This window comes from Pseudopodoces humilis, chromosome 8 (assembly GCF_049639895.1).
Source record: "Pseudopodoces humilis isolate 2021_Gansu_Grassland_sample_001 chromosome 8, ASM4963989v1, whole genome shotgun sequence".
Lineage (NCBI taxonomy): Eukaryota > Metazoa > Chordata > Aves > Passeriformes > Paridae > Pseudopodoces > Pseudopodoces humilis.
Window position 1 is genome coordinate 21,863,129 of NC_142207.1, and position 144,179 is coordinate 22,007,307.

General features: G+C 40.0%; 1 long non-coding RNA gene across 1 annotated transcript; it reads right to left on the bottom strand.

The window, feature by feature from the left end:
* Positions 1-38,177: 38,177 nt before the first annotated feature.
* LOC148183854 (uncharacterized) lies at positions 38,178-87,157 on the bottom strand. The gene is made up of 3 exons (XR_015773170.1): positions 87,085-87,157; positions 40,973-45,955; positions 38,178-38,906 (listed from the first exon to the last, which is right to left on the bottom strand). It is a non-coding gene; the product is annotated as an uncharacterized LOC148183854 (long non-coding RNA).
* Positions 87,158-144,179: the final 57,022 nt, after the last annotated feature.

Here is a 144,179-nt window from a genome sequence, read left to right on the forward strand (position 1 = left end):
AAATTGCAACGGGAATGAATTGCAACAAGAATGAATTGCAAATCATCAGGTCTTCCCCACAAAAGGGAGACTGCAGAGGTAACATTAGTTGAATGACAGCCACAGTACACTACATCCAAATGCAGTTGGAATCTGCAATTTTTTCTTTTTAATCACTCATATCTCAGGTCTGGCTTTTCACTTGTGTTGTGACTTCATAATTACAAAGCAGATATTGGCCTGAATGTAAGATTTTAGGGAATAATTTTTACAGAAAATTGATTATATGGCACTACAAAGAGACTCCCATGATACAAAGATGTGTTTAGGAAGTGATTCATGATCAGTGTGAAAATGCAGTTAATGCATTTGGGCTACTCTGTGCCACCCAGGGAGCACCTGCTGCTTTATTAGAATTGAGTACACTTAAAAGAAGTTGTTATTTCTGCTATGAACTACATTATTTTTGATGGTGATAAAAATCATAGACGGCTTCAAAAACGTCTGTGTGAATTTTGCCACTTTCTACACTCTGAACAAGTTGCCTTTTTGGCAGAAGCATGACTTTGACAAGCTCCTGGCCACCTGGGCAGAGCTACTCCTGCTGCACATGCCCCTGACCCATGTGTGAGAATGGGAGAGCCAACTCCGTCTGAAAGCCAGACTTGCAGATCCTAACAGAGTACAGATCCCTTGGAGCACTTCACATCTGCACTGTGAGAATAAATAAAACATGAAGCACACTACAGTAGCTCCAATTAGAAGCAGCAGCACACATTGTGAGATGGAACTACACTGCCATATAAACCATGCAAATTTTCAGGAGTATCCAAGACACGTTTTTGCAAATATTTGCTGATATACCAAAGGGGAGATTAAACACCATAGGGTGAAAGTAGTAAAATGATTTTCCTCCTTTTTTGCTAAAGAAAGGTTTAGAAGGAGCTGCAGCTGTGATTATGTGTAGAGGAAAATTCCACCAGTGTGGTAAATTATTAATTAATATTGATGCACTATCAATCAGCATAGTGCATTTATAGAATATTCAAATTTACAGAGAGGCTAATTAGCAGTCTAGAGTGAAAGCCATTTGAGAAAGCATGGCAGAGACTTTGGCTTAGATGCACAGTGGTGTTTATTTAGAGATCTAATGGGTGGACTGAATCTCTAAGTTCAGAGGTTTCATAAGTTAGTTATTTGCTACTTCATAGAGAAAAAGTAAACCTGACTAGACTGAAGTTTTTCCAGGTCAGCTGTAATGGAAATGCCTACAGTGGACAGGAAGAGGAGTTCCTTCAGACCAATCTGTCACACCACTTCCAGAACTGCTCATTTGAGGTAAGAAAAAGTATAGTAAGGTTATTTAACCAAGTAAATACTGGATTTCCATCCAACCCTCTAAAGCATGTTTCTGTGTCTGGACAATATAAAAATACACCTACTACAACAGTTAAAGACTGTTAAAGATTTTGGATATTGTGTAAAACAGACCCACATGTATACTTGTTTTCTCCTGACATAACATCTATTGTACAGCAACACAGACTAATTGCAATGGTTTCAGGAGTTTTTCTACAGCTTTTACAGCATTAAGTTTCACTTGTGTTCTTATAACTTTCAAGAATATTAGAATGGCAATGCCTGAGTTTCAAAATTACATTTTTGAAGTAAGAAGATTTGTCCACATATGAAATTTTACTTATGATGACATAATTTCAAGCGATAAATCCACCATTTGTTTTTCTTGCTAAAACGATGCCTGATGACAGCCGCTTTACCGGAGTGATTTGATTCATATTGTTTTAAAGCCAGTTGTCAAAATCAACTCTCTTTTTCTTTAACATTCCTGTAAGGGTTAATGCTTGCTTTGTGCCTGTTCATTCACATTTCCTATTCAATTTCATTGAGAAGTGAAAAAAAAAGTAGATTTGAAACTGTAATTCAGATTTCATTTTAAACTGCTTATCTCTGTTCGTCTTCTGATTAAACATAATTTTTTGGGAACCAAAATGTCACGTTATCTTTATGACCACATGCTCCATCAAAGCAGTAAAAGCTTGAAGGTTTACTGCAAAAAGGGTTCCCCTTACTGGTGTCTCAGTGTACTACAGCACTCAGTTCTCTATGGTTTTAAACTGCTAAAATCATTTAACCAGAAGCAGCTGCTGGTTGTGTCTTGATCTGGGGACCCCTCAGGCAGTCTTTGTTCAACGCTTATGCGTATGTTTAACAAACATATGCCAAATCATCAATAAATACTGGCTACTGGTTGCTGGATTTGCAAGTGTCTTTATGATATTTGATACTTTTCCATAGGAGGGACATATTTGTGTTATGTGTGTCAGCAAGCATTCTATGCTAAGATCCCAATCAGTATTTACAGCTACAATACAGACACATTATAGTTATATAGGACGGCTGAAAGATTTTATTGGCGTTTACATAGAGTGGCTACAAAAATGACTGAGTGACAATTATTTAAGTCATCCCATAAGTGCTGCTGAAGCCATTATCCCCTGACAGTCTGCACAGAGGATTCCAAAACCTCATGGCTGCAGAGAGAGGGTGCTTGCCAGAGCAGAGAAGGTCAACTTCAGCAATGCATTTTCACACTGTCTCACCAAGAACCCCACAGGGCAGAACTGAGCAAATGAAGCTGTACAGCTAATCCTTGAAGAGAGGGTCCATTGCTTAAAACAGCCCTACCAAAAATGAGCAGAATAAGTTTTTAAGTCCTGAAAGCTCAGTATTTCCCATGGCTAGTCCCAGTCTACCTTGGCAGAAAAAGGAATATCCTATTTCTGTTTTTATTTTAAAAAGGCCAGAAGAAACACACTTTTGCTTTCCATTTGAAACATTGGAAGAAATCTTCCTCCATTTCCCATGGCACGCAACTAGGCACTTTACACTGAAGTTTTTTTCTGCTGGTATGGGTACATCTATAATACACAGAGAGCACAAGGTGGGAATGTCTGCAGATGCTGCCCTTCACACTGAAGGCAAATTACTAACCTTGATCTGCAAGGCTGAATAAATGTGGCTGCTGCAGTCATGTCAGGGACTTCGGAAAATCTGAGGTGCCCAGGCTAAGCAAGCTCCTCAGCTGGGCTGCTCTACCATCACAAGGTTAGTCTCACCTCTGATAGTGACAGGGACTGTGCTGGAGTGCGAGATGAAGGATGGCCCCAGCACTGGGGGCAGAGCTACGGCCTCTCCACACACTTCTTCTCACATGCTCCCACACTTATTGCCAGCCACATAGGCACAGGAACTGTCACTGGCTGTCAGAAAGCTGGCTTGGCAGAGGAGGCTCCCTCCCTGACAAGTGCTCCCCTGTGGTTGGGGTACAAACAGCTTGACTTGTGGTCACCTAAATGATTGCTAGATTGAAAAAAAAAAATAAATGAAAATAAATTCCAGAACATAGCCCTTTACTATCTCCTCCACACAGTCCATATACATCTATGTGCCCCAATGCAGGCACAGGTCAACCACCAAATGTTTTCCCAAAACAACCAGCCCCCAGTATGTGAAGAAAAGAGTTCAGCAGAGCTGAACATGCTACAGCCCAAATCACCAGCATTACAGCTAAGCCTGGCTCTTGCTAAGCAGCGAGTGGTTCTTTCTATCCTGATCACAGCCCAAGCCAGAGCCCCAATGAGGCCACAAGGCTTCCTGGGACTCGACTGTCACATCAGGCAAAGGTAGATCCAGGAAACCTGTCCAGGCTGCCCAGACACCCCTTGATCAATAATCACAGGACTCATTTTTTAACACCCCTTGCTGTGGTGGGATTCTCCTTTTTAAGTCCCACCTGCAGGTTTTTAAGACCCTCAGCTGTGAAGTTTGGCTTTGGAGGCTGTATTTGTTAACCATTTCCAGTTTGAATGGAGAAAAGACATTCCACAATGCCCGTATTTGAAATATTTTATATTGTCAGGTACCAGAGGAAGTTTCAGTGAACACAGTAAATATATCATTAACTACCAGGTTGGGATTCAGAAAATATATGTAACTTCTCAGTTACACAACATCCCAAAAATCACATTCTTATGTGAAGTTATTAAACTCTAAACTCCTGACCATTTTTGAGGATTTCCTCTTCATTGTATGAGGTCATAATGGCCCTGCAAATCCATACTGAGCTTCTAACTAATTCTCACGCTAAATTCAGATGAAGCAAGTCATAATACTAGAATGCTGCTATGAAATACACCAAAGCACAACAGCCTGATGCTTCCTTTTCAGTAGTTACTCCTGTCATCACTTTTTAAACCTGTATTTTAGGGCAAAAAGGTGAAACTTCTAACACTTCTTTAGAATCTCATATCCTCTACTCCAAACACTAATTTAAATGAGAGTATTGTCAGGAGATTCCCATGTCAGCTCTCAAGAGGATCAAGCTTCACTGAAGTAATTAAAGGTTGAAAAGTCTTAAATTATGGTTGATAGAAAAACTTAAACTGTGTCCTGGCTTGCTTTCAAAGGAAGGAGAATCTGCCCTACAGAATGGCCAAGAGTCTGAAGCATCTGTCTGGCCAGGATGTACATCGTAACTAATTTAGGCATCTGCTTTTGATGATGCCTTTTTGGGCTGTTGTGGGAAGCATCCTGCACTAATAATCATGCATGCCATTTTTGGCAGTAGGCCTGTTTCCTTAATTAAAGTAATGTCATTCATACAATCAATAAACACACATTTCCTTCCTAAATATATCTTGAAAAAATGTTAATTTAGATAGAGTAATAGAGTATTTGGCTACGCTATAATAATATTAAATCAATATTTGAAGGAGATTAGGGAGCTTCATTGAGAATATCAATATCTTCACAAATGGATTAATAGTTTGTCACATACTTAACAATAATTTAAAAAAAACCCACCATATTTAAGCCACATAGGCCAGCTAAGAAGAAAAGTCTGGATTAAGGCTGCTTTTTGGTCCCAGAACTGAAACACTCCCAAATATATAAAAGCAGAATGACAAATCAAGTTTACTTTGGTATTTAGGATTTTCTAAGTCAGCTTAACACTGTTTGAAGTATATTTTATGCTCTGGAGCACTTTAAAAATTGGCGTGCTTTATTTCTGACTTTCGCACTTAACTAAGAAGTTTAACTACAGGCTTGAACACCAGCAGAGAATTCCTTTTCAGAACTGCAGAATTTCAGGTTAGACCCCCACCAATCTACTCCAAAAAAGCACCCTTCTCTAAGCAGGAGTATCATTATCTAGGTCCTATTTACCTTCTCCTGGCACATGTCCTCTCCACCCTGTGAGGAAGCAACAAAGGTCTGAGTGTTTGGGGCAGTGGCAGCACGAGATCATGATGGGCAGGTGCAAAGAGCTGCTCTTCAAACGACCCCACTTCCATTCTACCAGCATCTCTATCAGAGCTGATTCCCTGCCTCCCCATCCAGGAAAATCCTCTCTCAACCTCAGATTTGACGCCACAAAAACCTGACTACTGATGCTATGCTTTGCCTGTGGCTTTGCCTTTCATTCCTCCATGGCAGAGGAGCTCAGGGAAATCTTTCACCATAGCAGCCATGGTTGGTGGAGTCAGGCTTTCCAGGACTGGGAGGAAAGGGTCTCTGAATGGAAGAAGAAACCCCTGTAGTCCCCCAGCTGGCAAGAGGTGATGAGAGGTACCCGTGCAGAGGCACATTTTGCATAATCAAATCTCTTCTCTCCTCCTCTGCTTTCACTGAGTGCACACAGCAAGGCCTGATGTAAAGTGGGCATCACACTGCATCCTTGCCTGGTCCTTGCTCTCTCCTTCACTTCTCTCTGCACACTCACCCTATGAGCTCCTTGCACCTCTAGCTATGTGTTTGCAGAGCTTCAAACCCCGTGGGGGAAGCAGCCCTAAGACTGGATCAGGAGGAACTTCTCACAGTAAACTGAAACAATTACAAAATATCCAGCCATGCTGGTCTCCTTTTCAGGTTCACTCAGCAGGAGCTCCAGAAACAGAAAATTAGTGAAAGGCCTGGGATAAGCAGCAGCTCTGGTCCTATGCTGAAGATTCACTGCATTTTCAGCTGACTGCAGAAAATATTCTACTTTTAAGTATTTATAGGAAGTTACCAGCTTCCTTGGTATTCCAGGAATACCAAGCTATTTCTTGTTGTATATAATTTTCATTTATTTGTAAATTCATAGAGCCTGCACTGTATATAAATTTCACAAACTTAAAGCTGGCAAATACATTGCACACACTCTTAATATGTACTGTAAAAGTCTCTCAAAGCTTGCTTTTTCCCCCATCTAAAAACTGCATTGAGGAAGCATCTGGTTGCCACTCTTAAATCTCTGCAAAATGGTTCAGAAATGACCCATTTCTCATTTCCAAAAAGATGACTTAATTCTATCAGTGTGTTACTGCAAAGTGAGCATAAATTCCCCAATCTCTTCCTACTTATATTATTGTAAGTCAAGTGACTTCAGTGCAACTAATCCTGATTTACATCAGTGTAAGCCAAGAGAGACATAAGGGCTCTAAATTTCCTTCTGATAGTTATCCATTAGCCTATAAATCTCAGTAGTCCTAAACTCATACAGCTCATTAATTTTTGAAGCGCTTTGGCCTATTTTTAGCAATGTACTTGAGCCAGCCCTGGCAGTCGTTTCTCCTGATCCCATGAGAAGATGCCAGTCTGAGGAATTCATTCTCAGCTTTGTGGCCATGCAGGACCACCCCTGTAAACAGCTCTGATGCCTTACTGCACGTGTCTTAGCTCAGCAGTGTAACATTTGAACATTTACATTCACACTTCCTTCATTAGTAAAAGTTACCAACCCAACCCCCCAGTCTTCTGTGTAGTACCTCTAAATATTCCCAAGGGAAAGGAGGACACTCACCCCCCCTCCCCCCCTCCCAGGTTTCCATGAGCTTTCCCCCTTCCTAACTGCTCTCCAGGTAACATTTTGACACCTGCTAAGTGGAGTGGGTATCAGATTGAAGCTGGAGCAACAATGTTAATCAAGAGATTGTTCAATACACTACAGGGAGAAAAGGGAGTTTTAGGAATTTTCATCCACACTGTACCTTAGGAATCAAATGACATACTCAGGAAACAAAACATTAGAAGCACACTATCACCAGAATGGTTTGCCCTACCTCATCAGGCCTTTAAGTTATGACTTTAAATCAGGTTCAAGGGTTTTAGAAAGTTGATAACCCTCTCTTCAATTGTTACAAGGCTCTGTATTTGCATCTAATAGTTGTTCATTAATGAGTGATATCACTAGAGAGTTAATGGCTTAAAAATCCCCTGCTGAGCCTCCCCATCCAAACAAACCTTGCTAAAGTGTCAGTTACTGGAAATGATGTCATTTTTTGTACAGGAAGCTGAAATTATTGCATAGCAAAACATCAGCCTAACATCCCTCTGCTTATAAATTTCTAAATTATGTAGTAATTTGTATTTACACCAGTTTACATGCTTTCTACCACTTGAATTATTTAAAATAATATTTCGGAGCATTCTTAGAGCTGCAATACTTCAACCTTCCCAAATGCTGAGATACAAATCCTTTAAGAAGGAATATTCTTTATCATTCTTTTGCCATCTGCACGCCACCACTGAATTTAGACAGCATTATTCCCTTTCTGTAGTGAAGCACAAGAAATTAAGTGATTTGTCTTAAGTCATGCACTGAGTAGTGTATGTACACCCAGGAACTGAGTCTGGAATTCTTCATTCCCCATTCTTCTAACACAAGTGGCACAGTATGATAAGGACGCATGTTTTAGCAATGTAACCTTTCCATGCCATTTCACTTAAAAATAATTGTTCATTTTGTCTTTGCATAGGTTTGCTATTGAATGATGCCTGCTATGTTTCTACTCCTGAGACATTTGCCTATCACCCGCCATGATAGGAAATTAAAACTGTATTTATAATTTGCAATATGCTTCGGGGCATCTGTGGATCAAAGGTACATTGGAAATGGAAAGTATTTAATAATTTTAACTGAACAGCTTAGCTTCAGAGTTGTTTCTCTGCAAGTAATAAATTAGCATTTCCTCTTCTAGTTGCTGTCTTTTGGTCTCTGCTATCTTTAATGTGAATTTGCAACTGTCAAAATGAATAATATGCAGCATCAATTTAAACCCTGCTTTTCGATAAGTTCAGCATAATAGTTTCACTTTGTCTCGATTCTGTTGATTGCTATTAAATTCTGGATTGTTTTAAATTCCTTGAGAACATCTTGGAAGTATCAATTATAAATTGTAGGCATTTATTAGAATTCAGCTTGAGGTAGAACACTCATTTGGCTGGAAAACTTTACTTTCTGTCCTTTGCACTTCATACAGAAGTCAAGAAAATATAATTTGCTATCTAAGAAAGTAGAATGCTTAAAGAAGAAAAGTTAAAAATTATTGTAGAGATTAGAAAGGTGAAAAAGTAACCTTAAAAAGAGCATACATGGAGATGAAGAACCACACTGAACTTGCTTTATGGTCATCTACACAGTTCATGACGGGTCAAAGACATTGGGAGAAAAGTGATGTGAAAACATGAAGCCCAGAAGTAACAACAGCTCTCCCCATTCACAAAACAAACTTCCATCTGAGATGGAAATGGAAAATGAAGTCATTAATTCTTGCAGGTCAAAAGATTTCTATAACGATATGGCTTACAACACACTCACTAAGAAATCTGTTGTTTCTGCATGACTGGATGTTCTAGTGGCTCAGAGCTGGGAATGTTGTTTGACACTAAAACCCTGCATAAGTCATCCCCTCTTTTTAAGTTTTTGTTATTCCAAATGTTTAAAATTATACTCAGAATAAACAGCAGCATCCATAGCTTTTCTCCACTGACACAGACACTTTTCACAGCCTCAGCTATTACACAATATAAAAAATATCCTTATCTCTCTTTGCAAAAAATAAAATGCATGTTAGCACTGAGATCAGTATCAGGACTGAGAAAATAGTGCCTAAAAGGAGATTAGTTGGTCTATAACTAAAGAACTGGAGTTACAATTCAGACTGGATGATACTGAAATCTTGTTGGCTGTTCATTCAAGAGTAGGGATGATCCCGTAAGATCATCTGGAGAGTGTTTATAGCGTGCTTGATATATATTCACATTTTTTACATCTTAATTGTTACTTTATATATTCTGTCTCTACAAGCCATGCAATATATGAATTTCTATCTGAGTTATATGCAAATATTAAGCAAACATTATTTAGGCCAGATGAACATATAAATTCTTTTTAATCTACAGACTACTTTTAAATCCTTTTTCTTACACTTCAATCTAAACACCACATTTTCTATTAATTATTCCAACTGAAGTCATCAGTAATGTTCATAAACTGATTACTAGGTCTTCTTGATTAAAGCTCAAATGGGAACCAAATTGCTACCAAATGTGTGCTGGTTTCCATTCTTAATTTTTGTTTCAAGGACACTTATACTTTCAATGAGAAAGGTTCTGTAGTGCTAATAGGAACCTTGAGTTTCTTACTGCCCTGATCTGGAGCAATACAGTATTATTCCTCCAGACCTATAAAAAGGAAGGGTACAGCCTTGGCTTCTGGCCAGCTTCATCTTGGCCTTGATTCTAGTGTTGCAGGTGAAACTTCATTATGTACCTGGACAGTTATTTGTGCTTGAAATTACATGTCTAAATTATCTGGTAGAAACACTGATGCAACCTTTGGCACACGTGAAACCCCAGCATGAATCAGTCATCTTCAATATGATTAAAGTGCATGTACCTGAACATCAATTCTGAATTCATGGTAATATTTCCAAATAAACAATGCACTCAGTAGGGAAAAGAGAAATTTTCTGTAGGGAAAGTAGGAAATTTTCATGCCAATGATGTTTGTCAACTTCAGGAAATGCATAGACATGATATTTAATCAAACTGGGAAAAAAGTGGCAAAATATGATTACACTTTCAGAGTCTCAAAACCCGTAAGATCAAAAGGATAATATATTGATAATATATAAGCTTTAAATGAAGAAAGAGGGAGAGCAGAATGATAAAGAAACTAAAGGTACATGGTAGAATATAATCTTTTGCTCAAAGTATTAAACATCTTAGTTCCAGTTTTAATCTCTTCCTGTTATCCAGTCTTAGTTGCTTTTCCTATCATTTATTTATTCCATCTAATTTTGCCATTTTTCCCCCTTCTTTCCATTCATATGTTTTAACCTTTAGTCCTTGACTGCAGCACAGTAAGTCTAGTGTAGCATCTACCTTATCTTTTCTATTAAAAAAGTCCTTCTGAAAACTAGCATGGAGATTCTCTCTCTTTTTTTCAGAACAATAAGTTGATCTGGCAGAGGACTTCTGGAGAGGCCATTTCATTACTAAACCGAGCCAACTACCTTAGACGGAAGTGGCTAAGTAAAAATGGATGATTTGTAAACAGCTGTGCATGCACACAATTCAAATCTGGGGCTTCCTGCAGTGATGGTATTTATTGTTTTCAAATCTAAGCATTCCTGCATTGAACAGTGAAGCCAGGAAACTGAGCTTAAAATGTCATTTCAGTTTTGTCCACTTTTTTGCCAGACAAGTTTGAATTCTGTTTGGAGGCTTTGAGCATGGTGATAAGTTGCAACTGCCTTCCCTTTTGCTTTTCATCTCTCTCCTGTCACGCCATCACAGGAAGCAATCAAGTGACTGGGGAGACATGAACTAGAGCGGACAGAGTCAGAGAGTTTCCTGGAGAGACAGGGAAGGCAGAGGTTGCAGTTCTACTTCCCTTCCTGGGAAATTACATTCCAAACCTACTGTGGAATCTCACCTATTTGCCAAGTAGAAACTTACTGGTGCTCAGCCTCAGCCCAAACTCAGTACCTTTAAGGTGGAGCCTACTCTTGTTCTTGAGCTTTTCCAGGGCTGCTGGCTTCCTCTCACCACGAACTGAACTGAGCCCATGCCTGGTTACAATAATTATCAGAACGTTCATGCTGCTTATGTTCCCCACAACGCTGCTGGGGAAAGAGGGAAAATGCCATGTCATCAGCACCATTCAGCCACAGAATAAGTCTGCCGCTTCATTCAGTGCCCAGAAATCCAGATTTACACTGACGTCAGAGCTGCAGCGAGTCCCAGCATGTACTGGAAGGGCTTGTAAAAGGGCTGTGAGGGCTTGTAAAGCCTCCTGACTCACGAGAGCCAGGCTGCGGGGCCCAGGCACAACCAGGGAAGCAGAACAGAAGTCTCCTTGCAGGCTCCCTGACATCTGCAACCCACTGCCAGGTCAGATAAAGCTTTATGCCACTGAGAACACTTTGTGGGTAGAAGTTGGGTTTATTGGGTTGACATGACACAGGCCACTCTGTTTTCCATAGAAAAGAGAGCAACTGGAAACTGAGCAGAGAATTACACAGAGCCGTAATGACCGTGTACACTACACAACATTCATCATCGCTATTGAAGACTGACTGGGACCATAATAAATACATGACTATTTGATATATGTCCTCAAAAAGGTCATCCAGAAGCATATCCTGGGAAGCCCCTCCTGGCATGCTGTGTAAGACCAGGCAAATTGTTTTAAGTCACCAGTATATTTTTGGAGTTCATTTAAAGCATTTTGTTATGTATGTTCTCTTTTGCAGAATGATACATCACCACGGACACTCAGTGCACACTGTTTTCATAGCCTAACTTTCATAAATATTATGAACAAATATCACAATGGTATTATTATAATGAATTACAGTGATGTGTTTCTTGAGAGAGTGCAAATGACTGGTTTATATCCTCTGTGATGTTACTGTCACAAGAAACGCTGCACAAATCTTTTCCCAAGGTTCAGCAGTATGTTTAGGGCAATAATACTACACATTTTTTCTTCTTTAAACAGCTCTCCGAGCCTTGATGTACAGCCTTTTAAAATTTTATTTTAATACGGTCAATGATCTAACAACACTTATTATGTTTGAAGTTGCTTTATTGTAATCTGGAAATAATTTTCATCTGACACACCAACAGCCAAACATAATAAAAGATGTATAAGCCAAGTAATGTTACACAGAGGCTCTCAGGACTACATGAGGTTCTCATACAGCTGTACAGTCCTGCAGTACCACAGTGCAGCAGCACAAGCAGAAAAGGAAGCACTGAGCTTTTCCCACGTGCTGGTAGCTTATCTGAGAGGGAAAGAACATTTACAAGTGCTGCAGAGAACCCTCGCCAGGCTTCTGTCCTCACACCTAGAGGTGTGAGGTACAAGCATTAGAGGCTGGGTACAAGCTGAGCATTCCCTGGGACTGTTTTGCTCGTAGTCCCTGGGCACTGCCTATGCACTAGGCCTGGCATCTTCCCAGTCCCCAACAACCTTCCCAGATGAGCCACTTCCTTCAGGAATGACATGCCAGCAGGCACCCTTAGAAAGACAAGACTGGGTGAACACAAAATTCATTTTTAGAAGATCTGTAGCGGGGAAAAAATGTCATATGTTTGCCAGCTGCTTGTCTCGATACAGGCTTGTAGCTGGAGCTATTAAAAACACAGGATTTTTAACTTTTTCTTTTTGGTGGTTTTTAATCCAGCCTACCCTGTGAGAACAATAGTTCATTTAACTCCAGCTGTGTTCACCACATTCATTTCAATAATGTTTGCTCTACTGAACATAGAGAATTAAGCACCTGTGTGTTCTGAAGTGGCATAGATACTTTGTCATAGGCCCTCGAAAGTAGTTCTGCACAAAAATATACTAAAGGAGAATTACACGCAAATATATACTTGGCCATGGCTGAAATGGCATTATTTGCTAACAGAAGCACTGCACAGTATGGTACACATTTTTAAACATACAGAATAAGATATAAAAGCAATTACCACTGTAACTTTGCGACTCTACCTAACACATTAAATGCTGCCTTCACAATAGTAACCCATCCATAAGTAATTCTAAATGCCTTCTTCAAGCATCCTCAGGAGTTTTGGATCTCACAATGCTTCCCACAAAAAATACTCCTCTCATTAAAAAAATCAAAAACCCAACCCCCTCCAAAAAATGAAATAAAAGCAAAAATATTTCCAGAAAAAGGAGATCAAAAGTAGTGAGTGAAACCAAAAAACTCTTTGCCTCAAAGAACAAAATACCCTAAGGGGCCCAGAGCCACATTTTTAAACGTGACAGGTACTTAGAAGTGTAATTGATGGGGCAGTTAACATGGCTCTTGACCAAAACAGTTCATATGCAATATCAATGTCACATTTATAACATACCAAAAATCACATTAATATGTATTCCATGAAAACACAGCTAATTCATAAAATAGGAGAAAAAAGATCCCTGATGTTAGCAAATATATTCAACGTTTAAGTTTGAAGCGGTATAGTGTTATTTCAGATTCTTTCTACTAATAGACAAGGAATTAACTTTCAAGACCTCCCTCTTTTCTCTTGCATTAGTCTGTGCTACCTTTGCTACAAATATGTTGAAGGAAATTGTCTGTGGTCCAGGTTTACAGTGGAAACCAATTGCCTCCCACACTGGGGGAGAGGGACGACCAGGCCATTTATCAAAAATCACTCATGCCTAAAGCCATGGGTCACTTTTCAAGCCAAAGGATAATAGTTTTTCCTTTCAATTGCAAATTCCAGTCTAGACATGCTTTAGGATGCCTTTTGAAATGTCTTTTTGGTTAAAGTGTGCTCCAGTGTCAGTTACTCTTGTCTGAGGTTTCTTTACATGAGCCCAGAGCCACCTGCCTTCCACAGGCAGGAGGAAAGCCTGAAGCAGACAGGCACAGGAGCTCCTCAACGTGCCTTTTTTTTTTTTTGCAGGCTGGTGTTCACTGACTTGCTGACACCTAGAGCACTTATAATTAATATATATCTATATATGTTATATAGATACCCATAAATACATAAATTGGTATTATTTTACCCCGTAAGTATTGTTTACTACACAGGTTTGATGCACAATGAGGCAGAGGAACAAAGGGACACATACTCACAATGAAGGTGTGACTCTACAGGTACTCTGTTTGCTCTCCTAGGGTGTGGTAAGCTCCAGAAAAACATATGGGAAGACAGTTGGTGCCACAAGATATTTGGAGCCTGGCTCTGTCATCAAACTACACGTGCTGCAACTTGATAGTCTCTCCTGACAATGTTAACTGGTTGCCTTATATCATAGAAGAACTTTGGGCACACCATGGTGAAAATTAATCTTGGTAACTATCTGCAGCCCTCTGAGACATCTTGCTACTAATTACAAAGCTTACATTTATTACAGGTACATGGGGTCACTGTTGACATTTCAGCTCTTAATGGCCTTTCTTCAAGTACACACCAGAGCACAGCATGTCTCTGTTGTTTAGTGCCATGCAGACCTCACACCACCAGTGGAGCCAGCAGCAGCTTGCAGTGACAAATTCACTAGTTGTGATCAAAGCTCCTACTGTATCTTAACAGCTGCTACAGAGAAAAGCATCAGGAGTGAGGACTCAGTTGTTCTTTAGCAAATAACTTCAAAGAGTTCCAAACTGCAGCACACTACCGGCTGCCTGAGGCAGACTGAGGTGGCTAAGTGTGAGACACCTGAAGAAAACACATCTCCCTCAAAAGCAGAGCCAAGGTACACTAACACACTGCAAGCTCCCTCTGCCACTCTCTTCTTCCCTCTCCTACAGATTATAATCTCCAGAAGCTGTCAGTCCTGCTACTTGTGTGAATATTAATTTCATGGAAAGACAGCAATTCTACATTAGAGTAGCTCCAGGCTACATACCAGCAAAACTAAATGGCTATTAAAAAAACCCAAACCAAAACAAAACCCCCCAAGCTCTCAGATAACAGCACATGGTAGTCGTAAATATCAATTTCTGAATCATGACTAGCCTGGAAAATATGAATAAAGATGAAAGTAGTGAAAACAGTGACTGAAATCTTTATGACTGAACATGCTGAATTTGATTGGTTATGATTAATAGGGTTCACATTTTGTCCCTTGTAAATAGTTGAGTAATTGCTGTAAATCCATGAAAATATTCTCAAAAAGTGAAAGGTTTTAGCACAAACATCAACCCACACAGGACATGTGCAATGCGTTACTACAGAGCTGTTCAAAACGCAAATTCTTTACAGCCCGTGGTATCTCAACAACACTTTCCTTTCAGTTTCTGCCATCATCTTTCACTTCTTCACCCAAACATGATCACAAAACATGGCAAATGCAACTCCAGTTTTGTAAAAAATATAATGCAACTCCAGTTTTGTAAAAAATATTTTTTTTAAAAAAAGCACACATTGGCTACTCTTACTTTCCACTTAAAAAAAATGAAATCACTATGTTTAAAGATCTAATAACATCACTAATGTATCAGCTAGTAACTGCTGGGGCCAAAATAAGGATGTGAAAATGACTTTAAGTGTTTGAACAGCAATACAAATGTCTGCACTGAGCTTCACTTGGTTAGAGAAAGCATGAGACAACTTAGATTCTCTGTCACAAATGGGAGTCTCTGTGATGTCACACTCAAAAGAATCAAACAGTCCATAATGGGGAGAAATGGAAATTTCTGTTTGACGTGTCCTTAGAATTCGGAGATCATTTCTGTGCCCTGCCACCCACCAAGCTGTCCCCGAGTCTGCTGGCCCTTAATTGGTAAACCTTGCAACTTGTCATAGACCTACTACCCATGGAAACTATCTGCTTAAGCTGAAAAAGCTTCTCCCTTCTTAAATGGGAAAAGCTTCTGAATTTGAATCTCCTGCCACCTTATCTAAAGGGTCTTCATGAACTTCTCAGGTAGACTTCATGGTTTAAGTATTTTAGCCCCACCTCAGGAACTGACTGCTTATCCAGAGCCTCAGCGGTGATTTAACATTCTCCCAGAAGTCTACACACAAGTTCTTCCAACTTAAAATCTTGCTGCTAAAAACTGAAGATGCAGCTAGGTGTATTTATCAAAGTCATTTCCGTATTTGATGAATTCCACCAAGCTGTGCAAGCTACATTATCAAACTGTATCTACCTTAAGTTAAAAATATCAACCAGAAAATGCCAGACAAGGTGTAAGATTGTTCCTTGTTGCTGCATATTTACTCAATCAACTCTGCAGACAGGAGCAAAAATGACGCACAGGGAATATCTTTCAGCTGTCAAGCAAAATTCAATTTGGTTTACTGAAGCACCAAAAGTTTTTATGTTCTGAAAGCCCTTTTGTCTGCAGAGACTCTCCTCTAATGAAAATCTGAAAACATTTGCATTGCCTTTAAATCTCTTCAGAGATTTTGTGTTCTATACTTCCAGTATGGATAAAGAACATAAGCTTTCAAAGTAAATTAAACAAAAAAATCCAATGTTAGCAATGAAAATACATTTTCATTCTAAGTGATGTATTTTTTTTCCTCAAAGAAGAATGTCCAATTTTACCCCTTGATTGTTTTCTTTATCTGCCTTGAAGAGACTTGCCAAAATGTTACGAGGATAGCACCTTTTCCTACTGAAAACAAAGACAATTCCCCCTTTTCTTTTTCCTTTGAAAATAGTTTTTTTAAAAAAGGACACTTCAGTCCTCAGTATTCTCTGACAGTGGTAAATCTGACTTTCTGCAGAGATCCCTTTAAAGTGTCTTTCCCTCAAGCCTGCTACTCACACCAGATAAGATATGCTGGGCAGCAACTAACTAAACATCCCTGAGTCAGTGACTCCTGTGCAACACTGCACACACTCTACAGCTTAAATGTAGAAAAAGAGAGAAGGCTAAATATATCTAGTTTGTGACTATTCAATTTCAAGAAAAAAAAAAGCTTTCTAAAAATTAGCAATTATAAAAAAAGAAAAACCCAATATCCCATTTCCCTTCCAAAAAAATAAAGAGGAAGAAATGCTTTAAAAGCTAAGAGGTCTACATAAAGCCTACAGAATGAAATACACTATACTAGAAGTTTAGGTAATGTGTGTGACACAGAAGAAGAAAACAAAGCAGTCTAAACCCCCTCGGCACAGATGGCTCAATTGGAAAGCAAAGGAATCTTTCAAAGGTAGAAGATCAGCATTAAAAAAAACCCAACAAACCCAGAACAACAAAACCACCAGAAAGCTTTCTGAAGTGAGCACAGAAAAATCCCATAAAATAAAGTAGCTCAAACGTAAACAGGAAATACAGAGGGCTAAATAAGAACTTGAAGAGCAACTTGCAAATGATGCTCAGACTGATAGTAAAACATTCTTTGAACACATCAAACGCAGGAAGCTATCTTGTGATTAGTGGGACAAGTTGATGACAAAGACATAAAAAGGATGATAATACCACTGCAGACACTCAGGGAACTATTTGTTTCCACCTTTACTGCTGAGGTGGTTCAGGAGATTCTTATGCTTGACATACTAATTGTAGCACAAAGCTAAGAATTTTCTTTTAAATTTGTAATGAAGTTCAAGACTACTTAGAGAAGACCAATTAAAATCATCAGGGGGATAGAGCAGCTGTCTCCTACACTGCATAGTCTAGGACCTCTCTCGAAAATGGAGAGCTAAAAAGGAGGTATCATCATTTTACCATACTAAGAAAAAGTGAAAAGCTGAATTGCAAGCAGGATCAAACTGAGTAAAAATCCTGCAATACTTGAAAAAGTAGTAGAGGACACTCTTATGAAACTAATAATAGTAGACTGATTTTATCAGTGTGGAAGCACTTTCCACAGCACTTTTGCAGCACTTTTCACAGTACTTTCACAGAGTAGTGAACCTCTGAAACTTGCTGCCACAGGAAGCTGTTAGCACCAACAGACACTATCAGCAATTTCACGTGAGAATGAGGTAAGTTAATGGGAAATGTGTCCATGAACACTAGTAAGACCATGCAGGCGTATGGCCCCCAAATATCTGTAATACACCAACTGTGATGCTGACAGAGTATGAGAAGAGACCACAGAAGTGGCCAAGTTAGCATGTTATCCCTAAAAGCCTCTCCTACTGCCTCTGCTGGACTCATCACTGTTTCCTGCAGTCAGGCTTTTCATTTCTGCCCATCTTCTTCCTCTCAGCTGGTGTTATTTTTAATTTATCAGTGAAACAGTCCATCCTATAACAGACTGGTCATTTCCATCCTTTCCAATATGCTGCTGTTACTCCAACCACTTGGGTACAGGCGTTCTTCTGTGGCTGATGGACTGGAAAAGTATGAAGGATTCATGAAGGAATGAAGTATGAAGGAATATTCCAAACCAAAATGGTATATACCATTCCACAGCAGCAGTTATAGAGAAAAAAAACACTTGGTGTGCTGTAGATTTAATTCTCAGCATCAAATACTTCTGTTTTAAATAAAAGTGCAGAAACATAGGAAATACGTCCAGAAAATTGTATGAGCATTGATTAACCAGGGCATTGTAGAAGTTAGTAACCTAGTGAGACTGATTCTAAGAGTAACAAGTAAAAATGTAAAGGAAAAGCTGGGGAACACTGGATCATGGTTAAAAAGGAACTGTAGTCTTCTGAAGAGTAATTTCAGCAGCTTCTGATCTGCAGTGTTGCAAAGTGTTCACCAGCAGCCAAAATTACCAAAAAGATGAATAACTACATCCTAAAGTGATTGCAAATTACAGCACATTAACAGAAGTCACCTGGATATGGTCATTAATTCAAAAAGTAATGCAACAAGCAGCAGCACCCCCACTGTCCTTCACTAACAATCAGAGGAAACAAACAGATTCCTCAGTGCACATGCACCAGACTCCCATCTGGAATATCCTGTATTTCCTTTCTCCTCAGAGTCTGATGAAAGGTGATAACAGATACTACAAATCATCAGCAGGAGCTCACTTATTGGCTCGATGGAAATTCTGTGCAAAAAGGTGTTGACAACAGTATTCCAACCATCTTTTTTTCCCATTTGTTGCTGCACTACAACAAAAAAATCATCAGAGAGTTTCACAACCATTGCAATTGTGTTTTCTATTTATAACAACTAGAATGTGAATTTATGGTCTGCAAAAAGGCTTTAGAGCTCTGACTGACAGACAGAGTCTTCTTATTTAATAAACACGGCATGATTTAATAAACAAGAAATCAGGAAGCTGATTCTAAGAAATGAACCTCCAGAAAGTATTTTTCAACCAAAGACAACCATGCTAAAAAGTATGAGGTGATCCTCTTTGTGTTGTTACGCACAGATGCACATATGCTGCTGCACAGAAACACAGCAAGTTGCAGGGTTTGTACAAACTCCTGGAAGGGACAAAGTGTTGGAACAGCATGCTGGAAGACAGCTGAATCAGAAACCCATCGTAAGAAAGAAATGACTTTTCAAAGGAAGCATAATACATGCTTTTACTAAGGACCATTTATTAGGGACTAACGCATCATTTATTTTGAGTGCAGCTTTGGAAAAAAAAATTGCAAAGGCCACTATGGTTAAATCTGAAGATTAAATTACTAGTTTGGAATTTTCAAAACATACTGTGCTAGTTTAACTTTGTAACTCTTAAAGTCAAGAACAGATTTTTCCAATGTTTTTAATAGGAAAGGAACAGAAGCAAGCAGAGATATTCCAAAAGTTCTGCCATGGAGGTACTCCAGCTTTCCTCTTTACAGGAGTATTAGTCACATTTTTATGTAGATATCTAGACAATCTGGGATATAAAAGCAGGCTGAAGAGAAAATTCTTATTAGCCCAAGGGGTCTGGGAGTTCAATCAGACTTCTAAATACTTTCCTGAATAAAGTTCATGAGAATTTATTGATGGGTCAAACTTTCTAAATGCAAAGGCTGTTGACAGAATTACACTGTTCAACTTCAGAAGCTCTCAATAAATGCTGCAACAGTGTCAAGGTTTATACCTGGCTAGGCTTTCCAAGAGCTTAAAAAATATTAGTACTTTTAGTCTAAAACACCTCTAAACGGGGCTATATCCATGATCACTCCCCACTATTTTAATACAGATGAGGGGGACAAAATTACAGAGGCTCTAGCAAAGAACCTACACAGCCAATACAGTCACACCACATGGAAATCTGGGGCCATTCAAGCCATTTTCCTGCAGAGAAAGCAGCCCCTAAGCAATGCCCCAGTCTCATTTGGGCTCACATGCACCACATAAGTCAATAAAATAATGCTGTGTTTTATAAAGTGCATACAGAATCAGGGTGTGAAATGACTACAGGAATTTTAAAGGCTGCATTTTACAGTCAGATTTAGCTGCTTAAGTGAATGGCTGAAAAAGTTCAGCACTTAGTGTCACCAGATGCAACCTGTCCTTGAATTTATACAGACAAACTCTGCTTCATATCTTCAAATTTCTTCTTGTATATGCCCTTAGCACAGGAATGTCCACCACTATTCATATTCAATTTGCCACAGTGCAGCTTCTTCACCTTTAGCTTGAGCTGCAGAACTTGGTTAACTGTAACAACAACTAAGTGTTCTTTTCCCAGAGGAAAACATTGCTATGATTTGCAATGAAAAACAACCTGGGACATTTTCCAAAATAGCAGACAAAAATTACATCTTTCAGCAGTGGGACTAGATCTTACATTTACTTCTTAGGCACAGCTTCCTTTTGATATTATGGAGATGGAAGGGCTTTTTTTTTTTTCTCAGAAGCATCTCAGAAATGCCATCTAGAAGTTTCAGAAAGGTAATGATTAAAGGCACTGTTATATCCCACACCTTAGAAAGAAATTAGTTTTAAAATTCATCCCTGACCTACACTGCTCCCTCTGGGCACACTACACACCAGGCTAACATCTGCACATCTGTTGTTCAAACCTGTGGCTGTCAAATGGAGAAATACAGAAAATAAGCTACTGTCTAGATCAACAAAATATTGTATTACATTTTGTGGTTCCCATTAACTCAAAGCAATCAAACTCTTGAAAATGAAACCCTTGAAAATCAAAGATAATTGCAATTAAGATCTACTTAAATACAAAAACCTGAACATTTATTTTAGACTGATTTGTGCAAGTCTTGGCTGAAAAATGTTCAAGAAAGTGATATTCAAAATGTCACAGTCTTGTCTCTGAACTTCCTTGTCCTACAAAGTTCCCTTATCTTCTGCAATTCTGGATGACCCTTCTAACTCACAACACATCTGCTCTTTAGCCATGCCTGGCTAGATGCACACTTCACTGTTAACACGAGGTTGTGGGGTTTGTTTCCCCCAAAATGCTATCTGTAACAAGGTCCCAAAAGCCTCTGCAAAAACAACCCCATGATATTTATAGATGAGATCTGACACAAGCATAACTGACAGGGTCAATAAGCAATACTTGCGCTCTTTCAGCTGTTTCTAGATGTGATCTCCACTAAGATAGGAAAAAAAGAAGTAGATGTAGAAGAATTCTAGTAAACAATCCAGAATAAATAACACTTCATAAAGGAACTAGCAAGCACTGGAGGCTTTTGAGCTGAACCTACTCACATTTAGTGGTGGGTCATTGTTCCTATCTCTTAGCGAGGTCCATACATTCTTCTCTGGCCACACGAGCATCACTTTAAATTGGGAGAGGCAATGGACTTGCATGGCCTTTCAAAACTGTCTGGAAGCAGTGGTTTGATGAAATTCTGTGTTCTGGTGCCAGCTCTCTTGTTGAAGAGAGAGAAAATAAGTACTTTGTCTAAGACAATACCATGAAACACTATATAAATCCAAAATATTTTACACTAAAATCAAGCATCTCCTTCAGACTCTTTAAACATCCTAGGCATCCAAGTGCTGTTCACATATCCCGACACAGGTCTGCTTGCAAAGCAAATGTTTTGTACCTACTGATACTAGCACATGGATGGCATAAATAGTGTGAGATACTCAGGTCTGCCCTAAAATTAACAAGTACCAGTAAGAAATGGAATGATTTGGACATACTGTGGGAATTTGTCAAGAGTCAAAGGACAGAAAAATCAGCCATCACAACCCATATGTGGATTATTCACACAGCACCTGTTAAAAACTGGTATTGAAATGTTTTAGTTTGGAGACCTGATTGCAAAGCACACACTTCAGTATTTTGCTGAATTGAATCCTGTTACAACAAGTGATGTTTACTTCTCATCACCAATGAAAGGTCTTTTGGAATCTCCCACATTCCAGTTCCCAAAACTTTGCAGTTACAACATATAACCATGTCAAATCTGTTGCAAAAGAATTTGCATTAGAGAGTAATGGAACAGATGTGTCTTAATTCAAATTAGTACAACTGTTCCTGAGAAACACAAGACACACCCACAGCTAATACTGCCTCTCACTCATGCTAACTACCATCTTCTTCAGTATCTACAAATGCACAGGAATCCAAGCTCAACCAATTCCTACGATTTCCTGGGACTGTCCACCATCAGATCATTACATGAAGTATTTCTGTTTGATGTTGTCTAGTTCTAGAAGTGGCTTGTATAAAATGAAACATTTCAGATGAATTTTTCAGAATTTGTAACAATGCCCTTTCTATCAATCACTTGCACAGATTGAAGTACAGTGGGTGCTTTTCAACATGACACTCCTCCCACAGACAGATTAAATAAGATTGCTTTACTGCTCTACAGTATTATACATATAATACAAAGTATTGCTTTACATGTTCCCAAGCAGCCAGAGGCACAGGCGGACAAGTCCTCCAGGCACCATTACGCACATCCTAGAACAGCATGAATATTCCTACACTTCCTTTCAGTTTCAATGTTGGTCCAAACCACCTATGGCCCACACACAGAAGAACAGTGGAACAAAACAAAATGACAGCAAACAAGAGGGAGAGGAAGTGTTCTCTCCAGTCAAGCCAAACACATAAATTCACCGGTCAACACTATATTAAATACCTTAAAAAAAAAGAAAAAAGATTCACTTGAACTTTGACTTCCTTTCATCGTGTTTAATGATGCTATTTACAGTATTTTAGCATCTTACCAGGTTTCAGTACAATAAGTGTGTTCAGCTACTGTCAGAGTGCTCAGTGTTTAACCCTACATCACCCCTGGCCCAGCACGTGTGACTGCTGCCAACAGAAAACACACTCAGGGCATTTAAATCTCAGCACTGAACAATGTCTGAACATTTCCTCTCTCAGTACTACAAATGCTTGCAATAAATTACTTACAAAATATAGGCCTGATTCACCACTGCATTACACCATTTGTACACAGCTGACTTCAACAGAATTACACGAGTGTAAAAGAAGTAGGGGAGGGGGTGAAACAAGCTCTGTGTGCAGATAATTAACCATCTTTTTCATTGAACCATAATATACTTTCTCCATAAACTGGCAACAGAACCAATCAGTGTACACATCTTATTTCAAATACAAAGTAATTTTAGGAGCCAGCATTATTGTACCGTTTGAAATATTCTCTGTTCTCATCAAATGATTCCCCCTGTAATTGATGTCATAAAGAATATCTGTGTTAAGCTGTCTTCATTTCCACAGTTTTCAATCCTTATGATGATCAATTATTTATATACAGACTAGATGAAAGGAAAGATTGTAATGACTCCAAGAGATTTAAGAGTGATATAATAAATCTTGAAAGCAGAACTCAAGTGGGTGATGGTAACAAAAGCCAGTCCTGGATGATCATATTTTACTATTTTAAGAAGTTTCCCTTCATCCCCTCCCATAAAGAGATTGCCAAAGCAACATCTCCTCCTGAAGCCCTTCTCTTTCTGTGCTAGCATGAATCTTTTTGCCCATGAGATCCCTGCCACCCTCATCCCTTTCAGCTTATTCTTCCTTAAGGACAGCAACAAATAGGTGCTTTTTCCTTTTCATCAGCCCAATCATTTTGGTTGCCAGGAGGATGTCACTAAGGTCCAGGGGAAATTCCTTGATCTAATAAATAAAGTCCTACTTGTACAAAGTATATTAACACACCTTTAGCCCACCTACTAATGACTCAGGCCTTCAAGGTTTACATTTGTATCCAGACTTTCCAAACCATCTTTGGGCTTTGGTTCACAACCACAATAAGTAACCCTTATCACCAGTCAGTATCCATGTCATATGTAAATTAAAAAGGACAAACTTCATAAGATTCTCAGCAGATATGAAAAAGAAAGCAGAAAAAATTACTAATCAATTAAATAATAGAACTGAATCATACTTCCCTCTGCCTCCTTTTTCCTCACAATTCTTTAAAAAGATTCAGCTTCAACAGTGTGTATTCTATGATCCAGTTTCTATCACCAGAGAGGAAGAAATTAACTCTACCCCAGATGAAACCAGGACACGTCTAAGCATGTGGGTTTGGGCCTGCTTCCAAGTTTAGCTTCCAGCCATGTTTTGGGACATACATTCCTCTTAATTGTTCAAGCAAACCAACCCACACCAAAGGATATCTTTTGGATTTCATATTGTCCCAGTCTTATGAGTCTTCTTCATGCTTGCAGTAATTCTTTGTTGTATCTTGGACACATGCATCATGTTTGGAAATAGATTTACAAACATACATTGCAACTCTAACCAATGATTTGGGTAACCAGTTTTTGAGAACTGTAAATAACCTAATTTCCAAATTTGCTCTTCATTGCATGAACCCACCCCAAGGGGTCATGTTGAATGCTCAAGCTGGACAACAAAAAGGATCAGTAATTCTGCAGAGTTAAGGTCTTAATCTATGGGTTAACATAGGGCAAATTCCAAAGCCTTCAAATAATACAGAACTCACTAGCATTTTGTTTCAGCAAGCACTTCAGAATTTTATTACTTATATTAAAAAGATGTACAGTAGGTACCCATTGCAACATGATCTTACATTTTCAGAGTGTACTAAAAAAAGTTTCCCCTTGCAGACAAATGACGTGTTTAAAAAATTACACATTCAAGGGTCAAGTTTTGCAGGCCAATAAAATGGCAGTTTTCCTCAATTAGATTCACAAAATATGGCCCTAAGTGATTTGTATAACAATAAACATAGCTAGGGCTACAATTAGTTCCAAAGTCTTTTGTCAATTTGTTTCTTCTCTCCTTTGGGATTTCTCCTTTTCATAATACACTTGTAAGAAACAGTAACTCTTCAAAACGTCTGCATGGAGTTAATTCTAAACAATAAAGCAATCCAGTCCAGAAAGCAGCTAAGATTGAGCTCATGTCAACAGGTAGAATTTACAGTCCCACAAAAAAACAAAGTTTAATAGTCAACTATTTAGCTGCAATAAATTAGACTTTCACTGTGTTCTTCTTATCACCACAATCTATAGATGAAAAGCACTATATAGTAGTTAATTTTTAATTTTATTTATTACCACAGGCAAGATTTTCTAGTAGTATTCTGTTCCTTAATGTGAAACTAGGGATCAAAACTTTATGATGACCTGAAGCAGATTTCTTAACAGTTTTGATTTCCTGCTCTTCATAGTCACCATAAATCTTGTTTTCCTCCTCAAAACTTCAGATGTTTCTAACTTCTTATCTATCAGCCTCTAAAGTGCTTCCAGACTCCCACAAACGTTTTAGCAGACTCCACAGGTTTGCTTGCCACCCTGCTAAATGTCAGGCCATACATCTCCTTGTGGGGGAGTTCCCAGTGAAAAAGCCTACCCTGGGAAAATCACGTACGTAGGGAGAATTTGGAGGTACCGCAGTCGCGGCTGTTTGGAGTCTGAACCCATGCTGTCATCCTTCCCTGGCATACAAACTGACTGGAGAAGACAGCTTAGATTCCCCAGGCTAAAGCAGGACACAGGCTTTGGCAATTTCCCGTGCCTGCCAGTGTCAGGAAAGGCTGTGGCTCGCACCCTGCGGCAATTGCTCCCTAAATCCTCTGCAATGGCACTGAGCGGCTGATCTCTGCAGGAACACGCCAACCACGGCTCGTGGACCACGCGGGGCTCTATCCAACTGATCGGTAGCCACGTAAGTTTCCAGCCTTCAAACTGATTGTCTTAAAATAGGAGGGATGGAGACTGAGTAAGGACAGCACAGACACTGGAGAGCAGGGTGGTGAGGAAGGAAAAGGAGTTTGCAAAAACATACTTCATAACGGCTTAAGCGTTTGAGAACTAGTATAACAAAATATTTTGTATCTGCCATATCTTTGCTTTTTACAGATCACAGCCACCAGAATAGGCCAATAGAACTGACACTGTTCTATCTGACCTTGATACTTGGTTGAATGCCTTTCAAGGGTTCTCAAACCAGGGAAACCAGGATTTTTTTTCCCAGCTTCACTATGACTTGTCAGGAATTGTCATATTTCTAGGAAAACCACAGGGCAAAGTGAAAAGGAGAGGAAAGAGAATTTAAAATATGTACATAGCTGTAAGAGCTGCTTCCGTAATACAAAATTCTAACAGCAGTGGAGCTCAGCAAAGACATTCTTTTACCCACAAGTAATCTTAAAAAAAAAACAAACCAAAAGCCATGTAATAAAGGATATCCTGATACTGAAAAACAAGCAGGGTAACATGGCAGGACAGTATGGTATGGAATAAGAAATCTTGTGTGACACATCGGCGCCCCATGTGAAAAATGGTCTAAGATGCCATTCGTTACTTTGGGCTGCAGTTCTTAAAGAATACTAAGTGAATATACAAAAGGTTTCTCTCCCTTCGATGGCAGTATCCTTTCAAGGGTGGCTCAATGTTTGATTAATATCCAGCAACCTAAGGAATAAGGTGCCACTTCTGTGTTGCATGAAATGACAGTGGACTAGTTGTCATGCTTCCTGATGGTGTTTTCATGTTCAATTATGTTGGTTTTTAAGCCATTTTCCTTCTGCTGCTTGCATGGGCTTACGTGAATAGTTTTTGGGTCATGTGGCTTTTGTCACATGTGGCAGAGCTTATCATATTTTATACCTGAGAATATCCTGCCTTACAACTGCACTTGACTCTGAGATGCAGCACTCACAGAAGAAATTCTCTTGGCGAAGAAGAGCTGACTGTCTACAGATGTGTTCGACAGAATTAGCTTTCCTCCTTAAAACTCTTTCCAAATCATGTTTCTCTTACAAAAATGAGGGAGAGGTTATAACATGGGAATCCATGTTTGATGGGAAACACAATGCTAAGAAATACCATCATGTTGTGAAACAGAAAAAAAATGCAAAGTAAAGTTACGTGATGTCATTGGACCTCATTGGAGGGGAAAAAGGAAAATCAACTGCAACCCTGTTAATTTAGCTTTTCTTATATCTAGGATACTCTGTCTCTGTTGGATGTTCTACTAGACGCAATAAAAACAGACTACTTTTACCTAGGAAAACCAGATGCTTTTTTAAAAAAACCCACAATTTTAAGAGACCATTCTGTTCCACCTTCTGCCTTATCTGCAGTTACCACAGCTTCCTACTCCTGTCTCTGCCCCCTTTTCAACCTCAAGCAATGGGAGTCTGTTGGGAAGCATAGGAATGAATGTTCTCAAGATTTCATCTCTCCCCACGCACCCTAATGTGGCTCCTCCTGCTGATGTGAAGAGTTACACTGACAGTTATAAAATTACCCTTCTGATTCCAATTATTTTTCCAGGCAGATGCTGCTAGGTTACATTCTATTTGGATGCATTCTCACTATTTACTCATTCACATTTCTCAAGGGCAGGACCTGCCTAGTATTAGTAAAGGGCAGAAACTTTACATCTGCTCTCAAGCACCTCCCTCCATTGCTGCATGCTCCTTCCCCCTCCCCTAGATCTTCTGTGCCTCAACATTTTTGTCCACTTTGCCAAGTCCCTCAAACATCTGCTTCCTCCACCCCTGCTTTTGGGCTCAAGAATGTATCTGGCAAAAATCTGGAATGACTTTCCCCATCAGAAACCAATCAGAAACCAATTCTTCCCTTTTTTGGTGTCACCCCAGCAGAACACCTCTCCCAGCTCAGAGAAGCCTCTGGACTGCAGTTTTTAGTGATACCAGTCTTCTTTGCCTTCCTCTGCTTTCCTTTTCACTGCACAGGGCTGCAGCAATCTCTCAAAAGCAGCTTAACAGAGCATGGCTTGATCTCTCATCAGTTTACCTTTGCCATCAGTGATTTACCCACAAGTCTCTTCCATATGATCTCTACTGCAGGTGTGCAAATTTCTCATCTTTTTTCCTCCAGTCAGTCCCTGACCACCTCCTGAACCTCCCCCTCAGGCTGTGCTGCATTCTTATTTACTATTTTCTTTTAAAATGGAAATATAGAACAAATTCTTCCTCCTGACACACATACACAAAATCCAACTGCACAAAAACACAGCAACAATTAACTTCCTTAATCTCTTGGCTCATTCTGTGATGCCAATACCATTACATAGCTGTTTTCTTTATTTTTCACACCACTTCCAGCCAAGATCCTCTTTAGTATGACTTTTCTCCTCACATTTCAATAAATATGCTGTCATTGGAGTTTTGAGAGATTGGTTCCTAGACAAATCTTATAATCATTTGTTCAATTTTCATTCCCTCCATGTATCATTATTTTTAACACTCTCCAGTGCATATGTTCAAATAAATATTTACATCCTTACACCCTCTGAATTTCAATGACAATATCATATCCCAACTGCCTTTTTTCTTCTACTGATCCTTTAGGAGGAGTCTACCCTTCTTTCCTCCAGTTCCTGTGGGACTTCTGTTTTGTACCACACAAAATGTTATCTTTTAGATGATTTTGGCCTAATTTCAAGATTAGAGACTTTTTTGTTGACTCTCCGGGTTCACAGCAGCAATCTGTCAACATCACTGAAACCTAATGGATAAGCAACTAACAGCTAAAGGCCAGCACAACTTCAGGATATTCTTCCTCCATTTTAAGCACCTCCCACCCATCTCTTGATCTTGGCCACAATGAACTACACCACATGATTACTAGCCTACTTGTGTTATAAATTTGGGAAGATTCTCATTGTCTTGAGCTCTCTAGTCTTTGCATTCAGACCAAGTCTAATTTTCTCAGCTGCAACTCCCCATAGTTCTCATCCTTTCATAGCTTGACTGAAAATCCTTCTTTCTTCATCTAACTGAAGTAGCTTTGCCTCATTCAAAAGCAAAGCACAGAAATCCTTCTTCTAGGTTTAGCTCTGGACCTTCTCTTTAAGCACTTTTTGGGGTGCTAGTCCTTCCTGACTGCATTTTCTTTTTGAATTTTGTAATGGAACAAACACAGTACTAATTTGATTTCTCAGGGTTTAGAAACACAGAGATTAAAACAAACATGGAAAACCAGACCAGAATTACTCACCACTCTCCTCTTCCCCTAAACTGAGCAGAGCTCAAGCACCAGACAGGAAGGGGTAAAATAGCTTTGGAGACCAAGGCAGCTGGTCTCATCAGACAACCGCACCCAGCTGTTTTATATATGGGACAGGAAGAGGAAATTAGAAGCTAGAGTGGGAGGATAATTCCCTGTTCAGAACCTTAATGTGAAAAGACTGTTATATTAAAGGCTGTATTTGTCTGTACTATGTAAAGATGTGAACAAATAGGAATAGAAAAAAGAAGAAAGCATTTTTATTTACTTCTCCTATGGCTTGTGCCTTTTTTTCCTTACTATGACAGTTTTGCTTTGAATACATTTTACCATGATACTGAAAACTGAAACTGGTTTTGTTGGATTTACCATTCCTATTTCTTGACAAGTTCATATGTGTTTTCCTTTAAGCAGTTGTCATAAACTACAAACTATGAAAATTAATATATCTTATAATTTCTAATAAAGTTTAGCCTTGACTCTTTGCCAATTTATACAGTTCTCCCACTACAAACTTTATCCCCAAGATGCATGTCTGGTGTCCAAAATACTTGTATCAAATTCCTACAGCATATCAGACAGCTGGTTTGGACTATTAAAGGTCACTGGAGCAAGCAGGGATCTTTTTCTTTCAATTTGTGAAACACTTTGGGAAAATACAGTAACTAAATTTAACTTTTAACCCACATAATATCAGAAAAAGCAAAAAGAATTAAATACCTGTTCTTCCCCTGCTCTTCCTCTCTGAATAATATATCCATTTCTTTATTATAGTGGTAACACCTTTCTTTTAATATCTAAGTTAATTCATTAGTTTATGACAAGAAGCCCTGCTCATAAGGATAGAGAGGAAGACTGAGTCTCAAAAATACAGCTTTTGTTCACATAATTATTTTCATTAAGCATGGTTTGTATTACAAACAATACACAACTCAGCTTAGACTTGCCAATCTTGTAATAGTTTTCTTCACAATCACCGTAAGATGAAGTAAACGTATTTCTAAACCTCATCACAAACTATATCGTCACTCTTATTTTTCCTTTCATTAATAAAAAGACACAGTCCATATCACATTTCCTATGAATCAGTGAAGACTAATGAAATCATACATTACACACTTGCAATGAGAACTAAGTCAAAAATAAATATGGAAATTAGTACAATGTATTTAGAAATTTACCATTACTGCAGTAAAAACTCCAGCAACACAATAAAAAAGAGCCATAATGACTGCAGATGTGTTTCATGGACTCATAGTTTCCCTCTTCATGACAGACTATAACTTCTAAAAATTAAGTTTAATTTCTTGGGTTTAGTTACTAAATTCTTGCATAATGTGTTTATTGCATAATGGCAAAGTTTTAATACCAAGACCATTTGGCTTATATGAACAATAAGCATCACTATTTTTACTTGGTTCTCATAATCATTGAGTTCAGTGGGTGTAAATTCCTATATTTTTCTCTTTTAATTCATTGTCATCCTTAAAGAACAGTGTGAAGAAAAAAAATATTGCTGTTGATAGCGGATATTGATAGAATGCTTTCAGTTCCACACCACTTGTGGAATAGGGTTTTCTTCAGCTGCATGTGCCATCTGTAGTGATGATGTTTCTCTCAAATTTGGGAATACCAAACAGCAGACTAAGTGGCTCCAGTTATCTAGAGAAGCCACTGCAAACACCTCACAGTGGGTCCACACCAGCTGAGTTTTGATGGTATTCTACCCTCTGTAAGAATACCTAGGCATATGGTAGATTCCCAGATTTAACCTCAACTTGTCTCAAAGTAAAACTAGTATTTTCCTACCCGTGTTAGATATTGCTGTTTACACCTATGCCAGTGTTTTTTATACTGCATCACTACAATGCCAATGAAATACATTACTTCCAAGTGTTTGGCATCCCTGGAATATAAGTGGAGCAAGTGAGCTGCAAATGAAGCTTTTTTTTCACATAAAGAATTGACTTCTCTGAGTAACCCTGCTGAAACCACTTGAATAACTTTCTAAGAATTCCAGAGGCTTACATACATAGTAGAATCTTACATGAAACACTTCAGATTATTGATCTCTGACGAATACATATTAAATATAGGAGGAGGAAGAAAAATCATTACAGTCGCTTTAGCCATCGAATCCTATTATGATATTAAAATAGATACTTGCACTGATTTGTGCATGCAAAAATACACAGGTTTAACACCTGAAGCAATGTTCTTAAATGTGACTTTATGGAGCAGCCAGCACACCAGCAGCTTTGTGAAACAGCACCTCTGCAGTGGTACACACTTTCCACTGGGAACGAGCGGGAATCCATACGGGCCTCTGAAGGGGAATGGTAAGAAATGAATTCCATTACACCTTCATTGCAAACTTCCAAAAATATTTATCTTCTTTTGACAAATGGCAATAGAGAGAAAATTTCTTTGCCCAAATAGATATTTTACAAAAATTAGCATGTTGACTTTGCTATGCTGCTTTTTCGTTTTTTTTTTTTTTTTTGAAAAATGGAAAAATACTGGAACAGATGGGCCGTTTAATGAAAAATGTAGGAAACTGTTACTCTTCTAAATATATGTGTGTAAAATTCAGTAAAAAAACCTGCTTTGCTCTAACAGAACCTACATTCCAGGCACCCATGTGTTGTATCTTCAATCTTCAAACCAGAGTTAAGTTGTAACATGGAAGCAAACAGAACCTATATTAAAAACTAATGATGTAAAAAATGTCTTCAGTAATAATAATCTAAAATGTGAGTAACCTCAGACATGCTGCCTTCCTCCATTATGGAAATTTAAAAATATATTTTCTCAATTTAACTGTATTCCACACTATTAGCAATACCTCCTCACCCTGTTACAGAAAGCAAACCTTGTCATGTACAATGTGGAGCTGCTGTCTATCCAATAAAGATGTATTTGTTTGTCTTTATGACAGGATTTTCTCAATTTATCTTCATTTAGATTTGTTAAATATTCATTTATTCATTGCAGAATATTGTGTATTTCCTTACTCTGCACTCAGTCAAAGTGTTAATAAGAGACCTTAACTACAAACTGTATTTTCCATCATTCGGTTGTTTCTAAATATACCAGGAAGCACTTGAATATACACTAAATATACCAGAAAGCACAGCGCGATGGAGGCATTTTCTCTCTTGTCCTTTCTACCATTGACACAAACCAGCCTATTTCATAAAAATGGGTCTGATGCTTTGTGTTACTTACTCTGCTGTCTTTCTGATTCTGGAAACAAGGCCATTACTGTGCAGCAGGAATGGGAATTAATTTTTATGTAGTTTTCTCTATGACATTAAATGTCTGTTTATCATTATTCCATATAAAATGATGCCCCCTATTTCAGGGACCCTCTCTCTACCCTTTATACGGTTCAGGGCCAAACAGTTCAGGGAATATATTATCATGCAAATTCACACAGACCAAGTTACTCCTGTGAAATATTCTACTGCTGGAAAAGCAGAAGACAGACAGAAAAAAATGTCCATCGTGTTTGATGCTGGAGTCCTTGTGCGAGTGGAAAACACATGTTTTAGCAGCTGCCTCTTTGTAGAAGCAAAGGCCAGTTCTGGCTGGCAGGCAACTTAGAATTTGGACATGTTTGCTAATGTAAGGAAAAGCTCTCAAAAATTTCATGTGAGTGGGGGTAGGGTCAGAGCTGAGCCACAAGCATGCATCTCATCAGACTTTAACACAGTAACGATTCATGTTTAAACCCTAGTACTCCTCTGCTGTCTCACACATGGCCTCAGCTCTCCAAGGAGGCCTGTCTCCTTTGGTCTGAGTGCTGTTCTGATCTTGGGGTTACACCACGCAACCAGAACTCATCAGTTATTGATTAACCTCAACCCTCTGTAATGGGAGGGAGAGAGGGAATAGCCCTGCCTATCTGAGCCCTGTTGAGTGGGTTGATAGAACGTCCAGGACCTCTTGTCCCGTGCCACTTGTGAACCTCTTCACGAGTTCCTCATCCCCCCTTTGTGGTCATCACTCAGTGAAGATTTGTGTAGATGGTTCCAAGGATAAGGGAGGTTGGACTGCTGCATTCCCAAACACTACATTTTACCTGTGCATTTAGAAAAGAATATTATCATGCTCTAAATTTTGGAAAAAAAGCTTTTATTCCAAACAACTCACAGAATTCCTTTCCACTAACTTGAAACATGGAGTTAGTAGATGGGAACCAAGAACAAAACAATTGTAAATATCCCAGAATAGCTGGGATACAAATTGAATAAAATAGAAAAAAACAGGCAACACAGCTCATTTGAAGTCTCCTTGATCCTGTATGGGTTTCTATATGAATGAACTGCAATTGCTTCAGGAATACAGGTGATGTGACTATCTTTGCCATCCTTAAGTAATATATATGAAATTAATGGGAAGGTATTGGAAATCTGGGTGTAAAGTAGCTTGGGAAATTTCCCTGGTGCCCACAGTTTGAGTTATTTTGAAGCCTCTGATAAGTCTGCTGAGCCACTGAAGTCATGTGGAGGACTGTTTGAGCTGCTCAAGCCCCCACTGCCCTGAGTCACTGAAGGGGCCAGGACACTGCTTGGACTCATTCCACAGCACCTCCATCTAGAACCCCTGCTTGTCAGCACACATACCGTGCACTGGAATTTGCAAGGTCTCTACAAAGTGTACTCCACATTCTCTACATCAAAGGAATCCTTTTGCTGCAGAAGTGGGACTTTTACAACTCCATTCCACTACATTAAAGGGACTGTATTTAGGATCTTTGCCATTTGTGCAAAAGACTTCCTTCTTGTGTGCTTACTTGGGGTTAAGCAAACAAATTATTTTTATATGGCACTCAAAACCAGCTTGAAAGCACCAGAAAATCAGCTGCAGCGAGCTGTATTCTGCTACCAGCAGAAAAACAGAGGGAGACTTCAACATCTGTGGTTTTATTCAGAACAACTGTGCCTAGGACAATTACTACAACTGAAATCTCATTTGCCTGTTCAAATTCAGTTCAGCAGTCCAGAAAGGACTGGTGTGATCATCTGATGGTCACCCACATAAAAGAGGTGTGCAGCTCTAACAGAGACTCTCCACCACACAGACTGCTGCCACCAGTAGATCCTACTGACTGTGTAGGTAGCAGAGATCATCCCTGCCACAGCTGCGGGGCTTTTTCCTTTGGGATGGACACACCTCAGATGATTACTCACAATGCTGCTGTTCATGTTTTACTTATTCTATGGCTAAACTCACAAACAAGGTTGGGAATAATACTTGCAAGAAGGAAAGCAACTCCCTGATGAACTCCAATCTCATCTGTCTAGTAGAGAAACACATGTTCTTGGGGATGGGGATTGGCTTCAATATGTTCCCTTTTTCAGTAGTAGCAAGATCTCTTTTGTTCTTTATGTCTTAATTGATGTCAGGCTATGACACAAACTGCACACAGCAGGTTTTGGGACCCAACACCTTTCCTGCAGCAACATTTAGAATCTCCATAAAATACCGTTCATTCCTAAAATCAAGGAAATTAGTAGAGCTGTAAATGTGGAAGATTAACCAAAACATAAAAAGGAAGGAGAAACCTTGTATTCATTAATCCTTTCTGGTACTTGTTTGATGTCTTTCCCAAGACCTGTTCCAGCTATCTGTGCTTTCTGATTCATGTTAAGCAGCAAAGACACTCAGTCAAGATGCCAAAGGTTAGCAGGCTGAGGCCCACCAACTCCAGTTTAACAGGTTTTCTTTGTTTTCTAAAGACATTTTTGAATTTCAGATATTCCAGCTAAATTTTAGCTGGAACTAGAAAATTCCCCACTTTGGATGAGAAGTGCATGGGCAAAGCCATGAGAATTGATTTAAGCCTGTCTAGAAATGATTGTTTCACACTTGTCAGCGTTCTGCTGCCAGGGTAGACTGGACTGTGTGTGCCTTGATGTGTGTGTACAAGGTGGAAAAATCACACAAGACACAACCGGCTCCCAAAGTGTCCCTCCTGCTGTTCTCATGGACTGCCAAAGCTTCTTGCATCGGTGCTGCCACTATTGATGTATGTAGGCTTGTCATTTGAACTGCAACATTTTTAAAGCTGAATTTACACAGCACTTCGCTGTGAGGAGGAGAGTTCCAAAGGTTCCCTCAGTCCAAAGAGGATTTGCAGAGCTCTTGAAATACCTTGTTTTATTAGAGAGATCCAAGCTACTGCTCCCTGTAAACTCAGGCAAGTGCCATAATCAGCTCTTCAAGAAAGTTCATGGACTAAGGAGGAAAGGAGATGGGCACAAAAGGAGCATATTCTTGTTTATGTTGTATTAACAAACTGCCACTAGTTCCTTTTAAAACTTGCTAAGGCATCACAGAGCAGCAGCCCTGCAGGGTCTGGCTGGTGACAGCTGTGGCTTTGCAATGAACTACCAGAGCATGAATGAGGAGCTGCAGTTCACTCTTCACCTCAGTTTTCGAAGGAGGAAGGGTGTTAAATCCAAGGATCTCTCCCATCTCTGCCCTTTAATGGTGGCAGCACCTCCAGAGGAAAAAAATCCTACATAGCAGAGGTGGCAGCCTGCCTCAAAATGCTGCCTGAGCTGAAATATGTGGATTTGCTGTGGGTGTTCAGTAATTTTCACAAAATCACAGAATGTTAGAAAAAGACAGTATCTTATTCGTCCGCATACCCTCATTTAGATGGAATAATTTTCCTGTGACAGCCCAAAAGCTTGATTCTGTGCTGTTTTGCATTGAGTCTGCCTTTCAAAATCAACAGCTTGTGTCAGAGTAGTACTGGGCCCTTTACTCGCCTAAGGCATTGAGTATCTTTCACCTCTGCACACAGTTGTCATGACAAATCATTCCTATTACAAGTTTCTCATCTCCTAATTTGCATTCTTCTGCACCTTGTTTTATTAAGTGTTCAGACTACTCCTGCACACGGGAGCAGTTTCAAGGGGCAGTGCTGGAGGGATCTATCTGAACAGGGTCTGTTGCTGACAGTGGCCCCAGCCAAAAAGGCTCCTGGCATATTCCCAAAGAGGAATCTCAAGTATGACACGTGGTGCTGTGACAGACCCAGCCTGGGCTCCTTGACCCTCCTTGTGCCCCTTTCACTGGAGGGTTCCTGGTGGGGGAGTGTTACCCTGTCACTTGGGATTACCCTGGGGATGGGAAACATCTCCCATTTGGAACCAGATGATGCCATCAAATGTGTACATGGACAACGTGGCCTAAATAGATCTCCAGGGACAAAATTCAGAGATAAAGTGGATGAAGGCTAAGTTGTATGATGAAAAATGGGCCTCAATGTGACCTTCCCTAAGAAGGGACCAGGAACGCGTGTCCATTTTCCCAACTCTGGCTTCCCTATAAACCTGACTCCAGGTCTAAGGGAGAGATGAAGCCCAAGTGCACATGTGCTGGGCATTTATGTCTTACACCACCTCCCACGTCCTCCCTGAATGTCAGGTCGGCCTTTTCTACAGCAGCAAAACTGGCTTCATCTGCTATTTCTAGGACAAACCCTTATTCAGCGTTCTTATAATTTTTCTGTCCCTAATTTCATTTTCTCTTTGCCCCCAAATTCAATTTTCCAGCAAATTATCCCTGCTGCTCGCAAGCGTCCCCCGAGCTCTGGCAGCGGGGCGCGTTCCTTTGTGGCACACGCCGCTCAGCGAGGAGCGTCGGACACACGGCGGCCGGGCCGCCCTCTCTGCGAGGGAGCTGCCACGCCGCACCTGGCGGCAGCCGACCAGAGGCTGCCCGAGGCGACAGCGCCGGGGTCCCCCCGGCCCCGCAGGGAGCGAGCTCCGCTCGGCAGCTCCGCTTCTGAGGGAGCCGCGGGGCCGGGCGGGGCCGCACAAGATGGCGGCGACCGCCCCGGCTTTGTACCCGCGCTGCGGCCCCGCGCGCCGCCGCCCGGCAACAGCGACACCCAGCGGCGCCTCGGCTCCGCCGCCGCCCGCTGCCGTGCGCCACGCCGCGCGCGCTCCCCGTGCCGCGCGTGACGTCACAGCGCCGCCGCCCGCTGCGTCACACCGCGCGCGCTCCCCCGTGCCGCGCGTGACGGCGGCGCTCAGGTAGCGCTGCGTCAGAGCCGGGGCCGGCAGGGAGCGGGCACGGGAGCAGTGCGCATGCGCTGCGAGCGGCCGTCATCACCGCCGCGCTGAGCCGAGTGCGCTGGAGCGGGGCTTTAAAGCGCCTCTAGTCCAACCCTCGAGCGCTTTACACTAGAACAGCGTGGCCGCCCTGAATGTTTCCAGGGATGGGACGTTCACAGCACCTCTGGCCAACCTGTTCCAGTGCTTTACCACCCCCATCATAAAAACTTCCTTATATCTAATCTAAATCGGCCCTCCTTTCGAACCATTATCCTTTGTTCCATTACAACAGGCCTTGCTAAAAAAGTTTGGCCCCGTCACAATCTGCTATTCTGAGGTGCAGTAAGTGGTGGGCCTTGACAATGTGACAAAGCACATGACTCTTTTCTGTGCTTTTTACAATTCTGTTCCTTCCGCTGAGAATTTCGGAATTCGGTTGTGAGAGCCTATGACCTTTGATATGAGGGCTGTTTTCCTTACGTATTTGTATATTTTGTCCAACAAAAGTATGTTTACGGTTGCATATTTCTAACACTGCACATTTCAGGTTTGCATTAAATGTGCACCTGACCCTCTTTGTGTGACAAGAAATAAAAACCAGTGCTGTAATAGAGTCGACCTAATGGATCAGGTCAGGGATAATAACCAGTGAAGGCTGATGAGTCTGCAGAAGGTATTAAGAGGATGTATGGAAGAAAATTAAAGGATCACTTATATAGCAATTACTGTAAAAATACACATCTGCAATTTCCAGGAAGCTCAGAATCCCCATGAAGTTCAGTACCAGCTCTCACTCGTTCCAGGAAGAGATGGATTTGACAGCACTGAGTTTGACTGAGGAGTTTGCTCTGCTGTCTCAGCCTCCTTTTTTACAAGTCCCCAGTGTCTAATAATGTCTAATAGTCTGGGGTTCTGTTTTCTGTCGGAGAAAGTGTCCTCAGGTGACAGCTCCATGCATACTCTGAAACTTAGTTGTTCTAAATACAGATCAAGCTCTGATTCTGTATGCTTTTCGATAAGCTCTTTATTTGCACCTTTTCCTACTGAAGTATTAGTGTGGGAACTTTATTGTCATCAGCTGCAATATTGTCTGCTGGTATGCCAGAGAGTTCACCAGGATTTTTAGCTTTTATCTTCCTATGCGTGTCCTGCCAATGGCACATTTTCCTGGGCTGGCACCTCCCTTATTGTCCGCTGCTCGTGTCAAAGCAGTCACTCTTGTAAAATTGCCTTTGGATGAAGTGTTCTCATTTTCTTCATGACAAATTATAATTTAAAGAATTTAAATAATTCTTGTACTGTTCTAGCTCACAACCTGGAATTCTTACCAATGACTCACCCCAATTAGTCCTCTTTACCAAATCGTCACAAACTTTTGCAACAAACTTCTGTCATTCCCCTCAGAAATATGCACAGTCCAAAGGGAACCAGTTTGCCCTCTCAGCCCATGCTAGGTCCTGTGTTATATGGGCAGGTCTCCAGCATATGCTTGCTTTCTGCAGCACCTGGCTCCCTCCAGCCATCACCCTGAGTTGAGGGACTAAGGTGGATCCACAGCATGGCAGTAATGAATGAGGCTCCACAGCTACAGCTCAGGGATTGCTTCACATGGTGAATCTATGACTGCTTTTTATAACACTTTCTTCTTATGATGTCCTTGTGAAAAACTGTAGCCTGTATCTTGGTCACTTGGTGGAGTGTGCAGTCTTCACTGTCTGTGTGGCTCATAATTAGCCATCTTCACCTAGAGTAAAAGGAAAGCTGTTAAGAGTATAGGAAACCAAACTCAGAAATAAAGCCAGCTTGTCCTCCTTTTACTTGCAGCGAGAATTCACTCTATTTCAGTAAATTTGCATGTGTGGGGAGAGGCTCATTGCTCCAGTACTTCAGGCTGAACATTTTTCTTAATTCCCTTTTACTTGTGTAACCATGGCTATTTAGGCCAAATTAACAATGGTCTTTACACCCCTTGGTTTTATGGTGAATAAAGCCCCCACCTCTGTTGGAAGGTCTGAGGTGTGACCCTGCAGGTGGTTTGCTCTGCTCACTGCTGAGTGCCCAAGGGGAATTAGTGGGAACACAGGCTCGGGGGAGCTCACTCTGTGCAGATACCCTCTCCCTGTACCCCTTGGTGCTCACCACCCCTCTGCACAGCTCCTGCAGCTCCTCCTCAGCCCAGAGCCTGCTCCAGCCCTGCTGCTGATGCTGAGAGTGAGAGATAACAGTGTCTAGTTCTGATAACTGCTGCTAGCTTTCTAAAAACTATTTTAGTACTATGGGATTTGGGCATCTAGGTGCTACTGCAACTTGATAATAATAGAAACCAGTGATACATGAGAGTGTTTGAATTACAGGAATTATTTCAGAACAGTAGGACAGAAATGGCCCTTTTCTCAGCCCCTCCAGCTTATTGGAACTGGTTGTCTTTTCTGGCTTCTCTTACTACACCATAGCTATTTACATATAATTTATTATAAACACATGTTGAGTAATAGACCATCAAGCCTGTGGAGCTTCTATTTTCAGTTACATTGTATCACTGCTGAATGAGAAATGCAACTGCTGAAATTTGTTTTCAATGGGATGTTGATTAAAAGCTGCTTGAGTTTAAAATTTCCAACCATCTAAAATGAAAACCCTTCACATGCTTCATGTCCCTGGCCAGCTAGAGAGTTTATTTTCTACAGTTTATAAATAATGGATTTTGCTGTCTATATGTATCCATCATCAAACCAGGTTAAATTCTCAATTGGCACTCTGAATTGTCTTGCAGCGAAGCTAACTAGCTGGAACTAATTTTGAAATGGGTATAGTGCATAATTATGGTACCCTAGTATACAGGGACTAATCTACCTGAATCAGTCATATCTGATGAAGAAAAACATGAATAAAAATTACATTGAAAACATAGCTGCCTGCTTATAAATGAAATTTTTTGTTTTGGGATTTAAATTCCCTTACTTAGCAGAAAACAAGTGTCAAAGTTGAATATATTTCACATTAGGTTCTTCAGTGATTGCTTTAAACATAACCATTGGCAACAGTTTATGGATAATTTTGCCTCTGGAGAGGAGGAAAAGATGTCCATGGAAAAAGTGAAAACATTCAAACAAACTTCATGGGTTTAAAATTTAATTGGACTTTAAATATTTTAGGTTTCCAGTACCAGGGAAATACGTAGTAGGAAAAAAAGAAAGTAGCAATGTTGATTTCCATAATGGGGAAGTTTTTGGCAGAAAGGAGGTTGCCAACAGAAGGATTCAGCAAGGAGGAACTTAGCAGTGAAGCATTGGAAGGAAATAGGTGAAAGACATGGAAGGAGGTATGAAGGGGAAGATAATTTAAGGGGATTAAATACAGAGAGATTTGCCAGTTATGCTGGAGTTTGTGGATATCTGAACTAGAGAGGGACTGGGGGAAGGGATGAAGCCTTTGAACACAGAGAAATTTATGGACCTCTGAAAGCAGAGATAAAGATAAGGCCTTTCAGAGATGGCTGAAGATGAAAGATACACAATTAATCTAACTTTGGGAGATATATCTAGCTAAGGGAACAGCAAGATTTAAAACTTCTGTTGCTGCTGCATGACACGTGTTACGGCGTTTTGTCTCCCTAGGAAACACTCTGTGGCTGGATGAAGAAGGATTCCAGTTACCTTCCAGCTCCTTGCCTTGCCAGGTTCATACTGTTTTTCCAGTATTATTGGCCAACCCTGAGCTTTTTGACAAACCAGAGTAGTCAGGCTTTGCTATACTGTTATTTTTTCACCTTAAAAAAAAAAGGAAGGAGCACTTGCATCTAATACTTACCTTGAATGTAGCTCATCAAGAACCCAGTCACTGAAAGGCTCTGTAGGTGTCTGACTGCTGGTTTGTTATTTGCATGCAGTGGTAAGACAGGTGCTGAGACTTTCACTGGCCCTCAAGTAACAAAAGTACTTCACTAACAGCAGCTATTTATTTTAGTTTGTTGAATGTCAGGGTAGCAAAAGCATGGGAAGATACACAAATAAGAATGTAACGTCTTTATAAATATGGCCAAATCATCTTGTGGAAGAGGGAATTGTAGGCGGCAACCAGCTTGGCTAAGCTGGAATGGATCAGAGAGGTCGGAGTTCAGACTTTCACAGTTGTGGGTACATAGGTTTCTTAAGGGATTCTTCAAGTCTGTGTTTAAAAGCCACAAGTAAAAGCCTCATTTCTCTCCTACTGAGAAAATTATTCCTCAGATTATGATAATTCATGATCAGTAAGCATTTCTTGATACTCAGTATATGGTTTTGCTTCTCAGTTGCTCTCTGGACTCTGATGTTCCTTGAGAAACCTGCTGAAAAATGCCTTCACTGGTGGTCTTCTTCAAATATTAGACTGTTACCATGTCCCCCATTAATAATTTCTAAGTCAAGCAATTTATATTTTTAACTCTTCTAATGTCTCCTCATAAATCAATCCTCTTAGGCTTTGGATCATGTTTGGTGCTCTCCTCTGAACTCTCAAATTTGTCAATATCCAGAAATGTGTATAATAGTCCAGATGGAGCTGTACCAGCAGCATGCAGAATGTGGTATTTATTTCTTTCTCAGTGCAATATTGGCCTTTTCACTCCATAGCACATTACCAATTCATGCCATTTAGCGTGAGCTGTCTCCCTACATCTCTTACATCATTATTGCATCTGAGATTTCACCTTCCTGTTGCTCCTTCTCAGATGTTTTCCCAGGCTGCATTGTTTTCCAAGTTGAGTCTCCTTTAGTTATTTTGTTTCCATGGTTCTATCTTCTCTAGGAAATTCTCTGTTATTTTCTTTGTACACTGTCTTTCTGTCTTTCACATTCATATCTGTGAGTTTCATCGAAGTGCTGTGCACTCTCTTTTCCAGATCATTAATAAAGAAATCCAACAGACTGTTCCTAGCAGTCATCCACATGGCAGCCAGGAGACGGTTCCCACCACCTTGCTACATTGCAGCTTATTTCCTGTAATTTCATTACCTCAGCAACTTGAAAGCCACATGGAAATGGCTGAGCCAATGTGAATTACTTTTTCAGCTAAGATCCTGTGAGATAAAACATCGTGCCCCTATTAAAGCTCATCTGCACTTGGATAGTCCCCTGTCCTTGCTCCAGGCCCTGCACCCAAGGCTTGCTGAAGACAGTGACCATTAGGAACAGAAACGGGATTTACAAGAATCTGTCTGCAGTACCTTTGCTGTTGTTTAAGGTGGTAACGTTAATATTTCCCTCTGTGTTAATTTTTCAGTTATTTGGTTTGTGCAGAGTGAACATAAAGGAGTTCAGCTAATTCTTTTAAGTCCTGTAGAATGCATGTTGTCTAGGTTTTTTTATTTGTTCACGTTTTCCTAATGTGTTTCCCTATATGTCCTTCATTAGTTGCAGTTTCTTTCACAGGATCCTCATCCCATTCTCCCTCAGTGCTCCCAGCATTTCTTCCTTTTTTTTTTTCCCCACTGAGGAAATACTTGAGAAGGAACTTAATGTCAGAGCCATTTCTGAATCTTTCATTTACTCTTCTCATGTGTGAAAGGATCTGTTCTCACTAGCATTTATTTTCTTCAAGGAATACTTATTACAGCCTTTGAAAGAACCAAGGTCAATCTCCTTGAACTCTTTGCATAACATGAAATTTTGCAATATGTTTTTTTTTTCAATTGGTTTGGGAGGGCTGTAGGTTTTTGAGAGGGGTGTCTTTTGGGTTTGGGATTGTGTTTAAGGTGTGTTTATATTTGATTTGCAAGTCTTGATTGATTGAATAGTCAGAAGAGAATAATTTTTCTTTTTATTTAGCTTCACTGTTTCTGTGGGGAAAATGAAATCCTTGTTGTGAACAAACTTTTGCTTCATAACTTGATAGCAGTTTTATTTTTCTGAAGCACTGGTGAATTTACACTGCTTGAAATTAGCATAACTGACCTGGATTTCTTATGCTAGACCCTGAAAGTGGATTAGAGTATATCTAGTTTTTGTTAATTTCATCATTTCCATGTATAATTACAGTTAGTGATCTCTAGAATAAGATGAAATTGAATGATTTTGCACTCTTTAAATTACACAACTAAAAAAATCATTAGAAACACAGCCTTGGATGACAGTAACTTCTTCAAATAATTGATGAGACAAGGACTAGAACATGATAGCTATCAGAAATGAGTCTTGGCTCTCAACACAAAAAGGGAGTAAGAAACGGTGAAAGACAAATTTATGTCTCATATTGCCTCTGTGACACTTCTTTCAGTTTGAAAGATTTTGGTAAGTGATAAGTAATCAGCATAAATGTCTTAAGGAGCAGACAGGTATTACTATCTCTCCTATTAAAGGTGGGAAAGCAAAGGGACGGCAATGAGGCAAATCAACCATGTGACATGAACAAAACCTATAATGAAGTAAAAATAAAATCTTTCTTATTCTGTTTAGACAACATTCTTTGCCACATAGTGTGTATATTTAAAAAAAAAACCAAAAAACAAGCACTAGAAAATAATGTTGCAGGATATTCTCCTGTTGTCAGCAGAAGGGCATGAGACAGATCTAATAATTCACATTTCTAATACTTAACATTCTGAGTTACATTCCTGGATAGAGCAATTTTTTTGAGATTCTGTCTGGTTCATCAGCCTCTAAGTTTAGGTTATTAGGGATATTCTTACAGCGACTAATTTGATCACAGGTAGGGCTCACTCTTTCAGAATTTCCTTGGAGTATGCTACAATGATTGCCTGTAGACCTCTCGGCTATGGTAGCAGTGCACTGTAGCCAGGTTAATTGACAGAACCATTGTTGCAGCCCACTGCATATTGCACCTTTTCCATACTGCTGGTTGCAGCTCAAGTTCCATACTGTCTCTGCAAAATCTGCTTTTGATTTCAGTGTGCTGTGAATCCACTGTGCACAGGCAGAAACGACTCAGAGCAGCATGCTTTTTCTGCATGTGTCATCTGATGTTCTGCTACAACTTTGTGACTTAGATGTGAATCTTACCAAAGAAATTGAAAAAAATCGTGACAAGTACCACACTTTGCAGGTCAGGTCTCTTCATTTGATTCCTCTTAAAAATTCTTATAGAGGAATATTTAATTTTATATGGAATGCAGTAAATATCAATGTTGAGTTAGAAATACAGTTTGGCTTACCTCAGAGATGAGAAGGAAAGAGATGTCAATTAATAGTAGTTAAGAGCCTACATGTAATGAATGGCTAATTTCAGTTATGTTGTTAGAACATGGGTGACTTCCTTGTAAAACTTTATCATAGTTGGCACTCTTTCTCTTATTGAAAAGAAACAAAAGAATGGTCTGGCATGAAGCCTATGCTACATTTTACCTTTAATGGAGATCTCTTCAGATCTAAGTTTTAGACAGACTCGTGAGTTATATTGCAGCAAACTTCCATTTTTATTGCTTGTTATGAATGTGAGTTTTATGGAAAACAGGACTCTCAAGCTAACAGCTTTTGGCTCTTATAAAAATTTAAAGGTATTTTTTTCTAAACCTAGTACTAGCGAGAGTATTATTTTCTCACAGTGTGCAAGCTTGAGAAATGAAAGCACCTGAAGAACAGCCTGCATTTAGGTGACTAACAGCAAATGTGTGTGGTCTGAAGATGGAGCAGGCGACTTTTAGGTGTTGGCTGTTTTGCTGGCTGCCTTCATTCAGAATAGGTGTTGTGGGGGGCTCCTCCGCCTTTCCCCCGCACAGCTGCTCAGGAGACGCCATTGGTGCGGATGCAGCCGTAAAGGTTTACTGCCTCCCAGTTGTGGACCGATTGAACCTCATGGCTGGTTGGTGCCAGCAGCAAATATTTCAGCCTTGTTCTCTGCTGGGTCAGGGTTGGTGGTGGCTGTGGGCACTGGGAGCAGCTGGGAACAGAGCGAGGGGGTCCTGCCTGGCCCTGGCCCATCAGCACAGCTCTCATGGAGGTGTGCCAAGCTGATTTTGTAGGTCTGCAGTGGCTCTTTTCTAGTCTTCATACAGTTGCATATGAGTTATCTGAATTTATTGTTAGAAAACCCCCTCTGTTACTTGAAACATATTCTTCATGCTTTCTGATGTTTTTTCATTACACTGGAAAAGAATGTGGTTATATTAACATTTGATTATCTCTGGTGGTTTGCCTCTGCTGTTGCGTTTCTGTAGCCGATGTTTTCCTTTTTTGGGCTGAAACGCTTTTCCCCTCGATGTGCGGCCCCTGTCCCTCTCTCTGTGCACAGTAACCCCTGGCAACACCCGGGACCTCGGCACAAACACGATGGATGGGGCTCCCCTGCTCGAGCGCACGTCTCTGGCGCCCATCCGGCTGGGGACACCGCTCTGGGGCTGTGTGGCCCGACACGCTCCCTCATGAGCTGCCAGGAGCCCTTGTTCCTGGCTGGCTTTGTTCGTTAGCAGCAGTGCAGCGGATGAAGGTGCTGTGAACCTCTTCGTGGTTTACAGCATGTGAGGTTTTCAGACTCATCCATCATTGGGCTTATTTTGTTTCAGCAGGTTTTGCTGACATCAATAATGACGCAATGAGGTCAGCACTGAATTCTTCTGCAAATCTGTCCTCTAAGGAATTTGTTCTTCCCCAGTAAACCAGTAAATAAATAAATCTGGTACTCTATAATGACTTAGCTTCTTGAGACACTTCAGCTCAGCAGTGCTGTGTGACTATCAGAGAAGACTTGGTTTTGTGTGGTTGGGTGGCCGGGTTGGCAGAGGAGCAGGGAGGTCAGGTCATCTGCTGAAGGGCTTCGCCAGGAAAAGGATGGATTTGGGTTGGACCCAGGCATGTCCATGATCTGTGAATACAATTCAGCGAGAGGCGTTATTTTGCTTTACCCCTTATGCATCCAGAATGCACTGAACAGCCATGCTGGTTTCAAATAATGCCTCTGATAGTGAGGCAAGGAAAAATGTGGTGATCTTAAGGAAGGATGGGTAGCAATTTCTCTTGTTGTCTATGTCTGTGCAGAGACAACGTGAATTAATGGAAACCCCTGGGAGTGTCTGAACACAAAAGTTGACCCGCTGAGTATTTTGCCATCTGCTTTCTTTTGGAAGAAATATTCCAGAGAAAGCTGGAAAAAAATCATGAGTGCTTTAGAGCTAGCATTGTGATATTATTTCCTGAAGATTTATTGCCTTTTGATGGCAGTCTTTCAGCAGAAACTCATGAGTAGCTATGTTGTGAAGGAATTAGGAACTTTTGTGGCTTGTCTTTAATTTACAAATCAGCGAGAGTATATCTCTCCGAGGTGACATGTGATCTTGAGTAATTTACATTATATGACAAAGCAGCTTTCTCCTGTGTGCAAATTGCCTTCCAGGAACGTGACAAAATGGCAGTCACTCACATTTAAATGTTGGCTTAAAACACAAAATTTAGGGCCAACTCAAAAGTTTTTTGGACTTGTGAGTGGCCCAATGGAAGAGGTCCAAAAACCGAATTTGAATCAATTGGAGTATCATCTGTAATTTCAATTTGCTTGCTCATCTTGTCTTTCAATAAAACTTACATTTTAAAAGGCCTTTTTGTGTTTGGTATTTCTTGTTTAGAAACACCCTTTTGCATATTTAAATCCTTTCATGTGTCTGTGCACATTTAATTTTTGTTACATTTCTTGTCTTATTTTCCTTCAGGATCTGAACAATATGTTAAATATGCATATTTGTGCTGTTTCTCTCTACCCTTATTGCCTAATTAGGAGAATATTTTTGTATTTGTGCCTGGTAATAGAAGATTTCTAAAACAATTCCACAGATCTAGACTCACTGTTAGGTTCTGTTTTGGAAGGAGTTATTCTCCTGATGAAAATACATCCATTGTATCAGTTTAATATTCAGTCTAATTCCCTGAATCCAATGTTTATGGCAAAGGATCAAGTCAATAAGGCTTTATGACTATGTCACAGTAGAGTCCTTTCCCCATTCAAGGAATAAATCCCAGGCCACACAGAAACCCATTATGTATTCTTGATGTATAAACCATTCCAGAATAAAATTTAATAACAGTAATGAAACTAAATCAACGTGACAAATTTCAAATAATGCAGTGGAACATTTTTTTATCCTCCAGCTGTTAAGACTAACTGAAATGGCAGAATCATGATGTGCAGAGTCCTGCAGAAAAATGCTATGGATTTTGCTGCTGCTTCTGCAACACGAAACAACCTTTATCAAGAAAACATTTGCTGAGTTCCCGTTGCAATCACTGGCAGCTGAAACCAGTGCACAGCAAATTATTCTGTCCATCAGCTCTGTCCTTTATTCCTCTGATACAGCATGCAGTGCACCACCAGTAGTTGTTAGAATATTTGTGGTGCATATATACTTGCTCTTATAAATAAAGAGGTAAACAACAATATGCAAAAGTCCACATCCATAAGGTTTCTGTTTCCTATGCCTTGCATATGTTTAAAAGGAGATAAAAAGTAGATTAAAGGAGTGTCAATCTCATTTTAATTGCAAGATAATCTGCCTCAGATTCTATGGAAAGAAATATCATCTCGATAATAAAAAAACAAATATTTTTGAGCACATTTTTGGTTGATTCAAATCAGTACATCGTTCGGACCTGGTCTAGTTTTTGCTAAGTCCCTTCTTGTCTGTTGTTAGAAATTTCTGGAAAGCTGTAGATCTCTGTTGGTGTATGCTACTGGAGAGTGAGCTAACAAAGGCTATGTAAACTAAGAAATCATGCTCCCAGAGCTCTGGAGGTTGCTGGCATGATGGATGGTGCTGCAATGTCAGGTAGGGCCCTGCCTAGGCCCCCTTCAGGGGCTCCTGAGACTTCGGAAGGCCTTGTGCATTGGTTCCATGTCAGGACTTCCTAGAAAATCAAGTCAATCCCAGTATGAAAGGCCCAAGAAAAAGAGCCAGTTAAAGCACACCTTCCCCTGTGCGGTCAGAGAGCTGCTGCACAGCAGACCCGGCTGCTACTGCAGAGAGCTGGTGCACATGGCTGGGTTTACTCCCCCTGTGGGAGCGTGGAGAAACCACATCTCTGAAAATAAAGCAGTCATGGTATAGGTAATGGTCTAGTAAGTAAGTAAATAAGTAAATATATATGTAAGGGGGTTGTGGTGGGGATTTCATCCACATGTGCACCCCATGCCCATCGTTCTGGCAGCTCTTGGTCCTCTGGAGAGGGACTGGAGGGGGCGAGAGGCACCTGGGACTGGATGGCTTAGGTACACGATGCTGGTGGATCTGCAGCTGTAGGAAGAGGACACGTGGTTTACGTGCTCTTAGAAGGGTGACAGAAGTTTGTTCCTTCCTTGAGGGGAAGTGGGGAAGGTGGGCCTGCCTCAGGGAGAGTTTTTCACGTGGACCAGACGGTTCCCCTTGTGCATTTACTCTTCCTGTTTGTGCATAACTCCCATTGGCACGACAGTTAAAAACAACTCAGATCCTGGTAGTGTTTTTAATGTGTATGTCCTGCAACTGTAAAAGGATATTCCCTACTTATATGATTCAGTATTTTGTAATTAGTTGATGTACTTTCGCCTCTGTGGAGCCTTCAGCTTGTTGTGCTTGCAGAGCTATTTATATTCTGTCTTGCTTTGGGACTACTTTCAGAAGAGTTGGTATTCAACCTTTCTGAAGAAAAGTCTTTAAGGTCTGGGAGCAGGCAATAAAAAACTAGAAAGCACACAACACAACAAATAATAGTAGTTGCACCAAGTCCTATTAATTATTTTTAAATGTCCTTCAGCTCAATTACAGAGGAAACTATTGGCCTCTTGGCTTAGAATAAAAGCAGAGAAGCTGCATGATGGGCTGTTGTAACCCTTCCCCTGCTCTCAGATGGGAATGGAGAACAGGCTTGTGCTCACTGCCCTCACTGTGTACATAAGGTCAATGTATCAGAAAATAGCCAGTCAAGCTGCTAGTTTCAAGAGCTTTCATGCCCTGATTATGGATTTTATTTAATTGTTCATTTTCCTTTTAAGATTGACATTAATCTCCTTATTGCATTTCACACACAATACAATGGGGTGATTTTTTTTGGTTTTTTTTTTTTTTTTGGTTGTTTCTTTTATTTTATAAAGGAAGAACTAAAATTCTCCCAAACCGTCTACCCAGTTCAAAGAAATGTTAAGCAACGGACCCAAAAGTGTGACAGGATGGGAATTTGCTCTCTCTGGGATTTCACAAGGGGGTAGGGAATCACGTGTAGTCACAATGGTATGTTTTCTCATAAAACTAGTGAGTCATTGCAACCAAAATGATTTCAAGGAAGGGTCATAGTTTCAAAATTGTTTGATTTAGAAAGTAGTGGGAAAGCATTTTAATTTTTGAAGGACTTGTGTCAACATTTTCTTAATGGAAAACAAAAATTGTTTGAAGTTACATTTTCCTTTGAAACTTAGGCTAACTCAATACAAGCTTAAATGTCCAAAAAGGAAATATTAGTATTTTGAAATTAGTAAGGACATGTTTGATTGCCTGTCACATTTTATTATAAATTTTGTGGATTTTGATATCTCATATTTTTTTTAACAAAAGGAAGCCTTTTTTTTGACTTGTTCATAGTTAAACAGAATCTGAGACAAATTAATTTGGAGTAAACATTAAAAATGTTATTAACCTGACTGTATTTTGAGTGAGGTCTCCTATGACTGACCTCAGAGTAACATTTGTTATTCATGTTGTCTGACTCTTTCCTGGGTTGTCTCTGAGATAGTCCACGTCTCATGCATGCATGTTACCCATCTCTCAATGACATTTTGGAAAAAATGGATTCTCAGTGTATCCTTTTGGAGAGTTCTGAACATCCTGGTCTTGTTACATCACTCTTGGTTAGCAGAAGCTGAGAAGATGCTGTCCAGCTCTCTTGCTTTCACTAGATAAGCATCTGTTTTGGGAGATGAAACAGGCAGTAGCTGCTGTAATGTATATTGAGTAGTAGGTAGTCTAAGAAAAGATTGGGTTTAACTGTCTTGAAATACATATAAATCTTAAAAAAATATGTTTAAAATGAGAAAAAACCCACACCTATTATGTGCCAGTGTTCTCACAGTCTAACCTGGCAATTTTTAACAGTCAACTTCTCTGCTTGCTCGTAACTGGTATTTACTCAAACTTGTATTGCGGTGCCGGCATAATGCAAAATAAGCTGTGTGCAGGTACAGTGACCTCACTGGTAAATGGTGTTCTGGCTGCAGCGTAACACTCTCTTGTGAGCTGGGCAATATCAAATTTCACTGTATATTTTGCAATCCTTTTTATAGCCCATCACTTTGATTTTACTAATCTTATTTCAATTTCCATGCCATAAATCCTCAGGAAGGTGGGGCTGTGTTTTCAGGAGGTTGTCCAGGAGCTTTCCCATGCCACAGGAACCACCAAACCTCTGACCCAGTCACAGCATACTTGTGGAGGAGTCTGTGTGTAACTGTGGTTTGTGACCAGGACAAAACTCACCCTAAGTCCTACAGACAGCTTAAACTGCAGGGTATTCAATTCCATTTTGGACAAGCCTCATTTAAATTTTGATTTCCAAAGATGTAGGATGACCAAAGTGCGTCGGGCACAAGAGGGCATGACATCCCTGCCTGACAGTCCATCACAAGAAGGACCATGCCCAGAAGTAATTGTACTCAAACATTCCTCTAGCTATGAGCTATGAGGCCAGCAAAGCCAGGCATTGATTCCCAGACTCATCCAGCCCTGTTCTCTAGAATGTCTAGGTTTGACTTTAAAATTAACTTACTGACTAGCAAGAGGTGTTTTATAATTTGCAGTTAAAGTTGTGTCAGCTAGAACTTTCATTTATTTACCTTTTACCTAACAGTGAGGCCATGTGAATAATAAAGGTTAAGAAAATGCTCATTATAAGAATTATTTGTAGAGCTTGTTCTATCAATTTCCCCACAAGTATAAGGTAAGAATCAGATTCTTGTGACAGCTATGACTAAGAGGACCAATTTGTTGCAACGTATGAGCTGCTTTGCAGGTATCATAGCAAACCAGAATAATTTAGCAGGCTCTGCTAATATTCATCCTTTTCTTCAATGACCTTCCCTACAGAAAATCAGGATTTTTGACTACACATTCTCATGTTTGAAAAATCCAGACTAATAGATTTTAAAATCCCCAAATGTTGTTATTTTTGTTGTAATATTCATCAAAGAATGACTTGAGGTTCTTTGATAATTATACTGTTATTAATCTTTGAACTTTTAGGTGGCTTTATTGTTCTCTAACCAACTGAGCTTATAATTCTATTGCTATATTTGTGGTTGGCCAGGCATGACACATTGTACCACAGTAACTTAATTTTTTGTTTTTCAGTCTGTTATTAACGGTCTAGTGATTTCTTTTTTTTTTTTTTTTAATAGCAGGAATCCTATAACATCTTGTAATTGGCTCTTAAAGTACAGAGGAGAGTTAGTATGTGGTGGTAAAATTCCAGCCTCTTGCAAAAACAGAAATATGAAATAATGAAGGAAAACTAGTGTTCCTTACAGTCTTCTAAAACAAGGAGTTAAATAATTCTTAAAAACATAAAGGAAAGTAAATAAATTTGTGGTTGGCATTCAAATATACTTGCTTAAGGATTGACTATATGCAGTTTAATATAATTGTATTAATTATAATGAATGTTTTTATTATTGCCATGATGACAGTACACATTCTGAAGTGGGCTGAAGTTCTCAAGAACTTTCGTGATTTTCACTCTAGACAACACTGGCGCGAGTGTCGCAGTCAACTTTGCAGCAGTGACAATGCAGCTGGACATTTTCAACATCAGTGTAAATGCCTGTATCTCTGATAACCTGTTTTTAGGTGCTCATGAAATTGCAGGGTTCTGCAGTCACACAGAACCCCCTAGAGGCTGCTGAACAAATTATCACGGGTGGTGGTGGGTGCTTAAAAAATCAGTTGCTTCCAATTGTCGTAAGAATTTAACATCCTGTTTTTGTCCTTCTACAGCCTCGGTTCTCTCAGTAGTTCCAAAGCTGCATTCCTGCATGTTTTTAACAGGATGCAACTGCCATTTCCTTATTTTGTATGGCTATTTTTATTAGATTACAATTACTTTACCTTTTGATTGATTGAAGGCTAAAACTCAGCCATTCATTTTATGTTCATATCATCAAAAATATTTCTTTGAAGTTAGAATTCTTCTAAAAACAATATTTCCCCTCAGTTTTGAAGACAGTTTGCTAAATTAATGAACAGCCATCGTAGTAGAGAAGAGTGCTGTGTTCTGTTTATGCACAATCTGTATTGCTTCGCATGAATTGAGCTCATGTTAGAAAGAGATGAAATCACTTGAAATTGTGTAGAAAAAATTTGCTTTGTTAAAAAGACATGCTTGCTTTAAAGACTACATAATGCATTGTATGCACACCTCATTTATTACTCCATGCTTTTCTGCTGCTGTAAAACTGCTGTCAAAACAGATCATGCTAGCAAAATTTTTCTCAGTTTCTTGGTAAAGCTAAATGAAATCAAATATAAAGTTTGTGATACATTAAATCACAAATATAAATATATTCTTTACAGCCAGCTGTTATGTCTAGATGTGCACATTTTAAAATGGAAACATTTATCCAACATGCTGATTAGCAATTTCAGTTCTGAAAAGCCTGATTACATTTAAGATGCAAAAGATTAAAATGACTAAACAGATAATGTTAATAGTTCATCTTCCTTGATGGGTTTATATGTTTAAAATGACAAAAGTTACACCAGAACTTCTTGCATAGTAAACTCACCAGAAATAGTGTGGTTGTAATGTCTCTCACTGCAGGTTGTAATCTCTTATGGCCACTGTTTGAAGGAAAGCTTATGGCTCAGAATGCCTGTCTGTGTTTATTTTATGATATTTACACACACACACACATCCACATCTAATTTAAGCTACAAAATTACATAATAAATGGTTGTACTAAAAATGCCTGAAAAGAATAATGAACAGTTATCTTAATTACTAGTAGAACTCTAACTCCTGTAGAAGTTCATATTTGCTGTTAATAATTCATTTTTCAACTATTCTTCTACTCTGTGAATACAATTAATTAAAAGAAAAAACAAAGTCTGGGTTTGCATTTTGACTAATCCAATTCTAGTTATAGCTTAATTCTCCCATTTTTGTTGTCTATTTCTTATACATTTGAACATGCAAATGCAGAGGTAAAAATATTGCTAGCCTTTTTTTATACATTGGCAATCAGTGGTTCAAAAGTTCATGCAATGCCATATGTCCTAAGAATATTTATCTAAATCTAAAATAATATGGAACTGTCAAATAGGATCCTACAGGGTAACAAATGATGGAATGCAGGGGAACTCTTAGATTTAGCCTTTTCTTTTTTGTCCTACAAGCTAATGCAATAAGACCAATAATAAAAGGTTGTGTAGTAGGCCAAAAGTCTGTGACAGATAAAAAAGAAATGTTGGAAACCGATGAAGCTTTTGCACAATTAGATTTTTTGAGGCAGTGCTGTAAGGATTGTCCAGGGCCTGTTCAGTTCTGATTGATGGTAAAATCATAACTACATCATATTAGCTGTAGAGTTCACTGACAGGTTACTGCAGATTAATATTGCTACTGCTGCTCACTTACCATCAAACTGGTGGAAATATGAATTGAGCTGCTCCTACAACAAACCCTGCATATTAAGAGGTGTTTTACTGAACCACCTCCATTCTGTCCTTAGAGAAGGGGATGCGAACAACATTTATTTCCCAGGTATGCAGATATATAGTAACATACTAATTAGTTTTTCCAGGGGACTTTGATGATGCTGACCATTTAGCTATCATACACACACTTAGTGTTCCTTTGAGGTTTAATTTACAATTAAATGATATTTGCAAATTATAATGAATGGTATTTTTCAGTGATTCAAATATTTAATCTCAAGCAAAAAGCAATAGTGTGTAGTAGATAGATGCTTGTTGGGGAAGATGAAATAAGAGATATTTTTAAGGCCCAGGCTGAGGGAGATGCTGCACCCCTTCAGTCCTGGCTGAGGAGTTGAGGCTGGGGTGAACTGGAAGCCAGCCCAAGGTGCCTGGCTCCGGTTGTGAAGCGAAGCCCAGGGCTGTACATCCCCAGTTGCCAAGGTAGATGCAATATTCTGTGGGCTTTGAAGTCACAGAGAACCCTCTGGTTTTTTGTTTCTTTCTCTGTTGATATTGGGACTTTATTCTGCAGGATCTCCTTTCACCTGGCACCTCTGACACCCTCCAAATACCAACTGATATTTACTCTCTGCCTCACAGGCCTTGAAAGATGAACTCTCTTTCTGTGGAGGAAAACCCAAATCTGGCCATTTCCTCTGCACAGCTTGTAGGTATTTTCTTCCCTTTCCCATTGCTGATGATTGTGACAAATACTGTTTCTCACCATTTCAGATGTGACAAAAGAATACTGATGTCCCCCCTGGTAGGCACCTCTCACCTGCTCCTTTTCCAACTGCTCTATGTATTTCATAAAAATCTGCCTAAACCCTACTGTTTATTTCCTCAAGGGCCAACACAGTATCAGAATGCCTTTGGCTAGTGAAAAAAATGCATTTCCATAAAAACCAAAAAGTTTTAAAAGTCCACTTGGCTCTGCAAAAGGACAGCCAGAGGAAAGGTGCTGCTGGTGGGAAGTTGCAGAGGAAGCAAGGTACCTCTTGTTGGAGCTGGCAACCATGAAAAACATTGGGCACCAGCTGCCCAAAGCAGCATTTACTTCTGCCCTCTGCTTTGGGCTTTGAACTTTGCTTCTCCCCTGATCTCGTTACTGAGCTCCTCTGCCTCAGTTTTACCACCTGCAAGGTGAGAATAATGCTGCCAGGAATGTGGCGAGAAGCAATTTGTTAGTGCTTTCTGGGATTCGGAACAGGAAATGTACCACCAATGTGCACAGGTTTACAAAAACAGTTCCCCAAGTGTAACATAATAGCATTTGTGAGTTTAAAAATGTAGGCATGAATCTTAACTGCAAATCTCAGCTGAATTAAATGTATTTTTTGTCAAGGAGACATTGTTTTGTTGGTTTTTTTTGTGATAGCTACTCTGTGATTCATGAGTCAACACGCTATACAAATACCAGAAGGCATAAGTGAATTACAGACATTTCTCAGGAGTGGCACAGCAGTTCTCCATTACCCAATTCAGTTAAAATATCCTATTTATCATACTTTTTTTTTTTTTAATGGATGAATCCTGCAGTTTTTAGTTAAGTGAAAAATCTGTGTGAAGGAACATGCTCTTCAGCTGAAAATGAATTTGGATAAGAACTGCAGCTTATGTTACAGAAACAATTTAAGAAAATGATATATAATAGTCTCACTGTAAATTATACATCTTCAGTGGCATTTAATAGCCTGTCATTTCTATCAGTTGCACATTTATTTTATAAGACACCTAGATTCTTGTATCTATGTGTTTTTGGTTATTATTTCCCCTTGACACAAATAACATTTAAATTAAAGTGTACCAGTCTTTTAGAAAACTTTTGAGTATGTTTGTCTGAGGGTATTGGAGGTTGGCAAATTTGTGGTGAGGCACTGTTCTTTAAAAAATACCTATCTGTCAACAGGAAAAATGCTTTATGCAAAATCTTTCAGTGAAAAAAGCCAGGTTCAGAACAGAATGGCTACTTCAGTCCAAAAAGAAGCCCATGTGAGACCAGGAGCTGGCATATCTACCTGTCACATGTGGAAAACCCAGGTTCAAGTCCCTCCAGGAATTTGAACCTGGGCTTTCTGCATTCTGGGTGCCCTGGCAACGGGGCAGGGTTGGACTATGTGTCGATGGGTTTTAAAAAAAGTCAGACTATTTGTCTTTTCTTTCTAGGGAAAACATGAGGATTCTTTGGGAACTTTGAAATTTTCCAGGATAGATAAAACTGTTTCTTTGAAATCACTTCTCTGCAGTCCATGTTTTCAAAAACTTTTAGGAGACTGGATAAGCCGGGTCTTTTACAAGTAAAATGCATCACAGGGCGAAATTTATCCATGACATAAACTTGTTGACTACCAAGTTGGTCTTATTACCAGCAGGATTGAATTTGGCCAGTAGACAGTACTTATGCAATAAAGAGCAACATATTTAGTAAGGAGAGGATCAGATGTTCATGTGGGGACAGGGGGGAGGAGGACATATGGGAGTGAGCTGTAGAGAAGCAAGGGGAAGGCAGAAAGGAAAAGGTCATAGCGTGAAAGGGTGCTGTGAATTCCAAAAGTGTCTAATTAGGTTTCTGGCTGTGGAATTTGCCTTTGCCCCAAGCCAAGAAGCCCAGCTGTTTTACAACAGGGCTTTTGCCTCCTAGCAATGACTGCAGACAATGTGTGACCTAAACTGCAAGTGTATTTATAAGGACAACTTCCTTCACTCTTCTCAACAAATTCCATAAAATATGTTCAAATGTTATTTAGAAGGTTGCACAACTGTTTCAGTTTTTAATGCACTTTTCTTGCTTTTGTTGGGCATCTAAATACAATTTGGAAAAGTCCTAAAAAGAGGGGAATGACTTTCATTAAAGGCACTCTTCTGAACTTGTAGTCTATTGCATTATTTTAAAAAAGTGTCAGTCTTCAAAATTAAATGTTTGATGGAATATTAAATTTGATGAATCATTGCCAGTTTCCATGTTTGTTAGCTTTTATATACCACATTAAAGCATTCATTAATGTCACACAACACTGCTTTGATTGAGTCCTAAAAGGTTAATGGCTTGATACAGGCTGGTATTCTGAGCTTTACTGTTTGCAGGCGGGTTGTGGTGAATGCGAAGTGCTTTGAAATTCTAACAAAGAGAAATCTTTCATTTTTCTCTGTTGCAGGTCCAGAAAGTGTTCTTAGTTGATCTGGATATGCTAGACAAGCTAGAATTAGCACCATTAAACTGCAATAATATTTTGTTTATTTTATTTATTTTGTTTTGCTTGGTTTTTTTTCTTTCCCCTTACAGGACTTAAATTTAACAGTAAAAGGCTTCATATTCATATGACTTCTCAGAGAAGGATGGGATAAGATTCATACAGATCCCATGTTTGCTGTCCATCTACTCCTGTTGGTATCTTTAAACTGCCTTGCCAGTCGATTTGGGAGGCTGCAGCTACATTTTCCTCATTTTGGAAGTGACGAGCCAGTCCAGAAGTATTCCCTTCTCTTAGATATGCCAAATATTTTACAAATTATCAGAAGCTGTAAAAAAAAAAGTTATTTTATTGTAGCTGCTGTGGACATATCCTTGAGGTTACACTTTGAACAAGTCAGAGTGCAGGTTGGAGATGCAATTAATATTTTGCCCAGTGCCCTCTTGGCAATGGCCAGATTGGGTAGCCGGTCAAGTACAGGCATTTTTATACACTTAAGAAAGCATTGCCTTTATGTTACCTGAAAAAATCTTGGGTGAATGGCCAGTACGTGCAGCATAAAGAAGGAAATAACATTTCCAAAGTCTGCCCTCCTAACTACACTGTGTCCAGATTTCATGAAATTTGAACTCTCCTGAGATGGAAATAAGCTTCTCGACAAAGTCATGTGTGAAGTTAATTTTGCTTTAAGATGGTATTGAGGTTCTGCTCTGAGGGGAGTTGTTAGTAAAACAAATGACTCTAACTGTTTTAGTATGGAAGACAAATCAAAGCATTTCCATGAAGTAACAGGGGTGACCAGCTGTAACTTAACCATTTCCTGAGCAAATACAAGCTGCTCTATTGGATGGGGGATAGTTCCCATGTTAGCCATTGTACGGAGAAAAATAAAAGTTCATATAAAAGAGCCCACCAAGGGTTATATGGCTGCAATTGTTTCCAAACTGAAACAACTTAGTATCTGTTTATGATTGTCAGTATCATGTTATATTGTTCTTGTAGAATCCATAAAACATAAAAGTCTGCAGTATTGCCTCTAAACACCCAGCGGCTGCAGCCAGGAGACTTCAGAGCCAATGCGTTTAAACAGAGGGAGGATAAAAAGCAAAAGTTAATAAAAAGTGGACCTTGATTTTATTTATAATTGTAATGTAATTTTGATGAGGTGCTTCATTTGAAAATAGAAGAGCAAAAAGCCAAGCCGAAGCTGATGAGATTAAGATACTTAAACTTGCATCCTTTCAATGTTTCTTTCTTTTATTCAAGCATTGGAGATGAGAAGAAAGAAGCAATAAATCTGAATTCCAACTTTTTCACCATGGCTCATGTTTCCACAGTTCAGAATGGTGCCCTTTATTTTTCTGAGCCACTCAGATGAACAGCATGCTATATTAGCTATATTAGCACCACTTACATGAGAATATTCATTTGCATTTTCACAGCTACTTCCTTTGCATTGTGTATGGCAAGTGATGCAGAAAACAAGTGGGCAAAGATGTGATTTTCCACACAACAAAACTATCCCTTGGAAGAAGCTACAAAACAATTCAGTGTCTTAGAGACAGGGATTTTGTCACTCAGTACAAATATAAACTATTCTCTTTTTTTCAGATAACGCCAAAATGTTCTTGCTAATGAGATAATGTTTGAAAAACAATGCATAGTGGGACTTGAAAGCAAACTGATGGAAAGACAGAACATTAATTTCTTGGTAAATGAGATGTATTTTCAAGCAGTCATACTGGCTAACTACAGTGGCTCTTTATTTTCTGATTTTAGCAGTTCCAGATTTCTCTATGTTATTTCTGGCAGTTTTAGTTTTAGTTTTATTTAGGTTTAAACACATTTAATGTAAGATACAGACAATCTTCTCACAAGGTATACGGATACCACATGGGTATCTGCAGTCCACAAACCTTTCTGTAGGAGCAGGACCATGATGATGACAACACCACCACCAAGAAAGACAGAGGGAGAGAGGGAAAGAAAAAAAGGAATACATCATCTGGTTAATCCTGTCTTAAAAGATACTTCAAAGTGAATTATGCAGAATAGCTCTTATCAACTGCAGCTGCTTAGTAGGAGTGTCATGTGAGCAACACAGTTTGTAGGATAATGGATTTATGTCTAGCAGGAAGTCAAATGTGTGACGACTTCATGCAGATTCTGTTAGGAATCATGTTGCTAATATTTCTTCCCATCCTGACAATGTCATAGAAAAACAATGAAAATTTTATATTTGAAGCCCATATCAGATGACACGGGGAATGCAGATGAGAGGAAGCTTTATTTCAAGGGCAGATTGCATTAGGAATGATTCCTTTTAGAGTTGTCCTTGCCAGCAGCAAAGCTCTTAGCTTTCCTGATTCAAAAATAAGGGGCATATCTTCACATGGAGGAAGTGTCACTATTCTCTAAAAGCCAACAGTGAGATGGTAATTTATGATTTGGCCCATGTACTGATGAATCTGATAGATGAGTTTATATTGCTTGCTCATAAACAAATCCAGTTTGTTCCAGTTCTCAAATTAGGACTCTATGTACTCACAGGCGCTCAGAAAATGAAAGAGAAAAATAATCATACTTGCCGAACTTGAAAAACTCAGCACTTCCTATTTTAAACCAGTTGTTATGTCTCTCGCAATAATTTCATATTTTATTATCCTTGCCTACAGTGTCTTTTACCATGTCTATATAAACTTCATTTCTAATGGTCTCAAAGGACATACTTGGTATTTCCAGAACAAAACAAAATCAAAACATACACCCAGAAACCACACACATGCACACAGTCTCAAAGTCCTATAATGCTTAAGGCTTGATTCAAAGCCCATGGAGGTTTCTGTGTGGGATCTGGGCTGTGCTGACTGACAGATTGGTGCTGTGACATGCTGAACTCCGTCTGGCTCCTCTAGCCAGCAGCACTTGTGGGGTAATTCAGAGATGTTCAGCCTCTGTGGAGATGGTACTTTGTGTCAGCCTCAAACAGCCTCATCTGGTGACCATCACTGGTGAAACACAGACGCCAGGGGGTAAAAATGCTGCTCAGCACAACAGCAGGCTTTAGAAAAAGGAAGGCTAAAAATGACTTGTGTGGAGAGAAAAGCCATATAAATTGTCTTAACTAATTGTTTGTTTTCATAAGCTTATGGAAAGAGAAGAAGTGATCCAACAATGTAAATGGCAGGGTATGTGAAATGGCTAATGAATTTAAAGACTTGACAGAAGGCACTGTACTGAGTTGCTGCAACTGATTCTTATTTGTATTGCAGCAGGTTTTCCAGGAACAGTGCAGGCATGAATGACTCACTCCACAGAGGTCCCAGTTTTAATTGGGAATCTGTCCTATTGCAGCAGGGGGTGGGGGGCACATGTGGCATGCACGCTCACAGAGCATGTGAGCTGTGCTTCTGTGTGCCTTGGCATGCAGATAATAAAATAGCAGGTATATCCCTATGCATTTTCATTTCCTAAGGTGCTGTCTTGAGCCATGCTACATGTAGTACATGTGCTTAGGTCGCAGAAGGGTTAGGGATATAACTACTGGATCCCAAAGGACAGGTGGAGCAAAGCCAGCATAATCTCGGCATCCAGCATTTTACTGTTATTCTCTGATCACGAAAAACTCAGTGAACTTGGAACACACACTTCTATCCAACGGCTGTTTGCATGTCAGGGTCTAAAATCATAAAGAAAGTCTCAGAGAAAGACTTCTCATGCATGGTGAAAGCAGGCAGGAAACCAGAGGCCTTTTTCAGTCATGGCAGCAACTCTGACAGAGCAGCTCAAGTTTTCTGTGCTGCTGGAGGCTTTGGACTGCAGCTCTCTTCCCATGCATGGATTGTCTGCTCCCAGCCCTTTTCTCTTCTGTTTGCTCCAGCTCCCAGCACAAAGAAATTCCTATAAAGCAGAGCACTAGAATTATATAAATGTTTAATGCTACTAACAAGTAGCAAATACACTCAAATATTCCTGTCCCTCCTCATGGGAACTCTGACTATAAACTTTGGTGGTCTGAACTCAAAAGTATAGCCCTGGAATTGCACCCTATCTGTTTGCTCTTTTTGACATAAGAGTTGTATTCTCTCCTGCAGGCTGGTATCTTCCTTTTTTCTCTGTAGGAAACTCAAAGTGCTTCTGTTTTACAGATATCTTTCAGGCATGATTAAGTTTATCTCAAAGGAATGGGATTTAAGTGAAAGAAGGCCAACTGGTATTTTTTAAACCATGCCCAAGAATCCACGCTTCATAAATAACAACTGGTGAGCCCATCACCATGTGCAGTCAGGACACCACCAGATGAACTTCAAGGAAAAAGCATGTCTTTTTCATACTGTGTTTAAAGGACAGAAGATATATATTTTAGAAAGAATACCTTTTTCCTTTCCCCTCTCTGGTTCTTTTCCATAAATTTGTTTTTGTAAGCAGCTATGTGAGTTTTAGTGACAAAAGCACAGGAATCTGCTATGCTGTCCTATAACATCCCACTTGTTTGTCTTAACTATCTTTCCGCTGAGCTATATATCTTTAAAGACTTTCATCTCAATCTTTGCACAATTTAGTTTCTGCATCAGATGCAGATTTTCTGTTTGAGAGAAGGAATTTCTTTTGTAAAGATTCAGTTCTGATTTAAAGACTTCAAATGATCTACCACATCCTGTGGTAGGTTGTTCCAATGATTAATGGCCCATGCTAGAGAAAGTACGACAGCTTCCAACCATTGGATCTTATTGTGCCTTTTTCTGTTAGACTAAATAGCTATTTGTTATCAGAAATCTCTTCCTTATGTAGATACCTGCAGACTTTGATTAAGTCACTTTTTAACTCCTTCTTGGATAACCTCAACAGATTAAGGCATGTTTTCTGACTCTTTTCTTTCCCTTTGAGTGTTGGGGGGTTTTTTAAACCTTTTTTTTTAAAGTTTGATAGTGTACTTCAAGAACCAGCCTGATGTTCCCATGAGCATTTTCACTAATGCTATTTTCAGGTATGGTAGTCCCTTCTGAAATCTAGTTAAAGCTGTGTATCTTCTTGCCTTCACATCCTCCTCTGTATATTGTATGAAAAGTCTGTGTTCCTTTGTTTAGCTACCATCATTCCCAAATCTCAGCTGAAGTCCTGAGCTGCTCTGCAGGCTCTTCTCCTCAGCCCTGCCATGGCTTTCACTGCTGCACCCCAGGGCTGCTCTAATGCCATGCAGGTGTGGAACCCTGGATCGAACTGCTGTGAAAGCAGCCAGACTCTGAGAAAGAGCTGCATGAGAAAGATTGGAGAAAGCCTTGTTGTGAGGCTTTTGTCCAGTGGCTTCCAAGCTGCATTTAAGGCCAGGATTCTGCCCTTGGTCCTCGCTGAAGTTACATTTTAGGTGTGTCTGTGCCCACCTCTTTCTGTGCCCAGCCCCATCTGGCCCTGCTGACCTGACTTCCCTTGCTTAACCCCAGAGCAGCCTTGGCTCTGTGGACTTGTCTGGCTTGTGGATTTTGGCTGACTCTGGTTACTGTCATTGGACTGGCTCTGTTCCTGTATGGGTGGTGTGTTCCTGCTCCTGCCTTGCTGTCACCATCAGCTGTAGAACAGGAGAGGGGTGAGGCATGTGAGACCTCAACAGAGCATGGTGACTTTCAGTTTTCAGTTACTCTTTGTTTGGTTTAGTCCATTCAATGTGACTATGTAGCTTTGCTGGGGTTTTTATCATCAGAACTTGTTATTTCATAAAAAAAACTGAGACCATGCTTGTCTGACAAGACTTAACTTCCCTGAAAATGTGCCAAGATGAATGTTCTGCTGCTGTCATTTAATTATGTACTGATTGTCTCCAATGTTAAGCTTCCAAGACTGGGATGATGCCTCTTTTCATCTTAATAGGTTGAATGTCTATTAGTCATCATGTTGACCATTTTAAAACATTAGCATGACTTTAGCTTCTTTTATAGTCCTCTCAGACTCTTCCAGCTTTTAAAAACAGTCAATGTTTGCAGATCAGAGTGTTCCCTGGCAAGATGCTTTCATACCCGAGTAGAAGTTGGCCAGCACCATTTATTTGCTGCTGGGTAATATTTCTCTACTGGCTGATGGAACAAGAAGAGGCTCCACAGTCACTTCAGGATCTACGAGCACTCCCACACACAGAAGTGCTGGCACAAGCATGAAGTAAATGCAGTCATCAGAAGGACTTTAAAAGGAGTTAAAATATTTGCAGAAAGATTAAAAGATCGGATTTTCCATTATTCTTCTCTGTAACGGAGACAGAAGAGTAGCCCTGGCTCTAAGTCCTCCCTGTATTATTATATTAAATACTGCCTGCCCTGAACTTGTTCAATTTATGCCTTACTTTACTAACCCAGTGCAAACCTCATCTAGAATTACCATTGAGTCCATAGTCCCCAGACCCCTTCACGATGAAGCTGGAAGCTTCAGGCCAGCTCTGGTCCAGGTGGGAGCTCCCAGCTGCGAGGAGCTGCCTTCCCACTGCTCGGGCAGGCACAAAGCACCCTCAGTGCTCCTGATGGCTCCTGACCCTGTTCTGAAAAGCACTTCAGTTCTCAGTGACAGGGCAGGAAATGCTGCAGCTTTGGCTGTGCAGAGACATTTTCACTCATATTCTAATGCAAAAATTGGACAATGAGCCAAGCCGTTTTGTTTTGGTTTTTTGTTTGTTTTGTTTTTTACAAAAGAAAGCACAGCAAAACTAGCCCCAGAGTGAGCAATTATTGGTGAAATAATTTGTTTTAGGAGTTAAAAGTCTCCTAAATGTCATCAAAAGAATCCAGATGATTCTAAAACAGAAAAAGCATGAGAAATAATTGAAGTCACCGATAAGCCAATATGGGAAAAATATTTTATGTTCTTTTCCCTTTACTTTGTTTTACTTGGGAAACTTTCTGAGTTGAAGAATATATTGAGAAATTTCATAATATATTAGATAAAAATATATTAATGAACCACTTGCTTTTATTAAAGTACACTGTTAAAAACTCAAAGTATCCTTTTCCATATCCATAACCAAAATTTCACATCTCTGTACCTTCATCTCCTGAGTTTCACTCATTATTTTTCCTAAGTGGAACTTTACTGTTAATTTATTAGACTGTGCCAACAAGAAAAGCAAAAGCAAGGGGAAACAAAATAATGTTCCTAATTACTCATTTCTTAGAACAAGATCCTCCCAGCCTGCTGTAGAAAAGACACTCATATGGTAGAGGTTTGTGCTTCTTCTAGGATACAGCACTTGCTGTGTCTGGGTTCGATCAGAGTCCCGCTGCAGTCAATGGGAGTTTTGTGCTAAAATGTATCTTGTATGCTGTCACATGGGCAAATGTCCACCTCAGGCTACCGCTGAAGCAAAATCACCACATTTGTTTTCACTTCTGACCTGCTGAAAGTGGGATTATATTACTTGTATATATCACTCTGATTCTCTTTTTTTTTTTTTTTTTTTTTTTTTTTTTAAACTCTGATTTAAACAAAGATACCACTGTGGTATAATCTGATACCAAGTACTGTGTGAGAGGCTGGACAAGTCAATTACAACTGAAATTGCAGACTTCCTTTACTGTTGCCTTGCTTTTAACTCAATGTTTTTCTTCATAGGCAATCAACATGTAATTTCCTTTCTTCAGCTCATACTTTTGTGTCTCACGAACACCAGCAGCGGTACTGTTCACGTTGAATTCCCAGATTTTTCTCACATTGTGCCACTTCCTTCATATTATTTAACTCCATCTTTCCCCTGCACAGATATATTACAGGGGAAAAGTGAACATAGCTTCTAACAAGTTGTCAAATGAGTGCAACAGCGCTGAGCCATGCTGAGACACTAAACACTGACTGAGTCAATTTTCCACTGTACCAAATGCAATTATTAGTATTTTGCTGAGATAATTCAAGGGGCAGAAACACTCTTCCAGTGACTGGTTAAAACTGATTTTTGCTTGTGACCAGCATGAATGCTGACCTTTGGCTTCTTGACTGATCTTTGCATCTCCTGGAAAGTTCATGGAAAGGTCACAGAGCGGCACCAACTTCCTCCGTGTGTGCCTGTGTGCCTGCATGTGCGTGTGTGTGGACACCCTCCTGACACTGGCTCCATGCTAGGGCTGGCCTTGCCCACTGACAGTTTTGGTCTCATGTTTGTGGAAATCTGGACTCACTTATACTAACAGCAAACCAGGCTAAAGGGCACATAATTTTTTATTTACCAAGGACCTTTGTTTGCTTTTTGCTGGAAATTGCTCCCTATTCAGCTTTAAAATTTTGTTTCAGTTCAGATACATCCTTTGCTTAAGGAAATGGTGCTACACAGAATTTTTTTTTTTTAAAAACAAAAGGACTAAAATGTGACTAGAAACAGCTGAAAAAGAAATGGCTAACATGGCTTTTTCTGAAATACACACATATTGAAGAGAATGAGTTCTTTCCTTAGATTGCTTTGTCATAGGTGCATCAGAAAATAAAAAATATTTCTTTTATATATCCCTTAGCTGATTCCTTTCACTGAAGAGTTCAATGCTCCCTGTCACTGCAAGAGAGAGCTATGAATCTTCTGAAAGCTGCTTTGCTGACACCATCAGCTGTACAACATCCGCTTCCAAACCAGACCTCTGAAAGCAGCGCTGTTAGAGGGTTTTAGATCTCTGCTCAGAAACTGTATCTATTTCCAAGCAGTAAGAATAGCTCTGAAATTGTGAAAAATGCACTCAAGTCATATTTAGAATGATTGTATGTGGGGGATATAACACTACTTTTCAGGACTGTAAGCACTGCGTATATTCATATCTCGTGCTATTTATCTTGCAGATACACAGCGCTGGAAGTTGCTGGCTGCAAGCTGGCAAGCTTGTAGCAGTGAGAAGGAAAGATCTCTCCGTTTGTCACTGGCTGTATATCACTGCAGCTGTGCCCTTTGATTACACACAGGGCTCCTCCAGCCATTAATAATAGGAAACACTTTTTTTCTGGTGAATGCATCTCAGCGCCATCCTCTAACACCTAGGCTTTGCAGTGAGGTAGAGGAGGCAAATTAAGGCTGGAGCTTGTTCATTTTACATTTACACTTGATGTGTAAACAGGGATAACCTTTGTTTTCCTCTGAAAAGAAAATATGCCATTCTTTTTCCTACCACCACAGTGAGTGATTTTTTACAGAAACAATATGCACTACCAATTACAACTTGCTGAGGGAGTGGCGCTAATGAATCACAATAATGCTGCCACAGCATCACCCGAAGTCCTGTGACGCCAGCCTTCCAGATTAATTGCATCACATATAATAGCCAAGCCACATCTGCTAACCAGGTGTATCAGTAGGAAAGATTTTCCCCCAAAAACAGAGCTTAGAGGAAATCAATATATAGGGAATGTAGTCCTAGGAATGAATACTGGATTGCCAAAATTAGATAGCTATCTGAAATTGTCACAAATAATTGATGCTAAGATTGGAAAATTCTAAACTGGTGTAAATCGTTTAGCACCAGAGAGCACTACAAGAGGCATTTCATGCTTGACCTGCAAAATGAATCAAAATTAATGCTAAGCTCCTGTGGCATGCTGTTGCTCTTACCTATTGCAGCACAGTGTATCCGAACTGCTCCAGAGAGATGCTTGCAGTGAGTGGAGCATAGAATCTCTCTGGGTCTGGCCTACATTGATCATCTTCCACAGCATCTTTGACACAGTAGGAGAAAGCCACAGACCATTTGTCTTAACACTGCTTTTTTCAAAACCTTGCTTTAACCCATCCCAACTTTTATTTAATATTAGGCCTTTTGAGTAGTGAAAAAACCCAACAAGAAATGATGAGCCACCTCAAAACAAACCCTGCTCTTGCTAACCATTATTTTACCTCCTCTGCTCTTCAATTGCAAGAGGTAGCCACCCCTTCACTCAGGCCGTGAATGGATGTGCGCTGGAGGAGAGGCTTCCACAAAATGCAGCTGTTTTGGAGGTATTCCAGATGTCACACAGAAAGGTATCATTCCTTTCTCTTGTGTTTATCCCAAAACAGTGCCCCCTGTTTATATTTTGGTAGAACCCACAGTTGCTTCATTGATGGTCCTGTGACTATAGTATGTTCCTCTTAAATCTGTGCTGACAACTTATTTAGGTAATGGAGTCAGAGTTTAATTTCCTCGGCTTAGATTTATTCCCTCAACTGCAAAGAAATAAGAAAGGGCGTGCTTGTTGCTGAGTCAAACACGGAGCTGAAAGTCTCCAAGGTGGAGCCTTTGGCCAATATGCTGTGCCTCTTTTTTCAGCCTCAGTTACTGAGCTTCAAGATACGAGAATTTGGAAGCTGAGGCCGTTGCAGGATGCTCCCCAGCCTCAGCTGCAGGCCTGCATGAGCAGTGCTGCCCACCTTGCTCTGTGGGTGTCTCTCTTTACCGAGTCCTTCCTCAGGCGGACAGGCAGTACATCATTCTGGGAATCACAGAGAACCCTTGGCAAGAGAACCCACCCTGACTTATGTGACTGACGTAACACTTTAAAAATAAAAAAAGGATTTCATTTTTGTATAGAGCTGTTCTTCCATAGACACGTAACAGCTAAATCTACCATCTATCCGTATGAATGCCCAAATAAGAATTAATTACATATGATTGGCTAAATTTCACCAAGAGAACAAACGTATCAGTTTAATATATTTTTCTAGAAATCCAAAAAAATACAGCAAGTTTTTTTTTCTTTTCCATTCTTATAAACTACCTGTCCCAAATACAGTTGTTATGTTGGTCACTGGATTTAAATGATGAATTTCCTTATTTTAAGGCTAAGAGGAAAAGATCACTAAGTTTCTTATCAGGAGATAGTGATAGACTTTTCAAAAATGCACAGCATCTTGAAAGTTTGGTTTTATATCACCATTTATATTCCTGAGAAATAGACATGTCTCACATTCTGTAGCAGTGTTTTGTGACATTTGGATTTACAATGCTCAAGTTTAAGTCTCTAGCCCTTTGCAGTCTGTCAAAAACAGCTTCTCTGTCCATTTATTTTTGTCTTCTGTGCTCTGTCTGAATATCTTTTGTAAATTTATACTTGACAACCCTCGTATTTCAGCAGCTGGCTTTGTTTCACAATCTACCTTGCTTGCTCTGTTGCATTAGCTGAAACAACAAATTTAATCCATGATGTCAATAGTAAATTATAGTGGAGATATAATATATGCCTGACATCACTAAGGTCAAGGCCATGGTGAAAATGTTTCAAATAGATCCAAAGGGTCTCCTCATTGTGGTAGGTGCTTGCTGCACATTTAATATTACGAGAAACAGATTAGTGCCGCACACTGCATTATGTTAGCCTTTTAGTTACAGCCCGCATAAAACTCCAGCTAATGTAAGAGTGCTCCCTCAACATGAAAAGAGATTCCAGAGAAGTTTGCTATGTCATTATATTTCATATTTTCTAACTGATAAATAATTAAAACAAGAATTACTTTACTGAAAAGATTCATTTAGAGTGCACATTTTCCATTACTCTAACTGTTTGAAGGGGATGGGGGAAACATTTATTGCATACCTTACCTAAACTACCTTGCCATTAAAGTATCTAAATTACCTCAGTGAATTCTGAGCACAGAAGTGGTTGATGAATTGCTTTTTGCATAAATGCACTTTCCCTTTGCTAGAACCTAATTTTGTGTATAAACATACACACACACACACACACACACACACACAGAGAATAAAGCAACTACTGAACTCTCTCAAGAAGAAAATTGAAGCCTGGATTTTTCTCTGTGCAATGAAGTTTTTCTAAATGTTGCTTGTATTATAAGCATCCTTGGACTCTCTGAGGACCAGCCAAAAATGGGCTGTTCTGCAATGGTGAAAGAACAGTTAATGAATCATTTTCTCCTGTGTGAAAGTGCTCATTGCTGTTAATTTGTCCATTTTTTACAGCAAGAGCTTGCTTAAAGTAAAAATTTACTTTCAGCTTAAAAGTCCATTTATTGTCCAAGGGGAAAAAAATTGTGCCATGTGAACCATAAACAAATTCAGTGTTTGTCAGACTATGGAGATTTCCATTCCATTGAGCTCTATTATTTGTTTTATCTGGCCTAAAGAGCATCAACAACCCAAGGACTTTCAATCTGCAATTCATCCCTTTAACTTGGCTCTAAACTATTTTCATTCCTAAATGAAAGGAAGGCCCAAATTTACAAAGCTGCAGCAGATACCAGAGCACAGCAGTGGCACTTGGCTTTCCCCAAGCTTTGGCTGGAAGTATGGGATCTAATAGTTTCCTCCTCAAAAGAGTGGGTTACTTTTTGTTCCTGGTGTCCCTAATTCTGAATGGAGGAAGGCTTTTGTGGGTGGCAGCTTTTGGCTTCCATTTCAGCTTAATTTTAAGAATGTGAGTGAACCCTATGAGCTGCAGAAACATGCAGGGGAAAATTTTTTGATCAAGATCTTTACATACAAATCCATATTTTTGAAAATAACCACCTCTGCAGGAGCTTTGATCTTCATGTGCCTTTGTCTATGTCCTTTACTCCTTCATTCAAATCTATGTCAGACTAGGATGACCAATACTAATTATCATTTATCTTGTCACTGTTTTTTGTATCTGTTGGTCAAAGCAGCACAGAAATGGAATGACCGACCACATGATACCAATTTCCTGAGGTTGTCTGGCAAACTTAAGTGAGGTTGCATGACCCAATGGAATTACTGAATCTTATACTTCTGATCTTTGGGCTGGTCCTTTTGGAAGGGCAGTTTTCATTATTGATAATTTGGCGGTCAACTGCCATGAAGTTGAATTGCTTGAAGAGTATAAGTACAAAAGAAAACTCCAAATCCTGTGATAGTGTCTTGTATGCAAACAAAAAATGGAAAATAGGAAATGGAACCAGTGACTCAGTATGGGCTGCTTTAATGACTATTTAATCTCTCCCATAAAAGAAGTTTAAATAATGCTTTTATGTGCTGATGCTCTTAGCACTTGCTTTGGAGCATGATGTATGGCCAGTGTATGCTCCAAGAATCAACAAATGTGCATTATTCCATTAGCAGTTTTCTGTTTTCTACAAAGCTTTACAATTTATTAGTTATTTATGTTAATGTACTAGTGCCTTATTTTACATATTTATAACATCATTCCTCTGCCATGAAAAGGCATGAAAAGTTTAGGTATTGCAGATCAGTTCAGCTTATATAACATTTACAAAATGTTGTTTATAAAAACTGTTTCACAGATAGTACTTTCTGTGCTTGGGACTGCTAAGATAACTTATGTGAAACTCTTAATGAGACTAAAATAAGACTGAGGCTTTTCTAATTCTCTGCTCCTTCTTTCCTTCTGCTTTTCAGAAAGGGGGAGAAACTCAAGCTGTATGAACAGAAATGCCATGTATTTCCCAGTAAAATTTGGAAGACATGTAGGGCAAGGAATAACAACAAAAGGCTGAAGATAAGGTTTCAGTAGGAGGAAGAACTGATAGAGCAGGGTGTAGGGGAGCTCCACAGGGTTTCTAAAAGCATATCTATTCAACAAAAATGTAGCCAATATCACTGGCTGCTCAGGAGCTTACTCCTGTGCCTGTTATGCAGCAGGGGATACTACAGCTTGGACACAAATCGGTTACTTTACTTCTGGCTGATTGTCTTTCCTTGATTTCCATGGCACACAGCCTTTACAGCACTTACCAACTCTGAACATTGTCAGCATCATGGCTGCAGAACAGATTTCCTAAATTCCTCTTTTGAAGATGTCTCTGTTACACTCAGCATCTCAGTTCTGCCTGCACAAGTGATTTAGCACAATGATGTCACTCTGGGCTAAGTGCAAGCAAAGGCACCGGGTTAGTGTGATGCTTTTAGTTTTGGGTGCTGACTGAATAAGGTCAACACTGGAGCATCTCTATCCTGCACATGTGTGGGGTGATAAGAGTTGCATATTTCAGCATGCAAATTATTTGTTGATTCCTCATGTGTGAGTTCAATTTGTATTTTTAGCAATGCTTATGTCCTCTAATCAAATACTATCAATGCTTTTGGGTAAATTCTACTCATTCAACTCAATGACCTATGCTGCTGTGTCACCTCAGCAAAGGCTCAAGTTCATTAGCATCTGATGTCTCTTCGGTGGCCTGTGTGAAGTGAGTTGCCTGTTGATGCAGTTCCTAGATATTTTAGTGCTGTATTTTCAGATGTTTTGAGTTGCACATCTGCCTGTGCTAGTGAACATGTCCCTGAACACAATGACAGTGAAAGAATATTTTAATAAAAATTTTAATACACTGTTTCAGACACAGATCTACTTTATCTCTAGAGGAGTTTCAAAACCTTTTGATTAGCTGAAAACCACTGACTTCCCTTTTTGTGTCCCCACAATGTGACTCAGCTTAAGCCCCACTGGTTCCTAAATCCCTGTGTAAAACAATGGAGGATGTCCTGCTTATGAGAATCCCTTATTGACTGAAGACTGCATCCACACTGGCAACTCACTTTGCACAGCCCTCCTAACAGACATGAGAGGCAAACAGGTTCCAGCTCTGCTGAGGTGACATCAATTCATCCCTGTGACAGAGACCTGGGCATAGTTTCCAACACCCCAAACACTCCCAGTCACAGAAAGCACCTGTGAACCCCACAGATGTCTTCCAACAAATTTTCATTTACTTGCCTTTTCAGAGATTTAATTCTTGACATTTCTGAAAGCATTTCCCTGTTGTAGAGAAATCCTTTTCTTCCCAAGAACTTTTCCAAGGCTCTGGATTATTTAGGGTTCAATTCAGTTGCATGTAAGAATTTAAAGGTAAATTTATCTAAATTAAAAAAAATCAAAAAACCCCACACAAATAGAGCATGTAAATGATTTCTAAGCCTTCAGCTAACATCAACTTGTCAGTTTGCTTTTTATATTTTCTGCATGGTTAGAAGAGAGAAGTTTGATCCCGAACCCAGCAGTTTTAAATGACCCATCTTCTTCTACCTAACAGTGAAAAAAATTACCATTATCTTATAACACCCATAATGTTCATGAATATCAGAAGCTTCTTAAGAGTTCTGAAGGGATATTGGGAGTGGTCAGGATCTGGTTGATGGGGTGACAGGATTTTGTTGGTCAGATAAAATCTGATATACAAGGGTAACTTAAAAATGGCAGCCTTCCTGAATTAAAACATAAATAAATCCTTCTATAGAAGGCCTAGAAAAGGAGAGTCCTGTTTTCTGCAGAAAACTCAGCTGATTTGAAAATAAATATAGGGGAAATATATAGCAACCAAGAGTAAATGTTATTTCTCTTTGAACTTGTAAAATTCTAAAAACTAAATAGTCTTAAAATGTGCTCTCTGTCTCTGTTCTTCCAGCAGCAAGCTTACTCAAGAGTTCAGAATGTTGACAGAAATAAATTACAAATCAGTTTATAAGGAAAAAAAATGGGAGCAATTTTTGTCTTGTTTTCAGGATTGTATATCTTGCTAGGGCTTGAAGAACACTGCTTTGGATTTCTCATATAGCAGGTAACTTCTTTGGGGAAATTAAGAAGCAAATTAAAGTGCTCTTTATGGCTGCTGAATCACCCTGAAAGCATTTATTAATTATTATGAACATGTTACTCTTGCAGATGTATGTGCTTGTATCATAAATTATCATTTGCACCGCAGCAGCCCCTTAGGCCATATCTGAGAGAGGAAACCCAGGGTATGTCTGGAGTGTGCACCCAGAGGTGGGAGTGCTTGCTCCAGCCATCTCAGAGCCTCCTGCAGGTAAGGCCCAGATGCGCTTGGGTTTTCTGATCCCAGCTTCTCCCTCGTCTTTCCACGGGAAGGACACTGAAGGATATGGCTCTGACAGCCCTGAGCATCCCAAAGGTGCCTCGGGGTTCCCAGGTGGCAGCTCCCAGCATGTACCATCATGCCCCACCCTGAAAAACACATGTATGTACCATGTATACCACCAGCTGCCCCAACCCTGAAAAACACATTTGTGACCTGGACCCCTTGTACTGGGAGCCACAAAAAACAAGAGCAGTTTTCCAAGTTCCTGGTCAGTGCTTTACAGCCTTATGTACTAGATGCTTGACAGATGAAGATTAGAGATCTGCCTTCAAGAGTGTACAAGAGTCCAACAGAAGGAATAAATAAATAGAATTTCAGAAAAAAAATCTGTTATTTTTTAAAACTGGCTTACTACTTGGGAAGGTAGCAAAGCCACATGAAGAAGTTCTGACAAAAAAATCCGATAAAATATTATTTTGTACTGTTATTTATCCAGGCCAAGTGAAATTGAAATTGCCAACCAAATTAGAGCAAGCAATTAGAAAAATTGCAAAATGCACAACCAAATTAGCACAATTAGAGCTCTCTCTAGCACAGCTCACAAAGACATGGCAACCCTCCAACCCTACTGAAAATTGCAGAATATCTTTGTAGCAGCTAGAAACAGATATTTGCCCTCCCATCCCTGCTGGTGTTTCACTTACAGAACACCACAGCAATTCAAGACCCTACTTATAGCATGTAGGAGATTTTATGAAAAAAACCCAAATAACCTGAACCCTGTAAAGAGACCTTACATTTTGTTCATCTTAGCATTTGTGTCTGCTCTGCTGACAGAGAGCTCTAATTGTCAGGGACACAATAGGCTGTGCTCTTATCTGTGATTAATAGACATGATCTTTCCGGAATGATAAATGCAGGTAGGTAAAGTCTCTGGGACTGTATCTATGCTACATCATAGATTATCAAACCCCTACAATGTGGACATGATAATAAGTATCCATGTTGTCTAAAAGTGCTGGCTAAGAGTTCTGAGAGTCTGGATTTCAATTTTTATGATTTTTATGTGGCTTTGTGGGGGAATATCCTCTACACCATTGAAATTCAGTTTCTTAGCTGTTGTTCAGCTCTCTGTTCTGGGGATTTGCTCCATATTCCACTTTGAGATTCCCTTTAAACAGGAAGAGGGATCGGTGCCCTGAGCAACAGGACAGTGTGGACCTACAGAAGTGTGCACCATCCCCAGTGTGGCTCTTTTGAGGGCAGAAGGGCAGGAATGGATCTTACAGAAGCCAGTAACCCTCTCTTGCCCCTTTGCCATGGTGGCACCACAGCTACAGTCCCTCAAAAGAAGCGATGAAACACTCATGTCCTTTTTTTCTGAGAGCAATGTTTCAGAAGGCTGAGGGCCTCTGACAGGTGCTGCAGAGATGAAATACCACCATTAGTATATCTCATGCCATCCAGTCATGAGGGGAAGAATGGTGGTTGCAAATGATAACCAGCATGATTAGAACTACCCGTGAAAGAGATTAAGGAGCTGCAAATGTTACGGCACGTGAGATGCACAGCACCACACTGCAGTGCAGATGGAAACATCTGCAGTAGAGATGGGACATTCAGAAATGTGCTACAAATTTTTCAGACACTCTTGTGGCCCAAGACTCAGGCCACATACTGCAAGCGGATGGCTCCACTATGCTTCATCATACTCAGAAGCACAGCTCTGTTGTCATGCAGTGGTGTAGATTTTTCTTGATATCAGGTTAATGGCATTTGGCAGTAACCATTGTGGAGCTTTTCCTCCTTTTTTTTGGTTTTTTCCCTCCTTTTTATTTTTCCAGAGGAACAAGGAGTGGTGCTGGGATGTCCACTCCGGTATTTCCTCAGACCACCATGTGAGGAAGGGAAAGGGGCAGCGTAGCTCCTCTCTGTTTGCATGGGAGCCAATCACCAAGCAGGAGATTTTGGCTTGCATACAGCTGTCTGAGGCAAGCTTGGAGATCTGGGGGTTCTTGATACTCAGATCCTGAGAAGCAGTTTCTTCTGTGTGTGTATTACGTAGCAGGCTAAGCATTAACCATGGTGGAGAAACCTGCATGGTCTGTATTTGCTTTTTTACCTCAAGTTTCTGATAGACTTCAGTCAGAGAAGTGATGGCCAGAAAGGCTTTCCAGTAAAGGTCAGACTCTTAAATTTCTTCCTCTTAGAAACTTTCAGGTCTAAAATTACTGATAGTTTTTTCTTGCAGTTGCTGAAGAAGGAAGCCCACTACCCAGAGCAGAGGACTGTGTTAGCTGAAAGCTCCAGTGAGCCTACTTGTACTGCAGGCAGTCTGATTTGCACAGCTGCACAAAACCTTTTTGTTGTTCCTGAAAAGTGATGCCCATCTGGGGAGAGCTGACAGTTTTGTTCTGTGTCCTTGCAGCCTTATAACCCACCAAACCTCTCTTCCACAGGGGCAACTCTGTTTTACCAAAGTACTTCACCTGTCAGACACAAATTGGAAATTTGCAAAAATGAGAAGCGAAAGATGGTCTGACAAGGGTTGTCCGTCAGAAGAATGTTTGAGCCCATGACTGGCTATGTCTGCTTTTTTAAGTCATGTGCCTTAGGACCTTTTATTACATCAGGCTTTATCTGTCTAATTGCTAAGTTTCCTCCAAGACTATGAGTTGCTACAAATATCTACTTCCATTTCTGCATATCAACAACTTTTAGTCTTCTAATGAATACCAACAAGATATAGGGAAGCTCATCTCCTAAATACTGATGGTAATGACCAAGATGATCATGTTCAAAGACATTTATTAAGCACATTTATTCCCATAAAGCACATAAGCTGTGGTATCTTGGATGCAGAGATAGGATATATAAAGTTTTTTTAACGAATGAAGAGTCTTATTCTATTTTCAAATAACAAAAGTCATCAAGAGTGAGAAGAGAAATTTTCAACAAATTGATAGTTTGGTGGGCAGAAGTACTGTCAGAGAATCAACAGGGGGAGGAATCAAAAATATGAAAGAAATTTTGAAACAGCTGCAGGAAAATGCCCACTCCAAAGCCACATGGGCATTTTTGGATGATATATGCATGGAAGACCATGGATGACCATTTTTTATGACCTTGAGGAAAGTTTAATAGGACAAGTGTAGAAGACATTTCAGGAGAAGCTTTAGACTGGTTACCCTATTAAACAAAGTTAAGCACATGTTTAAGGGACTTGCTGCCTTGGGATCTTAATTATTACGGACAATATCCATGTGTGTGTTTGCTTTAACATTGTCTCCTGCTGGAGAACAGCTGCCTGCAAATGGGCTGGCAAGGTAAACAGAAAGAGGCCTGCAATTCCCCAGCAACTCAGACAAGTCTCATCACCAGCACAAATCGGTTTCCAACCTGACAAGCATGAGCTATCTCAGATGGATCCACACTTCATAGCTGTTGTGCCTTGTGGACTGTGTCACAGGCAAGCAGCAAGACATTCACGGCACAGTGACACAGTAATGTTGCATGTCAAATATTGGGGAAAGAACACAGATCCTTAACACTGCATTTTCCTTCTGAAACACGTAGGTTAATTTGGTGTTTGCGAATAGACCCGTGCTCTGTTCATCTACAGTGCAATGCTGGCAGAACTGACTGGTTCTCTGTTAGTGAACCTCAACAGCTTATTGTTTTTGATTTAATTGCTAATTGTTCAACTCAAAGACTAATCCAAGTGATTCACAGGTTGACCTCTGTCTACAAGCCTAAATTTTAAATGAGTGATTGAGGCGAATCTCATTAAATAAATACAAACAGAGCCATGTCAAGAAGAGGCTGCATAGAGCTGAGTCACTCCATAGTTTGAACAGCGAGAAGATGTACAGAAAGAGATGAAAACAGATGTACTAGGGGAAGATTATAATACTGAGTAGTGGAATAGATACTGGCAACAGAAAGCAAATACCTAATGATGGTGCCAAGGTTTTGAGCCTGACAAGATAAGAGAGTTGTGATGACTGAGGAGACAAATGAGATGTGATTGAGAAAATTAAGAAAAAAACAAACATGCTTTTATTTTGGAGAATGATAGTCTAATGTAGTCATCTAGAACAAAGAGCAGAGAAAGGAGCAGGGGCAAGGGTGCTGGATAAGGCAAAGAGGCAAAACCCAGGCTTTAAGGGGTAGTTGGAGAAGAAGAAATATAAATTTGTGTAAATACAAGGAAAAAACCCTCCCAGAACCACAAGAACCACAGTGGGGTAAAAGGGATCAGGAGATTTCCCTTATCCACCTACTCATGAACTGGCTGGAGTGTTTATTAAAGTAGACAAGTAAGGAGCTTCTCCCCTTGCCCTCACTGATAATGAGCTAAGTACAAGTGATGGAAGTCTGTTAAAAATGGCCTCAGACAGATGAAAATGCAATAAAAATAAAAGTAAAAATATCACCCTTTGAGGAGTGTCTCAACCTATGAATTGCATGAACTGCCTGATGGTCCTGTCCACGCTTCTTGCATGGATGTCATAGCTGGGAGGCACTGCCCTTACAGCCTTCCATTTCTCAGGCAGCAGGACACCTCTGTCTGCATGAGTCTGGTCTCAAAAGTCATAAAGTTGCAATACACTGGCCTACTTTGCTGTCAGGACTGAACTATGAAGTGGAAAAATCTGAAATTATGTTCAAAGAGCAGAAATAGTGCTTTTGACCACCAGGGTTCACAGCATCTATACTGCAGCAATGAGACAAGTATAATGTATGTTTTTCTCCTTTCATATTCCACAGTGACTTAATACTTCCCAGCGTCACCTAGTATGTACATGGAGAAAATAAGTATTTACAAAGCATCCTTGAAATCACTGGGACAAATTCATCATGACAATATGAAGTTTGCATTTTTTGCAGCAGTGAATGACACCGCAGCAATCGTAGCTGACCACGCACTTGCAGACCTTTCTGTGACTGGAGGACTGTGCTGTGTAAGTACCAGTTATGTTGCTAGAGCTCCTGAATGGCACCATTTTGTTGTTAAAGTGAACAAAGGATGCCTACCAGGCAGTGAAATGTAAGGTGCTGAGAGGAAAGTTTTCTGTGGTGTGCTGGGGGAATGTGGGCAGCAGGGCTGACATGACAGGACTTGATGAATGATGTTACACGAAGAGAGGCTGGGCCAGATGTGTGCATGCAGTGAATGTCTGTCCTCGGTGAGCTGGGTAACTCACTGGGAGTGAGAGAAGAAAAGCTCCTTTCTATGACAGGATTTCATCCCCCTCCTTTGTCAGGACGCTTCATTTAGAAATGCTACTCCTGTAGCATGATGGCCATGGGCTACACTGTGTTAACCCATTTTGACAGGAGGGTAAGACAGTGGAACAGCTTCATCAGCAGACAGGAGTGACTTGGGCTCCCTCCAAATCAAACCCTCAGGAACCAAGCTTGCTGTTGATGAAATAATCATCACCTCAATTACCAACAATTAGCACAAGCAAATTTGACTCTAGTTACACACCGTAAATTCAGTACTAGGAATTCAAAAATGTTGCACAATTAGAAGTGTCTTGCTTGATCTTTTAGTGTTGAATCTAAAGACAAAAAAAAAAAAAAAGTTTTATTACATTTGGAGAATTAAAAAAAATTGTTTATGTAACTTTCTGATAAATAAATTACTTGAGCAGAGTATTTTGCCCACCTCTGGTTAGCAAGGCCATATCTGAAACCTTTTCTAAACAGGTAATATTAGTTCCAGAACACAACTAACATCCTACTCTGCTGACTATTTGGATGCCTTATTGACAGCAATGTGTGGAGAGGAGTAAGGTTAAAGTGGTAACCAGGTAGAACACAGTCAATTATCACAGCACTTCTAACACCAATCACCAGAAAAGAAGTTAAGGAAGTTAATAAAGTCTCCTCTGCACAGAGTTTTCCTTTACATTGTAGTTTTTCCATCTTCGCAAATGCAATGTACAGAAAGATGTGCCAATTGTAAGTTCTTTTTTGTATAGTTTTGCACTGAAATCTCCTGTGTTGTAATCTTCCTGTACCAAGAAAGCATTTTTTTATGTTACAGGCCATCTCCAACACTGTGGGAAAAAATACGTCATAAAAAGAGAAGATAGAGGTAAGTGGGCTCAGCACCACTGTAATGTAACATTGCAGCCCACAGTGGTAAAATATAAATGTTAGAGGAGGCAATGTAAAATATAGACAGTCTGTGGCTTTAGATGAAAGAAAAGTGTGTGTCAAAATTGCAAAGCATTCTGCAACTTGTTGGTGATTGGATCTCTCAAAGAACAGCATTTTTTTACAGCTAAACATGATATAAAGTGGCTGATTGCATGTTTTTCAGGTGTTTTTTCCCTTTTGAATTACAAATTTCAAGCAGATTATCAATAAAATCAATTAATGTAAACTTTACGTGACTCTTCATTGGCTGTCAAGGACAACTGGGATAATGGAACCACCAGAAAAAGAAGCATGCTCCCCCCCGAACCCATTTTTTATCTCAGTGTATTACAGCAAGTTGTCTTTTCAGTGGATGTTTGATGAGAAATCATGCTTTTCTGAGCCCTTTTTAAGGCAGACAAAAATGAATTGGTCCTCTTTAATGACCTACATCAGGCAATTTATCTAAACATTGTAACATAGTCATATGTAAAAATTAGGGCAATTCCTTCTCTTAAACCATGTAGTGATTAACTTTACCTGTGTATTTATTTCAACATGCTGGAAATGTCAGTCATGAGACTTACTTCAAAGTATACCCACAACTCCTCTTTCCAGGCAATTATATTTAAGAAACCTTTAATTTTGTTGTACCTAATCAAAAGAGGAAATGCTTTTAACAATATATGGAAATAGTTTGGATACATTAAAATCACATATAAGCACATCAGGAAAGTATTTTATTACAAAATACTTATAAGCAGTTTTGTATTTTAGTATTCTTAAGTGGGAGGTTAAATGTCATCAGTTTTCTTTCTACATTCTATATTTCTCTGGGTCACTGGCAGAGTAACACCTGAGATTTCTATTTCTTCAACTACTATGCTGTTATAGGCTCTTGTAGATATGCCCTTGATTTCCAATTTATTACCTTATACCAAGTGTTATAAACTGGTACTTGCACATACAAAGAATAGGAAATGTGGGACAGTACCAGGGGAAAAAATAATTCTTAAAGTCCTGTCAGTGCTTTGAAACAGTAAAATAATAAAAACAGTGAACTGGTATGTCAATGTTGCTGTTTCAGCTACAACACAAGCCAAGGTGTGAGCTGGTATCTACCCCAGCCCTCTGATGGGAGCCAGTGGCCATGTGTAGCCACACTGTATTCACTGGCCTTGCAGAACTAAGTGCAGTGTCAGGGTTTCTGCTGGCTCTGCTCATGCTGAAATGTAACTTTCCCACTGCAGGCACCCGAGGGACCTGCTTATTTAAGCCAAGAAAGCAGAATCTGGCCTTTGGCATAGAGCCTTACTATTTCCCCTGGAGTAAGTAATGATCTACAGTGCCCAATAAAACACAACTATTGCAGATTAATGTTATGATTGTTTCAAGGTCCAGATACGCTCTATCAGAGAACAAGTGCAGCATTAGGTGTTCACAGCCCACAGCAGCTGTAAGGTACCTTGTGCTGGCACTTGTGGCGTTGCTCAGGAGGAGCTTCTGTCGGAGCATTAAGTCAGAACACCCAGGTCAGAATGGGTCTGCCAGTCCTGGGGTTTGGTGCTCCTCCCACACACGTCACACCCCAGAGCTGAGGAACCCAGAACACACCCAGGCTGGTATTTTCTTACTCTGCCTGGCAAAACAGGCCAAGCAGAGCACCAAGGACTGTACTGGCCCTCCTAGGAGGCAAGGTCTGAGAAGTGAGCTCATTGAGGCTCAGTCCAGACTCTTTCTGATCCTCTTTTGTATTGGAATAACAGCGATCTGATAGGAATGGGAATAAAGTAAAATTAGCAAACTTCTGATAGATCTGAAAGTGACAGTGTCACTGGTGAATGGATGGTGCTGGAAAAGGGTGGTGGTACCTCAGAAATGCCCAGTCATCTACCCAGTGATCAGGCACACCATCAGCAGTCACACATCATAAAGTAAAAATGCCCTTCTGGAAATGCCTAAATATGATGGACTTTGGCCTTTGACAAATACTATGTAGGGTGGCTTTTTGTTTGTTTGCTTATCTTTGTCTCAGAAATAAATAACGCATGTTTTATAAACATCAAAAAATTCTCTGCTTTCCCTCTTCAGATCACCGTAAGAATAAACGACACAGAAAACTATTGTCCAAATAAGTAGACTGACTGATGCTTTTAACATTGATATTCTTTTTTTTTTCCCCTCTGCATTTGGAAATCATAGAGAAGAAACAGCAGCTATGCAACTTCAAAGAACTTTGTAGCACTGGATGTCATTAGAGATACTACAGCTGTTCTTCCTTACTCTCATGGCTCTGGCTCTCAGATGCAGTACATTCTAAATGACAGTAAGCAGGGAATGGGTGATAGTTTCCTCACTTTAAGTTTTGGTGTAAGTATATTCCATAAGACATATCTACCAATCTATACCTGAAGGTATGTGCCTTCCAATTTGATTTCAAAATTCTGCTGACCCTGCTCACAGCTAAACCATGGGAACCTGGAGCTGGCCAAGATGCTTTACTGGTTGATGGACTGAATGTGTAAACCATGAGGAAGGGGTAGTTGTGCTTTTGGGTGCTATGAAGAGCCCTGAGCAAGGCAGAATTTCAGGGTGGTAGAGAGGCTCCAGGCAGTGTGACTGGATGCATCCTAAGCCTTTGGTCTCAGGGACCAAAAGCATTTCAGGAGGAGTTACTCAGCTTGTCTGCTACAGGAACAGTGACACAAGAAGAGGAGACTTTACTGTCAAGAATGCCCATGACATCATGACTTTGATTTCATTTCTGTGTTAGACTCTCAGGTACCCTGATGTAACTGGCTGTATGGTTTGTATAAAAAAACCTCCCTTCCCAGACAAAAATGGGACTACTGGTCTTAGCCTCACTCATACTAGGATAAGGCCAAAGCAGGTATCTGACACTCAGTAACTTATTTTGGTTTTTTGTTCTTGCTAATCATCAAAATTTTAATGTATCAGTCCTTCCCATAGAATTCCATATCATCCTGTATTGCTTCCACAGAATCAAAGGGTATCTTGCATTGAAGAGACCTGCCAAGATCATCATGTCCAACTACTGATGTGGGCCACAAGCCAGATCCTTCTGCTTATCCCTCATCTCACCTCCCTCACAGGGCATACCATCTACGTGCTGATTCAGCAAAATACACAGTGCTACCAAGGGAGCAGAGTGACAAGAACGAGATGTTCTGGTACCAAACCGGGACATTCCTTTTTCTGGGGAATGCTCAAGCCCTGATAAGTTTGCATTTCCTCTGCATATGGATGGACTCCCCCAGTGGGATGAGCAGGTTAGCCAGTTGTTTGTGTTGCCATTGGGCTTGCCATTAATAGTTAATATAGTCTAGCAGTGGATGCATTGTTACCAGACCTCTAAGGTATCCCATTTGGTGGGCACAATTCACGCTTCTCGGAACTATTATTCCAAGCTTCCTGCCAGCTCCTTGGTTTACTCAGGCTCCTTATTTCCAAGGTTATTTTTGCAGCAACAAAGGCTGGAAATGTAAGACCCGATTCTCTGCCAGAGAGAACTGTGTCCTGGCTGCCTGTGCCGGGGCACCACGGAGCATTCCACGGGCTCTTGGAAAGCCATGGCCACCCCAGCAGGGACTCCCCAGCTCTGGTTACAAACCTGGAGTAAGCCAGTCACACTGATGTGTCTCTCCTTCAGGACCACGGTAGAGCACCAGGCATAAAGCCGTGAACTTCCCTACCCATCTTTTCATTATGAAAATGTGTAATTTCTTTTTCAGTTTGCTGTTGTAGCCAGGTGGGTGTGGGGCTTCCTCTTTACTCGGCTCCATGACTTGCCCTCCACTGGTACTGCCAGACCTCCACGTCTGGTATCTGCAGGCAGCCACTGGCAAATGAGAATCACCCAGCAGTTGATAACATTTTATTGGAAGTGGGTAAATATAAGGCCAAAGACACAAAGGACCATGAGCCACAATCTGAAGGGAAGGCGGGAAACTAAACAGGAGGCATATGCATTGCTCTATACTTCCAAGTCAGGAAATAAGGACATTCTTTCAAAACAGCAGATAATGAGTATGGAAAAATACCTACAACCAGGAAAATGTGAAACTAGTATTATCAGGATTATATTTTTTCCAGTTTAATGGACTGTATCTGGCATATATCAAAACGGTCCTAAGAAATACTTCTGTAGTTAAAGAGGGGTCAGGTTTTTTCTTTGCAAACACAAATTTCAGGGTGTATAGCTCAGCCTAAGCATGTGATAGAACTGCGTGTCTGGGTGTGGTTCCTCCTTCCCTACACAAGACTATCCAAACCAGCTATGTTGTTTTTACTTAGAACAACAAACACAAAGAAATTGTTTTGGGGCTCCATCCAAATATGGCAAATTTTCCCTTTGACAAGAAAGAGGATTTAAAACAGAAAGAGAATGTCAGAACAAGTTCTTGCTCTAAAAAGTTTCATTACTTGCAAGGGATGAGGATTCACTCACTTTCATAATTATTTCCAACACTGAGTTCTTTCAGCATCTGGCACTGTTAGTGGGATATTACTGGAATATACACAGTCAAGAGTTTAGTCCAATGAGGATATTAGGTCCCAAAAATGCTAGTGTGGCTTTCCACTTCAAGATATGCACAGTGCAGATTATGTTGAACAGTAGCAACAGATCTTGTCTACACATGGAGTTATTCCTCCAAAATCATGTCTGGATCCTCCCTGTTCCAGAAAAAAAAAAGTGTGTTTGATGCTGTGCTTAAGTAATTTTCACTGTAAATTAAAATAACTGAGAGAATGAAGCTTTATGCTTCAGTAAGTGAGTCCATGCACGGCGTTCTTTAAATATCTTTTGCATTGTAAAGTCATATCCTACCACAACCTAGCTCTGAGTTGCAGATAATATTGTATTTATAAAGTGTACAGTCTCAGGGGATAAGAAATATTGCTCAAAATGCCATCCAAATGTTGAAAATGTAATATTTACACTGGATAGGTGCCATCCTTGTCTGGCAGGCTAATGGATCAGAAAAAACTGTCCGTGAAAAGACGACTGTGGCAGTGGCTGGGAGTCCAGCAGTTTCTTTTTCCCTCCCTCCCCTTTTAGCAAAATTGTACTTCCTGGTGTTATGGTTTAAATCAGATTTTGAGAGGTCCATTATGATGCATCTGTTTAAAATATCAAGGGGAAGCACAATTCAATAACACTAAATGTACAAAAGTGAGGGCTGTGAATTAATACTGCCTCTCCTGCTTAACTCACTGCCTCTCGTGTTACAGCGTCATTGACACACAGCTCCACATCTTCTAAAACGTGCCATGAACTGTAAATAGCCACTTGTGCCTTTGAATGTCTTCCCATGCCCTTGCATCATCTACAGCAGACCTGGTGGTCTTACATAGAGTAATCCAACCTTGTTGATTTTAAGATAATATTTTAGTTGAGTTATGCTGTAGTTACGGGAAATCAAAATGTTCTATACCTATTTGTCTTTTTGGCAGTTTATACTTTGTGTTGCCATTTATATTACCTGGAGAAAAGCCCCCCAGATAACCCATGCAAATCATTTGTAGAGGAGCTAATTTCTATTTCTTCTAAAGCCAATTTTAAATCTCCTCCATATGGCTGATACAAAGTATTATGAAGCAGTTGATGAAAACGTGGCTCCAATGAAGTCAGTGAGTTTTGTGACTGACTTCAGGACAGCCAAGATTTCATCCATTATCTTTCTGTAGCATAGAGTCCAGCTGTACTGCAGCTAAAAAAAAAAAAAAGTAAAAATAAAAATCCATCAACAAAAGACTGAAGCTATTAATCAACCTAGAAAGATCTGGTTAATATATTGCAAGGTAGGCCTCTGTTGGACAGTGCGTGCCTTTAAATTCTGCAAGCCTTTAAAGAAACCCTGCCAAGAAAGTGCCACATGTGCAGCCCCCGCAGTCGCAGAGCCCCGATAATGTCCATCCTGCCTACTGCAAGGATCACACTCTGCCTTGCCTGGGCTCTCCTTCCTCACCCTCTGAGCCCCTTCTGACAGGATGCAAACTCCCCTAGGCAGAGCTCCGGTGTTTGCTTGTCGCAGACACTGGAGTTGCAAGGCAATGTCGGATCCTGAAAGGACCGGGGATGAAGCTGGATGTAAACAACAGGCGTTCCAGCCTTGTCTGATGCAGCGTCAGACATCTGCCCGCTGAACTTTCATTATGTCCATTTAAACCTAACCTACAGTCGCCCAGTGTATCCTTATCTTTTGAATTTTACATCACATCAAGTTGATACAAAAATTCCGTTGTGGAGGTAATGCCGCATACTCAAAACCACCCATCACAAGTTAGAATGCTAAATTTAGGAAAAAAAGTTTCTCTTACCACCGAAACCCGGATGCTGCACACATAAGCACGTACCCTGATTCCTGTCCGTAAACCCCAGGGAACAAATGGGATTCTTCATGTGATATTGTACAAGTACTTGCTCAGGCAGAGAGCAGCACAAAATAGCAAACAGCTGATCAACCAGATGACAGAGTTATGTTTTTAAGACCATATTTAAAAATAAAAGTTAATAAAAAATTAAAGTGGTCTGCACACCATAGCCTAAAGAGGGAATTCCCAGGAATGTTTCCAAAATCCAGCAAATTAGTATGGATTTTGAAAAGTCTTTCAGTAAAGCAAACTAACTCCAAACCCCTACACTTCACTTAAAAACTCTTCAAAGCTATGTAGGCATGCACACACCTTAGCCACATGTATGTGGAATTCTGTAGTGCTTTGCTGACTTTTTAATTCATCTAAGTTCAAAGCTTTGATCACAGAGCTGTTACACTTTCTGTTTGCGTTTTTGCAGCCTTTACATTATATTTGCTGAGAGAAGACTTAAAATTTAATTAGAGAGAAAGGAAAATCATTATTTAGCTTTCATTGAAAACGTGTGTTTCCATAGATGGTGTAGAGCTCAGATTTTTAAAAAATGCAGTTGACAATGTGACACGGTCATTTTCTTCTTCTTAAAAAGTACAACTTTCTGTAAGCACTAGTAACTGCAGACATTACTGTAAAATTATGGAAGATTTATATAAAAATCTGAGATGGAAGAAAAGGCAGGTTTTTGCTCCTTTTCCAAATGTATTTTATTTCTGTAATTTGTCAGTAAATGTATATATGAACTACCAAGTAATATCCTCATTGTCTTTATCAGAGGTGACAAACATAAAAGTATACAAAACATTACAAGTTTTGAATCAGTGAGATAAATATAGATTTTTAAGCTGTATGGTCTGCACATGCACAGAGCCAATTCTGTCCAAACAGAAATACCTATTTTTAGAAACCAGCCTTAATTCAAGACAGCCAAACTAAAGCAAGCACTGCTCTATACTATACCTACAACTTTCCCGTTTATTTAGACGTCTCAAAAGAAAGAATAATGCTGATTCTGTTTTTCTTTGTAACCCTGCCTTAATACACGGTGTAGAGATTCAAAGCGACTGGGATGTGCAGAGTTGTTAGAATTTCTACTAAAACTAATTTCATGGTTATTTTTTTTTTCTCCTAGTGAGGACGAGGCCGGCTGCTCCTGCTCATATATCGTCTGTTTTTCAGTCAGCTTTCCCTTATGGATCCCTCACTGCCCGTTCCCTGCCGGGGCTGCTCCGCACTTCAGCGCTCAGGCTCAAAGACAAGCCCGGCTTAGGCGGAGAGATTTTTCGTACAGTGGCCTTGAACATCAGCCTTGCCACATGAAAAGCAGCTATCCTCTTCACCTAAATAAAACGAAACTTAGAATATTTTCTAGCCACAATTTCCTTGTTTTATTACTGTTACTCCCCTCCCTCCCTTCCTCTTTCCCCCCTCCCTCTCTCTCCCCCCTCCCGCGTTAAGTTTCGGGCGGCTCTGGCAAACGGCTCCATGTGACGGCAGCGTGGTCGCTTCCTTCCCGGCCAGCCACAGGCAAATCCCGATGGAGCATCAAGGGACGGGCATCACGAGGGGGAAGCGATGCCCCGGGAACCTGGCATCGCCGCCTCGCCTGCTTCCTCACTGCCCGCACCCCAGCAGCCGGGCCACAGCCGAGCCCCTTCCCACGGGCAAGCACGGCCGGCACGGCACGGGGGGAGCGCGGCGAGCGGCGGCGGCGTGTCCCGTCCCGTCCCGTCCCCCTCGGCCGTGTGCGGCGATGCTCGTCCGGTCCCCGTCCCGACCGTGCCTTCTCCCTGAGCAGCACCGAGGGCGAAGAAAAGGCTGACCTTACCTGTCTCCTGCGGCGGCCCGGAGGAGCAGAGGGCGAGCAGGCTCTGCCGCCTCGCCCGCCCCCGGCTCGGGACGCCCCGCCCCGGGAGCCGGGGCGGCGGCGCGGCCGAAGCCGGCGGGAGCCCGCTCCGCGCCGCCTGCCCCGCCAGGAGCCTTCCAGCACAGATATACCCGTATTGTTTCCCTCGCACCATTTTTTTTTTTTTTTTTTTATTTGCAAGAAGACGCCAAAATCCCCGTAAATGGCTCATTTCTGGGGCGGGGGGCGCCCCCGGCGGCCCGCGGGGGTCGCGCGCGGGGCCCGCCACATTGCCCCTCCCACAGCGCCGCCTGGCGGAGCGGCCGCGCCGCCGTCCCCGCGGCCCGCCGGGAACACGCGGGGATCGCCATGGCCAGCCCCCCGTGACCCACATTCCGTTCAAGTGCAATCCTTCTCCTTTTCTATTCTGGCCCCCCTCCCCCCTTGTTTCCCCCCCTCCCGGATCCTCTTTCAAGCCCACTCCACGCTGCCGCGCTATTACATGCTAATTTAATTTTACTATGGACGATATTTTCAGCATTTGCTGAGGACAGTAAATTTTGTAGTTTATGTTATTTCACTTTTTATGACTTTTTAACACTTAATAAAATTTTATTAGAGCACTTTTGTGTTTACAAGGCCACAAAACTCTTGGCAGGTTGTCAGAAGTCCTTTTTATTATGATCCTACTGATATACTGCGAGTAATGAAATAATCATGTCCAGAAATGTATCAAAGGCCAGAGGGATTATCCAATTTAATGGCTCTACAGATGCGCTGTGAGGGATACGGACAGGCAACGCGTCGACAGGCTAAAAGGCGTGTGCGAGGTGGAGGCAGCCCTGCTTAATTTCTTTCCCACTGCAGGCTGGTGCTGTGTTATCCTGGAGGCTCCGAGCTCGATCAGGTGACTCCCGGCGCTTTCAAGAAAAATGGATTTGTTCTGGTGCAAAAAGCTCTTTTCTTTTTATTCTTCTTAGGTGTACATCTAACGCTGACGCTCTTGCTCTGGTGCTTCCGCTGCTTGCGACACTCAGCGAAACACAATTTACTGGAAAACACCCAATGTCATCGTGCCATTGTGCAGCAAACAGTGGCTTTGGGCATTAGGATTTAGTTGTGCAGCCAACGAATAAATACACAGAAAAAAGAAAGACCAAAATAAACAAACATTTAAAAATCAAAAGCAGAACAAGCTGGTGAGATCAAATACAAGTGAGATATTTAAGAGCATTCTGTGGAATTATTGTTTTTTGCTTTTGTCTTAGCCAGCACAGGGTTGTGTGAGTGCTCTCATTTGTGCATGTGCCTTCCTTCCACAATGGACTATTTTTCTGCGCTGCTGCAGTGCTATAGTCTGAGATACTGCAGCTGTTTTTAAGGCAATTTCCTTTTTATTTTAAATAATTGTTCATTTAACATATGTTGTTAAACTCATACTTGCGTCAAAAGGAGGCAATTATACTTCCTGACCCTGACAGCAAGGTTGGTGGCTTTGTTTTATAATTAAATTTGCTGTGTTCAATTTCATATTTTTCTTTCTCTGCTGTTTCCTAAAGACATGCCAAAAAAGATAAAAGGTAGCAATAGTACCAGGAACGCTTCAATGCCAGTTTTGTCTCTTTAACACACATTGTTCCAAACTTTCAAGCTGCACAGGGACACTAGAAGAATATTCTTTCACAATTTTAAAATTACTTGTGTAATTCCCTGTGATTTTAACCCTGCCCCATTGAAGTCTCCAACAAGAACATATTTCATAATTTCCAAAGCAGAAAGAGGACTTTTTTCTTCCAGCACAAACATACGTATTATATTCCAAGGTATCTCGTGATACTGCCAATAGGGATTTCTCTTTAAGAAGACAGGCAGTATCTCTGTATTTTTAAAATGCTTGAATTAATTTGCAAGGACTTTACAAGCAGATCTGAAGACAAGGCTAGAAGTGATCAAAGAATTTATCTTCAAAATCATGACAATATATTAGAGGACTACATGTTTGTATATTTATTCATATTGTGAATCTGCCTCACTTTGGAAGAGTGCCTCCAAAATCAATGGGGCTTCAGGAGGAGTTAAAATAATGTACAGTGTTAGTAAATATGCCAGAACTTGGCTAAGGAGAAGTAAAATAAATCATTAAATGAAGTTTAGCTTCAGGACAGAAGTTTTGTTTTTCCAGAACAATATAATCTACTGTAAATCACATGTTTGCAGGTCAAGGTCAATTTAAACTTCTTAAACCTTTAACAGCAATCAAACTGGAAACCTGCAGGATGAAATGATGTGGTAAAAGAAGTGATGGACTGGAAACTGTTAAATTTGGAAGAGGAGTGGTTGCTATTGTTCTTTTGAGAGAAAGAGCAAACTTTGAAATGCTTTGAATATAAATATGTAAACATGCCACACATTATTTAATCAATGAAGCATCTAACTAATTTAACTCTTTCCTGGGGGCTTCAGTTTTTTTTCTGAAACATCAGAAAAGGCCTGAGGAAGCAGTTCCCACCATCATGGAACCAGAAACAGAGAGGCAGGATTCGGTAACCGGACCTGGACTGGTGCCGACAGGAGTTGTGCAAGGCTGGCAAGATAGTCCTGGCTGAAAGAGAACAACCTTTGTGGAATAATTTAAGGAAGCAGCATGACTAAGGACAGCCCTGTCCCCAGGATGCACCAATGCCACCCCCTGGAGAGGTCCCTCAGACCTCAATGGGCACTGCAGGGCAGTTATGTGGGTTGAGACATTCCCCTCCGCCAAGGACGGCCAGGATGTGGAGAATGTGGCTCCAGGGAGAAATCTGTGGATACTCTGTAACTGTACCTACAGATAAACCCTGTTTCTGACTCAGTCATTCTCTAACAGCCCATCAAGCAGATGCACCAGTGAAATGCAGCACACTGGGCACATGGGGTGTTGCCAAATCTACTGATACTCCGGTGAACGTGAGAAGATACATATTAATCATTTTAACAGTTTGTTTTAATAAACCCTACCCCTATTCAAGCCACAGGAACTTGTGCCATCGTTCACAATGAGACTAAAAGTGCAGACATGATTAATTAGTTATTAATAGGCAGATACCTGTGAGGTTTGTAATGACTATACTAAGCACAAAGCTGGAGTATAGTGTGCTACAGACTGATGGATGAACAACAGTAGATTAACAACTTATTTACACACAATATGGCAACAGCATGAAACTCAATCCAGAAGTCCTTAACTAAAGAAGAGAAGGTGTTCTGTACAAGCCATTTTTGTTTTAGCCATAGAACTCATATGCATAAGATTGGGATTTGGGCAGCTAAAGCCCATTCAGTTTTCTGAAAACAAATTTTAGGTTGATGATGAAGCCAGAAAGTCAAGTACACTCCCTTCTGAAATCTATTAAGGGACTTTAATCAGATCTTTAATTTTCCTTTTGCAAAACTGCCAGCAAAACAAGCAATAGGTACTTTTTCAGGGCTGTTTGTTATTTTTATTTTTCAGTTGGCAAAAAATTTGCTTGTTGAAAGCTGCCATTTCCCAAATCAGGAGAAAATGTAACAAAAATTATGGGTCCCTCAAAGTGATTAAAACATTCCCTGGGCCTTGGTTACTATTACTTGAGAGGGAAGATTATAGATTAGATATTAACATAGTCCCCTGGTATTCAGGAGACCATAAGACAATCCCTTCTCTGTAAATTAGAGCACAGACTGGAGTCCGCATCTGACATGTCCCAAATGAGTGCCTAATGCCTAAGTGATGGGATCTTTCCAGTGAGGCCACTCCAGGGAGCTCAAGGGAAGACAGAAAATAACTGCAGAGTTTAATTAACCTGTCTTATGAATTTTTAATAAAATTCCTGAAGTTTGGGGAGTTTGTGGCTTGTGACTGAAGCTGGAACTCCAGCCTAGGTCATCAATTGAGAAAAACACACATTCCTATCAAAATTCTATCCTTTTTTTTTTTTTTTTAATGTAGTTATCTGCTACAAAGTTTAGTATGCCGCAGATGTACTAAAGAATGAAAGTACATGAAGACAATTATATAAACTTAAAGTATATAAAAATAACACAGTTGAAGTGCTACCTACATTGTAGTTTTATTATACTTTAATGGACATACGCCGATGAGCATTGTGCCTCTGTGTCCAATCTGATAGATGTACCCCATAAAAGCTTTCCTCAGAAGAAAGTCAGATAAGTGAAACTCAGTAGAAAAATAGCTGTACTTTCTGCAGCTATAGATTATTCAATCAATGAAACTCCTATCTAACTCAATACTACCCACATCCTTGGATTTACTTTCTGAACTCTCATCTGAAGTACAAACCGGCTCCCTCAGTTTCCTCTTATGAGTGTGGTAATTTTGAAACCCTAGAAAGCTTTCCTGAAGAGTAAGCAGTAGCTTCAGACTATGGTTTTTGTGTCTGAGACCAGAAAAGAATGGCAGTTACAGTTCTCAAAAGAGAGCTTTGGATTTGCTTGAACATAGTTATAGTTTATAATGAAATGTCATTGAAGTTCTTAAGCCGAGTGATAGTTATGCAATCATTTAATATTTTCTATTATTTTTGCTTAGTCCCATTTTTTCCTTCTTTATTTTCACTCTATGTAACTATATCTATCTCTGTCTCTATCTAATCTATCTATCTATCTATCTATCTATCTATCTATCTATCTATCTATCTATCTTATTACTAATTCTCAAGAAATTGTTAACATTTCTTTTAGTGTCTCTTTTCTGGTAATTCATGGAGACAACTTTACTAATGGTAGCCATAGCAATAGAGAAAGGGAGTCTAACATGACCATCTTAAAACACACGACTTCAAGGAATAACTTCAAGGAATCTGAGATGCAGCCTCTTATCTGGAGGAATTATAAACAGCAAACCCAGCTGGAGAACTTCCTACCACTGGGAAGTCCTACCAAACCCCTATAGCCACCCTGCTGGCCTGTTATTAGCACACCTGTACATGTCCTGCGCCTCCTGTACGTGAAGCATTGGCACGAGTAACAAACATGGCAAGGGTGCTCCCACAGCCACTGGGAATGTCTGGCTGCCCAAGAGCTGCTCTACTTATTCTCACAGGACAATACCCTGCAACTTGCTGAGTACACAATTATCTTTATAACCATTTTCCAGAGGAAAAAGCGAGGCACTTGGCTTGAAGGTATTTAGGTTCCTAGGGAAGTCCCTCTAGCTGCTCTGTTCTCACAGAATCTGCCTTACTTCTGTTTTTCATCTTTACCTGCCAAAAATATCCTGGTGAGTTTAAATAGTAACTTCAAGGTTTTACAGATCTGAGAGGCAAATGAGGAAGATAAATTCATGCCCCTCAGGTTGCCAGATTAGCCCTTAAGTAGGTAGGGCAGCATGAAATCTCCAACAGCCATCAGCCCTCACCTTCCTGAGTAAAACATGGTGTGGCAGGGAAAGATACGCAGGGGTCTCATGGGCAGGTGGGTGCTATGGCAGAGGGATTAATCTGAGGTGTCACACGTGGGCTGGCATGTGCAGGTGCCAGGGATTTAGGGTGTTCAGGAGCAGTGCCTGCACAGCAGCCAGCTCACAAGGAAGCCTGTCCAATGGCTTTCCTCTCCCTTTTACTCTGGGATGGAGAGGAAGGTCTGTTTTCCCCTGGTGTCTGGGAAGAGGGGCTATTTCAAGCATTGTCTTTTTCACCCAAATTCTGCTTTTAAGAGAGCATTATGGAAACTGCCTGCAGCCCACTCTGGTCTCTCAGACCATGCTGCTTTTCCCTCTCTCCTTGCACAGTCCCAGCCATACTGCTGGGAAGTTTGCCAGGGAAGAGGGAGGGCTAATACAACTTGCAGACTTTTTTTTTCCATCTTGATCTGTGTGCATTTCTTTCCTGATGCACTCTGAGGCAAAGGTGAGGAGATATTTATATCTCCTTTATCAATGAGAATTACCAAGATGTTAAAACGCCATTTAGAAGTGCTGTAACAATGAACATTACACTGACAGTAGTTCTGTAATGGTTTCTCATGTAAATAAAGACTGTCTCCAAGAAGAGTCTCATACATAATATTACACAGTAATCATTAGCTTTAAAAATGATTACAAACAAAATAAAATTCAACATGTCAAACGGGATTTGGATTATGTGACCATTCAAAGCTTATTAAAATGACAAACTCGAAAAAGCTGGAATGCTTAAAAGTCAGCACTTGTTCATGTGCTAGTTTGATTTAAAGAAGACTCCAGAGGCTTTATTGAATTATATATTATTATATATTACATTCTCATGAATTATTCCCCAGACTTCAATTCCAGCCAAAATAGGGCCACCACTAAGCCCCAGGTCCCTCCCTCTGCATGATCCGGCTTTTCACAGAAGATTCAAACCTTACAGTTTTTCCTCTCACATCCGTATTCTTGGCAACTCCTCATTTTCTATGGGGAATTCTAGGGCCTTTATCTTCATTCACACTTAAAAAAATACGTGGTTTGAAACACATTAACACTCCTACTAATGCAGCAGCTTCTTGGTACGTAGCACAAGCCCGGGGCCTTTTCTCTTGGCTTGAAGGTGATCTGGGGCACGTTTGTGGGGTGCTGCAGCAGTGCCTGAGCGTGCCCCACTGCCCAGCCTGGCCACAGCACACACCAGCCCTGCTGTGCCAGCTGGGGATGTCCCAATATCTGTGCCTCCTCTGGGAATGGCAGTCACACAGGAGGCACAGCCAGCCAGGGCAGGAATGGAAGCTGCAAAGACGGGTTTGGGTCATCCTTCACCATAAAGGCCACAAAATCAGTCTGGCTCAAGGAATGTGAAGGGGTCTGGTCAGTTTTTAGAGTTGAAATGAGTCTTCAGTGAGTAAAAGTTTTAGCAGTACATCCAGCAGTACAACTTTGTACATCAGGTTGCTGTGATTTAACTGACATCCTTTTTATCACAATGACACTGAACCAACCTGAAAAATGTTTCAAGATACTAAATCCTTCAAGCTTGATATTTGGAATGCTGTCCTCTTTCAAAATTGGAATTTTCCCATCACTGATGACATCTTTGTATTATGGAGTCCCTTATCTTTCATTCTAATAATATTGCACAGACCTGTCTTTGTGACACACTGAAGACCTGTGATAAAGTGATGCAGTGAATTTTCTCACTGGGATATAAGAGAGATGTCTGCTGGACAGCTTCTGTTCTTTATTTTTTTTTATTTTTTTCTTTTTTGTCTCATAAATTTTACAAAATCCTGCTATAGAACAGAAGATAATTCAAACCAGATAAACTTATTATCAGATATCAGATATTTTTAAAAAAGTAACAGTATCACAGGAAGAAGGTGATCATAAAGCCTTATCAAATATAGTACTTATTTTTAAAGTGTCTAAATTTTTTCTTCACATTACTCACATGTCTTCACTGCTTCAAATTGTTACCATCCAAACAGTCATCAGCCATTTCCCTGTAAGCTAATATTATGGTATGGTGATTGTAGGTCAGTTTAGCAGCACATTCTTTTAAAAATATTACCAGAACCAGGTAGGACCTTGTCCACTGCCCATGGAAAATCGATTAAAGCCTTTCACTTCTAAAGCCTCTGAGCTGCTTGGTCTTGTAGTGAGTGTTAGTAAAAGATAGGAAGATAAGAGCTGCTTTCTTGAAAGCTTTGCACCATTCTCTGTGTACTCCCCATGTAAACCTGTGCTTGCTAAGTCAGTAGGTGTGTGTACAAGCCTCACAAAAGATACACAAAATAGGGTGCTGTGTGGAGAGAGTGAGAGATCTAAAAATTCCTACAAGTACTATAAGAAACACACATTGACATCAAAACATTGCCTCGTACACAATAATAAATTCATATTGTGGAGAGAGAAGAGGGTCCATTTTTAGTGTTAGTCCATTTAAAAGTGCTTTTTGTTGGCAATACACCTGGGATGATCACCTGGTATTACAGAATTTGCTGCAAATGCTCCAGACATATAATTTAATCAATATATCAAATATCTTTCACTATTGTCCAGTTAACCTCTGTAAACTAAACAATTACTTAGGGGACTTTCCTCACAAGGTGAACTTCTGGCAGTGGATATATAAACACTCTTCATGGGCTGAGTCTTTTCCCACTAACATACCTTGGTTTTGGTGCAGTTAAAAATAAGAGAGGAGAGGGTGGAAGGGTCAGCCTCTTCCTGACATCTAAAATCTTTATCAGTACCAGCAACCCCTCGGCTGGTGTCAGTGATTTGTGGTATTGTTGTTTATCTGTGTATCACTCACTCAGACGCACTGTTTAGATCCAAAGGTCTTGGGACCATTTGCAATCTCTTCTAGGCTTGCTGTACCAGACAGGGCAGACATCTGGCTGTCAGTTATAATTGCATCCTGCACCAGAAGTTGTTTTTAAACACTCCTGATTCCCTTTGAACGCAGAGCTGTGATGCACAACAGTTTCAAGCCATTACTGCAAGAGGCAAAGTCAATCCATGACTTTAGCTGAGTTTGAAATAAGATTTATGAGAGATGGTGGGGAGGGGGGCCATTTTACAAAAGGGTGGCTGTTTGAGCCTGCTTGGGTTTTAATGATACAGCAGTTTCCTTTCCAGCCCATACAACTTATTCTTTGAACACTGACAGAAATAGTCAGAAATACATTTGTGGTGTTGCCATGTTTACTGTTTCCTGTTGTCTTTCTTTGGAAGTATTTTAACAGAAATTAGGACTTCACATAAAAACTCTACAGGCTCTGGGATGAAAGGATTTACTATTAGGTTTCCTTCTCACTCTAACTTGGTGGACTGTGATTTAAACCCTACAGACTCATGACAGGATATGATGCCAATTAAAAGCATGAAACCTAATTTTTTGACAGAATAATCACATAATCCCCTTTCTATTATCTGGCTAAAGGATTATTGACAGCACCTTTATTTTTCAGCCCAAATCTTGTATTTATTAGGCTAACAAACTGCTCTTGTTTAAATTACACAGGCCAATGAATATTGTTGAATGTCCAGGCGCAGGACTGCATTCAATATTGTAAAGGGATGTTTTTCCCCTGGTAATTGTCACACTGGGTCAAGAATGCACAGAAATGTAAGTGGACAGCTGGTTTTGGTTGAAAGCGGAGTTCTGATTTGCTGTTTAATACCAAATCAATTTTAAAGTAATTTAATAACAAATCTTATAAAATAAAACATTGCAGTGAAAAATTCAGCTGGAATTTCTTCCAAGATCTGAATTTAGTTTGCATGAAGTACATAGGAAGTTTGGTGAAAAAAACGTTCCTGGAGTGCAGAAAAGAAAGAGCTTAAGTTCTGTTTTCTGAATTGCCGGTCATGACTGCTTGAGCTCGATACATGATCTATATTAAGATAGACCATGCTGATGCACTGCTGGAAGTAGACTGTCCCTCTCTGTTTTGACCTCATCTGATGCCAGTGAAGGGCCCAGGGGCCAGTATTGCCATTCAGTTCAGCCCCTGGCGAACTACTATCCATATTATATATGGGTTTTCCCTGGAAAAGTTTCACATTTACATGCCTTTTGTGCAGCAGTGACTGAACTGAGGAGGAATCTCTCTCTCTCTCACACGTACATGCTCACATAAACTGGAGCCTGCAATTTCCCTAATCACTAAAATCCCTTCTCCCCACGTGTAAGTTGTTAACCTTCATTACATCCCTAGGGAGACATACACTAAGCAGAGGCCTGTTAAAATGAAAATAACCAACCCTCCAAATTGCCAAATCATCATATTAAAAAGTCTCCTTCTTATAAAGCAAGGTTCATCATTTGCAGTGCCAAGCTAATTCCTGCTCAGAGTTGAATGTAATTACTTCTGCTATATGATTTTATTTTTAAAAATACTTCATTGGCTTCTGCAGCAATACAACGGTACCTACGTGTTAAATCATCTTAAAGTTATATGATTTAAGATGAAGATACACCTTACAGTTATTAGAAAATTCATATGGAGACTGCTTTCACATGTATACATCCATTGTTTTCTTTGAGCTTAAAGGTTAATTTTTACCCTGTGTGTTTTCCAGATGCACATAGGATTTTCCTCTCATTTCCTGTCTCATTCCTAATCTAAAATCTATTGCCATTTCGTAATAATTAAAAAAAGAGCAGGGCTGTTGAGTGAGCAGAGGAGCTCGGGTGCTGAGGCGGGTGTGTTAGTTGTTCTGAACCACCATTTTCTCGCTGTTGCATGTGGGCTGCAAAATGGTGGTTCTGTGATTTTGATGAACAGGGACCCACATTGCACTCATCGTGCACGCTCGTTGTGTGGTCATGAAAAATGCCCTCACCCCGGCTAAAAGAGGGCCACCTTCTCTAGCCAGTGCTTGCCTTTGTGCCTGATTCCCCGTGCTTTCACAGCCCTCGGTCGCCGTAGGACTGCTCGTAATTCCTCTGTGAGATCTACAAAGCCACTAAATGCTAATCTCTAATTTAAAGTTTCTCAGGAGTAGCCACAGTGCTTGTGTGCATGACATACAACCCTGAATGGTAAGAGGACAAAATCACAGTAATTTTGTGTCTTGTGTTTATTAATAGAGGACCAAATGTCACACAGGCAGCAGTCTCAGGACCAGTTTGTAAGGAGAATGAATGTTTTGCTAGTGAATAAATGGTCCCTCCAGATCAAGGTTGAGGTCATTGGCAAGATCTAGGCATAAGCTCATTCTTGAGCTATGTGCACATGCGAATAAAAGAATTAGTACTTGACTGTCAGTATCAGTCTTTCATAAGAGTTGTGTTCAGCCTGATTTTTTCCTAAAAAAAGTTGGATACAAGCAGTTTATTCCACACTGCAGTGTAAATATGTTGCTGGCAAAACAGCAGCCAAAGCAGCCGGTGACCTTGGCTACCACTAGCTAGCTATCAGAGAGCTCCAAAAGAGAGGGTTGTGAAAATGCTAACGAAATGGAAATTGTGTGTGATTACCCACAGCAGGATGAGCATCCTCTTTTGCCTGGGAAGAAATAATTTCCTTTCACCAAGGTACACAGCCACTGTAGCACGTTAGAGAAAGCAGCTCCACAGCGTGCCAGTAACCACGGACGAGACACAAATACACTTGCAGTTGAGAATCTATGTGTACACTCTCCCCAGATAAAATAGATTCACGGCAACAGTATTTATAGTCTGCAAAACAATATTATTTTTCTCTCTTTGGTTTGCAAGGGTTGTAAATAGAAAAAAGAAATGACTAAGCTATTAAATCTAGGAATAACAAGGCTCTTAAAGCCAGGTTTATTGTACCGGGGTAGGTAAAAGCTTTACGTTTTTTGATCTGCGGGTGTTAAATATCCTGTCTGCTCCAGGATCCCCGCTCGGCTGTTATTTATCTGCAATCCTCGGGAAGAGGGAGCGGGCAGATGTCCCCAAACTGCGGGCACCACCTGGCGGCGGCGCGGCGGGCCGGGCGCGGGGCCGGGCCGGGAGCGCCCCCCCGCGGGCACCGCAGCCCCCGCGCCGCCGGAGGGGGGCTCCTCTTCGGAGCAAAATGAAATGAAACGCTCCCTAGTGCTTTGATTTTACTGACTTCTAAGCGCTCAAGCCAAGTGTTATCCAATTTTCCCCATACAATCTGTTTGGAGAGCTAGCAGTGCATTTCAAAATGGCTTATTTTGATGACATGGTCATAATTCTAAATAATTTGATTTCCAAATATACACATCATATGGTGGCCTTGCCAGAAAATCGTTCTATTGAAAGTCTTCTGTCTTAAGATTTAAACTAAATAAAGGAGAAACGATTACATGATCCGAGCACCTTTCGGGGGGAAGGGAGTGGGGTATGATGTGTTTGCTGGAGGAAAAAAAACTGAACAAAGAAAATATTTTCCAAACCGAAAAGCTTCTTTCTGAGGGTCACGAACTGGAGACATTGCGGGTACTGTCAAAAATCTAAAGAGGAAATGAAAAATAGCACTTGCTCCTTTTGAATGCGTGCGTGTTTTCTTTCCTTGATGGCTGGAGGAGCCTGCATTCTAACGAGGTTTCACAGTGCACTAGAAAATGCAGAAATATGGCATAATCCCTTGGTTCCTTCAAATCAAGAATCAGAGAGTGTGTTCAACATACAGGAACTCTGTGTGTGTGTGTGTGTGTGTGTGTGTGTGTGTGTGTGTGTATGTGTGTGTATATACTAGCCTGTACCTGCAAAGCAGAACTTCCATGTACGTATATTGTATGTATGGTGGAATTTAAATCTTCAGCCTCCAATAAAATTGTATTCTGTAATAAAACTGCTGCACCTTGACTCCAGACTACACTCAATCCCAAATTAAACACCCCATTTACTCTACTGTAACAAGCAGAAAGGTTTGCTACAGTGAACACTATTACAGACAGGAAAAGCATATTATCATTCTCTTTACCTTTTGTACATATGACAGCAACACCTAAACAGCCCCTGTGAGTCATATTTTTCTCTAGCGCCTGGCTTCTCTTACAAGAAAGAATTGATGAAGGGAAAAGGTGAATTGAAACATGATACTTAATTTCACATCGCTCTTTTAAATGTTTAGGAAGATGGACAGACAGCTCCAGACATTTAGAAGCAAGCAGGTAGCATATTTTACTACAAAATGTCTTCCTGGATTTCATTAATAACTCAGTGTCATAAACAGAAACAGCTGGCGTGCTGAAGGCTGTGTGGATTTCTTTATGCATTATATATAATCTAAATGCTTCCCACATAATGCACACGAACTATCCACTTCATACCAATGCTTGTAACCCACAAATACCATAAGTAATATAGCAGGGATACAAAACTAGAGGACTTAAACTTGTTAATCCAGGTTATATATTTAAATGCCATTGTTTAGTGGCCGTTTATCTATTGTTTAAAGGTCTAGCTATTTCAGATGCATACTGTTCTCTATGCATCTAATTTTCTCATCTTTCTCTAGCAAAGCCATTATAGAATTTTGATGTTTTTGTCGTGGTTATTAAATTAGAAACTCACTGAGGGTAACAGGAGGAGGGGGGAAAGGCTGGTGGTGCTGCTTTGTCACACCGAGAGTGAGCCATAGGAGCCCTGGACGCTGTGCCTGGGGCTGCGCCGAGCCTTTCAGCTCTGCTCGGAGGGGAGATTCCCTCTAGCGGACTCAGGGGGAATTTTATTCCCCTTCTCGTGCCCCATCCTAGACTTTATTTATTAAATACAAAGTATCTGCTCTAAGGATATTCTCGGCTATTAACCTTCATGCATGAAGCAGGAGCTGAAAGTTAATAAAGAAGGTATTTCTAATCAACTGTGGTGATGTGAGGCACAGAGAAGTCATACTTGTAAGCCAAGAATGTGAATCCCCAGGCCTCTCACAGCTGAAGATAATCTGAAAAGAGTTACAAGTTTGAAGTTTTTTTAGCTCACATGTCTAAAGTGAACAAGGAAGGCTCCATTCCCAGACATCTGATCTAAACCCTTTGAGTCTTGGGAATTTTGACTCCAAATGCAGGTTCCAGCTCTGCACATGATCCTTATCTTTAATGGGACCAACTCAAACAACCACACATAGATTTGTTGCCATTGCAAAGGACCCCCAAAAAGAAGTTGGCTCTCAGCCTGTAGCTTTGGGGGAATTAATTCCTTGAGCATAAGTAGTCTGGGTTTGGCTCACCTCTGTTTAAAAGTGGCGTAGCCTAGGAAAAAGAAACATGAAAAGAGCCTAGAAAAAGGAAAGATGAAGAATAAAGCATATGACTGACTTTTAAGTTTTCCTGGGCCCATGCAGGGCCTTGTTCACAGTGTTGCAGGGCTAGAGCAACTATTAACATCTACTGTAAGTTTTGTTCCGAGGGATCAGATTTCTGGAGCCTGAGACCAGTTATGATACATCAGAGAAAGCCTCATAATAGGAAGCTTTATTGCCTTCTGCTAAGTGAGCCAAAGTCAGGGGCTTTCCCTTGTAAGCAGAAGGCTGGGAAGGGGGGAAGGGGGAAGGAGGAAGGGGGCTGGAGGTATTTTTTTCTTTTTGCCTGATGTGTTTCATCCTTCCCCACCTCCAACATCAAAGTGTTTGCTAGGGCAAGTCAGCCCTGTGATTCTGGAGCTGTGTATTTCCCCTCTCCCAGTAGTTTCCATGCCCATTTCCTATGCCCCAGCTGCCAGAGCACTAACTTCTCTGCTGCTTTAATCACTCCATTAATCAAGCCTCTGCAGTGATCAGCACACTAGCTCTCACTGCCACAAGGAAGCCTGTTACTTCTTCAGGACACATAATCTCCCACTAGCCCTCCAAGGATTTTTACTCAACTGAGCCATATTGATCCACCAGCTAAAACGGGTATTTCACTCCATTTTGAATTAGCTGTGTTTTTAACATAATGTAGCACACAAAACACACAACTCAAGAATAATTCTTATATTAAGGGCACTATGAAGGTGAAGAGACACAGCCATTTCATAGCTAAGCTTCACAGACAGTGTGATTTCATTAAACAGACAAACACTGCCATCAAATCAAAGATCAGCAGATACAAACAAATCGTTTCTGCTGGCTCCTAGAGAGCCATGATTGCATCCCCATGGGCACAGAGGACTGTCATATAAAGGCATGTGTACAGACAGTCTCCAGTCCAGTCAGAGTGGTTTATTGACTACTATTTTGTACTGGGTAGTGCCAAAAAATGGCAGATCCTATTATGCTAGGAGACTTTGAAAAATTTAAAATGTAGCCATAAAACAAAAGATCACAGTAAAGCCATACACAGAGCAAAAATAAATTACAGGAAAACTTAGTGGCTTTCAGTGGCGTCTTACACTTCTGCCTCTTGCAAGGGGAGCAGTGTAGCACTTGAAAATTATTTTGCAATGCCTTTTGGAGAGCGAAGACTGGGCACACTGCTGACTTGCAGGATGAGGATGTAATTTCCAAAGGTTAAGAGGAAGCAGGGAGATTCCTGTGTGCTCTGGAAAGGTGCAGCTCCTGCTTGGTGTAAGGTGGGGCAAGGTTTGTCCTCCAGTAGCTCTGACTGCCTTTGCTAGGAAACCTGTCTTCCCACACATCTGTCCTCTAGCACACCTCACCTTTTCCTGAGCCATCCATTTCTGAAGCCAGGAAAACCAGGAAAAAGGAAGGAAGAAAAAACCCCAAACCCCAGAGCTGCACTAGAAAATTATCACTACCACCATCACTCCAGCAACATGTGAGAGCAAAGGCAAAGGGGTGGGATGTGAAAACAGTAGCAGAGAGGAACTGAGCTTGGAGTTTGAGAACCCTAGACTGCTGAGAAGGACAAACTTCCAGGGGCATCAAAACATCTAGTAAAGAGCAGGTTCTGCAGGATGTAGACTGCAAGAAGTGAGAACAGTCTGCTTGCTGATGGCAATGGTGGGGGGGGGGCACATAAAGCAATCATATTGACACTTGACAGCTTTGAGTCTTCAGACATAAGCACATTCTGAAATTGTCAAAGTCCAGTTTATATCACTATCAATTCCCTTCCCAAATCCAGACCTGAATTCTTCAGTGTGGGCCAGAACTGGACAAAGCACTTGTCTCACATGGATGCACACAGGCACATGTGTGCACAAACACACACACACACACACACACACACACACACACACACACACACACGCTTGGGGTGGACACCTGCAAAAAGATCAGCAGCAAATAGAAGTGAGAACACCACACACAGTTTCTGAGTACGAACACTGATGCTATACAATCAGAACAAGAGTTTTACAGAATCATTTCACTGAAATATTTACTTTTCTTTCTGCTGCGATTGCATGTTTAAGCTTTCCTTTCTGTATGTTAATGCTCGTTTTCCTGTTTAAGTTCTGTGGCTCTTGTTTGGTAGATGTGCATCAAATCCAAATGACATGTTTCCATGTGTATACTCAATGAACAACACAAATTATTTATCCCTTGGGATAAAGGACTTGAAAATGCAGATGGTCTTGATACAGTCTGATAAGAATGTAAACAGGAAAATATCTTTGTTGACTTATTTCTTAGTAATCAGTAATAATTAGTTATTGTCTAGAGATTCATTATATTATTTCATAAACCTTGCAACAAACAATAGTGAAATGAAATCAACTTTGATTTTCTTAGGATTCCTAAAGATAACATCAGATAACTTCCTTAGCAAAACAATAAGACCTCCATTTTGCATTTTTTTTTGTCTACTTCAAGTTTAAGGGCAAAAATTAAGAAAATTAAAAGAGTCACAGAATTTTGTCTTGCCCCTCACTTCTATGGTTTTGCAATCAGGCTATTTAATTTTATTTTTTAAAGTTGCATACTTCAAATTACCACCCTCATTAGATGTCAATATTAAATCTGTTGTGTGGTTTTAGCTCTGAAATTATTTCCCTTTCTCACCATTTTTGGAGTGATTATTTCCACGTTCTGCTTCCCCTTTTCAGAGGAGGAAACAAACCAAAATCTTTCCCCCTGTCACTGTTCCATAGGCTGTTTAGATTTCAGATAGTCAGATCTATCTCTTGTAATGACTTAGCAATTTTTCAAGATTGTTTCAATTTGTGGATTAATATTGGCAGGAAACTAATAACTGTGTTTGGCTTTAGTAACACTACTGTATAATGCTGATCCTTTCCCTGACTTTTAGTGTGAGGTAATCACAAAGTTACTCTGAGGCTTGGCACACTAGGCTGTCCTCATGTCAGGGCAAATCAAATGCAAAAATGATCCCAGGGAGAGAATGCAAAAGGATGAGAGCATGGCTGAAAAAGTGAAAATATCCAAGGAATGTTCCTCTTTCAGCCCTTTTTGCAGAGCTGTGAACTTGCATTGTCACAGACTCTGCTGTTATTCCTGGCCCTTTCAAGCCTCTCTCCTCTTTCTTCCTTGGTTTCTCTTCTGCCTTACTTCTGCCTGGATCTATTTCATGTTCATCCACTGGCCCAAAGCAGTCTTGAGATGTGCTCAGTGTCGTTCTTACTGTGTGTCACACACATAGCACACACTAAGCACAAATGGCTTAACCAATACTCATGTACAATGATGGCTCACTATTTTAAGGTTGTTGTTGTTAATATTATTAATTAATAATTTTTGTATAATTTCAGAAATACCAGGGATGTGGGGTTTTTTTCCATGTGTAAGGCAAGTAGCTCTCTTAGGCTATGTTTTTAATGCATCTCTTAGTGTGCATTGAAATAGAAGGGAAATTATATTTCCCTTTTACAGTGAACTATTGAATGCAGTCGAATGCTATCTGAATATCTGTGTGGGTAAGAGGTGAGGGCAGGTGGGGCTTCCTGAGGCTGGGATACAAGCTTGATTGAAAAAAAGAGAACTTTTTATATGTTGTGTGACTTGTTATGAAGTTCTCTGTGTTGTCACCCTACAGCATAACTATCAGTGGCCAGAAACTGCAGTTAGCATTACAACTTCATTTAATATAAATTAAAATAATCTCTGTATATGTCCATTTTAATATGGGAATAATTAAATTAGCACCCTACTGGAAAAGCTTAACTAATACAGAAAAATAACAAGTGAAGTTACTGAAAATAAAAGCACAGGACATTTGGATTGACATGTGGGTTGGCATTGATATATGAAACTGTGCTTCTAATCTACAAGAACTGCTCATCTTGTAAAGCTGTGTTTTGTTCCTTAGTGGTGTTTGACCTCTTGATAGATGGAGTCAGCACAGCTGTGTAGACTGGTGCTTTAGAGGGACCAGTGTTTGCCTCAGTCACTGATGGCAGTTAGGCAATTTTAAAAAAAAGGAGAGGAATATCTCAGTCAGGTCTACCAACTGAAATGTCACAGAGGATGGAGAAATCTTCACCTAAGAACCAGTTTGATGTAAGGAAATGTACTTCACAGGGTGAAATCCCTGTGAGACTGCCCTTTTCTGACAGTTCTTAGAGGAGACTGACCACATCCTGTTGAGAAACTGTGGGACTCACAGAGAGAGACACAGCATCCCCCCTGGACTCTGTATCAGTCCCTGGCCAAGAGGCTCCCATGGAGCTGCCTGCTTCCTCACTGCTTCTGCTGACAGAATAGGGCCCATGAGTACAAGCTCACTCAGGGCAAAATGTAATTTACCTGCACACTGCCCAGTAATGACCACAAAACTGGGCTGTAGTTCATCATTGGCCAGCTAGAATCTGTAAGCTCAGCATGTGGGGATAACTACTGGGGTGAACTATCTATAAAAATACAAAATTACTTGGGTGGATAAAGCACACACTTATCCTCTTGTTGTATAAAATTTATTTTAAAAAATCATGCTAAGAAAGAAAGGATAATATCCCCATATTATAGGTATTTCTTCCTAATCTTTTCAGCATTTCTTTAGAAGTCAAGTACAGGAGGAAACAAATCTGAAAAAACACCATCTTCAATCTCTAGCCCAATCTGTCATGGATTCTGTCCAGCACACTTGTCTGTCTTATTCTTTCAGCTTTTTAAGTGGGAGTAATATTAATTCACCTCTGTAAAGTGCTATGAATTCTTTAGATGGAAAAAGTGCTGCATATGTTGAACCCTGAACTCAATTTTGGCAGGTAAGTGAAGAAATTGATTTTGAGCCTATATTTATTTGCAGTTTTAAATTGCACTAACTTTCTCAGAATTACTCCAAGTGCACAAATGTGTAATTGGCAGCAGAATTCATCCCATACATTCTTACAGACCTTTTGTCTATAGTCACTGAACTACAGCAGGCAAGCAGACATCAGAATCTGTCTCTTTGTATCTTGTTTTCTAAAACCAATAAAATCAGCTTCACTCCTATAGGCTTTTGTTTTGTTTTGTTTTGTTTTGTTTTGTTTTGTTTTCAAATTGCTAAAATCTAACCTTTTTGTTCTTTTTATTTCAATATGCAGTGCAGAAATTTAACCATGCTACAATAGAGTACAGTGAGGGCCAAATTCTACTCTCTATTATTTGAATAGTTAGAAATTATGTGGTATCAGAACTGCTTCTTTAGGTTTATCTTTTTGATCTGTTGCAGTACAGGTGTGAAATATATTTATTTCATTTTGCAATAGCTGAGTTTTTTGTAATGGCTGCTACAAGAAGTATTGAATTTTTATCTTTTAATAAATAATATTTATAGATTTAGAAAAAATCATTAGATATGAATTATAGTTACTCTAATCATTATAAATACATTAACAACAAATGGTCAAGCCAAATTAGAAAAGCTCTATTAAAAATTAAATAAAAAGATCTATTGAGTAAGCAGATGTCTCTTCAGAGCAGACATATGCCCACAGTTATTGACTGAAGCATCTAAGTATTAGGAAATGACCAACTATGACAAAACAGTACTAAAATAATGCTCCCTAAAATACAACTTGCAATGTCTTCTTGCTTGGGCATGATGAGGGTAATTAACAGATTTGTGTGTAATATTCGCAGAAATCCACTGGCTTCTATATGGAGATCTAAATTATATGCTTAGAAACAATTAAAGAGTTCACAGAGCAAATAGTTAAAAGAAGAGCTCTCATCCAAGACAACTGTACTTTAAAGGTGACCATCTCTCTATTGAGGTCCTTTTTTTACCTTCTGCAGATAAAAGGGTCAAGAGAACAGTAGGGAAGAAAATTGCAGCAAATGGACAATGAACTTTAGCAAGGTAGAGACCTCAATTCCAATTTGATTCAACTCAAATAGAATGGGGAATGTGTAAAATCTGGTAGGCTTAGGCCCCCAACTGCTATTAGCTTGTTACAAGGACTTATTCAGCAAATAAGTATATGACATAAAATGTATAATCCTACAGTGTCAATGCCCATGCTTAAAAAGTACTTAAAGAAGATTATACTTCAATTATTGTGCTACTTTGCTTTTAAAGAGGGCTAAATCTGATGCTTTAGATTTAACAGCAGGGCTAACTTCCAGGCTAAACCAGAGCTAGTTTAAGGAATTGAAATGGCTCCAGTTCTTGATTTAAAACAGGTTTTTACTCTCAGTGATCTCTGGCAGTAAACACACATATTTTTCTTTTCAAGATGGTTTATGATCAGTGATTTTAGTTCACTCCACATTACTTTACCACATGTCCTGAACTGCTTGGGACAATCCCAGATTAGGAAGCACATTCATAGGTCTCACACAAAGACTACTTTATGCAGAAATAACAAAATGTCCTAACATCTGTTCACAACCCATTTAGTAACAAGCTCATATACCTTGACACTTTCAAAGAAGGTCTTCCTAGAAGTTACCATTATCTCTGGGAGACAAAGCAGCCAGGTGGGGTTTGCACATGCACCTCCTTTAAAATTAAATCTTATCACTGATGTTGTTGCAGAGGCCATCAAATTCTGTCCTTGCTTCCAAGGTGGAACACCTTAGCTCAAACTGAAGGGCTCAGTTATGTGACAGATCTGAAATACACAAGAGCAATAGTGAACACTCCCTGCCTACTTATGAGTCACAGAAAATCATCGTATCTTGTCACACAGAGAAGAGAGAGCCGTGACCAAGGGAAAGGGAAACCCATGGAGCCATCTCCATACTGTAGCCTCTGTACTGGTAGTCTCTTGAGAGACCATTAGTCACCCAAGAAAGAAGCCATCTGGGGATGGTATAAGCCATTGTCCTTTGACTTTTACAGTTTCTATTTCAGGCCAGAAGGAAGGTTCATGCACCCAAAAGTTCAAGTGTCTTTTTTTCTCAGTGATGACAATCACACTTATAAAATATCATTTATCCCTATAAACTTGCTGCTCTGACTCTTTCACAGACTCATGGCATCAAATCCTCACCAGAATGATCCCTGTTAGGCACTCAGATGATTACCATTCAAAATTTGGCCTATCTAGACAGTAATAGACTGTTCTCTAATGTGGGTCCTTGCTTTTTTAATACTGGAATAATGAGGTTTATTGCATTTTAGTGCTCATTCCCTTTCCACAGATACCCTGATTTAATGTGAGGCAGTTGATTTATTATAAGGCACAATGTGAATACTTGTTTTCAGCTCCTTTCCTTCCCCACACCCCATTCCCATGTGTTCTGGTTGAAAAGCTCTGCAGCATGCGAGTGCCATCATCATCAACATCTACATCACTCAATCCTCTTTGTAAAGATACCTTTACAAGGTAAAGATACCTTGTAGTGCTGAAGCCTACAACTTTTACAGTCCAAGCAGCCTGGGTCAGTTTTGGCACATGTGCATGACTTACAGTGCTGTTTTTTACTGTAGTAGAGATGCACTGTTATAAACAAGAGACACAAATCCAGTAGTGTTTGGAGTGCTTAACAGTCAGATTGGTTACTAATTTTTAAGGCAACTTTTTGAGGAAAGAGATGACACTGCAAGTAAAAGTAATAAAGCCTCCCACAAAATCATTCATTAAAACAACAATTGAAATGTACGTATTAAGTGACACGATTGACATACATCTGGGTATTTAAAATCTATTTATATTCTAGTGGAAAAAATGCTCACTGCTGCTGCCTGGCCTGATGCAGAGTAGAGTAACGGTGCCGTGTCACTTAATGTTGTGTGGTAACTCCTACGTTCTGTCTGAAAACATGTTAGAGATAAAAAAGAAATAATAACAGGCAAGAGAAATTACAGGGTATAATGCACAGAAGAGAGATGTTTTCAGATGAGATTTGAAATCAGATTGAGAGTCAATGAGGTAGAGAGATAAAGGAAGACTGTTCCAGATGGTGGGAGCTGCAGAGCAGAAGGCTGTCTTACCACCAATTAATTGAATGAAACCCACCCACGAGTTTCCCATCCTAACTCTTTTCCCAAACCATGTTAGGCTCAAACCTTGTGGTGTGAAACCACAAGAACTCGATGTGAAAAATTCTATGCTCTTGGCATGCAGTGGTGAGAAACTTCCGTGTACAGATCCATCTGCAGCAGGGCCCTGCGTTCAGACAAAACTTTTCTCTCCCAAATGTCAGAGTTAAGACCAACAGATGATCCTACAGAATCACATCCCTGCACAGTGGTGAACATCTCCATCCCCAGTTTGCTTCACACATCTTGGGATGGAGCAGGCTTGTACCACAGGATGGGTGCTGTTCTCTGGGCAGAGAGCACCATATGAGGGGAGGCTTTTGTGGGTGTGCTGGGTGGTAGCTCCTGTACAGTATTTTTGTTGTGAGGCCACACCAGTGCTCACGGCACCTTATGTTATGGCTAGCTGGGCCTTTGACACAAGCAAAGGCACCCATGAGATGCAGAGTGCTAATACCAACATAAAGTAGCTCAGAACTTTGTCAGAGCCTAAAGGAAATTCCTCCCATCCGGGGCTGGGTACACACGCATCAGACTAATATACTTCTTCAGAGAATTCCTATACATCTGAAGTTTAATGCAACATAAAACGACCACTGTGATAATTACCCTTGCACAGTGGAACTCACCAAGTGAATGTAAATATTAATCACATGATGTATATACTGTAACAAGAGAAAGCCTGCATCAAACAGTATTCCTAAGCACATCTCACCAAACAAAGATAAATCCCGGCCACTAAACTAAGAGTTCCTCTAACAGCATCAACAATTCACCCTGAGGAACACAGCTTTGCCCTGTCCTATGCAGCCCATCAGAACCAAGTTATTTCACAGAAGTGCAGGTTCAGAAGCCGTGGCTGGCTCAGCCTGGTGCCTCTTTGTGCAGAGGAGGAGTACTTTTACTAATCTTACAGCACAAGGGGAGGAGAAGCAGTTTTTCAGTCATTTGGATTTCACTACAGGTATCCCTCGCAGGTCAGTGGTCAGTTTGCAGGGAGAAGCATCCCTGAACCATCACAGTATTGTGTTCTCCTTCAGCTCCTGTTTCTGGATAATTTTCCTTCCAAGTCTGGAAGCCATGATTTTGCAGTATCTGATTCTGAAGGAAGCAGAATCAAAAAGTCTGCATTTATGTAAGCAACCAAAAACTTCTGGCTGTATGTAAGTGAGAGATATAAGCTGATGTAGTTATGGCTTCTTCCTTACTTAATAACAGTTAAAAGTTCTGGGATGTATTTCCACTGAACAAGAAAAAATCAGCTATGCAATCAGCCAAATCCATGACCTTCAAGTTATTTTGGGGTAAAACGAATAATACGTGAGTGACTTGTCTCCCAAACACAGTAAATGTAGATTCACAGTATTATTTGATTTTATTCCTTTGCATAATTCTACTAATCACAAATCTGAAAAAGTAGATAGAAACTATTAAAGAAGTGATGACAAAAATGCCATGTTAGACTTCCATTTATTTTATCATTAAAAAGATTTACAGCCTGTACTGATATCAGATTATAAAAATTAGGGCCCTCCATAAATTAAAATGGCTTGCTCTTGCTGAGCTATAATAAGGGAGCTAATATGTCAGATTTGAAAGGTCTGAGAAGCAGAAAAACAAGCAAAAATGAAAAGTGAGATCTTAAAAGCATGTAGAGATTTTAGAAGTGGACTTTCGTAGAATGCAATGAAATATTAGTAGGAAAAGGTAACTTGCCAAAGTAACTACGCTAATCCTCCTCTCATAATAGCTTTCATGGCAGAATCAGTAATAGTCTTTTTTTTCATTAAACAGGCTCTGATATAATGACATTGAATTCCATGCAAATATTCTACTTCTTTAGGAATAATTTATTGTAGCTTTACTGGAAAATTTTAGTTGGATCTTAAAAGGTTTTATGGCCTCAATTATAGCACTTTTACTCCTAATAATCAATATTGATTTTACCCTATCATTCTTTTTAAAGTTTCTGTTGGTTTACACAGAATCCAAACCTTGGATGAAGCAGTATTTCCATTCTAAAATCATACTGTTTTATGTAATTATTCCACACTGTCAATAGTTTCTTCTGCTGTATCACTAAAAATACAATCCAAATCTTAGTTTCTTTGTTAGTAGGAAGTAAGTGTAAGGCAGTAGGAGGGAGACAGCTGCTTACTAGGACTGCTCAGTGCCCCGCAGCTGTGCTCATCCCTCTGTGGATTTGCCCTGTATCAGAGCCTGTTTCTCACCTGAAGTTGCTGCCTACACTCCTGTTGCAATGCCTCAGAGAGAAACCTCAGGAAATGTCACACACTGACCTACATGGAGCCTTCACTATACACCCCTCCTGGGAACACAGAGCCTTTGGAACCAGCTCTGTGCACTACAGGCAGATGCAAGGGAGCTGTCTGTCCCAGCTGCTTCTCTGCTCAAACAGGCTTTTCCAGCAGAACAGCTCTCCCAAGCTGTGACACTGACACCTCTGAATTGTGACTTCTCTAGCCACAGCCCACCCTGTTACCATCTCCTGCAGCCCATGCCACTTTCCTCAGTGCTAGCACTACAGTGTGTGCAGTCTGAGGCAGACATTGCCCTCTTCAGAATGCTGTCCCTACCCAGGCTTTTCCTGGTGACAGACAGCAAGGAGCTCCTGTCACACAGGTGAGGTGTCCCAGCATTCGCTGGAGATGGAAGCTGTGGGGAAGGCTGTGATTCAGGCAGCTGCCTCTTTTCAGTCCCACAGGGCATAACTTCCTAGTTCTCTCCACTGAGCAAAACAATGAGGAATAGAGGCACTTTGATTGGTTAGTCCCATGTTTTATTCAGCTTTAGACACATAAAATCTGATTTTTTTCCCTGGAGGAGGGCAGTGGTTAAGTGATATACTTAAAGGCTCTGTCTACCATGGGCATATTTATTTATATTTCACCAGGAGTATTTCCATTTTCCACTCAAAATAAACCTCATTTTGTCCTTGCTTTTTCAGACATAATTAAATCGTGACACACATGTATGGACATAGTTTAAATATTGATCTGCTTTTTCAACAAAAAAGAATATGGAACAAACATAACAAACATTCTATGAAAGGAATGGTAAATAGAAAATTTCTGTGACTGTTTCTACTACACACCTGCTTTGTAGGGGGTTCTACTGTGTCCTTCTGCTCCCTTACACTGGGTTTATTTCAGTATCTTTGAAAATGAAAAGATCCCCTTTTGTTTCAGAATTAGTATTTGACTGATGAAAAGAATGAACCCCAGGGGCTGTCTTTTCCAATCAGGCACTGTACAAGCACTTGAGCTGACTATGTTCTGCAGAACATTGAAAACATGGCATGCCCAGGAAATGTTTGCCATCACATTAGTGATGCTGTAATGGGCACCACAAATCACCTGGACATTAATAGAATGGAATCACTTACTGCCTCTGAAAGCAGCTTTATTCTCAGTTGGTGTCCTGAAAGCACCATGTGTGCAGTCTAGAGTTTCTATCACACAGGAAAAAAAAATCAAATATCATAAAAGACCTGTTTTACTTGCTGCTTTTTTGGGGTTTGTTTAAATCTCCACTGATTGTTTCTGATGGCAATCCCTTAAACACAACTAGTGTTGGGGAAAAAAGCCATAAAAAATAAATTAGTTGTCTTACAAACTTTTAGTGATCTCTGATTTTCCTAAAAGCTGTAGCAGGACAGGATACACATGACTTCTAATGACTGCCCTTGCTCTCACCTAACTGCAATAATGTATCAAACGTGTTTCTTTATCCTGTTATTGCTGGTTTGTAATTTGATCATCAGACAGATTTGAATTCTCCCCAAGCTGTTCCAACGTGTCTGTAACAGAAGCAGAGGTATCTATGTGCACTTCCCGTTTTGTTCAGAAAATAGAACAGCTTCAATGATCACAGCCCATGTGAAGCAGACAGCAGTGGTTAAATTAAATGTTGTGATCAAAGAAATGAGCTGTTAAAAATACCTGATTTCCTATCGGGGAAGACTTTTAATTGTGTTTCTGGTGCCTAGAAAACGTTGAACTTTTTATGAGATAATTCAGGTAACAGTCCATTAGAAAGTGTATTTGATTTAGCCTGAGGAAGTCTGGGAGAAGAGAGAGCCCTCCTGTGTGAGCAGTGGCTGCCCCCTCCCCTGGCAGAGCCAGCAGTGGCCGCTCCCCGACACACACAGCCTGCACGGCTGCACTGGAGCTCACCCAGCTCTGGGCTGCACCACTCAAACCCCACTCTGCTTTCCCTGCTAAGGAATCCTCTGCAGCTAAATTCATGAGGCCTCAGGAGTCAAATCTCATACTGTCCATAAAATAAAATACCTGGCATCTCAGGCTTATCTTCTCACTTTTAACCTATTTTCCCTTTGTATTAATAGAATATTTGTTATACCACATTCAAGAAAGCATCTAGTTTCTCTAGTGCTATTCTAGCAATCAAACTGATAGCTGTAAACCAGATAAATAGAAGCTGTACACAACCGTTTCTCCTGGCCCATTTTTCATTTTTTGAAATAAACCCCCCAGAGTCTTTTTGCAGAATAAATTGAAGATAAAAAAGTAATCTTTTGATATGGATAGTTTGAACATGTCAGATTTGTGAAGCATTTTCTTCGGCTAGCTTAGCACTCTGTCTTTTGAAAGACTTACAAGGCAAAGCACAGCTGTCAGAATTTTTAAGAGTTGTTGTGTAAGGCAAAATTAAGTATCTCTATTAAAAGCAGAGGATCTAGAAAGTAGGTTCTACTTCACTTGTTAATGCCAAGCAGCATTTCACTCTACAAGTCTTCCTTTCTGAAATCAGTGAAATTACTTGGGAATGGGGAATAATACTCAGTATGAGGAAAAACCTAAATCTGGCCTTAACTCTGCTGGGTTTGGCAGTGAAGCTGCCCTTACAATCTAGGATGCAGCAAATGCCTCTTACTCTGTTCCCCTTGTTTCAAATAGGAGAAAATAACCAAATAATCCTGCACAGAGCTGAGCAGCAGGTTCACCCAGGGTTACTGGGGACCCATTCATTTTAAGCAGTTCTTTTGCTTCTTTAAATTATTCTCTGAGAAGTTTTGGCTGAGACAGAAACAAAAAGGAAATCTGGTTTCCTTTCTCATCCCTAATTCCTCTGCAAAGCTAATGACTGAATACATGTTTAAAATATGTTTCTAAGCAAAATAAAGTTTAAGCGTTGCAGAAGGGAGTACTTTTGTACACACTTCTAATTCACGGTAAGCTATGGAAACTTAATTACTTTCTGCTCTTGGAAAGCTGGTCATATCTGGATCTGAAATAATCAAACTGAGATTGTTAAAGTTAATAATTCTCAGTATTGTATGAGGTTTTTATTTGCCATGGCAGTCTTTAGACAAATATGTGGCATCATTTCACTACTGATGAGCTGATCATCCTCTTCCTGTCTGTATAGCCACTAACCCATGACCAGCTTCAGGCAGATGAGTCCTTTCTCAGCTTTGTCTGTGGTCACAATTGAAATGATTTCACATAGAAAAATGATAAAATTAGTGCAGGTATATGTGCCCTTCATCAAGGCTCTACAACTCAGCTGCTGTGCATCGTGGGTTATGCCATCAGTGTGGTAAGATACACCAAGCAGAATGGGCTCTGACTAGAGCTTTTAAAAGCCCTAGTTAATAGGATGTACAGTAAACATGGTGTAACAATGACCTCACAGGAAATAAAGAAGGCAACTAGTCAAAGGAAATAAGGAGTTGGAGTCCTGATCTTTCTGAAATTTATACCAAGCATATACCATTAATGACTTCTGATACTCATCTGCACATGTATAGATTTTGACTCTTACATTGTTCCAGTAAAGAAGGAGGAAACATCAGAGTCAGAGAACCTGTACCTGCTGATAATCTGTAGCACAATGCAGTGGATGAAGCCAAACTGTCACACCGTAAGGAAACCAAAGTTAGACGGAAGCGATAAATGGCCAACCTGTATTTGAGGCTTGTGTGTAGGAACATCCCCATTGCTGTTTGGTTAGAGCTGAACACTTCAGGTAAGATATGCTATAATGGATAGGATTAGGAAGAATAAGGATTTTTGCTTCCAAATTCACTATAGGAAGTTGATATGGCAGTGGAAGATGACTGGTTTAGTAGGAAAAGAAGGTCCTAGAGAGCGGGAAGGAAATCTGGACACTGGTTTTGGTTGAAAGCAATGAAAAAGGCTTTAGCTGTGGTCGGTATGTTCCCACACAAAGACATTTGTGCAGAAATAAATGGAACTATAAGAGAAATTGCCCTACATCTTATGGAACCATGTTAAAAACATTTCTGCCTCAAGTGGGTGATAGCCATCATTTTCAGCTTAATTTTCTCTCTGAACATCAGACTGAGGGTTTGTGAGGCAATGTCCTGTGAAAGGAATTTCCCTTCACTCAAAACAATCAGCTAAAATGTCTCCTGACAAATATATTGAGTGAACCCAGTAACGATTTTCATTTGCTGATGTTCACCCAGTAAAGAAAGGAAGCGGCACCCTTCCTCTCAAAGGAAATGAACTCTGTTCTCAGTATGGGGGGGATGGGGAAAGCTAATTACTTTTTCCATGCCAGGAGAGAAATGACATGTGGCTAGAAAGAAATGTGAATTCTGGTGACCCTGCAACCTCTGCAGAAACATGACCTTGTCCTGTTATGAACTGCTCTGTGGTGGGGCGCATGCACGGTGCAGGGGGCACAAATGGCTCAAAGGTGAGGAGAAAGAAGTACAGCTCAGGAACCTGAGAAAACCAGCACAGAGGAAGGGATGTGACATGAAGTTGTCCATGCCACCCTAAGGCCATGCTTCCCTGAGCCAGAAAGTCACTAACTGAGCCTGAAATAAATTTGATTTTTGTGAAGTTTGGTTGCGGCTTAACTCTTGTAAAATACCTTTTTCCAGAGTGGTACTTAGAACAATTTGTACCTTAAGACTGTAAGAAATCACTGTTGTTCCTTTGTCTCTGAAACATTATTTCCATCCTTTAACCACGTCTGAGAATCTTCTATTGCCCAACCACTGGCAACTGTCATTTGTAAATAGATTTTTTCCTCCTGATGCTTGGCTTGTTGTTTCAGCTCCAGCCCTCTACAGCTGGCCCCAATGGTACTTTTGTACCAGTAAATTACTGACAGACCTGGGAGCAGAGCTCTCCATGCCCCACTCCTCATCCACGGCTCTCGGAGCGAGGCCTCACCCTGTTCCTGCAGTGCCGGCACCGCTGGCCCACTGGTGCTCCTGCTGTAATTGGAGTGCAGCTTCCCGTGAGCAGAAGCCACCTGCAGAGACAAGGAGGTGTTTCTTAATTAGCTCCTGAGGACTGCTGCTCTTTTTCACTTAGGTGTCTTCCAGCAATATTTTTTTCTCCCCAGTAATACAAAGGTACTTTTATAGTCAGACCCTTCTCCACCCTCACAGTGATAAAAAGGCAGTTTAATTGGGATTATCCAATGTTTGTTAGATCGGTGCATTTAAAATTCTAAAAAGAGGTGTCAACACGGATTTACACAATAGTTAAACAAGTATGCAGAAAATGTACTTAAACTTCTGTTTAAATACCAAAAATACAGAACAAATTGCATCCCAAAATACAAAACAAAATAGTAGGTCCAGAGAGAAAGACATGGAGAGGAGAAAACACAGAAGGTAAAAGATAATTTAAAGATTAAAACCAGCATTTAACAGAAGACCCCCAGTAATTCATTAAAATATTTATAAACACAACAAAATCTATTATGCATAAAAAAGAACTGCAGGAATTTTCATACCAACTACTGTATAGGGAATGCATTGCAAGCTCTTGTATTATTTATATGCTTCCAGTATTCTGCTTGATTTTCAAGATTCTTATGTTTCACATGCTTAAGAATCAGACTTCCTTATACTCTGCAAAAGGTCAGGAAGTGAATAATTTTTAAAATTAGTACACAGAAAAAGGATTTGACTTTATTATAAATAGCCTCTGCTTAAATGAAAACAAAATTAAAGCTTTTAAATTTAGTCCATGCCTTCTAGTCCTCATTATTGCAAAAGTATTTGACTTTCTTATCTGAAAAACAGAAAATGTGTCCATTTTCTTCTAGAACGAGTAGATGTTTCTTTTCCATGTTATAGATATAAAACTCCCTTGCTTATCTCCATTACAGAGAGAGCTAAAAGCAAAACTGCTTCCTGAAGCTGCTGTATCAAGTGACAGAGAAGATTCACTCCTCATACGATTAGCTCTGAAAAAATCTGCTCTCAGGCTGATCTTTGAGGCAATAACTCTTGTCTTCCCTTCCTTCCCTCTCTGAGCTTCAACCAGGCACCTGTCGGGGGTCAAACATCTGTCCTGTTGATCAAAGACTTTCTTGAGCTTTTACATATTGAAATATATACTCTTGCACTTTTATGTATGCCCTATGTATTACATTAATGAACTTGACTCCAGGTTTAAAGTTACACATAATATCTTGCTAAACTAAAGTCTGAAAAAAACACTTACTAGCCTAGAAAATCTGGAATAAAATCTATTTGTTCGTTCCTGTGTTACAAGATAGCTATATTAATTGTGTGTGCTTGTTTTTAAAAGAGCATTGAAGGCTTCATGATAAATTACACAAAAAGCCCAAGTTTAATTAACAAAACTAGAAACACAATTGCTAGACCTGTTTGGAAATGGTCATTCAATGATCTAAACCTGTAAGACTGAGATAAATTACTTGTGGAAATATTTTCCTCTTGGAAAATCACAGATGAGACTAAATGAGATGTTTTATATATATAGTAGCAAACAGTCATAGGTACATTTCATTTTGAAAGTACCATCTGTCTTGCAGCCCTAACAGTTTTTGACACCACAGAATGATTGCTGCATTTCACATTATATGAAAAGGTAGTAAGAACTGATATACACCAGGGTTTTAAACATCAGAGCTCCATTTTACTACACCAAGCATTTATTCTAAGAAACTGGGTTAAAAAATAAAAAAATAAAAAAACAAGAAAGAAAGGATAGATTAATAATTTATATTCATTGCCTTAAAAATATGATCAAGATTTGATTTCAAGACTCTGAGTTACCTAATCCCTAGAAGGATCACCTGATTCAAGCAGTTGGGCTTTTTTTCATAGAAAAGTAAACAGAATGCATGCATGTGATTTATCGTTTCATCACATTTTAATTGGCTACATTAAAGCTACAAATATGAAGGGCACTCCGCCTGGGTACTTGTTGGAGCCTGATTCAGCATGCATCCTAAAGCTAACTGAGTGTGGCAATCCACAGACTGTAAGGTTTAAATTAATAATATAGAATTAAATAACACCATCAAAGCAAAGAGTTAATTGTTTTCCTATTTGGAGAATGACACTGAGATGCCAGAGGAGCTCAAAATGATTGCTACCATCATCAGTAAATAAGTGATAAGGAAAATAAGTGTAGACTTTACCCAAGATCAAATAGGGATTAGTGTGCTGTCTTTAATAAGGAGCTACCAGCAGTGTGCTTAGTCACAGCTACAATTGCCTTCCTTATCAAAGCACCAACAATTATTTTATCTACAGTATAAACACACACTTATTTCTAAGATTCAGGATATGCCTCTGAGCAGACACTGATCGGACCCTCTGCATTCTGCAGCATATAGAAGGACATTAGCTACAATTTCCCCCGAAGGATCACTTACATGACCCTGAAAGGCAAACAGAAGATATATTTTTCCTTTAAATGATTCATAAAATTCCACTACAGATGATTTTAGCCCATTGCATCCATACAGGAAAGAATTGTCTTCTGGATATGGAAGATGGTTGTATCAGACAAAATAATCATATTTTCTTTGTAAAAATGGCTCTCTCTCAAATGATTGCATGGTTTCAAAAGACTCCAGGATCCAGCATGAGGAGTAACTTCTGGTACTGGTCAGCTTACTGCAAGAGTGAAGTCAAGGTCTCACTATCCTCCTGCCCTTCTATAGGTTTGTAGGCTTCAGTTTGTCTCAATATCATCAGTATTACAAGTATTACCAAGCATCAGTATTGCCAAGGATGATGCACTGCTGACAAAATGATGATTGTTTGCTCCTTTTGGTCCCCATGCTGGCAATTGAGTGAATTGATTCAAAGCAGTTCGGACTGGAGAGCACAACTACATGGGTCTTTTCGGATTTCTGAAATGCTGCTTCTAGTGGTTGTTGAAATAGTTTTCCTTTGAAATTGTTGCTTGCAGGTGTTAAGAAAAACGAATAAAATAGATCGGCCTCCTTAGCATTCTGGTTTTACAACAATGCTATGGAAAGGCTTCAACTTCCATAAAGAAAACGAATAGTTAAAGATGAACTTTCATATTTGATGTAATCCAAACCAATGTAATATGCTACAGCTCAGCATGTCATGGTAGGATATAACAGAGCAAGTTATAAAGGAAGGCAGATACAACATCCGTTTTTCACTTTCCTAATGAACAGTGTGAATTCGTTGCCTTCAGAATAACAGATGATTTAATTGAATCTGTATAATCTAATGCAATCAATCTCATTTAACTAAATGTCACACAGCCCTTTTCACCAAGAGGCAGTTTATGTACACACACGAAGGAGCAGGACTAATTTCTGAAACCTTTACTAATGTGAGAGCAGTTTTTATGAGTCGCCCAGAAAAAGCATGCACATCTATTTTGTTTCTAACTTAAGTACTAAAAACACTTCCTTCAAGAAACATTCAAAAGGTTATGGTCTAGCAGCAAAACTCCAAGGAATTATGGTCTGTTCAGCCAAGAGAAGAGGAGACTGAGTGCAGACCTCATTGCAGTCGACAACTTCCTCATGAGGTGAAAGAGAGGGGCAGACACTGATGTCATCTCTGTGGTGACTATTGCCAGAACCTGAAGGAATGGCCTGAAGTTGTGTCAGGGAGGGTTTATATTATATTAGAGAAAGGTTCTTCACCTAGAGGGTGGTGGGGCACTGGACTAAGCTCCCCAGGGAAGTGGTCACAGCACCAAGCCTGGTAGAGCTCAAACAGCATTTGGACAATGCTCTCAGGCACACGGTGTGACTCTCTTGGAGATTGGTTCTGTGCAGGGTTAAGCACTGGACTCGGTGATACTTATGGATCCCTTCCAACTCAGCATAAAAACAACCAAAAGAAAAAAAAGCAAAACCCTGTACTCACTATACTCAACCTGAGTTTCAAGCAAAGCAAAGGGTAGGACAGAATATACTTCAAAGGCACCTTTTTCCCCCCCTCAAAAAGTAAATTGTCATTTTCCAGGGGCCAAGCAGCTTTTTCTTCTGGTATACAGATAATTTTTCTGTCAGATATTTCATACATCTTGCAGCTCTCTTTAGGATGTTATGAATATGGCCAAGCATTCAGTACTGGCAGGTCAAACCCAGATGGTTTCTCTAACCAGCTCTCACATCAGCAATGTTTGCAGTGTCTCCTGTCTGTAGAGAACTGCAGGGTCTGGAGAGCAGCCCCCTCCCCTGGCCCTTGCTCTGGGGTTCCCACCTGTTCAGCTGCCAGCAGTGCCCACGCTCTCGCCACTCATATCCTCTGCTTCTGTTCTGGCTTCATTGCTAAACCTTTGTCAAATGGCACGTGGCAGGATATCGTTCAGAGGGCTCTGTCCAGGCAGGCAGGTTTGTGGCCAAAGCTGTCTTGTGTCCTTCACAGGGACAAGCAAGCTTTTGATACTACCATGAAGTGATGGGACTTGCAGTTTTTTTCCTTTGCTGTGGCAGATTTATTATAAGATGCCAATAGCTGAGCACTGGCTGTCACCTAGCATGAACTCCTGTGCCATGTGCTATGTAGATGTACCATGATCTACTTCAGGAGACAAGCAGTATTATTAACTAGGTTTTGCAAAGCAGATAAATGTGACTGGTTATCCTGCAAAGACAACAAAAGGAGTGTTTCTTTGTGGTATTTTCCTGCACAGTAGAATTTGCAGGATGTTAAAACTTGAGCTTATTTAGCTGTGTTAGTGCACCCAAAGAATTCCACTGAATCGTGATCATTTTGATAGTCATACAGTTTTAATTGGAAATTATTCCTATCAGAAAGATGTGAAGTGAAGGAAAATCCTTCAAAAGAAGTGCCTCATGGGCTTAAATTTCTGGTTTCAAGAGCTAGGTAGAATGAAATATTTGAAGGCATTTTGGCACCTAAATTCATGTTGCTTTAAAGATATAAAACCTACATTTATGTACCTTAAAACACAGTAAAGTGCATAAGTATGTTTTGAAAAGAGATCTTGGAACCTAAATCTCATTATGGAAGAGAGTCGCTTTTGAAAATAAAACACAACATCCTTAAATCACTCTGTCATTTTGAAAATAAATATGAGATTGTAAGTGACCCCAGTGGCCTTAAAGCTCAGTCTAGATAATGATACCTCTAGCTGCATTTTACAATTCTCCCTAATTAATTGTCATTTTGTGTCATTGCATAAGGAAGAACAAAACTCACAAAAGTCATCTTTTCTGGCTTATGCCTTACTTAAAAGTTCTTTCATTTTCCAACCCCTACTTACCTTTTGAAATTTAACAGGCTCAGAGACCAAGAAAGTAGGGGAATAAGTGATCAAAAGATGCTGATTTATGATCTAAAGCATTTGAACATTTTTAAGACCTTCAAGAGTACAATTTAACGTGTCCCCAGGTGACTTCAGTTTACACAGCCAACCCTTACAGCACAGATAATCTAGGCAGACGTTGTTTTTGGCAGCATTACAGGACTGCATCTCACAAAACTGGCCTGTTTGCTAACTGGTTTTCACTGTTTCAGACAGCCATTCTTGCATTATTTATGGTATCAAGCATTGCGATATGTTTTCTTTCACCTTCTATTTGATTACAGAAATGTAATTGTGGCTAGCAGAAAAGGAATGGAAATATTGCAAATATAGATTTAGTTCTCCTTTGTGTCTCTTATCTTTTTTTCACTGTGCATAGGAATATTTTGTTTTGGAGCCTGCTTGGGTTTCTTTTTGACCTGATTCACTATTAAAAGTATAAACATACAATATTTGATTCTCTGAAAGAGCTTCTGAAACTCTGAATGATAACTAACTAACTGAATGGGCTATTAATCTCTGGAATGCTGAAATCCAGAGTGCTTGCCCTGCAAACATCCCCTTATTTGCAGTTCACAGGTTAGGTTACCTGAATAAAACATCTGGGATCCACTTATTTTTTTGCAGTCATTTATATTCCCTCCCACCCCCTGCCTGGCCCTGTCATTAAAAGCCAAAAAGTATACATGATAGAAAAGATGCTGGCATTTATCTGAGAAACACATAAGCACTATTAACCCAAATAGAAGGAGCACTTTAACAGGCTATCAGCAGAATGACATCCATTTTTATCTACTTACCCAGTTTGTCGAGAACAAATTGCACGAGGGCGTGTGTATGTGTGTGAAAACTGAGTAAATTTGGGTTGATTCATCACCTGTACTACTTTGCAGATCAATCAGTTAATAATTCCATTGACCTGGAGGATCATTTGGAACAATATATTTAATTCAGTCATGCATTTAGTTTAATTAAGGCTTGAAGTTACAGTGCTCTGCTGGCAAAGAGATATTAAATCTGTTTTCTTTCTGCTTTTCATTCACCATATGAACTTCCTCTGCTGGATATAATTCATAAAGGATTTTTTATTACAATTTATCTAATATGCCCACCTCTTCTGTGAAATGCTGCACCTTTCTCTGGAATAAAAACCACCTGAAAATCTTTCTGCATCATTTGATGAATGTGCTGGAATTGTTAGGCCTCTTGGACACTTCAGCAAACCAACAATTAACATCAATATGCCATTCAATTGCTCTGGAAACTGAGAGTAACAAGTCTGTGTTAATCAACATGTTCAATGAATACACATGGAGCTCCACAAGCTGTCAGAGGTGAATTTAGTCCCACAGATGATGCTAGAAGATTTGGAGATGCTTTGCTTTATTGTGTGCTCTTGCAGTGCTGTTTTCCCAGCAGCTGCTATCTCTTTCTTTCTTTCTGTAACTGACTCTCACGATTCAAACCCCTGCAAGTTTGCCACAGGGTGACACTTGTGTTCCTCTTGGGCACTAAGTGTCCACACTGACCCTTATCCTGGCCTAAGGGCCTCTCTGGTGTGTGCCTGCACCAGCCTCCACAAGCATCAGAAAAGCTGGATTTACACCATGCTTCCCTGACTGTGGCTGTCAAAGGCTCATCATCACCTTTATGAGATATACCTTAATTAAATGGGAAGAATCCTACTGAAACACTTGTTGATATTGTCAGCATAACTTCTGAAGAGCAGTGGCTTGAGCTTTGCAGACTTATCTCTTAGGCCTGCCTTGAGGACTTGTCTGTGCATGTTGCAAGGATTTGGTGAGGAATAGGACATTTCTGGTGCTCCCCGCTCCCCTGATGCAATTTGACATGCTCCAGGAGGTTTGGTCATACACTGGGCTGCCAGTGAGACAGCACATTAAGATTTTCTTCTGCTTTTGGTTTCCATGTAACTGGCCAGCCTCTTCTTTTGGCACACTGTCTGGCTTGGGGATCCATGTCACCCGTGAATGGTCGTTACTACTTATGCTAGGGCCATTTCAGTCTCTGAGTTGCATTTTGTTAAGTAATAAGTTTTCAGAACAGTGAGTAGCTGAGATCCATATAAGCTCTCTGTTTTCAAGAAGATCATCTGCAAAAGCTGGAGTGTTCAGGAGGAAGAGTTAACTGGACAGGCAGCCATTTCACTGTCGTGTTTTTCCTCAATGTATTGACTTTAAAATCTAGTCACTAGATCTCTTCTGTTATTAGGATACAGTTACCCACCAGGGACTTAGAGCCAGAGGATTTGGGAATTCATTTGCTTTGAATTAAGGTTTTACTTCAGCAGCTATGGTTTCAACCAGCAAATTGGTTAATGGCTCTGTAGGCAGACCCAGGACTCTGACAAGGCCCAATACACACATCCATCATTCATCTGCTGTGATTGAAAACATTTTTTCTTCTGGCAGTATGAAACACAGTATACAGAATCTGATTATGCTTGTTTGCCTACTTTCATTCTTTTCTATATTTTACTTGAAGAGGCTGTTGTAACAGTCTTGTCTTCCCAGCTCTTGTGAGGGTGACAGCATAAAGGACTGGTCACATGTAAATTTTGGATGCCTGAAGTTCAGTCACATGTAATTTTGGATGCCCGTATAATGAAGCTTGCCATCACTTTTATTCTTCACTTTGATTTGATTAGATACATGAGGAAATCTCCATCACAGTCAACCCCATTATATTACACACCTATATAACAAAAATGACGTGCCTATTGTTTTCAGGGTGTTACCTGAGAAATCTCAGGAAATTAATTGCCAGATGGAGAAAACAGTTGCAAAATAACTTCACCCAAATGTTAGTGTCTTTGCTGTTCATTGCTAAGATATGAATTTTACCAAGAAACAGATGCACTGGATACTGGTAATTTGATTGCAGAAGGATGAAGTTGAAGGGTCTGCTTTGAGAGCATATCCTTGAAAAGTCCATTTGCTGTTTGAACATTATTTGTCCCAGTTTGAAGAAGTGCTGGGCAGCACATAATGCATGCTATGGCTGTCATGGCACACAGGGAACGCGTCCTTCTCTGTGATTATTAACTTTCCCCTTCACTCTTGTATTTGTATTTTTATTTTACTTGGCTGAAAAACTGATCAGAGGACAGAGACCATGACTGAAAAGTATTTTACTGTGTGTGGAAGCACAGGTAAACGATACACAGTGTTTTTTCCTTTGTAAACTGTGCTAACCTACTGTTTCCAATTTTGCAGTCTGCTTGATGAGAAACTATACTGGCTCTGTATGAATTCTGTCCATGAATATCTGAAAAAGTACCAAATAAGTTATTTTACTAGCTTTTTCCTTTTTCAGCTAAGTCTCGTTCTACTATTTCTAAATGCTTAGTCTTCTACTTGAGCTGGGTGTTTCCCTGTTTACAGAAAAACTTCTTCCTTTACGTTTTGTCACATGCTCTTCAAAGAAGTCTCTTACTGTTCAACAGCAGAAAGATACTTGAAAGAAAAAGATGTGTCTGGAGCACCTGGAGTACCATCCCTCAGCCGTGGCCTTCTGGGGCAGAAACCGCTCTCACTCAGGGTATAAATACAATGTCGTTGTTCCCTGTTTAATGACCTCGCATCTTCTTACTTTGTCTCACTTTGGGTTTGTTCTTGTTAAGGACCTGATCCATCAAAGCACTTAACCTCATGGTTGTGGGTTGTAAACCCACTAGGGTAAGTACCTTGACTTTTTATAACCCTGTAAAGTGTGTAAAGTGTGTACCTATGGCACTATAAAAGATGGGTTTAAATGATGTCTGTGATAAGAGCTAACCTTTTCTGTTCAGCACTTCTCCTCTTCAACACAAGAAGTTTCTGCAGTTTGTGTTGCATATATTTCAAACAAGGCTGGTTTTGACAAATTGACTGTTTCTTTTTTAGTTCTGTCTTTTTTGCACCTGTCTAAAAGAGCAACTACACCTAATAAATTTTCGAGACATTCTTGTTTATCTGTATTCTTCAAAAAACTGCTCAGATTCTCTTAGACACCCTGAAGGATTACCTAATACTTAAAAATTTTCAGTTTGGCTTTTAAAAACACTTAAACCAAATAAGAAAACAGGACTATCATAGGTGGCTTAAACACTTTTCCTGCAGACATTGCAAAGAGTAAATTTAAAGTTAAATCCTGTTCTGAGAACTGAATTTGGCCCAGTGAAGAATTTTAATTTCTGTAAGCACTGAAGGTAAAAAGTAATTAAACCTCTGCATATACCTTGTGTACTATAAATACATTAATAAAATAGGCAAAGGAAATCAACTCCTAAATTATTAGCAGTAGTAAAATTCTGAATATTGAAACACAGTTTAATTTATTAATTTATAATTTTTATCAGGCTAAAATAGGCCTCTAGGAGCAATTTAGGCATAACAATAATGTGATTGTTTAGTATAGTCAGCAGTTAGATACACAGCTGGTTCAGTGCCCACAGGAAGAGAGTCAAGCTCAACTTCTAATAAACTGATGTATCTCTAAGTTAGGATATATAAGTGTAAGCCTCCAACTCCAAAATAATTTAGACTATCTGATTTGGATGTACTTCAGAGAAAACAGGTTCAGCCCCAGGCAAAATTTAACAAATAGATGTCATATATTAATAGCAGAGACAACTGGAAATCTTTTAGCCTATGCGTCTGATTCTACATCTGCAAAAGCAAGATTAGTAGGTAGATTTCAAAGCTGAGCCTTTTAGGGGAAGGTTTTTGCTGAGTATTTCCTTATAAGAAAAAGTGTTCTCAATTCATCTGCGGTACAGGACAGCTGACTCCTCACAATCATCACTTAGGAAACACCAATCTACTTGAGACTTTCCCCAGCTGTAGTGCAGCCCAAGTCTGTTGGGAAATTCAGCAGCCTTTCTTAGCTCCTGTCTTCAGCTACAAGGAGCACACAGGGCTGAGGAAAAAGCCTGAAACATTGTGTATTAATCCAACATTCTGCTGCTTTTCACATCTCAAAGCTCTTGAAGCAGTACTTTTCTGGAGCAGCACTGCAAAGTACAGGGAGGAGGGACCTGCTCGTTTTATTCTCAAAGGCCTAATCATCTTTTAGAAGACTTTCAATGTCAAGGCAAGGGAAAAGAGAGTGGATCAAGTAACTTAATAATCTCCCTAGCACAGCTGTAGCTTGAGATACTACAAATGACCAGTGTGGGAGGGTTTCCTCCAGAAACAGGAACACAAGGTAATGAAGGGGACCTCAGGATGTCTCTAGTGCAAACTTCTCAAAGCAAGATGAGCTCTGAGGTCAGACCAAATTACTCAGAGCTGGTTTCGAAACCTCTGTGGATGGAGCCTACACAGGGTCTGGGCAGCCTCTCCTCTGCTTGACTGTCCTGATGCCATGTGATTCCAGAGCACTGTAGAGGAAAGGACTAGGCAAAAAGTCCAATTTCCCAAACTGCTTCCAATCCATACTAAGGAAAGGCCAGCCCTGGCTGGTCCACAGGAGCAAAAATCTGAAAATATCTTAAAGTACATAAAAGCCTGTATTTTATTTCCATAGAAGAAGGGGAACATCTGCTCAGATTGGGAATAAAACAAGGAACTATGGCTTTTAGTAGAGGCTGTCTCAACACTTAAACAAACTGTATTTCTTACTGAAATTAATATTGAGCATTTCTTCTTAACCAGGAGAGACAGAAAGAGTTGTTTCCAATCAACTTTCAATTCTAAGGTCACCACTTGAGAGTTGAAGCACAAAGGTACTGACTTGGGCCTTAATTCAATCTGATCTAAAAAGCAGCTGCTTCCAGTGAAGAAAGCAGAGCAGTTTTCTGGACATGAGCTGAACTGCTTCAGAATCTGCTGAGGGGCACAGCATTTTATGGGTGGAATGTGTCTTGTGGACATTGCTCCTGTGTCATTCTCAAGGAGCAGGGAGCAATATATTTACATTATAAATAGATTTAATTATAATATAAATGTGCACAGTTTTTGGATGGGATAAAGTTACTTCATTGTAGCCGCTATGGAGCTGTGGTTTGCATTTGTGCTGAAAACGGTGTTGATAACACAGGGATGTTTCAGTTCCTGCTGAGCAGGGCTTATACAGAGACAAGGCCTTTTTGGCTTCTCACCCCACCCCATCCCAGTAGGTTGGGGGTGCACAAGAAGATGGGGAAACAGCCAGGACAGCTGATCACAACTGACCCAAGGGATGTCCCAGAGCACATGGCATCATGCTCAGCATGTTTCTTATAAACCATTATTTTAAAAATTTATTCTTTAAAAAAATGCTTTTAATTCAAGCTTTAACTGATTTTCTATCTTACGCTGCCTATCAGTCAGCTGTCTTTCTACTACAGGTTTATCACTCATGGCTCAAAGACAGAAAAATTGAATACTAAATGGCATTAAGTACTAAGTGGTATTAAACTCATTCTAGACCAAAAATCTCATAAAATATGTTATTTCCTCATGGAAAAGAAACCATTAAATGGACTTCTGACATGCTGTAAGATGTCAATAAGTTATTTACTAACCTGAATACCCATGGCACACAAGAGAGACTTGTTTATTTTGAGAGATTTCAAAATTTATTTTTCAACAAGGAATATAATAAAGCCTGAGAAGGGCAATCAAGAAATCTGTGAAACCCTATTTCCCTGTTTCCATAGTAACCTCCTTACTAAGATAGTAGCCTTGGTTAGGGACAATCCTATAAGCAAATATATTGTAAAAATTTCTCTGTTATAATGAATTCACTCTCTTAGTTTGGCTTTTTGTGTTGCTTTCACAAATATCTTGCCCTGTTATTAGTTTCCTTGTTATCTTTAAGAGATGAAATCTGAAACAAAATGTAGCAACTTGCCCTATTCATTGCTCTCAGCATTTTAAAAGGCATGTTTCAGGTACAGTACATTTAATTATATTTTAGCTATGTTGGCAGGGAAAATAAGGAAAACCAAACTGAAATAGTAAAGGAATTGATCTGCACATTTGCCCAGAAAATGACCAAAACCTTTTCAAGAATATTAAAACTGCAATTCTGAGAATTAACACTAGCTACAGAATCCCTCGCCCAGCTCCTGGCTCCTAGCAGATCCACACCTCCCTGTTTTCCCAAAGGCTGCATCTAAGAAACGACAGAACCACATTTGATTTGGCTTTGCACAACCATAGAGAGAAGACCAAAAAATTATAATTTGCATGAAAACTTTTCCAGGTTCAGTTAAGTAAACACCAGGGTCTGGTTTTGAACCCTATGCCTGGTTTTTGTCGCTGTTCTCACACTGTCCCACAGAGCCCCAGCAGTGCTGCGCAGCCGCCCCAGGGCAGAGCAGCTGTGTGCAGCTGTGTGCAGCTGTGTGCAGCTGTGTGGGTGGGACACACGTGGGGTGGCACAGCAGGGCAACTGCGGGGGCATCTCCGGGGCTCGGGGACAGGCAGAGGCTGTGTGGGCACGGGGACTGGCAGAAGGGCTCACGGGGAGCCGGGGCACTGCTGCGGAACTGTGTGTGCCATGAGTGTGCCATGTGTGCCATGTGTGCCATGTGTGCACCACGAGTGTGCCATGTGTGTGCCATGTGTGTGCCATGAGTGTGCCATGTGTGTGCCATGTGTGTGCCACGTGTGTGCCACGTGTGTGCCACGTGTGTGCCATGTGTGTGCCATGTGTGTGCCATGTGTGTGCCACGAGTGTGCCATGTGTGTGCCACGTGTGTATCATGTGTGTGCCATGTGTGTGCCATGAGTGTGCCATGTGTGTGCCATGTGTGTGCCATGAGTGTGCCACGAGTGTGCCATGTGTGTGCCATGTGTGTGCCATGTGTGTGCCACGTGTGTATCATGTGTGTGCCATGTGTGTGCCATGTGTGTGCCATGTGTGTGCCATGAGTGTGCCACGAGTGTGCCATGTGTGTGCCATGTGTGTGCCATGTGTGTGCCACGTGTGTATCATGTGTGTGCCATGTGTGTGCCATGTGTGTGCCATGTGTGTGCCATGAGTGTGCCATGAGTGTGCCATGTGTGTGCCATGAGTGTGCCATGTGTGTGCCATGTGTGTGCCATGAGTGTGCCACGAGTGTGCCATGTGTGTGCCATGTGTGTGCCATGAGTGTGCCATGTGTGTTCCATGTGTGTGCCATGAGTGTGCCACGAGTGTGCCATGTGTGTGCCATAAGTGTGCAATGTGTGTGCCATGTGTGTGCCATGAGTGTGCCATGAGTGTGCCATGTGTGTGCCATGAGTGTGCCATGTGTGTGCCATGTGTGTATCATGTGTGTATCATGTGTGTGCCATGAGTGTGCCATGAGTGTGCCATGTGTGTTCCATGTGTGTGCCATGAGTGTGCCATGTGTGTTCCATGTGTGTGCCATGAGTGTGCCACGTGTGTATCATGTGTGTGCCATGGGGAACTAGATTGCAGGCCGGGCAGGGCAGACAGACCCAGCAGTGCCCTTGTGGCCCTGACAGACTATGGGTTTTGGGTAAAAAGCTTTCAGCTCTTGACTGAAGGGGAAAAAGCATTACCCTTGGAATATTTTGCCCCATCTAGAGCTAAGAAACATCAGAAAGAATAAATCAATATGATATTTTGATGGTTATTAATAGAGTCCTGCAGTATCTGAGTGCATTGGGTTAGGTACCAGGCAAACATGGAATGACATAAAGTCCTTGCTTGAATGGGTCACGTGCTTAAGGCCCCAGTTCTGCACAAAATACACATCCTTAACTTCACTACCCTGAAGCAAGGATGTGACTAAATGCTGCAGGTTATGTCATTTTGTTTTTTTTCTTCTGAGGAATTCAGAAATGGACAATGTATAAAGTCATTTCACTGGAGACAAGATATCTAGTAGCTATGACACCAGGTACAATCCTTTTTAAAATTAAGAGTAATTATTTTTAACCTGTCTTATTGACTTCTAATAATCTCTGAGGGGATTAATAGCTAAGAAGGTATGTATGTGTTGATGACAGAAAGCAGAATGAAGTCTACTGATTTATTGCAACTCTTCATTAAGTTTAAAAGCATTCCACTGTGATGAAGACATCAACCATAGGCTGCATTTTCACTCTGCAAAGAAATAGTCAAGAGCAGGAAGACAAAAAAAGAAAGCAAACAATGTTTTAACTTGAATTCAAGCCAGATTTCACATAAACAAGACCCTATTCAAACCTAACGAAGCAAAACGCATTAAAAATATCCACCAGTTTCCCTTGTTTGAAGGTATAGATGAAACATACCTGCTTATGTGCGTGCAAAAGTCTTACTAGGTAAGCTCAAAGCAGATTACTATATTGCATAAAGGTAAGTATGGAACGGAACTTCCCGTAAATATTGCAATGACACAATTCTGTTAACTCTCTTGGAATTAGATTTAACCAATCATTTTATGAGACAGAAAAAGGACTTTTTTCATATTTTTTTCCTTTGTAAAATTCTGGTTTAATTTTTTAATTAAAAGGATAAGTTAAAACTCAAAGAATACAATCAATAAATGTGAAGTTTTAGTTTATATAATCATTATGCTAAGGTTTCATTTGGAACTTATATTTAATGAGTTGACAGAAGAGAGTTCCATACTACAGCTGTAGGTTTTGGATGTAGGCAGCACAGAATTAGAACAAAAAATTGACCACTCTTTACTTAGCCAAATGGAGGTAATGTCAACCTCTAATTCAAAAGGAAAATTCCTCTTAACTCCAATGGGATCAAGATTTTATCTCGGCTTCCTAATTATTTCCTGGTGAGTTTTATACATGTGAGTATTACCAGCAAAAGTCAGGTCATTAACGCAAGCAACTCAGCATTGAAAGATGCTGAATGCATGCTTGTTTCCCAAATGACATGTGGCCCTGCAGTCTGTGCGTGTACGTGTCGCCATGTCAGAGAGCTGAAATTTTTCATAGGCATTATCATCAGTCATCTTTCTCAGAGGAAAAGGAGCACAGTATGTCATTGTGTCTAGGACTATCACAGTTTGGCTAATAATGGGCATTGGGCCAAACTCCACACACACACAAAAAGAAGTAATATTTATTTTGGAAGCTTCTCAAAACAGGGGCTTTCTCTTTTGTGGTACTTGGCACACTGTCAGCACTTAGAAATACAAAGAAATAACTCAAATTCTGATATTCAGTTTTGGCAAAATGATCTGAATACTTCTCTGAAGAGGACTGATGATACATCTGCATCTCTCCTAACTTAAAGCCTGGGTCACTCTTGCCTTGCCTTCAGCTTTTGATAAGACATCATCTTCACTGGGTTTTGCTCCACAGACCTTCCCTCCGAAATATGGCATTTGCAGAATCCTCAAATACAAATGCTGCCTTTTGGTCATCCAGAACTTTTACTTGCAAAAATGCAATACCTTTATTAAACTCACCTTTATTAAATTCACCAGTAAGTTATCATGTTACTTACAGTTCTCCACAAGGATCAGAGGGAAAGATTTAGGTGTGTTTAGGTTCTCTAGACAGGACACTGTAAATGCTTTGGTAGCAGCATGGGTGACATTTCCTTCTGTAGAATAACTGAGCTCATAATCCTGATCTTTGATCCATAGTCTGTAATTTCTTACCTGTATCTCCTTGGGGCTTATAGAAATGTGTTTTTAAGTATCTCAGGAGTGTTGAAAAGTGTAAGCCGAGTTTATTTAGACAAAAATGTTCTGAGAGTATGCTGGACCTCATCCACACAAGTATGCTGCTCCTGACCATCCAACAGCTATCTCCATCTCCGCTCACACCTTGCTCTCACCGGCACCATTCACACAGGGAGCACACCATGCCTCCTCCAGCTGGCCACTGTAATGCTTCCAAGGCAATATCAGCACACCTAAGGGGAAGACCTCAGCTTGGTGACTGGACTCAGAGTGCCACAATTAAAATAATAATATTTGTCATCAAGGAACATTAATATTTATGCAGGTGAGAACAGTTTTCATAATTTCTTCCTAGGTGCATATGATATGACTTCAGTGTTGCTGTCTGAATATGCATTTTCACTTCCTTTCAAACTTTGTCAAGGCATACATTTTAACAATATTTCTACTTCTGAATTCTGTTTACCATCAGATCTAATAGAACCTCTTATTCCCACATACGACTTCAGAGGAGAAACTTTTTCTGAATATTTTTTTGACTCTTAAGTCACCCTTAGATGAACAAATGCTGTTAGAGTCTCTATGTGCCCGATCCATGCAGATATATACTGACTGAGGTTTTTAGAATCATAATAAAATACTTGTAATATAGCAGTACAATCCCAGATTTTATCTACAGGCTGTGCATCAAAATAGACATGAAATTCCTCCCTGTGTCTTATAACGTTCCCTTGGAAAATACTAGATCACAAAAAAGTATTCCCAGTGGAGCCATCTTCCAATTTCTCTGCTGCTGTAGATGCTGTCTCAGTCATTCTGTTGCTGCTGGTTAATAAGTCATAAAACCTGTCATAAAGCCTGTCATGATAAGTGTATATGTCTTTTCTGCTAAAATAGTTTTGTTATAGTTCCCAGAATAGAAAAAAAAACACCACGTGAGACGTTACTACAGAAAGTTGCAATAGATCCACTTCCAACTCAGCTGTGCTCTTCAGAGGCTTCAAAAGAATAAGAGGCACCACAGTCCTAGGCTAGATCTTTTTTCTAGGCTTATTGCCTCAGGATGATTTTTTTTTTTTCCTTTCTGAGTACACTTACTTGAAACTACTATGTTATTGATCTTCAGTACTAGGTTTCCATCCCACCCTCCTTTTGGTCCATCTTCTTACAGTTTCAGAGGATCTGGTCACTGGTGCTGAGCAAGAGTCCGTTTCTGGAAAATTCTCAATAATCTGTCTCAATCTGGAAACCTTCAATTTTCTTCTTCCAAATATTGATATTTCATAGACTGTTGTATCTTATAGTGATTGAACAGGTTTTTAGACTTCTGTGTAATCTGCAGATAAGGTGTTTCCATCCATGCAAGCCTTTAAGAACAGATTGGATAAGTATCTGCTAAAAACTCCATGGAGGCTCCTGCTTTGCAGTAGGACTCATCTTAAGTGGAGTTATCCTAATTTTCTGGGTTGCAATAGCATTGAGTAGTTCCCAGCACCAATAACCAGATTCTTTACTTCTCACAGATTGCTCCAGCAAGAAAAAGCCATTGAATTTCAAGAGCAGGCAGTAAGACCATAGACCCTACCCAATTCCCCATAGGAAACATAGCTCAGAGTAACTTGGAGTAACATATAATGAATATTTATTAGAAAATGCACATAGTAAACCTACCAGAGTTAAAAAGAACTGAATATATGTAAGAAATGAGTAACTGAGATCTTTATTGTTGGTGGTTGCAAGCAGGATCATGTTCAAATGAAATGTCAGCATTTGTGATAAATTTTCCATACATTTTTACTACAAATAGCAAGCTATTCTTGCATCCTTTGGATTTTCTTTTTCTGGAAAAATATTTAGATCTAAACAACCCTACATTTTCTTTTTATTTGAAATGCTTCTACTGAGATTACTTACTGTTTTGGTCAGTCATCACTATAAATGACTTAGAAATGTAGGAATATAAAGAAACTTTAGAAAGTGAAAAGTGTGCAGTGATGATCCTGAAAACAAACTAACAACTGTACAAGAGTGCCACTGACTTAACAAAAATATGTTTCAAATTGGAAAATAAAAAGAAAATGCGCATATAAGTCTCAGAAAATTAAAGTATCTTATTTGATAGATTGATTTACTTGAAGAAAGACCTTTGCCTACCAGACATAGCTGCTTTACAAAGTTAATAATAGACTTTCAGACATATGGACAAACTTTCTAATATAAAGAGTTAATTTTAACAAGGAATTGAGTATTTTTCTAACTTTCATTTAATACATTTGGAAACTGGAACATTCTAAAAGTTGTCTTAATATTAGATGGCAAGATTGTGAGTTGTAGGGCTCAATACTATGGATATACAGTAAATGGAAATAAATCTTGCTATTTTCTTGTTTGTATTATTGTATTATATTTTTGTATGTTTGTATTAAATATTACATTATTTCTCTACTAGATGTACAATGGAACTGAGAAAACAAAAATTATCTGAATCATAAAACAAGAACCGTAATTCGCCTGATACTGTATCCGATTATGAAAGGACATGGCCTAAACATTAATTCCAAATAATGGATTAAACCCCCGACTTATACAGATTATGATTGCATGGTTTTGCTCTAAACTCTGACAGTATTCTGGACATGAAAATTCTGTCATAAGTGGAATGGAAAATATTCATTCTTGCTCTGGCCTGGCAGATAGCCCATTAGCTTTAAATTAAATAAATATCAGCAGTGATATTAAATAAAATTTAAATGTCGTCATAAAATGTCAAATATCATTTATTTTATGACTGCTACTCAAAATAATGGTTATTGTCTTAACTGTGTCAGAGGGAGGTATTTCTTTGTCTTGACTTCTAATTTTCTGTATCAGAAAGAAACTTCTAGTTGATATTAGGAAAAAGTTGTCATTCCAGATCAAGAGCACAGGGCTGGTGTTGTATTTAGCAATCTCCCAGACTTCTGGCAAAATTGTTTTAATTAGCCTTCTCCTAACAGCGTTTAAACAAATCCTACTCTGCCAAGGAAGGAAGAAATGACTTCTCAGTCAGACAGTTTACTTAGTTCTTTTTCTCCATTGCTATAAATCTTGCTGTGGAGACTATTAGTGACTTGACTACTTTTTTTAAACAATGAACTGTGACCACTTTACCCACTGAAAAGCTCACACATCATTCATGTATAAATGTCCTGTTTCTGCATGGTTTATTTTCACACCATTGTTGGGTGCTAAAATAGTTTTATACCATTTATACATAGACATTTCTATAAAACATAGACATTTTAGCAAACCTATCCAGTATGCCAGAGTAAAAAATCTAGCAGCAGTAATCAGTTATATATGCAATGTGGCAGGGGCATATATTGGAGCCAGATATGTTTGGCTAATGCTAAGAGATAACTTGAATGCTGAATTAACTCATAGTCATGTACGGTGAATTCCATATCACACAGATAAGTTCAGAAAATGCCCTAATTTGAACACTTGAAATGACAAACAATGCCACTTCCAGGAGAATTTACATGGATGCTTCTGGGCCAAAAAAAAATCCATTATTTTTTTTCCACATCTGAAACTCACTCACCTACAGGCCACAAAGACATTGCATAAGGTTTGGCTTTGGCTCTGCATGTTTTCTTCACAAAAGAATTGTGTTTCCTGAGGGTGGCTGGGAGCTCCCGTGAGCGAGCTCCTGATGTGCATGTGTGCGTGTTGCCCCAGCGTTTGCAGCCTGGGCAGCCCAGCGCTCCATGCGGTTAAATAAACACGGCATGGCTGCTGGGGCACACAGCCAAGGCTGAGGCCAGGAGGAGGGGATGAGGCTGGGAGGAAATAAGAGCAAATTCCTCTGAAATGATCTGACAGGAAATGACAGAGTGTCAGCCTTATACAACCACACTGTGAGCGAGAGAGAGAGGGCGGGAGAAGTTCTTCCTAAACACAGAGTGGTGCCAGATCTCAGTAGGTGAGGATGATGAAATAATAAAGCATTTCCCGTGTGTGTTTTTCATTAGTCCTGTTTTGTTTTTCTTCCAAGTGCTGTGGAAACAGAACAGAAGCCCATGTTTCAGCCATGACTGCAATGGCCTCCTCTCATGGGAATAACAGCTGCATAAATAGGAGGGAAGCCCTCAGTGGAATTGCTTCCAACACCTTTCTAATGGAAATAATGATTTGCAAAGCCCAGTTTATACCTTTGCCATGTAATTAGTAGCCAAGATTAAAAACATTGTTCCAACTCCCAGCATCCTTCAGATCTGGCAAGACATTAAATATTCCACTGTGTTCCAAAAAGGTAGCCCATAAGTGATCATTGTAAGGACAGTCTTGGCCAGCTGAGTCAAGACCTTGAATCAATCAACACTTATTATATGGAAATTAACCAGTTTGATGTCAATTAGTGGAAATTTGTTAGCAGACATAACCTATGAGACACTTTATTTTGAATTCCCAGCTCTCCTCATTGAAGCTGGCTGAGATAGGGCTGGGCACTAAAATCCAGATTTCTTAAGACTCAGAACGGAATCAATTAAAAAAAGGTGTGGGGAGAAACTGTCTCAAAATATGCAAAACTTTTCCAGTTTCTTAGGCCCAATAAGCCCCAGGAACATGGATAATGATTTTTTTCTCTATAAAGAGTCAATTTCTAGTTACAGATTTGGTGCATAACAGTCTATTCTGTGTGTGTCAGTAATAAGTACAGAAGAAAAAATGGTTGCTATACAAATTGCAAAACTTACCCTCATTTCATACTACTTTTATATGAAAATTCTTTTTCCATCATGTTCTTATAAATCACAGTCTCATATTAAGAAAGTAGAAGTTTCCAAGTTAAATTTTCTGACTTGATCATGAATTTTCCTCCTAATAGTAACTAAAAATCTAAATTTTGGCTAGCTGTTCAAACCAGAAGAGATGACAAAAGGTTTCTTCAAGTCTTAAGGCTTAAGAGCTGTCTGGCCAGTGACTACTGTGGCTCCATCTTTAGTTTAAAATCAGTCAAGTACCATCACACAACATTTTGCCTGTATATAGCAGCATACGGTGTGACAGCCTGCCGACATACCATTCAAATTAAATATTAGAATTGAACTGGGAGTTCAATCTCAAAGCTTTATTAGCAATCCTAAAATACAGCTAAGAAGTGAATATTGGATCAGAGTCTTGCTATAATATGGAAAACTCCTGATGGTTTTGAAGTCAGGGTTTCCACGTGTCCTGTGGAAACTCCTCTGTAACTCCTATTAACTGACTATGATACATACAGCATGTTACCCTCTCATAAAAATGGGTGTTCCTAAAATAATTGAGCCTGATATTACCATCTAGAGCGCACATCCACGGTTCGTTATTTGAAGTAACATTAGCCAACATTACTGCAACATCCAAAGTTCAAACTTTTATCTAATTTGAAGTGTCTCTTAAAACTAAAAATTCTATCAAGCATTTTAAGTTGCTAGGAATATTTTTTCTGCTGGTTTAATTTATAAATAGTTATTAAATGAGCCGTTCAATGTAGTGCAGTACAATACTTCCAGAAGTTGACAATGGAGACACCACTGTCAAACTATAATGTCTTTCCTTTGATACTGATAGGGGTTCTGTAACCTATGTGATCAATGCAATTTATCACGAGTTTCAGGCAGTGACAGCACTTACTTAAAATCAGCCTGATAAAGTTGCAATTATTTCTTGATACCGTTGGCCATCCAGGCTTCTATAATCTTGCTGGTAAGAGGTGCTTCTAAGGCAAGCAGCCTCTTTTGGAAGGGTCATGTTTATGCTGATCACATGGCTACATCCACTACCTTGTAGTACGGGAAAAAAAGATGCTAACGTAAAACTGTCTCTCTCTGCTCTTCTTTAAGTCAATTTAAATCTTAACAATAAAAAATCCTCACTCCATACATTTAGTAAATTACTCCCGTTATTTTAAAATATGAAGAGACGTTGTCTTTTCTCAAACAAGGAGAGCAGTGCCAGAAATGTTGAAGTATTAGGGATGTGCAAAATTTATTAGAGGGTGCCTAGAAATTGCTTATTTAGTAATGGGTCTGTATATTGCTACAGAAATAAATGCATCAATGGTAGTGGGGTAAAATGAATTTATGAAAGAACATATTTCACTTATGATCAGTATGTTTTGCATATAAATTTTAAGTATATGGCAAAAGGAGTATAGATTTCACTCTACAGTACTTTCCATCTCTGTAGATAGTGTCAGAGACTACAATTTAGATTAGGTATCTGGGTACATCCTTGACTGTTAAACTTTATAGGAATTTTGCTATGCACCTTAGAGGATGCAAGACTTTACTTCTTGAATTTTTTCTCAGCAGCAATAGAAAATATACTTTCAACCTCAGTAGTCTAGGGGCATGTTCCTCTGCCAAAAACAGGTATATTTACTGTGAAACTACCAGGGTAGTTACAAGAACTGAACTTTTTTAGTTTCCAGAAGCTGTTAACTTGGGCTTGCAGTACTAAAATTAAGGCCCTGCTGGACTCAAATATTTTGTGTTGCTAGAAAATCTTCTCATTTCATGTTAAGATGGATAATTATGAAAAAAATCAACAAAATGTTCCAAAAGTAGGGATTAACTTTTCAAGAAGTCTTCAATAAAACATTTAATTTCTGCTAAAGCAATTAACATCAGGAGGTCATTCATGTCAAAGACTCCCATTGGCTTTAAAAGAGACATGATTATGCACATATCACACAGCTACATTCAGTATCCTGCAATAACACCTTGTTTGTGTGAATTTTAATCTTCACAACAAACGTTACCTAAAAAATTTATGCATATTTGTAGCAAGCAAATCATTCATTCCTGGCATTATGAAATATAAATACCTGTAAATAGGGGACCAAATTATAAAAGTGTATTTTGAGTTCCTTGGAGGTGTAAGGCAGCTCTTAGGAGAGTTCCTGGGCATACAAATTTATGTACAAGCCGCAAAGCTGATGGATAGAACTATTATATTATCAATATTTTCTGTTCCAGTTTCCACCTAGACAAGTACATTAAAAGGCCTCAAGGGCCTTCAAAACCTCAGAATACGGAGCTTGGGATCCAAGAGACACTCTGCAGTTTTTTGTGTGGAGAAGGTTGATAGTGATGAAGAGAAGCACAGTACCGGGTTTTTCCATTCTGTGAGTTCAAGAAGCATTTGGACAATGCTCTCAGGCACATGGTGTGATATTTGGAGCAGTCCTGTGCAGGACCAGGAGCTGGACTTGGATTACCCCAGTGAGTTCCTCCCGGCTCAGAACATGCTGTGATTCTCTGCTACTATTGAGCACCTGCTTTCCACATAGAGACAACAGTATCTCTGCACCAGCTGAATGAGTATATGCAACACTAAAAACTTGAATCACTTTTGGCTACAGCACTTTTAATTAGAACATCATTGCACACATTCCATTTAACTGCTTCTTTTCACTCGATCTTCAGCTCTTGATTCAGCATTGAACTGATGACTGAAACCGGCTTTAGACGAACATAGTGACTAATGGTAGTAAATAAAAGCTTCTGGCAGAGATACTGTAAACTAGGCTAGCTATATTACTTGTTCCAGTCTCTGCAACTGGTTCCCATCTTAAAGCACCAGCAGGAAGCCTGACATTTCATAATGGTCTGCAGCTTTAAGGAGAAAACCACTTGCTCTATCAACTGGAAACAGTAGGTGTTGCTGGCAGAGGTAACAAGCCTCTACATCCACTGATATCTGTGTACATTGTATTACAAACTTGCTATTAACTTGGGATAAGAAAGAAAATCTCTAACATTTTGTATTTCAATTGTGTGAAATATTTTCCTGAGGATGTAAGCAGTATGTCATTGATGGAGCACACACAAGATATTAGCCTACTCCTAGTATAATCTGAGTGACACTTCATTGCATTTTTTCAAATGAACTGCCATTTCATTACAATCTTTCCACAGGGCAGATATTCCAGGGTATATCTATTTTGCGTTATAGGATCACATGCAGCTTCTTAAGGATGAACAGCATCACTTAAAGATGTATCTTTCTGCAAGGAAAGGACAGATGTTCTGAAGAGAGAGGAAGGTCATATTTTGGGTCCTTATGATGCAGGCTAGTAATCCTGGAACATCCTTTTCCCATCCTCATCTCACTTCTGAATTTTTGTCATGTCAGGGTACAGAAGACAGACCACCATAAGTCGCATGTGTCAGTAAAAACAACCATGAACTATATTAAAAAAAATTCCCAATCACATATGCAAGATTTTTTGATACTGAAAAAATTTACAAAGATTTTTTTCATACTCAGTTATCTGCTTTGACAACTGTTTTTGACTCATTACCTCAGATAGCCAATACCAACAAAATCTGGTCTGAAAAATACAGTGGATTATATATGTTAAAGCATCTTTTCCTCTCAGTATAACAATTCCTATAATTTTGCACCCCAAATGTTCTGATATAACTTTTAATAAGGTTACAAAGCCAAGCTTGGCAAGAAATACTAGAATAATGGAAGAATGTATAAAACTAATTCAAACCTCTTACATGTTTGCCTCTTACAAGAGCCTTTAGTTACATGACTGCATGCTGCTATTGACAGAAATGACAAGACATTTTTCACAAGTTCCATAACATTTTTTCAAGTTCCAAGAAAAGGTAATAATATGCAGGATAGGCAGTGACCACTAAATAAGAAGCTACTGAATCATTACATTTTCTCTTATTGCCAGCTTATGGTCCCATGAATTTCTTCCTATGCACTATTCAGAGCATGTTCTGAAGACAGAAATCCTCATTTTACCAGGCTCAATGCCAGTGGTCCTCATCAATACAGCACTTACTTTCTGTGAAGCACATATCTTCCTACTACTTCTTTGAGGTAATCAGGTACTACCTCTAATTCACAGCTGATGACTTAAGGTAGACGGATAAGAATCAGAGAACCATAGAATATCCTGAGCTGTAAGGAACCCACTAGAGTCATCAAAGTCCAGCTCTGGGCTCTGCACAGGACAGCCCCAAGAATCACAATATTTTTAATAGTTTGGAGAGCAAACACTCCTTTAGCTCTGTCAGGCTTGGTTCAGTGACCACTTCCCTGGGGAGCCTGTTCCAGTGCCTGGCCACCCTTTGGGTGAAGAACCTTTCCCTGGTATCCAACCTAAACCTCCCCTGACACCACTTCAGGCCATTCCCTTGGGTCCTGTCACTGATCACCAGTGAGAAGAGATCAGTGCTGCCCCTCCTCTTCTCGTCACAAGGAAGCTGTGACCCTTCACCATCCTGATGGTTGTCCTTTGGATGTTCTCTAATAGTTTAATGTCTTTCTCATATTGTGTTGCCCAAAATTGCCCCCAGCACTGGAGGTGAGGCCACCCCAGAGCAGAACAGAGCAGGCCAATCCCTCCCTTGCCCGGCTGGCCATGCTGTGCCTGATGCCCTCCAGGACAGGGTTGCCCCTCCTGGCTGCCAGGACACTGCTGGCTCATGTTCACCATCAATCACGAACCCCAGGTCCGTTTCCACCGTGCTGCTCTCCAGCCTCTCACTTCCCAGGCTGTCCCTACATCCAGGGTTGCCATATCCCAGGGATATTAAAATTAAAAGTTTCCAATAAATTTGGCTGCCCATTTTAGATGGTTAGTCTGGCAAGAGAGAGGAGGAGTGATTAATAGCATGTAGTACTTCATACATTCAAAATTCATCTGCCAGTGACTTTTGCTGTGAGCAATCTTTAGTGCTGAAAGTCACAGCACATAAGAGTTATTGACCATGTGCAAATTTCCTGCAGAGCAAGATACATGGCATCATTAAGACCTTGTGTGGTAGAGATGAACCCAGGAAGATCCAGGGAGAGTTTTCCTTTGCTTGACCTTAATTTAAATTCCTAATTTTTGATCAATGATTTCAGATATAGCCCTGTTCTGGAGCCCTTGTCTTGGGAGAATTACAGGGGTTAATTCTCCGTAATATCAGCTGTGGCTCACATGCTCCAAACATCTGAGCTGCGGGATGATCAACTAGATTGAAGATTCAGTATTCATCTGAGCCTACTGGATATGCAAGAAATAAAATCCCACAAATCTACTCCTTGAATAGCAGCAGCAGCAGCAGCCCACTGTCAGTTCACCTGCCCTCAGGACACACCAATTGCCATAGTAACAACTTCCATTCATAGCTCAACGCACCACATTTTCCAAATGGAACTCTCACTTTTTTCAGATCCCCAGAGCATTTGGGAGATGGTTTATAATTCATGCAGCAAATTATTAACTAGGCAGCAAGTGAGGGTCATGGAGCTCACTACAGGGGTCTGGAATTCAGCTGTTAGTAGGAAGAAAGAGACCGAAATAGCACTATACCATCCACGTCTTGAGGCATGGTACCATTGACTCTGATAGACTTAAAGGCATCCAGATGCCTACATCCTTAAAGGCCATTACAGTTGACAAAAATCTGCCTGTTGCTACCTTTATTCTGAGCACACCGTGTTGCACGGGGTTAGTTATAGCTCTGCATCTCTTGAGGTTTTCCCCTCTGCTCTGGGAGCTCCTGCCAAACTCCTAAGTACTGTGACTCCAACCTGCTGTAGCCATGGGCAGGAGGATGGATAAAAAAACCAACTTATTTAGGGTGAAGTGTCAGGGCAAGCCATGCTGAGTTTTCTTGTCTTTATAAACAAAGTCTACAGGCCCTCAGTGTTGGCTGCCTTGCACTCCAAGGAGAACATTATCATTCTTCTGCATCAAAGTACAAGTAAGCTCTGGCCAAACAACAAAAGATTTATTGCTTCTTCAATTTGTTTTATAACTGCAGCTTGAAAAATTTAACTAAAGCCCACATACTAACGAAGTATCTTATGGAAAAAATCCTTTTAAGGCCTCGAATTTATTAAGTATATGTGCTATATTAGTCAGAAACAGCATAATAGAGGAGTTATGTTTGAGTGCTACAAATTACTTAGCTACAATGGTATTAGTTACTATATCAGCTAATATTAATTACTATCAAGTGAAACTCAATCTCCTGCATATAGTGACCATTTTTAGGTATTGTCATTTTTATCTGGATGAGAAACTCAAATATATTTTATGTTTAAAACAGCACAAGTGAAACAATAGTCAATGTACTGAGCAGGGAACAAAATATCCCCACTTACCATCTGATGTTACAGGTGCATAGACCTAGGTGAAGCTGGGGAGGGCCTGAACATCACACTGATTTACACTACCTACACTGTCTACTGAGATAAAGTTATGATGTCTGGATGTTTCAAGAAAGTACAACCCATTTTGTCCCCTGAAAATAAAGCAGTAGAATTTTGACATGGAACAAAAGAACAGCTTCATAGCTACATATTCCAAGCAAATATTTAGTGTAAAGACATGAAGAACCAATAAGCACAAAATTAAGCAGACAAGTGATGAGAAGACAATGTAAGAAAGGGAAAACAGGTGGAAAATGTTCTAGCAGGGTGTTCTTAACTTCAGTGGATGGGAGACATGGAAGACACTTGTAAGGCTCTAGGCATAGTTTGTAGTGCCTCTGAAATAGACCCTGAAAAACAAAGAGCTGAAACCTTGTCTGCCCTGTAAACCATTCTTACAGTCAGAAGCTTCAAAATGCTGCATCAGCTTAGAGCTGTCATTTATTCATTTAGTGAAGGCAAGAGGAGGATGCAGAATACTCCACATGCATGCAGCCAATATACTCCAAGCCAGAGAAGCTTCCAAGCTGCTGGTCTACACCAAAAGTGTTTTTTTTTTCTGATAGTACAAAGCATGCTGACCAATGGCCAGGTTTTACCCTGAACATAAACCTTCTTGAGAAGTGCACTCCTCTCCCCTGACTAAATTCCTCAAGAAACACAAATGCTGAATGCGTGCAAATCCTTCTTTGCATCCCTGCAAGCTGTCCTTTGGTGTTTTCTAAATTAGGTGACAAATACAAATCCTAATTTGCACAAAAAGGATCTGTGTCAAATATCATATTTCTTCCATGTAATTGATTTTTGTTTAATCCTGACCTTAATGTATATCATTCTTGCTGAACTGCTTCAAATAGGCTTTGAACAAGGATTATTATTTTTTAAAAAATGTTAAATAATGAAAAAAATGCCATCTTATTTTACTGCTTACTTCAGGATTCAGAGAGTGACAGCATGGCTGTTCACCCATAACGCTGGGACAGCAGGTAAACTGACAGTGTGTAATTACTAAGAGGTGATGTTAAGTTAAAACATATAGCCAAAATAGTGCTATTGC